Source organism: Lethenteron reissneri, chromosome 2, assembly GCF_015708825.2.
Source record: "Lethenteron reissneri isolate LAM-NWPU_2019-01 chromosome 2, ASM1570882v1, whole genome shotgun sequence".
In the NCBI taxonomy this organism is placed as follows: domain Eukaryota; kingdom Metazoa; phylum Chordata; class Hyperoartia; order Petromyzontiformes; family Petromyzontidae; genus Lethenteron; species Lethenteron reissneri.
Genome location: NC_083780.1, coordinates 2924718 through 3049809, shown reverse-complemented (window position 1 = coordinate 3049809; position 125092 = coordinate 2924718). Strand labels below are relative to the sequence as shown.

The 125092-nt window shown below is 51.9% G+C and overlaps 4 protein-coding genes and 1 pseudogene across 4 annotated transcripts; 2 read left to right on the top strand and 3 right to left on the bottom strand.

Moving 5' to 3' along the window:
• Positions 1 to 26239: 26239 nt before the first annotated feature.
• Positions 26240 to 27261, bottom strand: LOC133342608 (trace amine-associated receptor 13c-like; annotated as a pseudogene).
• Positions 27262 to 39541: 12280 nt separating this feature from the next.
• On the top strand, positions 39542 to 59588 carry LOC133342068 (dermatan-sulfate epimerase-like). Its single transcript, XM_061550986.1, has 10 exons — positions 39542 to 39645; positions 45703 to 46183; positions 46606 to 46859; positions 48126 to 48365; positions 49652 to 49859; positions 50025 to 50805; positions 52192 to 52597; positions 53355 to 53477; positions 54659 to 54733; positions 56940 to 59588. The coding sequence occupies exons 2-10, from the start codon at positions 45732 to 45734 to the stop codon at positions 57035 to 57037; spliced, it is 2637 nt and encodes an 878-aa protein (XP_061406970.1). The 5' UTR covers positions 39542 to 39645; positions 45703 to 45731; the 3' UTR covers positions 57038 to 59588.
• On the bottom strand, positions 58859 to 78765 carry LOC133342059 (dermatan-sulfate epimerase-like). Its single transcript, XM_061550974.1, is given in 10 exon segments — positions 58859 to 60301; positions 60303 to 60349; positions 61776 to 61841; positions 62436 to 62561; positions 63098 to 63503; positions 64993 to 65779; positions 67237 to 67444; positions 68288 to 68530; positions 69193 to 69440; positions 77899 to 78765. Coding segments are annotated over 10 exon segments (2658 nt in total). The 5' UTR covers positions 78339 to 78765; the 3' UTR covers positions 58859 to 60214.
• Positions 78766 to 80078: 1313 nt separating this feature from the next.
• LOC133342503 (cyanophycinase-like) lies at positions 80079 to 103610 on the bottom strand. The gene is made up of 6 exons (XM_061551658.1): positions 103424 to 103610; positions 101111 to 101346; positions 100192 to 100328; positions 96856 to 96985; positions 83268 to 83406; positions 80079 to 81291 (listed from the first exon to the last, which is right to left on the bottom strand). The coding sequence occupies exons 1-6, from the start codon at positions 103565 to 103567 to the stop codon at positions 80863 to 80865; spliced, it is 1215 nt and encodes a 404-aa protein (XP_061407642.1). The 5' UTR covers positions 103568 to 103610; the 3' UTR covers positions 80079 to 80862.
• A 6627-nt stretch (positions 103611 to 110237) lies between these two features.
• On the top strand, positions 110238 to 119170 carry NME5 (NME/NM23 family member 5). Its single transcript, XM_061552109.1, has 5 exons — positions 110238 to 110379; positions 111339 to 111544; positions 112699 to 112799; positions 116144 to 116262; positions 117986 to 119170. The coding sequence occupies exons 1-5, from the start codon at positions 110269 to 110271 to the stop codon at positions 118070 to 118072; spliced, it is 624 nt and encodes a 207-aa protein (XP_061408093.1). The 5' UTR covers positions 110238 to 110268; the 3' UTR covers positions 118073 to 119170.
• The last annotated feature ends 5922 nt before the right edge of the window (positions 119171 to 125092 follow it).

The window sequence follows — 125092 nt, the reverse complement described above, 5'->3', positions numbered from 1 at the left end:
CAACAACATGGACACGCTTTGAGACACCACATTTCTGGGTTGTGCGCGTGTGCCATTTTTGCGTGTTGGTGGCCGTTGTTGTGCTTTGTGCTATTATTATTCTTGTTGTTCTGTTCCGGTTCCTGATCCTTCCCCCTTTGTTACTTGTTGTTGTTGTTATAAGGTCTATTGTGTCTGGGGGACTCCTGGTTGTGATGCCTTCGCCCGCATTATTTTGTTCTGTTTCAGCCGAGGACGGCTGGAATTTTCTCTACGGGGGAGGGTGGTGTAATGCGGGCGTAAACGGCTTGGCGGATGTGACGTCATGTGGGGAGGAGTCAGGGTCACGTGAGAGGGAGATGGTATAGCGGTGAGACAGGAAGAGATCGGGGCCAGTCGGGTAAGGGAGAGTGGAGACCGCGTTGGGTGGTCGCCGTGCCCTCAGCCTGGTGGCTGAGGGGATCGGTGACAGCGCCAGCCAGCGGGATGGAAGAGAGTTGGTTGGAGACTGGACGAGGGTGAGGCCACGGAGGGCGAAAGCTGGGAGCAGCGAGTGCAGCAGAGGGGCTGCGTGTGGGGGAACAGCAGCAAGGCTGCTAGAGGCTACGGGAGCGACACGAGGAGACCAGCAAAGAGGCTATTGGTGGCGACGGGTGCGGCAGCAGCGTCGGCGACGAGCGGAGGGCCTGAGAGTGAGACAGCCGTGTGGGAAGAGAAGACGAACCCGAATAAAGGACACCAGACCAGATACTGTGGTCGAGTCTTTTATTACACTTGTAAAAAGGTTTCAGTTTTGTTGCCAGAAAAAATGGGGGGGGGGAAAGACCTATTATTACATTTTGGTACTGGCAAAGGAGTCCTCATGATGTAAATGAATGATTTTGCCAATCCACGGCTCGACTAAGGTTTGTCCCACGCCGTGCCCGTGGGTCGTGGGAGTGATCACATCCATCTAGACCTGAAGCAGGAAAACTCATGTCCCATTTAAGATACATAGTTCGTATAATAGGCTTTGCCACGTACAAATTGGCACGATACGTATAACGAAACAAATACAGCCCCACATCGGTAAGACCTCTTCGTTCATTAAAAACGCTGAACATCTAAATATAATTAAAGATATCAAGCTATTCTTGTACGTTTTGATGTGACTTCTCTGTCCGTCACGGCTCCAGTCAATGATTCGATTAAATTACTCGATTCTCTGGTGACGAACACAGGTTTAGCCAAATATATCCCACCAGATTAATTGCTATTGTGGCAAATTATATGTTGGGCAAACAGGACGAACGATCAGCACGAGACTAAAAGAACACCAGAGGAATATGAAATACTCCCAAATACAACTTTTGGCAGTGGCAGAACACGTGTGCCAACAAGGACACTCAATTGATTTTGATAATTGTTGAAGTTATGTGCAAAACTAGTTGCCACTGGCCAAGACTAATTAGTGAATCTATCGAAATTGAGAGAAGTAAACATTTATTTTAACCGCTCAGATAGCTACGGACTTCGTGCTGATTGGAAGCGAATCATCAAATAATGCATTGTTTAATTTGATGCCTATACAGGTTACCATACTTCAATGGGGATTACCTTTGAAGAGTACAACAACAGAAACTGCTATTCTAGTGCACACAAACCACAGGCGGTACAAGTGTAGAGGTGTAATTGCGCATGGCTACGAATGTTGAGGTGTGATTATGCATGGCCACGGATGGCCAACAAACACAAGGGGCGGGGTTACGGCCGTACACAAGGGTGGCGCTCGCACCGACGTCCGAATGTGCATCCCCCACGGGCCCCCCCTCGGGGGGAGTCCTATAAAAGGTGATGAGCTCGAGGGCTCGAGGTCGGGACTCAGCTTTAACCAGAGAAGACGGAAGACCTGCTAGTGTAGGCCCCAGAGCTCCCCTGGCTCGCTGTCCTTATAAGGGCCGACCAGGGCAAGCCGGTGGCGTGGCCCCGAGAGCCCAGACGAAGCTGGTCTGGTGACTCAGGGAGCCGGGATCCCAGCTTAACCAAGCTGGGACAGATAGCCTCCCCTAGTCCCGTAGTGGAGGAATTGGTATAGGTTAGAGGGGTTAGCTGTCGAGAAATCCCTGTAGCCAAGTGATCTGTAATAACTGTGTTGGTGTAATAAATAAGTGTGCCTCCGATCCTGTCGTCAAGCCTCCATATACTTACTACATCTGGTGTCAGAAGTAAAACGTCCAACGATGGACACACGAGGGACGACACGTACCAAGGAGTCGGAGATGGAAGACGCCGCGGCCGAATCAACACCAGAGATGGCCGGGGTCGGATCGGAGCAGCCGGGGACCGAGTACGCCCGCACCGCTACGACAAGAGGGGAGGGATGCGTCGGCTGAAGGACTCCGGCTGGCCCACTCCCGCCTGGCGGAACTGCTCTACTGCCGCGGCCGCCGCGTTGGAGGAGATCACGCGGCTGGGGGCTGGAGGGGCAGCGCGGGTCGACGACAGCAGCCGGCGCGCGGCGACGTTTCCCGCCACCCCGACGCGGCTCGCGGTTAAATTTCCCGCCATCACTACAGTGCGAGCGGACGGCGGGGCCGGCCCACGTCACGTGACTGCTGAGCGCCAAGCACAAGCCGTGACATCATCAACACCGGCCAGCGCGTCAACATCAGAGCGACCGGCGATGCCATGCGCACAGCCCGCCCACACTGTATCATCGGCGGGGAGCGACGGAGAGCGATCTGCAGCCACGGACGTCGCCTTACAGCAGCGTCTGCCGCCTCTGAAAGAATTCGTAGGCGCAGACGGAGACTGGGGCGGCTTCAAGAGGCGGTTCATCGCTCATCAAGAGATGGCGAACTGGACGGACGCCGAGGCTCTACGCGCGCTGCCGGCGATGCTGGACAACGACGCTCTGGCTACCCTCACCTCGGCGCCTAGGGAAAAGCGCGCCACTCTACACCTGGCGTTGCAGCTGCTGTCAGCCGTTTATGGGCCGCCTTCGGACTGCAGGCAGCTGTTCCACGATCGGCATCGGGGCGCTAACGAATCGCCCCTGGCCTTCCGGACGGCTCTCCTAGCCCTGGCGAAGGCTGCTTTTCCAAGGATGGACGAGGAAGGAGTGGATGCCATGGTGGCTGAGAAGCTGCTGCTACTCGCTGATGAGCTGGACGTCAACGTCCTGGCTCAAGACGACGCGGAGATGTCGTCCCTGCTGATCGCGCGCCACATACACGGGGGCTTGCGGTCCCTACGTCGAAAGGCGGCAAAGGGAGCGGCCGGCCATGCCATGGCGGCCACCGCCCTCCCGTCGGAGAAGGTCTGCGGGGTGGAGCGGCGAGGGGAATGGAGATCGGCGGCGCCACAGGCTCGGAATGGACCGAGCCGCCAGGAGCAGCCCAGGACATCTGGGGCGCTCACACGCTGCTACAACTGTGGCCTGCAAGGCCACGTTGCGTCAGGATGCCGGGCTCCCCATCAGCGCGGGGCGACACCTCGCCAGGACGCCACGCCGTCTCCTCCCAAGCTCCAGCAGAGAAATACGGCGAGTCAAGGCACCTCACACGTTTGGCCCACGCACACATCCGACACACACTCACGCGCTCAACTAAACAGGGCTCCAAATTCCCCGTCCGTCGCGCGCGATTGTTCTGTAATGCGGCGAGCGCTCCAACCAGGTCAGTGGTCGGAGCTCGCCCATCGTGTCGTTGCTGCGTCGGCGGGATCATCGGTTGTGGTCGGTCACATTGATGGGGTAGAGGTGCGGATTTTAATTGGCACAGGGGCATCGGCGACCATTATATCTGATTTGATTTATAACATCCTTCCCGTTCAAAGTCGTCCCTTGCTCCCTGTTGACGTGCCATGCTATGCTGCTAACGGGGGCTCGCTGGGCATTATTGGGCAAATCCGCGCCACTCTCTGCATCGGAGACATTAAATTATCCGGGCCTGTTTTGGTTTCCTCCTCACTCGCGGTTCCGTGCCTGTTGGGGACGGATTTCTTGGCCAAAATGCCCATCCGTATCCTGATTGACCAGGGGTGCATTGAGCTCCCATCGGGCCGACGCGTTACTTTTTTGTCTTCCCCCACCACGGAGCGTCGGGCGTTTGCCACCGTGCAGGCGCTCGTGACAAAAACTGTGCGCGTACCTCCGGGGGCTCAGATGCTCGTCCCTCTTAGGTTGCGTCGGCCGTTTAATGAAGGGGTTGCGGATAGGGGGGTCTTGTTGGGACCATCTCGGGCCGGGGTCAATGGACCCGATTTGCTCGCGGCTCAGACCATGGTGAGAGGGGATGGGGACCCCTTCATTGCAGTCCTTAATGTGGGATCGCGAACGGCCGTGGTTCCTCAAGGGACCGTGCTTGCACACGCAACGCCGGTACCCTATGAGGAACCACTCGTGGGTCAGGTATCCACCGATCCTCCGTCGCGACCGCATTCGGACTGTGATGACGGATGGCTGGATGCGCTTTGCGCGGGTTCAGTGGACCTGTCCGACTCGCAGCGCGCGCAGCTGCGAGTTCTCCTGAGCGAATTTGCTGACGTTTTTAGTCAACACAAATTTGATATTGGTTGTACCAAATTGCTGCGACACCATATTGACATGGGTGACAGCGCGCCAATCCGCCAAAATCCCTTTCGGTTGAGTCCCGCCGAAAAGGATCATGTCAAATCGGCTGTTGATGACATGCTAGCCGCCGATATCATTTCCCCTTCCAACAGTCCGTGGGGCGCGCCGATCGTTTTGGTGAAAAAACACGACGGCTCACTGCGGTTTTGTGTCGACTTTCGGCGTCTGAACAAAATCTCTGTGGCAGATGCGTACCCGCTTCCTCGAATGGATGAGTCGCTCGATGCCTTGGCGGGGGCGCGATTCTTTTCCACCCTCGATTTGCTATCTGGATTCTGGCAGCTTCCTCTGGATGACGAATCAAAACCTAAGACTGCTTTTCGTACGCCGCAAGGTCTCTTCCAATTTAACCGCTTGCCGATGGGTTTACATTCTGCGCCGGCAACTTTTCAGCGGTTAATGGAATTGGTCTTGGCAGGTTTGCAATGGGATTCGTGTTTGATTTACTTAGACGATGTCATCGTCTTTAGCAAATCCTTCGAGGAACACCTCCAGAGGTTGCGTGCTGTTTTTCTCAAAATGCGGGCTGCCAATTTGAAATTTAAACCGCAGAAGTGCCATTTACTCCGCGAATCGGTGCGATATTTGGGTCACATTGTTGGGCGCTCGGGGATATCCACTGATCCCGCCAAAACGGAATGCGTCAGCTCCTGGCCGACTCCCACCTCGGTGGGAGAGGTCAGGAGTTTCATTGGGTTCGCATCGTATTATCGACGATTTGTGGCTGACTTCGCTACGATTGCGAAACCATTGCATGCCTTGACGTCCAAGGGAGTCAGGTTTCATTGGGGGCCGGAGGAGGAGGCTGCTTTTCGCGCCCTCCGGAATGCTTTGGTGGGGGCTCCGCCGTTGAATTACCCCGATTTTTCACAACCCTTCTTGCTCGATACAGATGCAAGTAACACGGGCATCGGGGGCGTGCTGTCCCAGCTCATTGGGGGCGTAGAGCATGTGGTGGCTTACGGTAGTCGGGTACTGTCTCCAGCCGAACAGCGGTACTGCGTTACCCGTCGGGAATTATTGGCGATTGTTTATTTTATTCAGCAGTACCGCCCGTATCTGTACGGTCGGCGGTTCACCGTCCGTACAGATCATGCGGCACTACAGTACGCCCTGCGGGTTCAACAACCATCGGGCCAGTTGTCTCGATGGTTGGAGATTCTCCAAGACTATGACTTTGTCACCACATATCGTAAGGGTGTCCGCCACACGAACGCTGACGCCTTGTCACGATTGCCACCCACTTCGGAGTGCGCGTGCCTCTTGGGTTCGGGGCGTTGTAGGCCCCCGAACGTCACCACCGATTCGGTCCTCGTGGCCGCTACCGATGCGCCTTCAGCTTCGGGTCCTATCGAGCAAGAAGGGAGGGATTCGTTGCTGGGGTTGTCGGTCGCGGAATGGGGACGCCTCCAAATGGAGGACACCTCCCTCCTCGCTCTGCGCCGTCGCGTCGGGGGGGCTGGTCAGGGGGTGGCGAACATTGACTCGTGGGGGTTGTTCCAGGGTCTTTTAATGCACTGGGATGGAAAAACCCGCCGCCAGCGGCTCGTGGTGCCTGCAGCATTAAGGGGTAAGGTGGTATGGGCTGTTCATGAGCGGCTTCTGCACTTGGGGGTTCACAAGACCTTTGCCACGCTCCAGCTAGATTTCTTCTGGCCGGGCATGGAAAAGGACGTGGGGGATCTCCTGGGGTCGCCTGCTAGGGGGTCCAACCCTCCGCTGCAGTCCATAAAGGTTTCCCGGGTGAACGAGCTCGTCGCTCTGGACATACTCGGCCCATTTCCCGCTACGCCCAGGGGCAATAGGTATTTATTAACGGGGGTCGAGTACTTCACGAGATGGCCTATGGCCTGGCCCCTGGCCAACCAGTCGGCAGCAGCCATCGCGGAGGCCTTTGTCCAGGGCTATGTCCTCGACAAGGGTGCTCCGGAACGGCTGCTTACTGACCAGGGTAGGAATTTTTCTGGTAAACTCCTACGCGAGGTGTGCGACCTCTTGGGTACGGAGAAGGTTCGGACCTCTCCGTATCACCCACAAACTGACGGGATGGTGGAACGGCTGCATCGGACCATCACGTCTATGCTGTCCCAGCAGGTGTCTGTATCCCAGACGGATTGGGACCTTCGTATAGCCGGGGTGTTGCAGGCCTACAGAATGGCTCCCCATGCGGCCACCGGGTTTTCCCCTTTCTTTTTAATGTATGGGCGCGAGGCTAACCCCCCTGTGGCGACCCAGCTCAAGCTCTCGGCGCCCCAGGCGAAGTCTAACTTGTCCGAACACGTTAAATTTAACATCAGCAAATTGTCTGAGGCGCGGGAAGCGGCCGCGCAAAATTCTGATCTCCGCCAGAAGGCGAACGAGAGGCTTCGGTTGGGGCGGGTACAGGTGGTCAAATGGAAACCGGGGGACAAGGCGTGGTTGCACTGTCCCCAGGTGCCGCTGGCAACCTCGTCAAAATTGGTACGGCCGTGGCGGGGGCCAGTGGAGGTCGTACAGGTCTTGCGGCCGCAATGTGTTCGCGTCAAATGGGGGAGGCTCCGGTGGTATGTGCACCCCTCAAGGTTGAAACCATTCATCGCGCCGCCCCGGGGTTCACACGCACACACGCATGGCCAAACGTGTGAGGGTTCCGCCGACTCCCCGACGTCGCTGCACTCGCCTAACTTGACATCAACTGTTCCGTCCCCAGGTGCAACAGGAGTGACGGGTCCACACCCACCAACCCCTCCCGGCGGGGTCGGGGGTCACTCGGCAGCGACGCCTGACTCTCTTGTACCCGGACCGTCAACAACCGTCACTGAGCGTGCCGGGACGGGCCCTTGTGACGGGCCCGCCGCGAGAACGCGCGCCAAAACGCGCAGACTGTTGTGAGGTCGGCCGTTGGGGGGCCTTGCGGACAATGGGAGGGGTGGCGTCCGGAGTGTGTATATATGTTGGTTTTGGGGTGTTTATTCGGGGGGGAGCGCGTCGGGTTATTTTTCTCTCTCTCTCTCTCTCTCTTCCTGTTGTTGTTCTTGTTAAGATTCTCTTGTTCTTGTTAAAAATTACGCGAGGCACACACACGGGGTTTTCGTGAGGGATGCACCTTTATTCACGTTTTTTTTGCAGCCAGGGACGGCTGCGAGCTGTACAAGGGGGGGTGATGTAGAGGTGTAATTGCGCATGGCTACGAATGTTGAGGTGTGATTATGCATGGCCACGGATGGCCAACAAACACAAGGGGCGGGGTTACGGCCGTACACAAGGGTGGCGCTCGCACCGACGTCCGAATGTGCATCCCCCACGGGCCCCCCCTCGGGGGGAGTCCTATAAAAGGTGATGAGCTCGAGGGCTCGAGGTCGGGACTCAGCTTTAACCAGAGAAGACGGAAGACCTGCTAGTGTAGGCCCCAGAGCTCCCCTGGCTCGCTGTCCTTATAAGGGCCGACCAGGGCAAGCCGGTGGCGTGGCCCCGAGAGCCCAGACGAAGCTGGTCTGGTGACTCAGGGAGCCGGGATCCCAGCTTAACCAAGCTGGGACAGATAGCCTCCCCTAGTCCCGTAGTGGAGGAATTGGTATAGGTTAGAGGGGTTAGCTGTCGAGAAATCCCTGTAGCCAAGTGACCTGTAATAACTGTGTTGGTGTAATAAATAAGTGTGCCTCCGATCCTGTCGTCAAGCCTCCATATACTTACTACACAAGTAGAATGGGCTAAGGGGCCGTCCATAAATGACGTCACGCACCTATCGGGGGGGGGGGGGGGTCAGACATTTGTGACGATGTGTGACGAGAGGGGGGGGGGGTGAGAAATGTGACGTCACATAAAAATGCGCAACTTTAAATAAATATAGACAACACGTTCTACTTAATTCAATAGACTTTAAAATACATGTTTTCTTCTACAACATCAGAGTGCAGCGCCACGTTAAATACGCACTACATTAACGATAGTTTAAAGCGATTTTTTTAGGGGGGGGGGCAGAACTTTGCTTTGCGCGTGTGACACGCGCAAAGCAAGCGCCCGCCTCGTTGCGCACGTCACTCGAGACGAATAACCTCGTTCACAAAATCAAGTTCAAAATGGCCGTTCGCATTGGTGCAGAGGGCTTGGCCCGAGAGAGCAGAGAGAGCAGAGAAAGCAAGAGAGACGGAGGGGGGGGGCGACGAGGAACAGCAGACGAGGAGCGGGAAGGCAGCAACAGCAGCAGCAGCGACGTTACCAACAATTTCCATGGCTCCGCGGTGCTCTGTATATGATGGCGTTAATGCGCGGTATTCCACTCGCTCTCGTAGAGAGTAAGATAGAGAAAGGAGGCGGGGGGGGGAGGCGATTTAGAGGCGCCAGGAGGAGGAACCTCAGACCAGGAGTGGGAAAGCAGCAGCAGCAGCAGCAGCAGCACGAGCAGCCACGCGGTGACCATCCGTCGCTACCGACAGTTGCCCGAGCTCTGCCGTCCTCTATATATGAAGATGTGTTCAGCCAATCACTGAGTGTGTTCAGGTGTCGGAGGAAAACGGGAGAACACCGAGAAAACCCGCGCGTGCGAGGGGGCAACGCTCTATCCCAGGGGTCGACAACCCGTGGCTCCAAAGCCGCATGTGGCTCATTAAGGACTAAACTGCAGTGAGATGCTTGAAATAAAATAAAAAATGTCTCTCTTTTTAATTATTTTGATTTCCGACCCCTGACCAATGGAAGTCCGTGTTCGCCATGGAAGTCCAGTTCACTGTGGGCAGAGGCCGGCAAGCTGCAGCTCACGAAGGGCTGTTTCGTGACGTTATTATCAAGGACAGCCACCGTCCCCGCGTTCACCACATTGCGTTGGGACACATGACATTTCGAGTGTTTTTTTTCTCACCGAATTCGAAAAAAAACATGGCTCTCTTTGTTATTGTGGTTGCCCCCCCCCCCCCCCCCCCCCACTGCTCAATCACGCACAGATGGCGAGCCAAGGCCAGGTACGCAGGAGGTCATGAGTTCGATCCCGACCGCTGACGCCTGCTGCTGCTGTATATTTGGAGTCTGCGCGCCTCTCAGCGCTCTCTCTCTCCGTGGTGGTCGCGTGGAATTGTCTCCGGGCCCTCCGGTTTGTTTGTTTTCACCTCCACATTTAGAAACACGCGTTTAGAGTATGTGTCTGCTGTAACATTTCCGCGTGATGATGATGATGAGCATCCCTTCGTTGAGCTATTATACTCTGTGGGCCGGGTCGCTTCTGAAAAAAATCTACACAACTCAGCAGACCCTTACCTGCCAAAATAAAAAATATATATATACAGGGTATTTAAAAAGATTGACCCAATTTCAAAGCAGTATATTTGACGATGGCAACATGTTACAATTACACGAAAAGTTACAAATGTTTTAATGAGTTATTAAGTTTTACTAACCAATTTCATAAATGCTGTATGTACCCTTCACCTGCTGTACGGACAACATCGAGACGATAGTTGAATTCGCCCCAAACGCCTCTCAAAGTGTCTTCTTCCACTGAAGTCACCGCTGCCGTGATTATGTTTTTGAGGTCATCCAGAATAATCGCTAATGGTGGCACAAAAACACGGTCTTTGACGTATCTCCACAATAAAAAAAGTCGCAGGGTGTGATGATGTCTGGGGATCTTGGGGCCAAGAGTGTAGCGCCAAGTCTTGGGGTCCCGTGCGACCTACCCAACGTGGAGGCAGTTTGTCTAGCGAATCACTGAGGCCAGGGGCTATTTGTGCGCTGGGAGAGGCATCTTGCGGTAATCATTTGAAACTCTATGCCCCGCCCTCTCTATGCCCCGCCCTTTCAAGTGGTAAAAGTTTCATTCATGGGCGGTTCGTGGTTGCAGAGATAGAGCGATTTCAAATCGGGTCCATGTTTTTGAAAGACCCTGTAGTTTGAGTTGACGCGATTGGATACGCGGATGATACCTCCTAGACGGCCATCCACACGGCAGCAGGGAGGGGGGGGGTGAGGGAAGTGGCACAGCCGCGCGTGCGCGGTGATCTACCAACCCCTCGGTGCCGTCTCCACGTCAGTGCCGGATCGCAGCCACCAGGCCACGTGCAGCGCGGCCACTACCACCACCACTCAGAAGGGTCGTGGTGAGTGGGGTGGTGGTGGAGGGGGGTGAGCAGGTGGGGGGGGGGGGGGGCTTAGCCGACTCAACCTTCACCTTCTCCACGTGCAGCGCGGCCACCACCACCACCACCGCCACTCAGAAGGGTCGTGGTGAGTGGGGTGGTGGTGGAGGGGGGTGAGCAGGTGGGGGGGGGGGGGCTTAGCCGACTCAACCTTCACCTTCTCCACGTGCAGCGCGGCCACCACCACCACCACTGCCACTCAGAAGGGTCGTGGTGAGTGGGGTGGTGGTGGAGGGGGGTGAGCAGGTGGGGGGGGGGGGGCTTAGCCGACTCAACCTTCACCTTCTCCACGTGCAGCGCGGCCACCACCACCACCACCGCCACTCAGAAGGGTCGTGGTGAGTGGGGTGGTGGTGGAGGGGGGTGAGCAGGTGGGGGGGGGGGGCTTAGCCGACTCAACCTTCACCTTCTCCACGTGCAGCGCGGCCACCACCACCACCACCGCCACTCAGAAGGGTCGTGGTGAGTGGGGTGGTGGTGGAGGGGGGTGAGCAGGTGGGGGGGGGGCTTAGCCGACTCAACCTTCACCTTCTCCACGTGCAGCGTGGCCACCACCACTCAGAGGAAGGTGGGGGGGGGGCTCAGCCTTCAGTAGGGTCGGAGGGGTGGGGGTGATGAAGAAGAGTCATGTTTGCATAGTCTATACAAACATGACTCCTTGTAAAAAATGTGTCAGTTTTGTTGCCAGATAAAAGAGTAAACAACCAATTATCATATTTTTATTGGCAAATGAGGTTCCAAAGTTATTAACCGTTCCGTTACTTGTGGTGGCCACCTTTTTGCGCTCTTGCACAATGTGGGGGGGGGGGGGGGATTACTGAGATAACGTACATTATGCATGTGCATTATGCGAGCCCTTTGAACTTTACTCTTTGGTTTTGTCGGTAATGTCACGTAGGTAAACAAAAGAAAAAAAAAGGAAAAATGAAAATAACCAAAAAAACATATTTTGACCTACGTGGATCCTTGCAGTCACGAAAACTTCAAATGTAGAATTAATACCCTTTCAACTTGTCCTTCCTGTCTATCGTGTGTGAGTGTACACGCAGTGTGTGTGAGTGTACACGCAGTGTGTGTGAGTGTGCACGCAGTGTGTGTGAGTGTACACGCAGTGTGTGTGTGTGTGTACGCAGTGTGTGTGAGTGTGCACGCACTGTGTGTGAGTGTGCACGCAGTGTGTGTGAGTGTACACGCAGTGTGTGTGAATGTGCTGGCCACCCACCGCTTCTTCATGCGCCGTGCACGGCCTTCATGCGGTGCTACTGCTACTCGCTAACAGCCCTTGGCCCCCATCAGTCTGTGGGTGATGGTGGTTGCAGTGGTGGTGATGGTGGTTGTAGTGGTTGTGATGGTGGTTGTAGTGCTGGTGATGGTGGTTGTAGTGGTGGTGATGGTGGTTGTAGTGGTGGTGATGGTGGTTGTAGTGGTGGTGGTTGCGGTGGTGGTGATGGTGGTTGTAGTGGTGGTGATGGTGGTTGTAGTGGTGGTGATGGTGGTTGTAGTGGTGGTGATGGTGGTTGTAGTGGTGGTGATGGTGGTTGTAGTGGTGGTGATGGTGGTTGTAGTGGTGGTGATGGTGGTTGCAGTGGTGGTGATGGTGGTGGCAGTGTGGGTGGTGGTGGGTGTGGTGGTGGTGATGGTGGTGGCAGTGTGGGTGGTGATGGTGGTTGTAGTGGTGGTGATGGTGGTTGTAGTGGTGGTGATGGTGGTTGCAGTAGTGGTGATGGTGGTTGCAGTGTGGGTGATGGTGGTTGCAGTGGTGGTGATGGTGGTTGTAGTGGTGGTGATGGTGGTTGTAGTGGTGGTGATGGTGGTGGCAGTGTGGGTGGTGGTGGGTGTAGTGGTGGTGATGGTGGTGGCAGTGTGGGTGGTGATGGTGGTTGTAGTCCTGGTGATGGTGGTTGTAGTGGTGGTGGTTGTAGTGGTGGTGATGGTGGTTGTAGTGTGGGTGATGGTGGTTGCAGTAGTGGTGATGGTGGTTGCAGTGTGGGTGATGGTGGTTGCAGTGGTGGTGATGGTGGTTGTAGTGGTGGTGATGATGGGTGTAGTGGTGGTGATGGTGGTTGTAGTGTGGGTGATGGTAGTTGTAGTGTTGGTGATGGTGGTTGCGGTGGTGGTGATGATGGTTGTAGTGGTGTTGATGGTGGTTGTAGTGGTGGTGATGATGGGTGTAGTGGTGGTGATGGTGGTTGTAGTGGTGGTGATGGTGGTTGTAGTGGTGGTGATGGTGGTTGTAGTGGTGGTGATGGTGGTTGCAGTGGTGGTGATGGTGGTTGTAGTGGTGGTGATGGTGGTTGTAGTGGTGGTGATGGTGGTTGTAGTGTGGGTGATGGTGGTTGCAGTAGTGGTGATGGTGGTTGCAGTGTGGGTGATGGTGGTTGCAGTGGTGGTGATGGTGGTTGTAGTGGTGGTGATGATGGGTGTAGTGGTGGTGATGGTGGTTGTAGTGGTGGTGATGGTAGTTGTAGTGTTGGTGATGGTGGTTGCGGTGGTGGTGATGGTGGTTGTAGTGGTGTTGATGGTGGTTGTAGTGGTGGTGATGGTGGTTGTAGTGGTGGTGATGGTGGTTGCAGTGGTGATGATGGTGGTGGCAGTGGTGGTGATGGTGGTTGCAGTAGTGGTGATGGTGGTTGCAGTGTGGGTGATGGTGGTTGCAGTGGTGGTGATGGTGGTTGTAGTGGTGGTGATGGTGGTTGTAGTGGTGGTGATGGTGGTGGCAGTGTGGGTGATGGTGGTTGTAGTGGTGGTGATGGTGGTGGCAGTGGTGGTGATGGTGGTTGTAGTCCTGGTGATGGTGGTTGTAGTGGTGGTGGTTGTAGTGGTGGTGATGGTGGTTGTAGTGGTGGTGATGGTGGTTGTAGTGGTGGTGATGGTGGTTGTAGTGGTGGTGATGGTGGTTGTAGTGGTGGTGATGGTGGTTGCAGTGGTGGTGATGGTGGTTGTAGTGGTGGTGATGGTGGTTGTAGTGGTGGTGATGGTGGTTGTAGTGTGGGTGATGGTGGTTTCAGTAGTGGTGATGGTGGTTGCAGTGTGGGTGATGGTGGTTGCAGTGGTGGTGATGGTGGTTGTAGTGGTGGTGATGATGGGTGTAGTGGTGGTGATGGTGGTTGTAGTGGTGGTGATGGTAGTTGTAGTGTTGGTGATGGTGGTTGCGGTGGTGGTGATGATGGTTGTAGTGGTGTTGATGGTGGTTGTAGTGGTGGTGATGGTGGTTGTAGTGGTGGTGATGGTGGTTGTAGTGTTGGTGATGGTGGTTGCGGTGGTGGTGATGATGGTTGTAGTGGTGTTGATGGTGGTTGTAGTGGTGGTGATGGTGGTTGTAGTGGTGGTGATGGTGGTTGCAGTGGTGGTGATGGTGGTTGTAGTGGTGGTGATGGTGGTTGCAGTGGTGGTGATGGTGGTTGTAGTGTGGGTGATGGTGGTTGTAGTGGTGGTGATTGTAGTGATGGTGATGGTGATGGCAGTGGTGGTGATGGTGGTGGCAGTGGTGGTGATGGTGGTTGTAGTGGTGGTGATGGTGGTTGCAGTGGTGGTGATGGCAGTGGTGGTGATTGTGGTGGCAGTGGTGGTGATGGTGGTTGTAGTGGTGGTGATGGTGGTTTCAGTAGTGGTGATGGTGGTTGTAGTGGTGGTGATTGTAGTGATGGTGATGGTGGTTGCAGTGGTGGTGATGGTGGTGGCAGTGGTGGTGATTGTAGTGGTGGTGATGGTGGTTGCAGTGGTGGTGATGGCAGTGGTGCTGATGGTGGTGGCAGTGGTGGTGATGGTGGTTGTAGTGGTGGTGATGGTGGTTGCAGTGGTGGTGATGGTGGTTGCAGTGGTGGTGATGGTGGTTGTAGTGGTGGTGATGGTGGTTGCAGTGGTGGTGATGGTGGTTGCAGTGGTGGTGATGGTGGTGGCAGTGGTGGTGATGGTGGTTGTAGTGTGGGTGATGGTGGTGGCAGTGGTGGTGATGGTGGTTGTAGTGTGGGTGATGGTGGTTGCACTGGTGGTGATGGTGGTTGCAGTGGTGGTGATGGTGGTTGCAGTGGTGGTGATGGTGGTTGCAGTGGTGATGATGGTGGTGGCAGTGGTGGTGATGGTGGTGGCAATAGTGATGATGGTGGTTGTAGTGGTGGTGATGGTGGTTGCAGTGGTGGTGATGGTGGTTGTAGTGGTGGTGATGGTCCGTCGAAGAGTTTAATCGGATTTTGTTTTTTGTAAGTTGTGATCGCAATCTGGATTGCGAGGGATGAGAAAGAGCAGTTTGTGGCTAAACCACAGCGGGTTTGGCACATTCGGGGGGGGGGGGGGGGGTCAGAGGCGGGGCATCTGCCAGTGATCTCGGAAAGGAAACCCATTGCACCTGGGTCCATCCCGTGACCTCTTACACCTAGCCTGGCACAGTAGTCAACCCATAGCACCTGGGTCCATCCCGTGACCTCCTGCACCTAGCCTGGCACATCAGGTAACCCACAGCACCTGGTTCCATCCCGTGACCTCCTGCACATAGCCTGGCACATCAGGTAACCCACAGCACCTGGTTCCATCCCGTGACCACCTGCACCTAGCCTGGCACAGTAGTCAACCCATAGCACCTGGTTCTGTATACGGCACAGGTGGTAAGAATTGAAGTCACGAATCACATCTGCAAATGTGGTTGTATCCAGCACTAATCTTCTGCTTCAAGGTCATTTTCTAAGGAAGATTTACGATGTTAGGGCTGGGATCGAGTCATTTGAGCGCGATGGGAATGAAACTGCTATAATGCCGGGGCGGATCAGAATCTTCACTTCGATTGGGGTAAATCCGATGAGCTGTGAAGCTCTTGGTCACAGATGGGCTGGACACGGGGGGGAGGGCGGAATGCCGCGGGAGACTGCGGTGTGAGCGGGACCCGAACCCCGACTGCGTCGTTCCGGAAAGGAGCCAGAGTGGCCCAGAACGTGGGGACGCTTCGGGTCATCGCGTTTATTGTAACAAATGCTGCGGGTGACTTCCGTGGACTTGGATTCTCTTTTAAAATGAATTCAGGACTTTATGCCACCTTTCATTTAATTTTGTGGGTTTTTTTTCGTCGTGTTTTGTAAATTGTCATCTGCAAAGGAAGAAAGAAATGTGAATAATGATAAATGATACAATATTAACTTACAAAATAAACAATTAAAATGTTCCCCAGGGTAGGGACGCACTGATACGTGACTTTGCCCTCCGACTTGCCTTCCAATAAACATTTTTTTTATAACTTTGCTCAGTCGGCGTTAGCCGCTGAGGTTGTGATGGTGGCTAGGAGATGTTCACTACCTCGCCTGGTGTGCAGGAGGTCGGGGGGATCCATCCTGACGCTGACGCCTGCTGCTGCTGTATATTTGGAGTCTGTGTGTCTCTCTCCCCGTGGTCGCGTGGATTTTTATCCGGGTCCTCCGCTGTTTCCCTCATTAGGATTAGCGTAGTTGAATCCGGGTAGTTTACCTTACTTTATTTTCTTAAATGAAACGTAAACATTAATTTCTAATCGTAAATTATAGTAAATACGAATTGATGTCAGACACAAAAGACGTGATTAACGTTGTGGTTATTCTGTCGTTATTTGCGGATCAGCCTGCCTTGCATCATCACAGCCCCGCCGACGACCTCGAGAACCATCGTGGCCCATGTGGTGGTAGCGGCTCAAGAGCAGCAGCAGCAGCAGCGGTGATTGCACATCGAGTTGTCTCATTGTGAATTTACAGATCGCTCTGTGATCCTCAGGAGTGGTGCAGGGAGGAGTGGTGCAGGGAGTGGTGAGGAGTGGGGAGGAGTGGTGAGGAGTGGTGAGGAGGGGTGAGGAGTGGTGCAGGGAGTGGTGAGGAGTGGGGAGGAGTGGTGAGGAGTGGTGCAGGGAGTGGTGAGGAGTGGGGAGGAGTGGTGAGGAGTGGTGCAGGGAGTGGTGAGGAGTGGTGCAGGGAGGGGTGAGGAGTGGTGAGGAGTGGTGCAGGGAGTGGTGAGGAGTGGTGCAGTGAGTGGTGAGGAGTAGTGCAGGGAGTGGTGAGGAGTGGTGCAGGGAGTGGTGAGGAGTGGTGAGGAGTGGTGCAGGGAGTGGTGAGGAGTGGTGCAATGAGTGGTGAGGAGTGGTGCAGGGAGTGGTGAGGAGTGGTGCAGGGAGTGGTGATGAGTGGTGCAGGGAGTGGTGAGGAGTGGTGAGGAGTGGTGAAGGGAGTGGTGAGGAGTGGTGCAGGGAGTGGTGATGAGTGGTGCAGGGAGTGGTGAGGAGTGGTGAGGAGTGGTGAGGAGTGGTGCAGGGAGTGGTGAGGAGTGGTGCAGCGAGGAGTCGTGAGGAGTGGTGCAGGGAGTGGTGAGGAGTGGTGCAGGGAGTGGTGCAGGGAGTGGTGAGGAGTGGTGAGGAGTGGTGCAGGGAGTGGTGAGGAGTGGTCCAGGGAGGGGTGAGAAGTGGTGCAGGGAGTGGTGAGGAGTGGTCCAGGGAGTGGTGAGGAGTGGTGAGGAGTGGTGCAGGGAGGGGTGAGGAGTGGTGCAGGGAGTGGTGAGGAGTGGTGAGGAGTGGTGAGGAGTGGTCCAGGGAGTGGTGAGGAGTGGTGCAATGAGTGGTGAGGAGTGGTGCAGGGAGGGGTGAGCAGTGGTGCAGGGAGTGGTGAGGAGTGGTGCAATGAGTGGTGAGGAGTGGTGAGGAGTGGTCCAGGAAGGGGTGAGGAGTGGTGCAGAGAGTGGTGAGGAGTGGTGCAGGGGGGAGTGAGAAGTGATGCACACACATCAACAAACGCAACACGTCTTCTTGGTTCTTTCGGTAAAGTCACGTAGAAGGGAAGTAATAAAATAATAAAAATAAAACATAATAAAATAATTCTCACGACGTTTCGGCTACAACGCAAGCAGCCGTCTTCAGGTGAAGAATGAGACACTACCAAGCTAGGAGCTTATATATAAGCTGGGTTGGAGGTGAAAGAGCGCCTTAACAAAAAGAATGTGCATATGAAGAGGAATTTACCATATTCATGGGAAATGCGTGGGAGGTGGGTGGGGGGGTTTCATAGTCATATTATGCCCATGCATTATGCAGGATCAGCAGCACCAAGGGGGGGTGCAGGGCGTAGCATTAACAAAGGAAAGGAATGTTAATAGTATGTAGCTGCAGTTACTAAACAACCACGTAGAAAACTAAAGTATAAACTGCATAGCACCATCAGTATACTTACTATACTCTACAATAAGCTGAGTTACTAACAGCAAGTAATACATTACAATTCTACGTCGTAAAAATTATATAATATGCTTCCATCTAAACTTTATTCTCTTACATCACACGAGCATACACCTTACTATATACTGCCATAGATAAACCCAACCTTAAATGACATACTGTATTGCTATAAACCTACCGTGTTTCAGGTCTGCTTTGTGTTCACGGATGCGGTCCGAGACATGTCGTTTGGTTTCCCCAATGTAACTGCTACCACAGAGGCAACTTAGTTTGTAGACGCCAGGGTACTGTATGTCTGGAACCACATCTTTTACAGACGGTACCAGATCACGGATTTTATGTACTGTGTTGAATCGGACCTGGATCTTGTGTTTAATCAGGATTTTGGAGATCTTTTATGTGACCCCAGCAATGTAGGGTAAGGTGATGGTCTTGAAAGGCTCCTCAACCGGATCCTTCTTGATGGTTGGAGTGATGGCTTTGCGGATTGTGTAGTCGGAGTAACCATTAGCCTTAAGAGCTTGGCGTACGTGTTTGAGTTCACTGGCAATGTGTTCCTGGTCGGAGATGCATTGGGCTCTATGATATAGAGTCTTGATGAGGGAATTTTTCTGGGATGGGTGGTGGTGGGAATCCGGTTTTAGGTAAGCATCCATATGGGTGGCTTTCCTGTAGACAGAGTGGCTCATTGAACCATCAGGTCTCCTTTTGATAAAGACATCCAAAAAGGGTAGCTTGCCATCTTTTTCGACTTCCATGGTGAATCTGATGGCTGGGTGTATGGAATTGATGTGGTCGAGAAATTGGTCTAGAGTAGGCCTGCCACCGCATCCGTGAACACAAAGCAGACCTGAAACACGGTAGGACAAACACCTCAGCCGTGGCAGATCACTGTTACAACTCAGTGGGCTCACATGACATTGACTTCTCCAAGACAGAGGTTCTCCGCAAGCCATCTGGCTATCATGAGAGATTCGTTCATGAGGCGATCCACATATACAAACACTTAGACAATTTTAACCGAGAAGATGGATTCTGGCTTAGCAATCATTGGAAGGACGTAATAAACCATTTCGGATCTTAACTGATTGTGTTCACGTTTACGGTGACTTTCAGACCGCGTTCCACTCACTGGCATGGTGCAGTGTGCAGAGTAATGTATGGTGTCGTAATTGTATAGTAAACATATAGCAGTGTGATACACATTAGGGTGGGTAGAATAATCCATAGTGTTATATTAAAATGTATAAGGTGGTTTATAGCAATACAGTATATAATTTAAGGTTGGGTTTATCTATGGCAGTATATAGTAAGGTGTATGCTCGTGTGATGTAAGAGAATAAAGTTTAGATGGAAGCATATTATATAATTTTTACGACGTAGAATTGTAATGTATCACTTGCTGTTAGTAACTCAGCTTATTGTAGAGTATAGTAAGTTTACTGATGGTGCTATTCAGTTTATACTTTAGTTGTTTATGTTAGTTTATACTTTAGTTTTCTACGTGGTTGTTTAGTAACTGCAGCTACATACTATTAACATTCATTTCCTTTGTTAATGCTACGCCCTGCACCCCCCCCCCTTGGTGCTGTTGATCCTGCATAATGCATGGGCATAATATGACTATGAAACCCCCCCCACCCACCTCCCACGCATTTCCCACGAATATGCTAAATTCCTCTTCATATGCACATTCTTTTTGTTAAGGCGCTCTTCCACCTCCAACCCAGCTTATATATAAGCTCCTAGCTTGGTAGTGTCTCATTCTTCACCTGAAGACGGCTGCTTGCGTTGTAGCCGAAACGTCGTGAGAATTATTTTATTATGTTTTATTTTTATTATTTTATTACTTCCCTTCTACGTGACTTTACCGAAAGAACCAAGAAGATGAATCCCTGCAGTCACGAAAGCTTTAAATCGAAATTTAAACGCAACACGCTCCGTGTCATCAACAACCTTTAATAGAACAAGATTCTAATCGGCGACGTTTCGGGCAATGACCCTTCTGCACACAGCGCATAGAAGGCCAGACGCAACATGGAAGGAAGATGAACTGCATATACAAAGGGCAGAGATCCTCCGTATAGCTTTGACGTACTGTTGGGGCAAGTGCTGTTATTGAGTAGCACCTGTGAAGACCGACACGGCACACAAGGGGGGTGGCCAGCACCACGCCCGGCCGCCTTTGTCTCCCTAGTGGCGATCTTTGCACACGGCACTGGGCACGGTGTTGGCCGTGGGCAGGAATTGAACTTGGGTCACCGTGTTCGTAGCGCTGCGTGCTAACAGCTACACCACCACTCCCCATACACACACACTCGTGTACACTCACACACACACAACAACAACAACACCCATTCGCCACTAAGTGGCGGTGACGTCACCACGACGCTTGTGCCACGCCATGTGCACCTTGAGGCCACGTGAAGTGTCGAACGCCCGCTGGCAGGAGGTCACAGGGCAGACCCAGCAGGTGCCACGGGTCGACTGACTGAGATGACCGAGATGACTGGCTGATGCACCACCTGTGCCCCCTACTGTACCAACTTGCTGTGCTTAAGCCACCCGGCGCTCCGCTCGTTGTTGTGAGCGTCGCTCCTCCGCCCTCCGTTGTTGTTGGAGGGCGACTGCCTCCAACTGCCCAGTAGCATCCTTCACGAGCCTCCTCCACAGAGGCCGATCTTGACACCGCTGGTACCAGTCATCGGCAAGTCCACTCAGCTCCACGTCCTCCTGTACCACGTCACTCCATCTCTTCTCTAGCCCGTGCCGCGCTCGTTTAGCCCCCGCGATCCGGCCGAACAAAAGCTGTTTAGGCATGCGGTGGCTGGGCATGCGGGCTACATGGCCCAGCCAACGCAGCCCTTGCCTGCCGGAGGAGCTCACCGATGGGACTTTGTCAAGATCTTTCAAGGATTTGTGAGCTCCTCACACAATCCAGCCTGGTTAAACCCAGGATGGATCGAAGGCAGACCAGCCTAAATGTTTCTAACCGGCGAAGATGTTCCATTAGGGGGGTCCACGTTTCGCAAGCGTAGAGAAGGGAGGGAATGACTGTGGCCGAGATGACCTGAAGCTTCGTGCGGAGCGACAGTCCAGCTAGCTTCCACACAGCGTTACGCAACCGATGCAACTACCACTCCCCACACACACACACGCGCGCACTCGTGTACACTCACACACACACAAGCGATCTGACACCCACTGACTCACGCGCGGGGGGATATGAATCGATGCTAGAGGGACTTTCGTGAGAAACTATTTCGGGATCACCCCGGAGGAGTGACATCATTCGTATGATATTTTCTCTCTCTCGCGTTAAATTATTGTCCATACAATTAGGAATATTATTCAGACGACATCTCCCTTGAAGGCATTGCGGGTCACACCTTTTGTTCTCGTGTGAGCAGCCCTGCGGTTTACCCGAGGAATTGGTGATAATTGGAATGGTGATCGACCTGGTTGTATTAATAACATGAATGTGTGTCTGTGTGTGTGGGGGGAGCGGTGGTGTCGCGGTTAGCGCTACGCTGCACTACAAACCCGGCGAACCGAGTTCGATTCCCGCTCACGGCCACCAACACCCAGTGACGATTATCTGAACCGGTCCTGGGCCTCCCCTAGGTCGACTCAGCCTCAAATTAGTACCCGGTGTGATGTGTAAGCATCGCCACTAGGGAGACAAAGGCGGACGGGCGTAGTGCTGGCCACCCACCCCTCGTGTGCCGTTCCGGCCTTCATATGTGCTCGCTAACAGCACTTGCCCCTACAGTCTGTTAAGGCTACACGGATATTTGTCGTTGTGTGTAACACATTCCTGCGGAGGGAGCTGGTAGGAACGTTGGGTTGCTCGGTCAATGGCCAGGGTCGACGGCGGCGTGGTGTATTCCGCAAATATGGCCGACTGTGAGGGCGGGCACAAGCCGGCGTGAGTAGGTTAAATGTTTAAGGGCACCACGGGGTGACCAGCCCCTCCCCACCCAGCCACACCCCACAAAGCCCCACCCCTCCCACCCTCCACCCAGCCCCTCCCTCCCCACCCAGCCCCTCCCCACCCTCCCCACCCAGCCCCTCCCCACCCAGCCCCTCCCCACCCGCCCCTCTCCACCCAGCCCCACCAGCCCCACCCAGCCCCTCCCCACCCTCCCCTCCCCTCTCCACCCAGCCCCACCCCTCCCATTTTTGGATGCACGACGGACGCACAGAATAATCCCCTGTGGGCTGGTGTAACCAGGAGGTTTCTACCAGTACAATATTGTTGTTCATACTTCTTGCTTGTATTATCTTGCATAGCTCTTACTGATCGTCATCAACATCGACAACAGATCACGTGATTGTTACATAATTATAATACTCATCATCATCACGGGGTCGACAAAATCAGTACCACAAGGCGAGCAGGGACGCCAACGGTGATCGGCGAGGACATCCTGGCCCTCGGCATAGGAACGTGGAAACACGTGCACATCACCATTGTGCCGCGTCAAAGGTGACGATTGACACACGTTGCCAGGAATCGGAAGCAAGATCTCTAAAGTAGTTTAAACAAAAATTGTTTAATCGCTCAACCGAAGTGGCTTATCACGTGGACACGTTTCGTAACCAAATAATCCCAAAGCATGCGTTCATCCGGGTCCGACAGGAAATAACAAACAAAAGCCGGAAGTCTCGGACAAAAGTCCACGCGGCCACGTGGAGAACGCGCAAACTCCAAATATGCAGCAGGCGTCAGGGACTCGGGAGAGAACATTTGGCTACCCTATCCACGACAGAACCCGGGTTACTCCGTGGCTCTCTGGATGCCAGGTCAGCTCTCTGACTTATCAGCCGCCCTATCTAAGATCAGCTGATTCAAGAAAGGTGCTGCTCACCGCTGTTCGACTTTTTGGCGTCCTCTGGTCTCGACTCCAAAGAAAGCTGTCTCTGGTGTGGACCGATCAGTTTCAAAGACAATGCATCTGTTACCAGAGCACGTTTGTGTTTGCACGTTCACCACCAGCACCGTGCGCGGTCAATGCGGACAGGATTCCTTGCAAAAGGTTTCTGTTTTGTTTTTTGACACATCTTGGCACGTCTGCATCACCAGCGCGATGCAGGCAAGGCGAATAAAGGGCAGCACACGAAGCAAACGGAAAACGGGGAGAAAAACAACCCGCGTCAATATTATTGGAAATCGAATCGAGCACAGATGTTAGACATCAACGTTTAATAATATCGCGGTGCAGCCAAACCCCGATGTACGCCTCTCTCTGGTTTGCGTGGTTTCGCAAACGCGTCGTCGCCGCGACTACCCGATTTGCTTCTCATCAACCCCACGCTTACGTCGATGACGGCGTCGTCATCGTCCGTTCTTTCTCGTTACCCGTCGCCTCTCAGCATTCGCCTCCGCCTACCATGCAAACCGCTGCGATTGACGTCGCTTCGATATACGTCGCCGAATCTTTCAGGGACGCTCCTCCCCGCCACCCGCCCCCCCAAGACGTAAACCGCAAGGACCCTGGCGGGCCACCTGGCGGCCTTTCGTGGCGAGCCCTGGGAGAGCCCCACTCTACTCGACAGGAGTATTCGGCCTACTCTTCCTCCATCACCAGACAGCTTTGGAAGATGCTGCAGTTACCCACACTTTACCCCACCACCGCACGCGACATCGACTGGACACCCGTGAAAAAAGAGCTTTAGAGCTCATCGGATTCCTCCGGTATGAATATTCTTCTGATTCTGACATGCTGATCGACTGGGGTGGACCAGCGCTCTCCCCCCCGCGGGCCACTGGGGGGGTCCCTGGTGGCCTTAAGTGCGGCCCCTGACGACTCGCGGCCCCCACCGACAACACACAAACAGCCAAGACCCCCCCCCCCCCCCCCCATCATCATCATCGTCGTTCTGCTGTCACACAAACCCCCAATGGTTTCAAATGTTGCGACGGCCCTCGCTCACACTGACGATGTCTTATCGGCGAAAGTGGCAACACCCCCCGTCCCCGTCCCCCCTTCCCTCCTGAAAATGAGGGAAGTGCACTGGTTGGATTACTTTTTTGGTTTGTTTTACTCGGATCATAGCACGATTACAAAGTCAAGTGACAGAGACATTTAGCGAGCCGGAGCGAAGTGACTATTGAGCGCGCGTGCTCGTTATCGTTAAACGGGATGACCACTCAGCATCGAGCTGTGATGTAGATGATGGTGGTGGTGGTGGGGGGGGGGGGGGTAACCCAAAGAGTTCTGAAAAACGATGGGAATTAAACTATGAAGAAATTTTTATTTCAATTGACCAGGTAAGGCCCACTGAGCGAGGCAGCACTTTTTCAGAAGCGACCTTGGCCGTCACGAACAATCGCTCATCGGAGAAAAATCCACGCGACCACGGGGAGTGAGTGAGAGAGAGAGAGACACGCAAACTCCAAAATATACACAGCATCAGGCATCGAACCCCACGACCTCCTGCATACCAGGCGAGGCAGTTAACATTTCCAGGCCACCGCGGCGCCGAAATGTACGTGTTGACACGCGAGAGTCGCGTGCACGAGTTCTCGTCCCCTGAACGTCGAGGATTATCGCGGTTTTCTTCTGCTCGTCGTGCGGCTGCTGATGTGGGATGCACGAGACGACGACTTCAATGGCCGAGCCAGAAGACAACCGCGTCAGGAGCAGGAGCGGAGTGCGTCGCTGCGATGATGTCTCCGACGTCGTAGTCGTGGATCGCGACATGAGTTGTTACCGTCTCTGTTATGGATGGCCGCAGTGGCACACTCATGGAGAGTTTTTAATTTTTCATTTGTGCATCGGGTATCCGCATCTGCTGCTGCCACGGCTCGTGCAGGGGACGTGGTTTAGGGTGGACCGTGAACTTCGTGGGAGATCAAACCCAGAGATATTCTGGGTTAGGTCTTTCACAACAAGCTGGTGTCTCGTCCTGAGTTCTTTTGAACTCCTTTCAGCTCTGTAAAGGTGTTGGTCCTACACAAAACACTGTGGATAGGGTTAGGGACAGAGATGAGTGTGTGTGTGTACGGGCAGGCAAGGCTGCGTTGGCTTGGCCATGTAGCCCGCATGCCCAGCCACCGCATGCTTAAACAGCTTTTGTTTGGCCGGATAGAGGGGGCTAGAGAAGAGATGGAGTGATGTGGTACAGGAGGACGTGGAGCTGAGTGGACTTGCCGATGACTGGTACCAGCGGTGTCAAGATTCGGCCTCTGTGCAGGAGGCTCGTGAAGGACGCTACTGGGCAGTTGGAGGCAGTCGTCCTCCAACAACAACGGAGGGCAGAGGAGCGACGCTCACAACAACGAGCGGAGCGCCGGGTGGCTAAAGCACAGACAATTGGCACAGTAGGGGGCACAGGTGGTGCATCAGCCAGTCATCTCGGTCATCTCAGTCAGTCGACCCGTGGCACCTGGGTCTGCCCCGTGACCTCCTGCCAGCGGGCTTTCGACACTTCACGTGGCCTCAAGGTGCACTTAGGCTGGCACAAGCGTCGTGGTGACGTCACCGCCACTTAGTGGCGAATAGCGGTTGTTGTACAGGCAGCATAGCGGTTAGCGCTGCGCTACGAAGCCGCCGTCCCAGGGTCGATTCCCGCTCACGGCCACCAATGCGTACCTGGTGCGGTGTGTAAACATCGCCACTGGGGAGACAAAGGCGGCCGGGCACAGTGCTGGCCACCCACCCCCTCGTGTGCTGGGCCGGTCTTCATAGGTGCTCGCTAATAGCACCTGCCCCAACAGTCTGTTAAGGCTATGAGGTGGACCTTTGTCTTTGTGTGAGTCTATCTCGCTCGCCTGCTGAAGATTTGTAGTCTGCGTGTCTCTCACTCTCCTCGTGGTGGTCGCGTCCTCCAGGTTTTCCCCTCCACATGTAGGATCAACATCACCACGCGTTTCGATTATTTGGCTTCTGCTATAAATTCCCACGTGATAATCCACTTCGTTGAGCCATTCGTGGCCGGGTCGCTTCTTTAAAAAAAATATCTAATAGCTCCGTGGGCTTTACCTCGTAAAAATATACATGTTTACGCAGGCTTGAACTTCTTTCGCACCGTGCTGTAGCCAACTGCTCTGAATCTAAACTAAACACAAAAAAGCCGTTCTAAAGAAATGAGTTTTCAATGGAAAAATAAAATCCAATTTCGTGGCCTGCTGCTGCTGGCCACGACAAAGAGGGATTCAGTACAGAGAGAGAGAAGAGTTCGTGTCGATTTGCACCTCCTCCCCCCTCCTCCCCCCTCCTCCTCCTCCATTGAATGCGCTCAGACAGACACACGGCGGGTTTACTCTGCGGACGCGTAGCTTTTGCTTGGACACGGCCCACAATCGCACTCACCGTGGCTTGTCTTGAATGGTTTTTTTTCAATCTCTTTCCCTCGCCTAAGTCAATCGAGCAAATCGCTCTGCCTGCACTTGCGCGTGAACACCCTGCCGCTGAGCACCAGCTTCAGCGCGCCGCGGAAGGAGCGGTTGAGCGACACGATGAGCACCGGGTTGATGGTGGAGTTCACGTAGGTGAACCAGTTGGCGACGTCCACCAGCAAGATGGCCGTGTCCGTGTCGAGGAACGACTCGGCGGACGAGGACGATGAAGTAGGGCACCCAGCAGAGGACGAAGACTCCTCCCAGGGTGCCCAGGGTGAACGTCGCGTTGTGCTCGCGTCTGATCGCCTTCCACGACGACAGCGACGACGACTCCTCGGCCGCCGGCATCGCGACCGGCTTTGATCTTGCGCGACTGGGCGCGCGCCTGCACGTAGATGCGCGCGTACACCACCACCATGACGGAGAGCGGCAGCGCGTAGGCGCACACCGTGTTCGCCATCGCGTACTCGACGTTCACCTCCACGTTGCAGTTGTCGGGGCAGGGCTCGGGCACCATGACCGTGGACCAGAAGGCGAGGAGGGGCAGCGCGTAGCCGGCCAGGCTGAGCCAGCAGAGCCCCACCATGAGGGCGACCACGGCGGGCGTGACGCGCTCGCGGTAGCGCAGCGGGTCGCCGATGGCCACCGAGCGGTCGGCGGCGACGCAGGCGAGGTGGACGATGGACGAGGTGGTGAGCGAGTAGTCCAGCCACGTGTGGAGGCGGCACGCCGCGTGGCCGTAGAACCAGCAGGTGTAGGCCTCGCGCGTGGCGCTCAGGGGCATCACGACGGCGCCCACGAGCAGGTCGGTGCAGGCGAGCGAGAGCGTGAGCGCGTTGGTGCACGTCTGCAGCTGCCTGAAGTAGAGGATGGAGGCGATGACCGTCGCGTTGCCGATGAGGTTGACCACGACGAAGACGAGGAGGGTGGAGAGGAGAGCGGCGCGGGTCGCGGGCCGGTAGACGACTTCTGTGCAGTTGAAGTCGCGGTATCTGGGCGCGCAGAGGTCGTCTGCGCGGGAGCCGTTGAGGTCGGGCGACATCGCGTTGGGTGTTGAGAGAGAAACGCGACCCGGGGTGGCTGAGCGCAGTTTAGGCGCAGAGGGTCCCTAGGACTCCAGGCGGCCAGCAACGAAGCGCACGACGGCTGAGGTCGTAAATTTGACGAGGAGTCCACGTCTCTTGACCCGAGCGAGCTTCTAAGGGAGCTGGGAAAACGAGTCGGTAAATTCCGCGACGAGATGCGTTTATGAGCTGCAGTGTGCTGAATGGGTGGGTGAGTGGGCGAGTTGGTGAGTGAGCGGGTGGTGAGTGAGTGAGTGGCTGAGTGAGTGGTTGAGCTATCATTTGTGGCCAGGTCGCTTCTGAAAAAGAGTTACACAGCTCAGTTGGGCTTGACTGGTAAAATTAAAACAATTTGTAAAAAAATATATACGTCGGTCGAGCACTTTCATGGCTGCGCCTTTATCTCGTTCAGCTTTTCACGTCTCAAGAACGCGCGCCTTGAGACTCACCTCCTCATAGCTTCGCGATGACGTCTCCGTCCTGAAGACGGGTCATTGCTCGGAACGTCTGCTGCTCATAAATCCATCCTCGTTTCACGGCGCGCATTGTGCGGCGGTGTTCTCAATCTACTGCTGGATGAAGGCCTCTCCACGCACGCCGTGGTATAATGGGAGGGGGTGGGTTATTTGACCATACTTCACCACGTCCGCCGAGCGGCCAGCAACGAACAGCACGATTGAAGGTGGGCTAGACAAGCACGCACGTTGAACGCCTTTCGCACCGTGCGTAGCCAACCTCGCTAATCGGAGGCGCGGGGAAAGGACAAGAAACTAAACACAAAAAGCGGTTCTCGCGAAATGAGTTCGTGTCGATCTAGACGATTTAAAGTGCGTAGCTCCCAGTCGCTTCCTCACATCGGAGGGAAGAGCGTTCCAGACGGCCGCGGAAGCGCATCTGAAAGCGCCGCGCGTCTTTGTCCGACCGGCGATTCAAAAGCTGCCGCTGCTGCTGCTGCTACTGCGAGAATGACGAGCAGAGTGATGATGATGATGGTTTGTATGCTCCTTGACGAGAAGAGCGGTAAGGGTCGTTGATGACAGCGGGCTGGAAACCTCCAGACGCAACTCGCCACCGACATGGAATCGAACTCGGGGTCTCTGGGTTTTTTTATTTTGCAGCGCAAACGCGCTAACCACCGCGCCACCGCTCCCTCCCGATAGCTGTGTGTCGTGTTATGTGCTCACGTGTGTGTGTGTGTCGTGCTATGTGTCCACGTGTTTGTGTGTGCGAGCGCGGTACTAAGGTTTTCTTGGGGATACGGTGGCTTCATCAGTGCATGTTGTTATTGTTGTTGATGTACATTCAGCCGGTTCTGAGTTTCTTTTATATTAAGGGATTGTACACATACACACCCACACACTGTGACACACACGTGGATGGATATTTGCGGATCGCCCTATGGGGAGATGGCGTTCCCCAACGTGTGTTGCACGGCGTGAGTGAGGCTGTGAGTGTGTGACTGCCTGTGTATTTATGTCTTGCCTGTGGGAGTGTGTCTCTCTCTGTATGTGTTGTAGCGGGAAGCGGTCGTGTTCGTGTTAAGCGCGCTGTGCTACGAACCTGGCGACCCAAGTTCGATTCCCGCTCACAGCCATCACCAGTGACGATTATCTGAACCGGGCTTGGGTCTCCTCTATGTCGACTCAGCCTCAAATGAGGACATGGTGCGGTGTGTAAACATCGCCACTGGGGAGACAAAGGCGGTCGGGCGTGGCGCTGGCCACCCATCCCCTCTGTGTGCCGTGCCGGCCTTCATAGGTGCTGCTCGCTAACAGCTGCACTTTCACCACCAGCCTGTTGAGGCTATACGGGGGCTCTTTGTCTGCGTGTGTCTATATCAATCGCTGGCTGCCTGCGCGTCGTCCCTGCGTTGAGAACGCTGACCACGTGGGCTGAGACTTGGGAGGGGCACGTGTGGGGGGGGGGCGCCTGGAGGTCTTGCTAATTACCGTGATTACCCTAATTGACCTAATTGCTCCACTGGGGGATGGGGGTGGGTTGGGGGGGTCCCGGTGGGAGGTGGAACAGGCGCGAGTCAGTCTGCTGTGTGAGAGTTGAATCCCGGCATTGGGCTGCTGTGAGGTATCAATCACTGGTGGGCAGTCCCAGCACCTCACCACTCCTCACCTCACACTGCTCACTAGCCGCCAACTCACCACTCACCCACCGGTTTATAGTACGCCGTCGGTAACCCTTCCTACAGGCGGGGTCAGCTGAGGTGGAAACCCACAGCCGGGTCTGTACCCGGCACACCACATCCAGAACACATTATCATCGTCGCCGTCATCATCATCATCATCTTTCTCGACGGCCACGTGCTTTATACCGACACCAAGCATCACCGCATCCATCATAAATGTCGCTGCGAGCCACGTTGCCCTCTCCAACCTCGATAATTGTCACTTAAACATTTATATGTGAACGTCTTCAGATAGCTTGATTTATTTCACACAAGTGCCTGTCCATCAACATCTTACGATACTAATTTACTGATATAATCATTATTGTTATGATTATGCTAGCTAACCACATTTCAACAGGTGCGCCTTGGTGAAGTCATTTCTGAGGATGTTAATTTTAAAGGTACAGTGATGATTCATTCGTGGGATCATATTTCAGCGTTCTCAGTTTTCTGGCAACAGAGAGATAGCCCAGGAGAAACGTTATGTACCGGTTGTTATATAATCCCTCGTGCAGAGAGAGACAGAGAGAGACCTGGAGCTGAGTGTATCAGGCAGAGTGACACACGAAGTGTATGGACAGGTCACCGTGTATCAGGCAGCGTGTTTGACACGGGGCGTGTATCATAAATATGTGGTTCGGGTGTTTGTGATAGTCAGGCCACTGCCGGGCACCGCGGTGCTGTGGGGGCCTGGCCGTGCCCCCCGCCTCTGCCGTGCGCTGTCAAGGGGATGACGAACCTCCCATGCCTCCACATGTCGGCCACGTGTGACCCGCGGGCATTCGAGTCGAGCCCAGGGCTCTGAGGCCGCACGCTGCTCTGGCACGCGGCCTGGAGGAGCTTCCAGAGTCAAGACTCCATCGCGCGACTTTTGTGGGGAGACGCGGGGTTGGTCGATTGCTTTGTGAATGTTTGCTTGTCGTGTTGTTGAAGTTGTATTGGGGCATGGTGGTCTCTCCATTCGGTTGACTGTGCTGAGGAGAGGCTCTGCGTTAGGAGCTCGGCTCGGCTGGGTGGCTTCACGGGCGGTTTGCAGAGAGGTCCTGTTGGACCCTGACCCAACCCTCACAACCACCACCACTGTGTTCAACCACCACCACCACTGTGTTCAACCACCACCACCACTGTGTTCAACCACCACTGTGTTCAACCACCACCACCACACTGTGTTCAACCACCACCACTGTGTTCAACCACCACCACACTGTGTTCAACCACCACCACCACTGTGTTCAACCACCACCACCACTGTGTTCAACCACCACCACCACTGTGTTCAACCACCACCACCACACTGTGTTCAACCACCACCACTGTGTTCAACCACCACCACTGTGTTCAACCACCACCACACTGTGTTCAACCACCACCACCACTGTGTTCAACCACCACCACCACTGTGTTCAACCACCACCACCACTGTGTTCAACCACCACCACCACACTGTGTTCAACCACCACCACTGTGTTCAACCACCACCACTGTGTTCAACCACCACCACTGTGTTCAACAACCACCACCACCACACTGTTCAACCACCACCACCACACTGTGTTCAACCACCACCACCATCACACTGTGTTCAACCACCAACACCACACTGTGTTCAACCACCACCACCACCACTGTGTTCAACCACCAACACCACACTGTGTTCAACAACCACCACCACCACACTGTGTTCAACCACCACCACCACTGTGTTCAACCACCACCACCACTGTGTTCAACCACCACCACTGTGTTCAACCACCACCACACTGTGTTCAACCACCACCACCACTGTGTGCAACCACCACCACTGTGTTCAACCACCACACTGTGTTCAACCACCACCACTGTGTTCAACCACCACCACCACTGTGTTCAACCACCACCACCACTGTGTTCAACCACCACCACTGTGTTCAACCACCACCACCACTGTGTGCAACCACCACCACTGTGGTCAACCACCACCACCACTGTGTGCAACCACCACCACCACCACCACTGTGTTCAACAACCACCACCACACTGTGTTCAACCACCACCACTGTGTGCAACCACCACCACCACTGTGTTCAACAACCACCACCACACTGTGTTCAACCACCACCACTGTGTTCAACCACCACACTGTGTTCAACCACCACCACCACTGTGTTCAACAACCACCACCACACTGTGTTCAACCACCACCACTGTGTTCAACCACCACCACCACTGTGTTCAACCACCACCACCACTGTGTTCAACCACCACCACCACTGTGTTCAACCACCACCACTGTGGTCAACCACCACCACCACTGTGTTCAACCACCACCACCACTGTGGTCAACCACCACCACCACTGTGGTCAACCACCACCACTGTGGTCAACCACCACCACCACTGTGTTCAACCACCACCACCACTGTGGTCAACCACCACCACCACCACTCTGTTCAACCACCACCACCACTGTGTTCAACCACCACCACTGTGTTCAACCACCACACTGTGTTCAACCACCACCACTGTGTTCAACCACCACCACCACTGTGTTCAACCACCACCACCACTGTGTTCAACCACCACACTGTGTTCAACCACCACCACTGTGTTCAACCACCACCACCACTGTGTTCAACCACCACACTGTGTTCAACCACCACCACTGTGTTCAACCACCACCACTGTGTTCAACCACCACCACCACTGTGTTCAACCACCACCACCACACTGTGTTCAACCACCACCACTGTGTTCAACCACCACCACCACTGTGTTCAACCACCACCACCACACTGTGTTCAACCACCACCACTGTGTTCAACCACCACCACTGTGTTCAACCACCACCACCACTGTGTTCAACCACCACCACCACTGTGTTCAACCACCACCACCACTGTGTTCAACCACCACCACACTGTGTTCAACCACCACCACTGTGTTCAACCACCACCACTGTGTTCAACCACCACCACCACACTGTGTGCAACCACCACTGTGTTCAACCACCACCACCACTGTGTTCAACCACCACCACCACCACTGTGTTCAACCACCACCACTGTGTTCAACCACCACCACACTGTGTTCAACCACCACCACCACCACTGTGTGCAACCACCACCACTGTGTTCAACCACCACCACACTGTGTTCAACTACCACCACCACTGTGTTCAACCACCACCACCACCACTGTGTCCAACCACCACCACTGTGTTCAACCACCACCACCACTGTGTTCAACCACCACCACCACCACTGTGTTCAACAACCACCACCACTACCCCCACACTGTGTTCAACCACCACCACCACTACCCCCACACTGTGTTCAACCACCACCACCACCACACTGTTCAACCACCACCACCACACTGTGTTCAACCACCACCACCATCACACTGTGTTCAACCACCAACACCACACTGTGTTCAACCACCACCACCACCACTGTGTTCAACAACCACCACCACCACACTGTGTTAAACCACCACCACCACCACTGTGTTCAACAACCACCACCACCACACTGTGTTCAACCACCACCACCACACAGTGTTCAACCACCACCACACTGTGTTCAACCACCACCACCACCACTGTGTTCAACCACCACCACACAGTGTTCAACCACCACCACCACTGTGTTCAACAACCACCACCACCACACTGTGTTCAACCACCACCACACTGTGTTCAACCACCACCACCACCACACAGTGTTCAACCACCACCACACTGTGTTCAACCACCACCACCACCACTGTGTTCAACAACCACCACCACCACACTGTGTTCAACAACCACCACCACCACACTGTGTTCAACCACCACCACTGTGTTCAACCACCAACACCACACTGTGTTCAACCACCACCACCACCACTGTGTTCAACAACCACCACCACCACACTGTGTTCAACCACCACCACCACCACCACCACACAGTGTTCAACCACCACCACACTGTGTTCAACCACCACCACCACCACTGTGTTCAACCACCACACAGTGTTCAACCACCACCACTGTGTTCAACAACCACCACCACCACACTGTGTTCAACCACCACCACACAGTGTTCAACCACCACCACACTGTGTTCAACCACCACCACCACCACCACTGTGTTCAACAACCACCACCACCACACTGTGTTCAACAACCACCACCACCACACTGTGTTCAACCACCACCACACTGTGTTCAACTACCACCACCACCATCACACTGTGTTCAACCACCAACACCACACTGTGTTCAACCACCACCACCACCACTGTGTTCAACCACCACCACCACTGTGTTCAACCACCACCACTGTGTTCAACAACCACCACCACACTGTGTTCAACCACCACCACCACACTGTGTTCAACCACCACCACCACACTGTGTTCAACCACCACCACACTGTGTTCAACCACCACCACCACCACTGTGTTCAACCACCACCACCACTGTGTTCAACCACCACCACTGTGTTCAACAACCACCACCACCACACTGTGTTCAACCACCACCACCACACTGTGTTCAACCACCACCACCAGCATCACACTGTGTTCAACCACCACCACCACACTTTGTGTTGCGTGCACACGTGGAGAGCGGTGGCAAAGCGGTGAGCGCGCTGCGAATGGAACCCAGCAAACCGGTCCTGGGCCTCCACTAGTTCGACTCGGCCTCAAATTATTACCTGGTACGGCGTGCAGTTGATCACCGGGGAGACAAAGACGGTCGGCGCGTGGTGTTGGCCACACACCCGCAGGCGTGAACTTGCTAAGTGCACTTGCCCCAACAGTGCGTTAAGGCTACACGGGAGGGGGGACACCTTTGTTTGTCCTCTACCTGGAGGAGGTCATCGTGGCTTTTGAGACGCTCCACAGGGGCAGCTCTGACCCACGTGGGCCCACGGATTCCTGACCGGGGCCCTCTCGTGTCAAGCACCACACACACATACCACACACACACAGGCATCGTCATCACACACCGGAGGAACTGAATGCGCCTCGGGGAAGGAGTTTACAAACGATGTACTGCACACTCTACACTGCGCGTGTGGCCTTGAGAGGTACAATATATAAATAAAATAAGTAATATTTTAAAAAACTTTATAAAAAAACACGCTTTTATGAAATGTACTGGTAATGGCAGATCTCCACGACTCCAGGAAGTGGCCCAGAAGCTTGGACAATTAGACCCAAGGCGAAACATAACATATAAAAAAGAATGTTAAAACATATATTTTTTATGATAAAATATAGTATTGTCATCAGTAGTGCATAAGTATACCAAGTTTGCAGTCGATACCACATTGGGAAGTTGGTTAAAATTGAGTTACAACAACGACAACAGACAGAGTGAGTTAATAGAAAGTGTGTAATGATAACAGGCGACGTTTCGGGCGAGTGCCCCTTTTTGATGGCACGCAGAGAGGCCACAGAGATCAGAGTGGATGAGGGTTCGAGGACTGCACTTTAAACCACGGGGTCGCACCAGAAAATAAGACGCACCGCAATCTGTCAATAAAGTTATACAAATCTGGTCACGCGCGTATCGGAGTATAAGACGCATCCCAAGCTGTCAATAAAGTTATACAAATCTGTTCTCACACACAGTAGTGGATTATAAGACGCGCCCAAATGTCTCAAAGTTATACAAATCTGGCCACACACACAGTGCCGGATTATAAGACGCACCCAAATGTGCCCAATAAAGTTATACAAATCTGGTCTCTCTCTCACACACACACACGCACCGGATTATAAGACGCACTCCAATCTGTCAATAAAGTCATACGACACACGAACCGGATTATAAGACGCACCCACGAGTAGCCGGTGGCGGGCGCCTGTGATGCCCGCGTCACTGGGGTTGACTGTCGCAATCATCGTCATTCGATGTGCATTATAGATCGCTGAGATGATAATCAATCAAAAAAACCGTGCCGAGACGTTCATGTTTACAACTTCCCTGCCATTGCAGGGAGGGAATTCATGCTCCGCGGCTGCGTCATCCACCACCCACCACCGCCGCCGGTGACGATGACGATGTCCTTGTACGTACGTGACGTTGAAACTTATTTCGCACCGCACGTAGCCAGCCCGTGCTAATCGGAGGTGCGATTACCTGCACCCAGCCCCTAGTCTCCCCTGGGCTCGACCCGGCCGTGTAGAACATCGGCACTAAGGGAGACAAAGGCGGCCTGGCAGGGCCGTCCATAGGCGAGTGCGGGACCCGGGACAAATCTCAGTGTGTGTGTGTCAGCTATATGTGTGTGTGAATGTATTTACAGTATTTGTGTAAGTTGTTTGTATGTGTGTGTGTATTTATGTATTCGTGGGAGCGGTGGTGTCGCGGTTAGCACTACGCTGCAGCTCTGAACCTCGCGACCCAGGTTCGATTCCCGCTCACGGCCAACACCAGTGACGATTATCTGAACCGGTCATGGGGCCTCCCCTAGGTCTACTTCGCCTCGAATTACTACCTGGTGCGGTGTGTAAATATCGCCATTTAGGGAGACAAAGACGGCCGGGCGTGGTGCTGACCACCCACCCCCTCGTGTGCCGTGTCGGCTTTCATAGGTGCTCGCTAACAGCACTTGCCCCAACAGTCTGTTAAGGCTACACGGGGGATCTTTGTCTTTTTTTTTTCTGTGTGAGTGACAATGTGAGTGGGTTGATCCGCGTGACGCACTCCGACCTCCACCCCTCTTACCCCGTCACGCATCATCATCATCGCCACGACCCCAACCCACATCGTAACGTTCAACACACAGCCCCAGTCCCAACACCAACCCTCATCGTAAACCCTTGACGTACCTGCCTTGTCTGATTATAATTATTCTTGTGCAATAACTCCCCCCACCCACCCACCCACCCCTCCCGAGTCCATGAATGCTTTCTTTTAAGGTATTTAAATTCTGAGTTCACTGGAAATGTCCTTCGTTTAGCACTTACTAATGTCCGTGCGCTCTTGTCAAACCGCTGCTCTGGTTGGTTTTGCACCTATTGCTGTTTGTCTTTCTCTGCTCTCACCTCTCCTCGCTTCACGGCCGCTGATAATTGTTTTGTTTTAATTTTGTCACGAGACTCTTCACCCGTTTAACTAGCTAAATTACCTAGTTACTTTAACCCCAAACCCTTACACTGATCCACAAGCATAACCCGCACACTCTCACGCCAACCCCCGTAAACACTGACACCAACAATATCCCCAACTTACCCAATCCTGTAGCCCCTAATACTGCCTCGGGCTGTCAAACTACAACCAGCAACACCTGTAATCGATTACCAACATCGACCACCGATTCGATTGGTAAATCACCAGGCGTGACCTTGTGTGTTAGTCACAAGGTAAAGGCGCATCCCTGCAATGTGCTCGCTCGTGGCCACTGCTGGCGGAAGGGGCCTGCACTGCGGTCAAAGCATGCGTCCATGCTGATTGACCATCACTAAAATTAAACTTTCTTTTTTATTTTACCAGGTAAGGCTCACTGAGCCGTATCGTGCGGACATTTACAGCAGCCGCCACATACTCCTGAACGCGTGACGTTGATTCTAAATGTGGAGAGGAAAAACCGGAGGACCCGGAAAAAAATACACGCGAGTCACCGGGAGAGAGAGACACGCAAACTCCAAATATACAGCAGCAGGCGTCAGGGTCGGGATCGGGATCGAACCCACGACCTCCTGTATACCGGGCGAGGTAGTTAACATCTCCTAGCCACCGTGATGATGATGAGAGAGAGAGACGCAGACTCCAAATATACAGCAGCAGACGTCAGGGTCGGGATCGAACCCACGACCTCCTGCAGACCAGGCGAGGTAGTTAACATCTCCTAGCCACCGTGGCGCCCGATCATCATCACCACCGCGAGGTTTTTATTCACAAGGCAGGCGAGTCGTGGGATGGGAGAGGAGGGTGATGGTGGGCAGTGGTGAGTACTTGTCCTGGAGGAATCGGATAAGCCACAAATCACTTTTTTCCCCCCAGATTCTCAACAATACAAAAACACGATAGGCGTACAAAGTATAGAAAAGGTAAGCAAATCACGACAAATATACAAACGCGAATTCAACTAATGTATTCTACCAGGTAAAGCCCACTGAGCTATTAGCTTCATTTTCAGAAGCGACGAGGCAATTGCAATTAATATTAAGTGCGCCATCACACCCGAAATGCCAAGCCCTTTAAATAAATCAATTGCCTTTGTGGATGGATGGAACGCTAACATCGTGCCATGCCCTCAGGGTGATTACGCAACGCGGTGTTGGTATACTCGTTTCAGGCCGAGTCAACCTAGGGGGAGGGGAGGCATAGGCCCGTAGTCGGGAATCGTCATCGGCGGAAGGGTACATCTAGTGCCGTGGGGCTAACTGCTGCGCCACAGCTCCTCCCACTTTGTACTTACATACGCGCTGTTTTGCCCGATGGAGACATGAACTGCCTAATAATAATCACCATTATCATCACCACCTTCATGACTAAGTCCGTCAACCCCCCCGGGGGTCAATCCAATGACAGTCTCTTGTCGCACGTCATGTGGTGGCAGCGGGCAAACGAGTTCAGGAGAAATGAGTTCAGCGATGCGTTTGGATGAATTAATTGCAGCAGCAATGAATTTGATGAGTTAATTGCAACAGCAATGAGTTGGATGGTTTAATTGCAACAGCAATGAATTGTATGAGTTCATTGCAAGAGCAATGAATTGTATGAGTTCATTGCAACAGCAATGAGATCGGGCGGTCGATGGTCAATGTCGAGGTCCTGCTGCTAGCCACGACAAGAGGGCTTCATCGCAGAGAGAGAGAGTTCGTGTCGTGTTGCTGTCCCTCCTCCGTTGAAGCAGCGTAGAACACAGTTGGTTTACTACGCGGTCTCTATGGATCTCTATGTAACTTTATGAGTCTCTGTTGGGTTTCTATGTATCTATATGTACCAGCCGTGGATTGCAAAAATTATTCATGTTTTTTTCTGATTATCGTTCGTGTTTAGGAGACCTCGATGTCAATGTGTCCCGAGACAGTGCACTGCTGCTTCAAACTTGTTGAACTACATCTATATTAAAACGTTAGTGTGTGTAATGTTAGTATATTGAACTTCTTTCGCACCGTACGTAGCCAACCCTGCTAATCGGATGTGCGGGGGAATGACACAAAACTAGACACAAAAACAGTTCTAAAGAAACGAGTTCTCGATGTAGATGACGTGAAAGCGCGTAGCTCCAGTGGCTTCCTAATGTTGGATGGAAGAGCGTTCCAGACGGCCGCAGAAGCGCATCTGAAAGGGACGCGCGATGGAGTGACCGCCTCTGTTCGGTGGGTGCCAAAAGCCGCTGCCTGCGAGGATGACCGGAGTTTGCGTGATGATGGTTTATGCTCCTCGACGAGATCAGCGGAGGTATCGTGAGCAATTTGTGTGTAACGAGTGCGACCCTGTAACGTATTCATATAGACTCTAGGAGTATAGACTCGTTATGTATCTCCATGGGTATACATTGATAGGTCTCTACGAATCTGTAGGTGACTCTATGTACGTACATGCACCTCTACTGGTCTCTATGAATCCCTGTGTATCCCTGTGGGTCTCTATTTACATGGGTCCCTATGTCTCTTTAAGTGTATCTATGTGTCTCTATACATCTCTGTGGGTCTCTATGTAACCCTATGAGTCTCTATGGGTCTCTATACATCTTTATTTATCTCTATGTATGCTTGTGGGTCTCTATCTTTATGTGTCTCCATGTATCTCTATGAGTCTCTATGTAACCCTATGAGTCTCTATGGGTCTCTTTAAATATATATGTAGATCTATGTATCCCTTTGGGTCTCTGTGTATCTTTATGCGTCTCTATGTGTCTCCATGCATCTCTATGGGTCTCTATGTAACCCTATGAGTCTATATGGGTCTCTATACATGTCTATGTATCCTTGTGGGTCTCTATCTTTACGTATCTCTATGCATCTCTATGACTCATTATCTTCCAGGGCCGTTCCTTCTCATCGTAGCTCCGCCCCGCCCACTGCGCCACGCCCCCTGCGCCACGCCCTTCACCGAACGGACAAAAGCGCGAGTCGCTGATCGACTCTGCACCGATTTCACCGAGCGAGGAAGCAGCAGCAGCAGGAGGAGGGGCTCGAGGTGAACTCACCAACTCCTTCACAGGCGACACAACGCTCCGCCGGAGACACACCGGGTGAGTTTTTGAGATCACCAGAGACACACCGAGTGAGTTTTTGAGATCGCCAGAGACACACCGGGTGAGTTTTTGAGATCATCAGAGACACACCGGGTGAGTTTTTGAGATCACCAGAGACACACCGGGTGAGTTTTTGAGATCGCCGGAGACACACCGAGTGAGTTTTTGAGATCGCCAGAGACACACCGAGTGAGTTTTTGAGATCACCGGAGACACACCGGGTGAGTTTTTGAGATCGCCAGAGACACACCGGGTGAGTTTTTGAGATCGCCAGAGACACACCGAGTGAGTTTTTGAGATCACCAGAGACACACCGGGTGAGTTTTTGAGATCGCCGGAGACACACCGAGTGAGTTTTTGAGATCGCCAGAGACACACCGAGTGAGTTTTTGAGATCACCAGAGACACACCGGGTGAGTTTTTGAGATCATCAGAGACACACCGGGTGAGTTTTTGAGATCACCAGAGACACACCGGGTGAGTTTTGAGATCGGTGAGTTGGTGGTGATACGTCATCTGCCTTGCCTGCTATGCAGCAGCAGCAAGCATTTGGAATCAGCATCACGCGCTTAGGGCATTTGGCAGCTGCTGTAAATCCCCACGTGACCATCAGCCACTTGGTCGAGCTATCATTTGTGGCCAGTTCGCTTCTGAAAAAACAAGATATAATCGCTCAGGAGGCCTTACCTGTTCTTCTTGGTTTTTTCGGTAAAGTCACGTAGAAGGGAAGTAATAAAATAAAAATAATAAAAATTAAACATAATAAAATATTTTATTATGTTTTATTTTTATTATTTTATTACTTCCCTTCTACGTGACTTTACCGAAAAACCCAAGAAGATGAATCCCTGCAGTCACGAAAGCTTTAAATCGAAAGGGGCCTTACCTGGTAAAACAAAACGTAGTTTAGTTTAGAATTTGAGAGACACGTGGAGTGAGATTTGAAAATACCGTAATCGAACAATCACTCGCCTCCTTCCCATATTTTGAAACAAAACGAACGTGTTTTTAAAAACACACTCCATCAGCCACACGACCTTTTGGAAGTCCACTATTATTTTTTTGTTAATCAGCGACATTGGTTTCTCAGCAGGGAGAGGAGACAAATCTGTGAAGGAGGGCGCATTGTGATTGTGGAATCTCCTTCCTCGGTCCATTCGGGATTCTGAGTCTGTTTCACTTTTTAAATCACTGTCCTAAAACTCACCGAATCGTACATCAGGCTTTCCCCATAACGTAAGATTAAAATAAAAGCTATTTTATTTGTCTCATTGGATTTATCTGTAAATATTATTCGCTTTAACATAGTTCTTCATTTTATTGGCATGTCGAGTGTGGTTTTTGATATTTTTCCTATCAGTTCAGTTAATTTATTAGGATTTACCCTGTGAGCCATTCGGCTCTTGATTTGGGTTCAACCGCAACAAACAATAAAATTACAAGATACACCTACAATTAATTGTACACAAATCTAGACATCACATACATAAACAATAAAATCCGGTCCATGCTGCGTACAAAAAGTGCAAAAAATCTAATTTCGATGTTTGATCCCAATAACAATCATAATACAATACCGATCAAATTTTTAAGTATAAATCTATATTAAATAAAAAAATATCGGGCCAAACCAAGCCCCTCTAAAGCTTACTAAAACAATGCTATATAAACAACGTAACAGTTTTCCCAACAAATGTGATTAAAAGTTTACAATAGCGACACACACAACACACATCACACACATCACTAAACCTACGTCGCTTCGATGATACACATACTTGGTTTAACACTTAGGCTCTCGCGACCAATATCGATAATGAAGGAGATTTTTTGGGTAGATCGTGTGAATATGAATGCCGTTAAACTCGCCACCACCCGACACAATTAGTAAGGGTTGTCACGTCAAAAAGATGTGCCAATTAGTCACTACTTTAGCCAATTAGTTACGACTGGACATCTGTGAAAAAGAGCTTTATAGCTCATAGGATTCCTCCAGTATAAATACATGTTTGGATTTCGTGTTGGAGAATAAACGTGGAGCCTACGAAATTTCGTCGGCGATTATTACAACCAGCTTGATCAGGCGATTAGCCAGGATTGTGAAGTCGTCTTCCCGTTTCGCTCTTTAAAACCTTTATTATGGGTATGTATACTTGGGCGTGTAGTTTCATGTTTACGTACAGTGCTTTGAGATACTTCAATGTGAAAAGATCGGGTGCGAGATCGGTGAGTGAGATCGGTGAGCGTAAGATCGGGTGTGTGTGCCACTTTGTGGCGTACTCCAGTTGGCTATCGTAGGATCCACACGTTGAGTCATCTGTGCAATGATTCCTTACGCAATTGAACAATTATATCGAACTTTATAATTTTAAATGTCAAACCTAGCAGCGTGATTGACGGGACAATTTGCTGCGCACTAATTATCCCCAACATCAATCGCGGGCTCACTTGCCGTGCTGGTTTGGGCGGCTTGTATCGTTTCTCAAGGACCAGCGGTCCGGGGGCGTGAAGTGAGTCACCCTGACTGGAGTGAATATATTTGTATATTTACGCGTATATTTATGTATTTTAACAGCTCAGGAATGTGGGTGTGGACCATTTACAGCAAATATTTGTCAAGAGCTATTATTGACGTTTGGTAATAATTCTAGATACGGGCGCGGGTCTTTTTGCCTTCGGCCACGTGCGTGTCACGGAACGCGCAATGCGTGTGACGCATCGTGCACGTAACGCATCGTGCACTGCGTGTGAGAGTCAGGAGGAGCGGTGGCGCAGCGGTTAGCGCCGCCTGTCCACCCAACTGTTGAACTTCTTTCACACCGTACGTAGCCAACCGTGATGAACAAATTTTTTTTTACCAGGTAAGGCCCTGGCTATCACAAATTACAGCTGGGCGAAGTGGCCTGCCATCGTGTGTAAATGTATAGCAGTCAAATACTCTCAACGCATGATATTGATTCGAAATATGGTGGGTTAAAATTGGAGGACCCTGAAAACAATCGACGCGACCACGGGGAGAGAGACACACAAACTCTAAATATACAGCTGGGCGTCAGGGTCGGGATCGAATCCACAACCTCCTGCATACCAGGCGAGGTAGTTAACATCTCCCCACCGCGGCGCACGACTTCCGTGCGGCTATGAACAATAACTCCGGGACGATTCGGAGGAAAAAGGCGTTACGATTTCGTTACGCAACGGCTTCCACATGAACGCCACAGCGCTGACACAATTTCGACATCAGTGCCTCCATAGGGCCCTGAGTGTCGTGCCGCTCCCGACATTGCAAACCTTTGATTTACTACACCACTTCTTCCAACCTTATTACGCATCCAATTACTCAGCCACCCCACCCACTTGCGCAATCAAAGACAAAGATTCCCCCCCCCCCGTTTAGCCATTAACAGACTGCCGGGTGGACAAGGGTCGTGAGCGAACAGAAGTTACGAGGGATGGCTGCTTGCACGGCACACGAGTTGGGTTGATGGCCGTCCATAAATGACGTCACGCACCTGGGGCGGGGGGGGAGTCAGACATCTGTGACGATGTGTGACGAGGGGTGGGGATTTAGAAATGCGACGTCACATCAAAATGCGCAACTTTAAATAAATATAGACAACACGTTCTACTTAATTAAATTGACTTTTTAATAAATGTTTTCTCCTACAACATCAGCGTGCAGCGCCACATTAAATACACACTACAATGACAATAGTTTAAAGCGATTTGAAGAATGTTTTATTTAAAAAAAAATGGAAATATGGTTTTGGGGTGGGGGGGTAGAGCTTTGTGACGTCATATTTGAGGGGGGGTCTGACTTTTTGTGACGTCGTGTGACGAAGGGGGGGGAGGTAGTCAAAAATCGTCCAAAATCGCGTGACGCCATTTGTGGACGGCCCCTTGGGTGGTCAGCACCATGCGCTACCCCGTTTGCTGCTGTTTATACACACCGCCGCCACCTTGTGCTCATTTAAGTCTGAGTCGACCTAGGAGAGGCCCAGGATCGGTTCAGGTATTCGCTGCCATCGCCGTTAGTAATTTCGCTGCGGCCGCAATGTCGGCATCTAACTCCTAGACCAGATCTCCAGTCCTGCCGGACACTCGGTAGCATAACCACAACAGCCGCAATATAATCACAACCATAGCCACAGCACATGTAACCGCAATCATGACCACATTCTAACCGCAACCATATCCACATTATAATCACAACCAAAACGAAATTATAACCACAACCATAACCACAGTCTAAAAACCTGGCCACAACCATGAGCACATGATAACAATATTAAACCACATAACCACAACCATAACCACATTCGAACAATGCATCCACAACCATAACCCCATTTTAACCGGAGACACAACCAATTGCACGTGCTATGGAACCTGGCGGCATGACGCGTTTCCTGCACCAAATCTGGACGGTACCAACTGAGGTTGTTTTGGAGGGGGGGGGGGCGTCAGCATTGCCTAGCACATTCCTGCGGAGGGAGCTGGTAGGAACGTTGGGTTGCTCGATCAATGGCCAGGGTCAACGGCGGCGTGGTGTATTCCGCAAATATGGCCGACTGTGAGGGCGGGCACAAGCCGGTGTGTGTGAGTAGGTCAAACGTTGAGTTTTATAAGGGCACCACGGGGTGACCAGCCCCTCCCCACCCAGCCCCACCCTCCTCACCCAGCCCCTCCCCACCCTCCCCTCCCCACCCTACCCCTCCCCACCCTCCCCTCTCCACCCAGCCCCACCTCTCCCATTTTTGGATGCACGATGGACGGACGGACACAATAATCCCCTGTGGGCTGGTGTATAACCAGGAGGTTCCTACCAGTGTTAAACATTGTTTGCCTGTTTTAGCACATGTTCATTTAAAACAGTAAACCAATGTTGCGTATACGTGTTGTGAATATTTGCAGACCTTTGACGCAATGTCCAGGAAATCTCCTCAGTGTGAGGTTTGCTATTTTTTTTTTATATATGAGAATGAGGAAGTCGGATACATTTTCTCTCCTATGCAATTCCCTCAATACTGTATTTGTTACTAGCTTTTTTGCCCTTCCAAGGTATGGGTGTATATTGCTGTAAATCTGAAATATTCAATAGAAAAATTGTTCAGCTCATGATTATTAATGAGGGGCGGAGTTGACCATGTGCAGTGACGTCACCCGCTAATGGTTATTGTAGAGGGGTGCGACATATGGAGTGACGTCACCCGCTCATGATTATTAATGAGGGGAGGGGTGCGGCATGTGGAGTGTACGACCTTGTGTTAGTGTAAATTTCCACGCGGGCATGAATATTAATGAGGGGGGGAGCTCTTTGCAGTGACGTCACGCACGAATGTAGCACTGTGCTGCGTAGATTTATTTTTTACCGTCACTTTCTGTAAAGAAACGACGAATCGTGCACATCCCCATCGACTACCACCCTCACCCCACGCCAACCGACCTGCCCTGACTATGGCCAACTCATGCCCCGCCCCCGGTCAAGGCCAGACGTCCCTTCCTGATGGTGGGGCGTTTGGGGGATTCTCCCTATTACCACTCACCCCCTCTTACTTCACGTTACCCCAGACACCCCACACTTGGTATTGTAAGACCATGAGAGATGGCGATGACCTGGGCAGGCCGTCATCCACTTGCAAATCATTTTATATAAAAGAGAAATGTGTGAATGTGTGTCTGTTCAAAATGTTTAGCGTACTTTCCGACATGCAACAAACTTGAAATTGTCCATGTGGGTACTTTCCAGACTACACCATGCACGTCATTCCTTCCCTTCCCGAGTTGCCTAAACCGACCTTACGTGGGTTAAGGTTGAATTTCCTTGAGTGAAAAACATCTGATTTAGTTAAATTTATTTGTTTCGGCTTTTTTCTTTCTTGCAAGCATCAATTTTTTAGGGTTTTTCAGTGAAATATGAGGGAATATGAAATTAATCCTAGACAAGAATCCAAGTCCCCGTCGAAGCCGGGTAGTAAAGCTTGTTATATTGATACTGCACATTTTTCATCTACCGGGTGCTGATTGAGAAATATGTTCGGGTTTGGTCTGCAGTGGAAAAGGTGGCAACTCTATCGCTCCTGATGATGATGATGATGCCGCTTCCGCTGCCACTGGCGATGCGCATGATGCTGATGATGATGCCGCCACTGCTGCTGCTGCCAAATCTCCCCGTCTTGCTGGCGGCCGAGGACGGCAACCCAGCACAGTTTGGAAAGTTCCAGGATGGAGGCTACGACCGCCACCCCATGTTGTTCTTCAGCGTGCGGGACGTGGCCGGGCTGCGCGCCTCGGCGGCCGCGTCGAGCCACGCGCACATCGTGAGCCGCCTGCACGAGGCGGCGCTCACCATGATGGAGCAGAGCGGCGACCACCTCCCGCCCTGGGATCCGCTCGAGTTCGGCGCCATCTGGAACGAGATCTACGGCAACAACCTGGGAGCCATTGCCTTCTACAGCTTCCTCTACCCGAACGACACTAGAGCCAGAGACTTCACCATCGAGTACATGGACAGGATGGCAGCGCAGCCCAATTGGTGAGTTGGTGGTGTGGGTTGTCCTGGTGGTGATGGTTATTATGAGCCCTGGTTTGTTGTTGTTTGTTATTTGGGAGGTGGCACACGGATGGCTCGGAGGTTCTCAAGATACCCACGGTCTTGGTACGAATCTGGGGACGGGTTTCAGATGCCAGAAAGAAAGATCTGGGTTATATGGCCAGTGGTCATGTTGTCTACTTAATTTTTGTATAGTTAACAGTTAATTAACCCCTAGTTCTTCTAAAACATTTTACCAGTTTGGGTAGAGTGAGCCAATACTCGTTAGAGTGGGACTCGCTCGTGCGGAGGCTCCTGCCAGGAGTGCGGCATGCGCAAATAATTACAGGGATGTACATTTACCTTTGCAAGGTCACATTGTAATTGGAAGACGTTATGTGTTTGCGATCTCCTACTATTTTCAGGCTCGTCACGCTGTACCCCAAAGACGAGGTGCCGATCGGACACTCACTCGCTGGGTTTGCCACGGCATACGACCTGATGTATGAACATTTGGACTCCACGCGGAGAAAACAATACTTGGTGGCTCTCGTCAAATCCACAGAGTACATGTACAGAATGTCCTTCATACGCGGATGGGGTTTCCAATATCTGCAGAACCACCAGCCGACCAACACCGTAGCCTTACTCATGGGGGGCCTTGTCATCATGAATGATGGTGAGTCTCTTCTGCTGCTGCAGCTGCTGGTGGCTTTGATAATTATCATCATCATCACCATCATCAGGATAATGATAGCCCTGTGACAGAGTGTTCGCCGCTTGTTGCAGAGGTTTGCGGTTCGAGGGTGGCGACCACCCTGGTTAATACTGCGAGTGTCAGATAACGTGATGAAATTACTCACCGTCTGCTTTACTCTCATTGTACGGGGAAACAATTCCCGGAAATCATTGGAAACGAGCAGCGGGCCGCTGAATATTTGTCTCAGGGTACAAATTTGTCGTATTCGAAAATTTCCCACAAATTACTTCATTGGGAGTAAGGGACGTAATGTCAAAAACATGTCATTATCATAGTTCTCATCAGCCATGGATGAGAGTTTAGGCGAGCCGTCACCACCTCTTCCAGTCTCATGATGCAACAATCCACCCAGCTCCTGATCGTGAGCCGATTTCATTGCTCTGCCACCGGGGAATTGATCTCCTTTGGCTGCCACTCCATGACGTGCCTTACATCGATAAAGAAAAAGAGGCAGATGTGGATTATAAACAAATGCAGGTTACGGATGTGGGCTGGAGCAGGACAGGATGCTCAGTGGCTTGAAGGCCAGATGGCCGATGGTGAAGATGAACAATGGAGCAGCATCTAAACGAGGGAATGCGCATGAGAGGACGTTGACTGCATTGAAATCGGCTCGTGTGCAGGTGCCAGATGTATCATTGCATTGTAAGACCATGAGAGATGGTGATGACTTGGGCACGCCATCATCCAGCAGCGGATAGATTAAGGCTGCTGCAGCTGCTGACGCTACTACTGATGATAATCATCATACTGGATAGTTTTGAAGATGATCATCATAAAACATCTCTAATCGCCTTAGACTAGTGCTGGGACATTCCATTATTTAAGTCATATATTACCATAATGACTATCACGTCCATGATTGGGCGATAGTCATCAGATAACTCCAAATAGCTTGTGTGGGGGCAAGTATTACATCTTCTCCCGCATGTGCCTCTGGGCTGCAAATTAAGGTGAGGACTTGGTGACGTCATCGGCATCAGCAGCCGCGTCACGTTTGGGGGCGGGGCTTGTAGGGGGTTTCCTGGCTTCAGGGAGCCAGAATGTTGGGACGGCCGCTATTCTTAAGGTGCCCTCAAAAAAGAAGCGGTTGATCACAGTTTATAGTCGATTATTCGACCAATCGTCCCAGCTCTTTCTGAAGACCTCTAAACCCCTCCCCCACCCTTCTGGTATGGATTGCAGGGTACCACAGAGAAGCGGCGGTGTGGGTTAAACAGGCCATGTCCATCATGGAGAAGTCGATGTTCATCACCAACGAGGTGACGGATGGGTCACTAAACGAAGGCATCGCTTACGGCTCGTACCTGTCCCGATCGCTCCTCAAGCACATCTTCTTTGCCAAGCGGCACTTCAACATCAGCCATGAGGACAACATCTGGGTCAAGAAGCACTTTGACTTCTTCTACAGGAGCCTCCAGCCAGGTGTGAGAGATGCATTCAGGATCACAGTAGTGGAAGATTTAACGAGGTGTATGGCTCATACTGCAGCATTAATCCAGCCTGGAGATCCATTTAGGACTATGGTAGAATATACATTGAGATCATTGCACAGTATATTATCAAGGCCAGATATCTGGTGAGAGTATTTATGAATTCTAGAGGTCTATTTGATGCTAGTAGGGCATACACCAACGTTTGAGGGCCACTGGGATTGTACTGGAGAGTCCAGCGACACAAAAGGGCTATTGTCATCAAACCATAGCATGCAGTCTGGTTTGAAGACCCGCTGGCAGCATACTTAATTGGACTTGCCAAGCTAAGAATTCCTATTGGGAGCATGTTGAAGCAGAATCGATATGTTGTCTTCACCATATCACAAGAATGAGATCAAAAGGCCAATTGTCTTTAGCAGATAGACGAGTCTGAAGGTAAATAAGAAGCGGGTTTGTGTTTCAGAAGTGCTCTTTGTGTTACTGTGTTGATAGAAGAGCTGGACCCTAACTCTTGAGCTCGAAGATAAGTTGTTATTTAAGAACAGAGGGGAGGGGGGCGGTATGAGATGGATGCTATGGATTATGTGGCAAGACAGGGTAAAACAGAATGAATATGTTTTATTTTATCAGGTAAAGCCCACTGACCTATAATAGCTCTTTTTCAGAGGCGACCTGGGCGCACAAATGATAGATCAACATCCCAAGCGGCTTATCATCACGTGGAAATTTATAACAGCCAAATATTCGAGACACATGTTTCTAAATGTGGTGGGAAATACCGGAGGACCCGGAGAAAAATCCACGTTACCACGGGGAGAGCATGCAAACTACAATATACAACAGGCGTCAGGGTCAGGATCGAATCCACGACCTCCTTGCATAATAGGCGAGGTAGATAACATCTCGCCATCGCGGTTTCCAGAAGCAATGCCGAATTCTAGAATAGAATATGGATAGTCGACATTATAGGGGAACGATGGTTGCACTGTGTGGGACACGTGTGCATGCATGGGGGATGGCTTATTTGCCAATTTAGACGTTGGAGTGGTCGGTCTCCACAATTCCAGAAACCAAAAGGGAAGACCTTAGAGCAGATGGTGGGAGACTGAGGGCAGATCCTGGAGGTCACATTGTGTTTACTTGTTGCAGTAGCCGCGAGATTTGGCAAAAGGGTAGAACGCGTCGGCGAAGTGAGGCATGGCGGCATTACCGGCTTTGGCCATGGTCATGTCTTGATTTTTAATTTGAAGCTTTGAAACTCTTTTGCTCGCCCAGGGTTCGAAAGGACCGTGGGCATCTCGGACTCGAACTACAACTGGTACTACGGCCCCGAGGCTCACCTGGCCTTCTGGACACTTACGTCCTGCGCGACGGCAGCGGGAAATTGGCTGGCGAGCATGATCAACACATTCCGCCCCAAGAACGGCACGGGCGCTTCCTACCGCGCTCACCGTTGGTGCACATTGCACCTGGAGTACATTTGGTGAGTTAACCCAAAACATTTTGTGAGTGAGTGAGTTGGCACTGAGCGAGACGTGGAAACAAAAGGGGAAGGTATTTTTTATAACAGTGCCATTGGCTCGGATGACCTCTTAACCCTTGTGTCATGTCACTGAGACGCTCTCTCTCTTGCGCGCTTCTTTTGCAGGTACGACGCCACCCTGCCACCCACGCCACCGCTAGACTACGGCACCCCGGCGCTGCACCACTTTGAGAGCTGGGGAGTCGTCACTTATGGGAGTCCTCAGCCAGCCCAGGTCAACGCCACCTTCGTCGGCTTCAAATCCGGCAAGATTGGTGGCGCAGCCGTCAACGACATCGTCCGCGAAAAGCGCTACCCGGAGTGGGTGGACGGCTGGAAAAACTTCAACCCTGGGCATGAGCACCCCGATCAGAACACCTTCATCTTCACGCCCAATGGCATGCCGTTCATCGTGGAGGGCCTCTACGGCCCGAAGTTCACGTGGCACAGCAACGTGCCGATGTTTAAAACGAACCCGCTGCCGGCCAGGGAGCTCTGCAAGCCTCCCTGGGTCGGTCAGATGGTGGAGGTGTGCGACTGGAATTGGGTGACGTGTGACAAGTCGCCCGTGTGCAGCTTTAACGGCCGCGTACTGACCGCCGCGGAGCAGAACGGGACGGTGTTCATTCGTGGAAACTCGGAGGACACTTATGAGGCGGGGCTGGGGTTGAGCAGCCTCGTGCGCGACGTCGTGCTGCTCAACCCGCAGCTGGCTTTGGTCGTCGACCACATCCACCTCGACCAGAACAGCACAGTCACTGGGGTAGCGTCGTTCTTCCACAACCTCGACTGGAGCTTTGAGCAGGAGAAGAATGGGATTCTGCACGGAGCGAAGATCCCGAGGCCCGACGGAGACTACTCGCTCTACTGGACGGATGATAAGAATCTAAGCCCACGGGCCCTGCTGGTGAGTGGTCTCTTCATCATCGTCATCGTATTAATAATCGGTTTTTCTTCCAATTCCGTTCCGATGACATATGTGTACATTATCAGAATGAACTCGAAAGTTAAAGGCCATACGGCAGGGTGTGTAGCAAAGTTTTACGCCAGCCATCATGAAGTGCAGTCGTGTCGCTACAGTTCTATGTGGTGAATACAATGTCTTTAAAAACAGCAGCACTATGCCTCTCTAAATAAAATTAATGCTCACCGCTTGCGCGTTCCAAGTAATTCAGTGGTGAATGGGACACCAACCCTGCAACTTACAGACGCCTTGGAATGGGAAAGGGTTAAATCACTCACCAGGTCAGGCAAGTGCCTTGAGAGAACTGGGAAGACCAGTGATGAGGCGATCCCCACTGCCGACAAAATTATAAGGCTGGGCATTTGACCACCGAGCCTCCTGGGAAAATTTGAACGTGCTTTGGTGCAGCCTGTTTGCCGCGTGGCCAACCTGTCCTTGCCTGCTCTGCCCAACGCAGTTGGGGCTGGTTGCACACAGATGACCATCAAACATTACGCCTCTTGTAAGACTAGAGTGTGTAGCTCAACCAAGTTAAAAGCAAGATACAGTCGTAGCTCCTGCATACGAGCCGATTTCCCATGTCCTCTTGGTACATAGACTCGCATAGAAGCTCATAGACTTACACAGAGATCTATAGACTCAGATATTGGCCCATAGACTCACATAGAGCCACATAGACTCACATAGATGGGCAGAGGCTTGCATAGAGGCCCAGAGACTCGCATGGAGGCCTGTATAATTACATAGAGGTCCAAAGGCTCACAGAGAGGTCCATGTACTGTACTTACCTAGAAGCAGAGGTGTGGACTCGAGTCATGTGACTTGGACTCGAGTCAGACTCGAGTCATGAATTTGATGACTTCAGACTCGACTTGGACTTGCATAACAATGACTTTGTCCCACCTCTGAGGTGTGGACTCGAGTCATGTGACTTGGACTCGAGTCAGACTCGAGTCATGAATTTGATGACTTCAGACTCGACTTGGACTTGCATAACAATGACTTTGTCCCACCTCTGCCTAGAAGCCCGGAGACTCACATAGAGAACAATAGACTTCGATAGCTAAAAGAGCGGCCACCAATGGTGGAGTAGTGGATGCTGTGTGAGTAAGGAGCATGCCAGGGTCCGTGAAGCGGAGGGAGTGGCTGCAACATTGTGGTGGAGTAGGGAAGACGAGAGGCAAGACCTTAACTGGATGGTGTGGTTTTGGGTTTGCGTTTGGGTTCGGATTGACCCAAACCAAAACTGGAAAAGCAATCTGATTGACTGCTTAGTTGGGAAGCACCGCTGAACCACACAACCTCCTCCCACTGCCATCTGGCCCGCAGGTGGACGAACCGTACCCGCCGGGGTTCCAGATCAAGGGCACCCACTTCGTCCAGATCGAGTTCGACGTCCGCAAGCCGCTCACCCGCCTAGCCTACGTCTTCCTGGGGCCGGCCATGGCCCTCGACGGCCTGGTGATGGTGGCTAAGGAGGAGAGCGTGGACGTGGTGGTGCAGGTGAACGGTCAGACCTACTCGGTGCTGCTCAATTCGCAGCGGCTGGTCGAGAGCGCCAACGCCTCCTACTGCGAGGTGGCCCACAGCTCGGGGGATGTGAAGAAGACGTTCCGAGCGACAGGCAGTGGCACTGTGGGGAATGCTTCCTCCCCTGGCTACAAAGGCGACCACGTGCAGAGACTCGCAGAAAGCCTTAAACTCCTGGACGTGGTCTTCGACAAGATCGCTGAAGGTGAGGGTCCCTTGGCGAAGTGAGGGTTGCTCAAAAGGTGTGATGATGATGATGATGTTGTTGTTGCTCAAGGGGGAGATCCTCCGAACGGAGCTTGATGAAGGTGTGCGGTGGAACACCGTGGATGAGATTGCTCCGCGATGTTGGTAAAAGTAACGTTGGTGAGATGTTCTTTGGTTCTTTCGGTTAAGTCACGTCTTTAGACGTGACTTAACCGAAAGAACCAAAGAATAATTCCTGCAGTCACGAAAGCTCCATAATTAAGATTGGTGAGATGTGTCCTTACCCAACGTTTGATTGTTCAATTACATGCTGGAAAGGCAGTATCAATGTAGTGATCCGGTGCCAAATTTCACTGTGAGCTCTGTAATCCTTTACATTTTAAGATGTTTTCAACCATTTAATTAGCGTTTACATGTTGGAGGGAGCTAGAGAAACCTCATGCATGCGAGGGGGCAACACTCTATCCCATACAAATGGAACAGATAGAAATTAGTCCAGACTGGCTGTACTACCTTCTTCTGGCAAGCCAGGGTATATAGCATCGCGACGCCCATCAAAAGGGTGTATGATCCACCAACTGTGATTTTGTGATTTTCTCGTAATAGTGATGCTGACGGTGGTGACGGTGGTGGTGGTGGTGATGATGGTGACGTTGGTGATTGATGGTGGTGATGATGATGTTGATGACGATGAGGATGATGATAGTGACGATGACAATGATGTGATGGTGATCTAGGTGTTGGTTTTCTTTCAGATGTGGACGAGTGTGCGAATAGCACGCAGGGCTGTGAGCAGCTTTGCGTGAACACCATTGGGAGCTTCCACTGCGCCTGCAGACCGGGATTTCACCTCGACGCCAACAGCACCGCTTGCCTAGGTGCGAGCGCCTCGCCATCGTTATCGTCGTCATCATCAGCATAATCAGCAAACAGCGGCTAGGATATATCAACTGCTGGATTAAAGTTTCTTCCACCTCCCCCCCCCGAACCGGCGCGACTTCTCGTGGTCTCGCAGTGCATCAATTGATCTGGCTCCTGCAACCCTTCTGAAGGGGAAACTTCTTCTTTCGATTGGCTGATGTAGATGCAGAGTGTAGACGGTCCGCCCTGTCCCTCTCCTCCCTTGCGAAGGGGACAGGTCGGCAAAAATAGACAACATTAACAACAAGAACAATAAAAAGAATGAGGTTCAGAGATGATGAGTCGGTACTCTGCGTACCTACTCAGCACGAAATCCGCCAAAATTTAAATGATCATACCTTAGAACATTTAACATATATAGTATTTAACAAACATTTTTAATATCAAACATATACCCAAAACATACGTAGTGCCTCCTTAATACCATACAGTCCCTGATGATGCTGCATAAACGAACCAATACCTACTTATATAATTACTAGTAAAGCAATATTTAACATCAAATCATATTAATATGTAAATTAGGGAAATCATATTTTACTGACAATACACATATAAAGCAATTATTATTTCTCATACAATGTAACCTTATCTCCGAAAACACGTGTCCTAAGTCGGCCATTTTGTGCCTTACCAATTAACACAATAATACCAAATGTTATCTCTTGCAAAAACAACTTCTATTTTCAACACCAAAACGCCCAAATCATCTTCCAACTCCATTATATCCATTGACTCGATCAAAATGAACAAGTTATTAACGCTCATAATCAGAATTAAATAACTCACCACGATGCCGATTTCCCAGGCAAAACAATACAACAACAAAAATCGGTGAACACCTCGCACCTGCAATAGCGATCAGAAACACCCTCCACGTCCCACCACCCCAACTCAATCTTCTCTGCAAGTGGGATTGAGCGACGGTGTTTAGATTCTAGACCCAATTATAAGTATTTCAAATCAAATTTAATATTAAAGTCTTAATTGTGCATATGCTTATTTCCACCGATAACGCAATCAGCAGTCAATGAACAGTATAGAGTTTCTGCCAGTCGATTGACATTCATGTAATATCAATTTAACAGTTATATATTATTGGAGCTAATGTAATATTGTTTGTGTATGTGTGTTGCAGTATCACCGACAACACGAGCCACAACGACGGGTGTGACATCGACAGCCGCCACGGCCATACAAACCACAGCCAAAGGTAAGCGCGACACTGAGTGGTGGTGACGTCACCACGATTGCCCGTGCCAGGCTAGGTGCACTGTGAGGTCATCACGTGAAGTGTGTGAAAGGATCGCTGTTGGCAGCGAGCAGGTCACGGCACAGACCTCGGTGCTCTGGGTTGACTGATGTGCCAGGCTAGGTGCAGGAGGTCGCGGGGCAGACTCAGATCCTGTGGGTTGACTGATGTGCCAGGCTAGGTGCAGGAGGTCACGGGACAGACCCATGTGCTGTGGGTTGACTTCTGTGCCAGGCTAGGTGCAGGAGGTCACGGGACAGACCCAGGTGCTGTGGGTTGACTGCTGTGCCAGGTTAGGTTCAGGAGGTCACGGGGCAGACCCAGGTATTGAGGATTGACTGATGTGCCAGGCTAGGTGCAGGTCACGGAACAGACCCGGGTATTGAGGATTGACTGCTGTGCCAGGCTAGGTGCAGGAAGTCATGGGACAGACCCAGGTATTGAGGATTGACTGCTGTGCCAAGGCTAGGTGCAGGAGGTCACGGGACAGACCCGGGTATTGAGGATTGACTGCTGTGCCAGGCTAGGTGCAGGAGGTCACGGGACAGACCCAGGTATTGAGAATTGACTGCTGTGCCAGGCTAGGTGCAGGAGGTCACGGGACAGACCCAGGTATTGAGAATTGACTGCTGTGCCAGGCTAGGTGCAGGAGGCCACGGGACAGACCCAGGTATTGAAGATTGACTGCTGTGCCAGGCTAGGTACAGGAGGTCGCTGGGCAGCCCAGCTCTTACGGGTTGACCAACTGAGATGACTGCGCAGACTCACCGCCTGCGCTAAATCCCCACTGTGCCCTGAAGGAGGGCCATTGCACGAAACGTCGCCCATTATAAACACGTCCTGTTCTACACCAACGCGTTCCACTCGCACGGGAAAGGTTGCAGGGTCAGCGATTGAGATGCTTTAACGCGGCTAAGCCGCGAGGTGGCAGCATGCGTTTGGCACAAAATCAGAACATTGTTTTGAATCTTGCCAGGAAGAAATGAAATGATAGAACCATCGCGCTAATCAGTCACATGGGGAATATGCCATCAGATCGATTAAAAGCACAGACTGATCATTATTTGGCCGATGAATAGACAGAGTTTAGGAAAGATAGAAACACCGGACAGCAAATCGTAATGTTAAGGCTCATAGCAGAGAAAGCAAAGGAAGAATTGGCTGGCATAGATTTCCAGAGAGCATTCTATTCGGCTTAGAAAGATGTAACGTGGGCTACATTAAGATCATACGGAGTAGGGAAACGACTGACACAGATTCTGCAGGATGTAGGTGAACGGTCAAAAACAGCAGTGAAGTGTGGAACAGGAAATAGGAGATTGGTTCCCAGCAGCAATAGCTATGAATTTAGACTTAAAACTTTCGTGACTGCAGGAATTCATATTCTTGGTTGTTTCGGTAAAGTCACGTAGATAGAAAACAAAAAAAAATCTAAAAAATAAAAATAAATAAAAATTGTATAATAAAAACAGTTAAATGCAATTAAATTTAACTGTTTTTATTATAAATGAAAATAAATTTAAAAATATAAAATCAAAAATAGGTATGAGACAATGAGATCCACTATCACCAAACAATTTCGACACATACTCTGGAAAGAGTGATGGATGCCGTTCAGGAGAACGGCACGTGAATATCTGTGCAAGGAGCAAGAATAAATAAGCCCAGATTCGCGGACGACGTGAACGTGATGGAAGAAAGCTGCGTTGTCGTCCTGCAGAGGAAAGTGTTCATGCGCTGCATAGTTCAGGACAGGGATGCAGGACTGAGAGATTTACGTGAAAAAGACGAAGACGATGGTGTTCGGAAGGGAGGACATTGATGAAGCAGTAATGATATAAAGTAGCAAGATTGTGAATTTAAATGCATTTGTATAGTTGGGAAGTCTACTTGCAGGGAACAACGACTGCACGAAAGACGTAAGAGCGAGAATCGCAAAGGCAAAATGAGTAGTGGCAGGATTCAATACCATCTGGAGAAGCAAGCAGACCAAACTGAACACCTTAAGAACACGCGCGTTCAGTAACAGCGTTGTAGCATTGCGCGCCTGCGAGACTGACAAGGGTTCAGATGTTGCCATTCGATTCGCACCGCTACGGAAGGATGCCGCTGCTGCCGATGCATCTCAACGGGTCATGGCCCCGCGCCCTCTGCCTCTCCCCCGCAGGGTCTGGCGCCCGCACGAGGCGACTCCCGGACCCCACGCTCCTCGCTCTGATGGCGGCCGTGGCGGCAGCGGCGACGACGGCTGCGTGGTCGCTGTAGCCCAGGAAAGAGGCGACGGTGGTGATGGCGTTGGCGGTGATGAGAGCGGTGGTGGTTTACGAATTGATGTTGATTCGTGACTGGGGATGATGACGACGATGATGTGGATCCAGTGAGGATAATAATGATGGAGTGATGGTGATTACGATATGGATCCAGTAATGATGATAGTGATCATGATAAAGTGATGATATAGATCCAGTAATGATGATAGCGATGAGGATGATAAATTGATTATATAGATCGAGTGATAATGATGGTGATGATGATGAAGTCATAATATAGATTCAGTGAGAATGTTGGTGATAATGTTGAAGTGATGATATAGATCTAGTGATTATAATGACGATGAAATTATTCTATAGATCCAGTGATGGTGATGATGATTTATTGATGATGGTGGTGATGATGTATGCACGTTGAACTTCTTTCGCACCGTACGTAGCCAACCGTACTAATCGGAGGTGCAAAATGTTAGCCACACCACATAATCATCTCTACGATGAAAGAGATGATGATGATGTTTTGATAGTGATGTATGTATGCTGACAATGATTTAAGCGGTGATGATTACACATTGAAGTATTTCTTAGGTTGGTTATTCCTCCCCCGCACCTCCGATTAGCACGGTTGGCTACGTACGGTTCGTACATACATCCAAGCAATGATCATGATGAACCTGATCATTAATTAATGGCGTTCGCATAGAACGCTTGATAATAACTAAGTGACGATGATGGCCATAATTCATTGTTGATGGTGATGATGGTAACCGTGATATAGTTAGATGAGCAAATATTAAGTTATGATATAATCTCACTATAATAGTTTATCAATTACGACAATCGCTCGTCTCTTCATATGAAAGCAATAATACGTATTTATACGGGAGGAATCCGATGAGCTATAAAGCTCTTTATCACAGATGCCCGGTAGGGGCAGGTGAGAACTTGACAACGTTACGACAACAGTATTTAAACGCTGCTGCGTTGCCACACTTTATTGTCGAGAAGCGCTCCCTCTACCACCACGGGGTCCTGTTGCCGAGTGTGATTAACGCCGGTGGTGACTCTGCTGATAAGACCCAGAGAGGTAAAACAAAAGTCCAGCCGAGGGTTTGCCCGCTTACCACCGACGCTGCGGTGACGATTACGGTATTGGCACGGGAAGCCAGTTGGCCGGTGAACTAATCGGTTGTAGATTGATTTGTTCCAGTGGATGGAGGGAGTGGAGGTCTCATTTACGTTACCCAGAGTCCACAGCGGCAGCACTTAACGAGTTCACATAGTCTAATTGCTTAATGACGACGGTAATGCAATTATGATGGCGATAATTTACTGATGATGATTATCATCACCGCGACGTGGATGCATTGATGGGGATGTGATGTGATTATCACTGTGATACATTGATTATGGTGATGTAACAGATCAGCGTAAATCACACCCAACCATACTCGCCTATACATGCAGCCACAATTACAATGATCCCCCGTATATCCTAATATATATCGACTGTTGGGGCAACTGCTGTTAGCACACGAATGGGTGGTGTGATCAACACCACGCCCGGCAGCCTTTGTCTCCCCCATTATGTTTGTTGACCGTGCCAGGTACTGTACTTATTTATGGCTGAGTCGACCTATGGGATGTCCCAAGACCGATTCAAATATTCGCCACTGTTATCATTGGCCGCAAATGTTTTTCAGTTCGCTAACCACTGCACCACCGCTCCTGCACGTGTACACACACACGTGTGCACACACACGTGTACACATACACACGTGTACACACACATTCGCAAACACAATTAGCACGGAAAATTGCACACCATTTTATTTAAATCCAATCAGAATCTCAACAAAAACCTAGAAACATAACCTTATTCTTTAACAACACACACACGTATGGCTGAAACGACACGTTAAACAAAGTAGCTCAATAAATAATTAAAAACTAAGGTATAGAATTAAAGAATCGTGGACTGCGAGTGAGAAATGTATCTCAGAGGGCAAGAGTGCAATTGCGCGTTGCACAGGTGGGCATGCATCTCGTGTTACAAAGCGTAATCCGATGTTTCCTTATTACGTTTTACACAGCCTAATGACATGACGTGGCTTAAAAGCCGGCAAAACTTGACGTCGCCAGAAGCCACGTGGCACCGCGAGATGCCGCGTGACGCCTTACGAGGTGCCGCGTGACATCCCGAGACACCACGTGACGCCACGTGCGTGCCACGTGATCCGATAATCAGCAAATTGCGACCGCATGATAGCACACACGCACGCACACACGAGCACAATCGTTGTATGCCGCGTGTCGCGGTTGCACGGCGGGCTCTCCGGCCAGTGCCTCGACGCGTTGCCCCGCGTGACGTCCCAGCACGCTGAGCGAAATGTCGGACATCGCGCGGAACGGCGCGCGGTAACGATCCAGGGGTGGAGCGCTGGTGGTTTGCTATCAGCGTCGACGCGTTCCGGGGCAGTCGGTTTCTCGCCTGCGGACGAGGCGTCTGTCAGGTGACGCCGCTTCAAATAAATGTTTACAAATGAGCGCTTTTGTAACACGTGATTTCAAACCACAGGCCGGACAACACGTCTGCCGCCCGTCCCTCTTGATGAAGGGCCACTCCCTAAAACGTTGGTTTTATACACACGTGACAAGCGGGTGCACGTCACCCGCCAAATGAAGATGGGCACACACGCGTCGCTCACACACATCTTCCCCGTATTGCCTGTAACAACAGACTGTTGGGGCATTCTCCGTGAGTGAGTACTGTACCTACACAGGCCGGAGGGGCACACGAGGGGGCCCGACCGCGTTTTTCACACAGACACACACACACAGACAGGCACACACACACAGACACACAGACAGGCACACACACACAGACACACACACACAGACAGGCACACACACACACACACAGACAGGCACAGACACACACACACAGACACACACAGACACGCACAGAAACACAGACACGCACACACAGACAGACACACAGACACAGGCACAGACACACACACCCGTCAACCTCTCCCCACCACCCCCCCACTCGGACCTTCCAATAGATAAGGGGGGGGGGGGGGCGGGCGGACAATATTCTCCGGAGCTCAGCCATGGGCAGCTCCCCCCGGGGGGGGCTGAGAGCTCCCCCCATGGCGCCGAGTCTCTCTCAGGGCGGCGTCGGGCTGGAGAAGAGGAGCGCCGGGAGGAGGAGGACGACGACGACGACGAGGAGGAGGCGGAGCGATGCGGCGGGAGAAGCCGCGCGCCTCCACGCCGCCCGAGGCAGGAGGATGAGGAGGAGCTGCACACAGCGCGGGAGAGACGTGGCGCAGTGAGCGGGGGGGGGGGGGGGGCGTTTCGCTCAGCACTACGGGGCCGTCCATAAATGACGTCACGCGATTTTGAACGATTTTGACCGCCCCCCACCCTCGTCACACGGCGTCACAAAAAGTCAGACCCCCCCCCCTCTCATGTGATGTCACAAAGCTCTGCCCCCCCCCCCAAATCATATTTCCATTTTGAAAATAAAACATGCTTCAAATCGCTTTAAAGCTATTGTCATTGTAGTGCGTATTTAATGTGGCGCTGCACTCTGATGTTGTAGGAGGGAACATGTATTAAAGAGTATATTTAATTAAGTAGAACGTGTTGTCTATATTTATTTAAAGTTGCGCATTTTGATGTACACGTCACATTTCTCAACCCCCCCCCCCCCTTGTCACACATCGTCACAAATGTCTGACCCCCCCCCCCTATGTGCGTGACGTCATTTATGGACGGCTCATACGGACCCAGGCGAATAAGAGTTCGATTCCCGCTCACGGTCAACAGCAACCGATTGTCTGAACCGTCGTTTGGGCCTTCCGCAGGTCGAATCAGAATGAACTGCGTGCCTGGCCACCCCCCCCCCCCTCGTGCGCTGTGCCGGCCTTCGTAGGTGCTGCTACTCGCTAACAGCAGTCTCTTAAGGCTATATGGGGGAGCTTTGTCTTTGTGTCTGCGTGGAGGGGGCGATAGCTCCGATACGACCACCAGAGACACGAGTTCAATTCCGACTCACGGCCAACGTCTGAACCGCTCCTGGGCCTCCCCTAGGGTCGACTCAAACTCAAATGAGTACCTGGTGCGGTAAATATCATCCGATCTCAGCTCATCCTGGAGCTCACCAAGGGCCGACTCAGAATCGCAGATGAATGCCCGGTGCGATAACGTGTGAACAGCGCGACAGGGGAGACAAAGGCGGCCGGGGGCGTGGTGCTGGCCACCCTCGTGCGCCTGTGCCGGCCTTCATAGGTCCCGCCATCGCTAACAGCACTTGCCCCAGCAGGATGTGAAGGCCACACGGACACACGTCTCGGGACTCCCTCTAAAATGCCTCGTTCGGGTCAAATTGTATCATCGATAAGATGCTCATCGCCATACCGATGGTGACGACGTCGATCATCACGATATTGATCATCACACCATCGATCGTCACGACATCGATCAGTCACGATACCACGTTGAGCCCCAGTAACCGTTTCTAAATTTGAAGCTTTTGATCCCTCATTTGACAATTGTTATTGTGCCGATTGCTATTCCCCCTCTTCACCGCTGCACGTTGACATCGTGGGCTCGTGCTGTTTGTTTGTCGGTCTGCTCGTCTCGTGCGGAGGAGCAGACCCAGGACCCTAGCGACCCCCTCGTCCGAACGGAGCGAGCCGTGACAACGCCCGGACCAGACTCACCGACAGTCGTGGAGTTCGCTGGGCTCGCTGCGGTCGCGTACAGGGGCACGAAGACGACGGCTCGGACTGCGGCACAGAGAGAGAGAGAAAGAGGGGAGGAGAGAGAGAGGGAGAGAGAGCAGAGGACCCGGTGATGGTGATGAACAGCGCTGCTGCTGCTACCGTTGATAGCGCCGGTGATGGGGGTGGTGACAACGTTGATGATGTTGGCGATGATGGTGAGCACGGTTGGCTACGTACGGTGCGAAAGACGATCAACATACATACATGGTCATTGTAATGAAGATGCTGATGATTGCGATGATGACTATGATGATGTCGATGATGGTGGCGATGGTGGTGGCAACTGAAGATGTCGATGGTGATATTGATGATAGTGATGATGACGATGTCGATGGTGGTGGCGACGATGTCGATGGTGATATCGATGATATCGACGATGGTGATATCGACGATGGTGATATCGATGGTGATATCGATGATAGTGATGATGTCGATGATGATGTCGATGATAGTGGCGACGATGTCGACGACGATATCGATGATGATGATTGCGACGATATTAATGGCGGTGTCGATGACGGTGGCGACGATGCCGACGACGATGTGGATGGTGATATCGATGATGATGATGATGGTGATGATGAGGGTTCCTCGCACCTGCACACTCCTGGTGGTCGGTGCTCAGACAGAGCCCCTTGAACTGGCATGTGCACGAGAAGCCTCCTCCTCCTCCTCCCCCGGGGGTCGCGTTCTCGCACCACAGCGGATCGCCCACGACACTCGCTGGCACGCCGCACGCCACAGACAGAGAGATCGAGAGTTAAGAGGGCGAGGAGGGGAACAGCGACGAGGAGGAGGTGGTTGTGGTAATGGAGAAGGTTCATGAGGAAATTGGAGGAAGTGGAAAAGGTGGATGAGGAATTGGAGAAGGTTGAGATTGAATTGCAAAATGAGGAAGACGAATTGGAGGCGGTGCAGGAGGAGCAATGGCAGACTTAGCAGGATGAGGAGGATGATTGTGGATGATGGCGAAGAGCAGGGGATGAAGAAGGTTTTAAAGCGAGGAGCATTGGGATGGAGATTTAGAAGAAGAGAGAGAATTTGAATGACGATGGCAAAACCCAACCTCACCGTGAAGACGACCACATCGCACCGATCACACCGAGCCCCACATCCGCATTGAGCGATCGAATCAACGCCGATGCACCACCACACCTTCGCCAACCTCCGTTCGGAGGATCTCCCCCCCCCTCGAGCATCAACAACATCATCATCATCACACCTTTTGAGCAACCCTCACTTCGCCAAAGGACCCTCACCGTTAGCGACCTTGTCGAAGACCACCTCCAGGAGTTTAAGGCTTTCTGCGAGTCTCTGCACGTGGTCGCCTTTGTAGTCAGGGGAGGAAGCATTCCCCACAGTGCCACTGCCTGTCGCTCGGAACGTCTTCTTCACATCCCCCAAGCCGTGGGTCACCTCGCAGTAGGAGGCGTTGGCGCTCTCGACCAGCCGCTGGGAATTGAGCAGCACCGAGTAGGTCTGACCGTTCACCTGCACCACCACATCCACGCTCTCCTCCCTAGCCACCATCACCAGGCTGTCGAGGGTCATGGCCGGCCCCAGGAAGACGTAGGCTAGGCGGGTGAGCGGCTTGCGGACGTCGAACTCGATCTGGGCGTAGTGGGTGGCCCTGACCTGCGGCCCGGGCTGGTACGGCTCGTCCACCTGGTACGGGCGAGATGATCGGCAGGGGAAGTCAGGTGGGCCAGAGTATGAAGTCGCTTCCGCACCCGAGCGATCCGTTGAGCAAGATGGGTTGCGTGCAACTCGGTCGAGTGCAACTCGGTTGAGTGCGACTTGGTTTAGTGCAACTGAACCTCTTGTGCGTGTGGGCATCTCGTTACGATGGTTCGTTACGACGAATCGTTATGGTCACTAGTTATGACGACTCGTCACAAACATCCGCAGGTGAAATCACCCCGGCTGGAGAAGCATCTTCTTGGCGAGAATCCCTTCCATTTGTTTGGGCCTTCGGTAAAAAAAAAATCCCAACTGCCAATGGTGAATTTTGATTAAAGTTATCGTCTACTGGTAGAGATTTAAATTTCGTGTTTCTTGGGAAACGGTGTGTTTTACCACTGGCACTTTTTACGACTAATCTTGCACTCCATATTTAGCTCAAAACTTTTAAAAGATACATTTTATACTTTAAATGATATCATTTCTTATTAGCTTTTTTTCATTGATTTGTATTATTTATTTATGTTTCTCTGTTACGTCTGTCATGGAAACGGTGTGTAGTTTTTACACGCTTTTATTTAACTCACTCTGTTGTTGCTATTGTCGTATCCTCAAATCTTGTAACTCAATTTTAATCCACTTCCCAATGTGGTATCGACTGAAAACTTAGTATACTTATGTCATACTGATGACAATACTATATTCTATCATAAAAAAAATAAAAAAATATTTTTAAACAATCTTTTTACACGCTTTCTATTAACTTACTCTGTCTGTTGTTGTTGTCGTATCCTCAAATCTTCTAACTCAATTTTCACCCACTTCCCAATGTGTTATCGACTGCAAACTTGGTATTTCATACTGATGACAATACTATATTCTAACATTGAAAATAAATAAAAGTATTTTTAAACCATCTTTTTATATGTTATGTTTCGGCTTGGGTCTAATTGTCCACGCTCAACTGACAGCTGTAAATCACTACGGTCTCTTACGTTATAGCAAGCTTCGGGGCCACTTCCTGTAGTCGTGGAGTTTTGCCATTACGAGTACGATACATTTCATTAAAGCGTGTTTTAAAAAAAGTATTTTTTAATATTGCTTATTATTGATGAAACTCGACTTCAGAGCTGCTTAGCTCACAGGGTACTTAAAATTTTTACTGAAACTGACACCCAATGATCGCGAAAGCCCACTGGAGCCAAGATCTTGCCTGCAACTTGTTGCGTACAACTGGCTTGAAGCAAGCTCTAGCCTTAGAAGGGGCACAATGTTTGGTGGTCATCTGTGTGCAACTAGGCCCATGTGATCATTATCGTCATCGGCATCAGTAGCGCAAGCCTTCTATCGATCCGCTGCCTGGATGAAGGCCTCCCCAAGCCATAACCATAGATTACTTTCTTGCGATACAACGATCCTTCCGGCACCTGCACTCTATGATGATAACGATGCTATTAATGAAGAGACCACTCACCAGCAGGGCCCGTGGGCTTAGATTCTGATCATCCGTCCAGTAGAGCGCGTAGTCTCCGTCGGGCCTCGGGATCTTCGCTCCGTGCAGAATCCCCTTCTTATCCTGCTCAAAGCTCCAGTCGAGGTTGTGGAAGAACGACGCGATCCCATTCACCGTGCTGCTCTCGTTGAGGTGGACGTGGTCGACGACCAGCGCCAGCTGGGGGTAGAGCAGCACGACGTCGCGCACGAGGCTGCTCAACCCCAGCAAGGCTTCGTAAGCGTCCGCCGAGTCGCCGCGGATGAACACCGTCCCACTCTGCTCCGCGGCGGCCAGCACGCGGCCGTCTGAGTACGGGTCGGACACATTGTACAACGAGTTGTACAATGTTTCACAGGACTCCAGTTTCTGGCCGACCCAGGGCGGCTTGCAGAGCTGCAAGGCCGGCGTCGACGGGTCCGTGCTGAACATCGGCACGTTGCTGTGCCACGTGAACTTGCCATTGCCGCAGCCCTCCACGATGAAGGGCACGCCGTTGGGCGTGAACACGAAGGTGTTCTGATCGGGGTGCTCGTGCCCGTTGTTGAACTTATTCCAGTCGCCGTTCGTCCATTCCCGGTAGCGCTCTCTGCGGATAATGTCGCTGACCGCCGCCCCACCTCGCTTGCCCGACTTGAAGCCGACGAAGGTGGCGTTGGACCCGGCTGGCTGAGGGCTCCCGTAGGTGACGACGCCCCAGTTGTCGAAGCGGTGCAGCGCCGGGGTGCCGTAGTCCGGCGGCGGCGTGGGGGTCAGGTTGGCGTCATACCTGGGAAGGAAGCGCGCAAGGGAAAGAGATGGGGGTAGCGGGGGGAGGGGCATGAACATCTCGGTGGTGCCGATGGTCGAAAAAAAGTGTTAAGAGGTCGAAAAAAAGTGTTAAGAGGTCGAGAAAAAGTGTTAAGAGGTTATTTTATATCGTGCGATGCAACGATCATTTCGTTGCTGTGAACAGTGACACTGACAGCGCTAGTAGAGCTCACACGTTGCACGACAGTCGGGGCGGTGGTGGGGGAATGCGTTCCTGAAACGTGTGACGACGAATATCGCACAACGACGTTTAGGTGGAGGACAAAGGCTGAGAGGCGACGGGTCACGAGAGACGAAGGACGATGATGATGCTGTCTAGCGACGTTAGTGTGGGGCCGAGGCGACACACATCTGGTCGTAGTGGAGTTTTCCATCGAGTGACGGCGTAATGTGCGAAGTGACGTGAAAGGGGGAGACGTAAATTGGGTTGTCGTTGTGCCCTTCTTCCTCATGCCAGCCCCCTTGCAATAGCTGTTAAGTTTTCAAGGGTGACACTCAGTCTCATCACCACCACTGCCAAACAAAGACAAAACTCCACCATATAACCTGCAGCAGAGTGTTGGGGCAAGTGCTGTTAGCGAGCACATGAGGGGTGGGTGGCCAGCACCACGCCCGACCGCCTTTGTCTCCCCAGTGGCGATGTTTACACACCACACCAGGCACCCATTTGAGGCTGAGTCGACCTAGAGGAAGCGCAGGAATGGTTCAGATGATCGCCACCGGTGTTGGCCGTGAAATGGAATCGAAGCTGGGTCACTGGGTTTGTAGAGCAGCGCACCACCCCCACCACCACCACCCCACCACCCCCACCCCACCACCCCACCACCACCACCCCACCACCACCACCCCACCACCTCCACCCCACCCCACCACCACCACCCCACCCACCACCACCACCACCCCACCACCACCACCCCACCACCTCCACCCCACCCCACCACCACCACCCCACCACCACCACCACCCCACCACCCCACCACCCCACCACCACCACCCCACCCCACCACCACCACCACCCCACCACCACCACCCCACCACCTCCACCCCACCCCACCACCACCACCCCACCACCCCACCACCACCACCCCACCACCCCACCACCCCACCACCACCACCACCCCATCACCCCACCACCACCACCCCACCACCCCACCCCACCACCACCACCCCACCACCCCACCCCACCACCACCACCCCACCACCCCACCCCACCACCACCACCCCACCACCCCACTACCTCCACCCCACCACCCCACCACCACCCCACCACCCCACCCCACCACCCACCACCCCACCACCCCACCACCACCACCCACCACCCCACCACCCCACTACCTCCACCCCACCACCCCACCACCCCACCACCCCACCCCACCACCCCACCCCACCACCTCTCAGGTATTCCCTCCTACTCACCAGATGTACTCCAGGTGCAGGGTGCTCCATCGCTTGGTGGGCGTGGGAGCGCCCGTGCCATTCTTGGGGCGGTACGTGTTGATCTGGCTCGCCAGCCAGTTGCCACTGCCGTTGCGCAGGATGTAGGTGTCCAGGAAGGCCAGGTGAGCCTCGGGGCCGTAGTTCCAGTTGAGGTCCGAATCCCCGAGCCCGATCGTCCTTTGGAAACCTTGGAGGATGGAGGCGGATTTACGCGGATGAACGCAAGGACGTTAGGATCTGTTGATGCACGTGTATAGTGGCGCCTGCATAGCCCTTTACCAATTCCGATGACGTATGCGTACGTCGTCAGATTTTATTTCCGATTCCATTCTGATGACGTACAAGGCCATGTGGAAGGGCGTGTGGCACGTTTTGGCGCGAGTGTGGTCCTGTCTCTGCAGTTCTCTGCGGTGAGTAACAATGTCTTTGAGCCACTTGTGCATTCCGAGTTATTGAGCAGTGAACGGGACCCCCCCCCCCCCCACCCTGCAACTTGCAGACATCTCGGAACGGCAAAGCATTAAATGCCTCGGCAAACTCAATGCGCCTTCACGCAACATCTCATGCCTCAATCATTACTATGTCCTGCCGCAGTCCAGGCAATGGACCTATCTATCACCGTGGTGGATTCTCGGGTACAGCCCAGTGGGCCCCTGACCACGGTGAATGCCCCACTACGATCCAATGGACCACCGGAATTTGTAAATACTCCCGTGCAATCTCAACGAATATCTGACATTGCTGCATCATTAAAAGTAAAGAGTTCAATGGACTTCTCAACATGGTGGATCTTCGGGTTTGGTCCGATTGTCCTTCATCCCCTCACCTCCTATCAGCACGGTCGGCCACGCACGGTGCGAAAGAAGTCCCATGGGCACACGTGCACGCAAATTGGACAATCCGAAGCCGGACGAATTCCTCCGGCGCGCTCCCAACGGACGGCGCAAGACCTTCGCCGAATCTCCGAACACGACGGCGGCGGCCCCCCACCCCCCACCCCCCACCCCGAGGACGAGGCCCTCCCTCTCACCCGGCTGGAGGCTCCTGTAGAAGAAGTCAAAGTGCCCACGGAGCCACGCGTTGTCCCCGTGGCTGACGTTGAAGTGCCGCTTGGCGAGGAAGACGTACTGGAGGAGGGCGCGGCCCTCGGCGGTGCCCGGAGCGACGCCATCGCTCATCGATCCGTCGGCCACCTCGTCCAGGATGATCATGGACTTCTCCAAGATCTTCACGGCCGTCTTTATCCATTGCGGGGCATCCTGGCCGTCAACTCCTGAGAGAGAGGAGAGGGAGACGGAGAGTTTGCGCTCCTTTAACGGGGGGGGGGGGGGGGGGGGAGGAACGGGGAAAGCTTCACCCCGCACCTCCGATTAGCACGGTTGGTTGGCTACGTACGGTGAGAATGAAGTTCACTATACAAAGACAAAGATCCCCCGTATAGCCTCAACAGACTGCTGGGGCACGTGCTGTTAGCGAGCACCTATGAAGGCTGTCACGGCGCACGAAGAAGTGGGTGGCCAACACCACGCCCGGCCGCCTTTGTCTCCCCAGTGGCGATGTTTTACACACTGCACCAGGTACTCATTTGAGGCTGAGTCGATCTAAGGGATGCCCTGAACTGGTCCCGATAATAGCTGCCACTGGTGCTGGTTGCCGTGAGCAGAAATCACACTCGGGTCGGAGCCGTGTTCGTAAGCGCAATGCGCTAACCACTGCGCCACCACTCCCCACGCCACACACACACACGCACGCAAACGCTGGAGTACAAAAAAACGAACACCTCGCATCCATCACCACCGCCCGTCCCCCTCCACATTGTGGCGTGCTGTGTGTGGCTTGCCGATTGGCGTGTCGGACCCATTGAGATGTGTTGCTCGGCCAAAACCGCGTGGCGAAATTTTTAAAACGGAACAAAATCTAAATCAAGTGACCCACCATCGTGGAGGAGAACCAGCCCCGCAATCATCATGGCCACGGCCTTGGTCGAAGAGTCACTGTGGCCCAGGCAGCACGCGTCGGCGCTCACGGCTGAGGACAGATTCCTCGCGCCCGCCGCTATGACGCTGGCGTATTTGCACCGCCTCCCCGAGTCCAGCTTCTCGTACGCGAGGTCGTACGCGGTGGCGAAGCCGGCCAGCGAGTAGGCGATGAGGACGTTGTTGTTCGGCAGAGCAATCGCGGTCCTGTGGGCGAGACGCAGCAAAGAAAGTGGCTACCGCTGAAGTGGATATCACAGAACTGAGACGGGGTGTTTTCGTTGTTGTTGTTGTCTGTTGTTGCTGCTCGTTGGCCACACGAGGGGGTTGAGTTTGTGTGACCCGCAGGTGAGAGAGAGAGAGAGACAAGGGTGGGTCTCGTTTGCAAGGGTGAGTGAAAGAAGAGTAAGCGTGTGATGTATGTATGCTGGATTTAGTTCACACAGTACGTAGCGAAACGTGCGAATCGTAGAAGGACAACAAACTAATCACAATGTAGATTTAAAAGTGCAGAACTCCCAGTGGCTTCATGGGTGTGTGTGTGTGTATGGGCGGCAGTAGCGTGAGGGTTAGTGCTATGCTGCGTCATGAACCCGGCGACACCGAGTTCGATTCCAAACTCAGTGACGAGTATCTGAATCGGTTTCTGTGCCTCCCCCAGGTCAACTGAGCCTCAAATGCAGTGGTGTGCCGTGTATTTTACACCGAGGCCTTCAGTGCTATCCTCCCGCAATTGAACCGCCTTCGAATAACCTCACCATGACACTAGGGCTATAGGCTGTTGTCATTCGACGTAACCACCCCATATTCACAGTAACAGTAACCTTTATCGAGTGGAATAACGTGATTTAACACGAGGCTCAACGCCTATGAGAGTTACAATACACTAATTGCAGAGACATGAATACATGGTGACTGAATATATCAAGGATGTACCACTATTACGCAGTATGACAGCATGCTGCATCACAAATACAGTAGACATCGCATAGCCCGAATCAATGTCATTACCAAAGGACAAGAACAAACTCACAGCAACCAGTCAAATTTACTCATACGACCACAAAGCAAGCAAAAATGCCGTAAAACACAAATAACACAATCAGGATTCAACAGGCTTCCCCACAGAAAAAAAAACAAAAAATCTAAAGCACGACATCTAAAAATCTAAACGTCACGAAAAAAAGTTTAAATACATCTTAGATGATGCTACGTTACGTGCTAGCTAGTTTTACTTCAGGTAGCTCACTGGCCCTCCGATCACGCCACAGGAAAAATGCTGACGTAGGCGGCTAGGCCAGCTAGAAGGCTCCGGCGTGTCAAAGAACACATGGCAAACTCGACATCTGATTGGTTAACGAATATGACGATCGACAACATCGTCCCCATTTGCTTCAACAGCGGAGGGGATTCACTCGACATTCTGAAGGCCTCAGGGTCGATTTTTCACCCGGAGAGGCGGAGACAGCAGCACAGGTGGGAAATCTGATTGGATAAAAACTGGAAGCAGCGCAACTGAGGGAGACATTAGCAAAGAAATGACGTTAATAGACTGATGGGAACAATATTTGTAAAATACATATAGCATTAATGAAGACATATATTAAATAATAAAAATATAATATTATGATTCTAACAATCTCTAGGCCTTGCTGGCCCTGATGGCCCGCCTCTGCTCAAACGAGTACCTGGTGCGTCGTGTAAACATCGCCACTGGGGTGATAAAAGCGGCTGGGCGTGGTGCTGGCCAACCATCCCCTTGAGAGGATGGCGAGGGAGTGATGTCCAATGCACAACCACATCTCTGAGTTGTATGTATCATTCTCAGAGGTGAAATGTAACCAAATTCAGCGCTGAATCAAGTGGAACGTGGTCACGGTTTTATTTTGGGCAGTCATTGGTGACTGGGTTGAGAACCATAGACTCACACAGCAAACCATCGACTCACACAGAGACCCATCGACTCACACAGAGACCCATAGACTCACATGAGACCAATCGACTCACACAGAGACCCATAGACTCACACAGAGACCCATCGACTCACATAGAGAGCCATTGACTCACACAGAGATCCATCGACTCACATAAGAATCATCAACTCACACAGAGACCCATAGACTCACACAGAGACCCATAGACTCACACAGAGAACCATAGACTCACAAAGAGAACCATCGACTCACACAGAGAACCATCGACTCACATAGAGAACCATCGACTCACACAGAGAACCATCGACTCACACAGAGAACCATCGACTCACATAGAGAACCATCGACTCACACAGAGAACCATCGACTCACACAGAGACCCATAGACCCACAAAGAGACCCATCGACTCACACAGAGACCCATAGACTCACACAGACAACCATCGACTCACACAGGGACCCATAGACCCACAAAGAGACCCATCGACTCACACAGAGACCCATAGACTCACACAGACAACCATCGACTCACACAGAGAACCATCGACTCACACAGAGACCCATAGACCCACAAAGAGACCCATCGACTCACACAGAGACCCATAGACTCACACAGAGACCCACAGACTCACACAAAGACCCATAAACTCACACAGAGACCCATAGATTCACACAGAGACCCATAAGCTCGCACAGAGACCCATACACTCACATAGAGACCAATCGACTCACACAGAGACCCATATACTCACACAGAAACCCATAGACTCACACAGAGACCCATAGACTCACACAGAGACCCATAGACTCACAGAGAGACCCATAGACTCACACAGAGACCCATATACTCACACAGATACCCACAGACTCACACAGAGACCCATAGACTCACACAGAGACCCACAGACTCACACATAGACCCATAGACTCACACAGAAACCCATAGACTCACACAGAGACCCATAGACTCACACAGAGACCCATAGACTCACAGAGAGACCCATAGACTCACACAGAGACCCATATACTCACACAGATACCCACAGACTCACACAGAGACCCATAGACTCACACAGAGACCCACAGACTCACACATAGACCCATAGACTCACACAGAGACCCATCGACTCACACAGAGACCCATAGACTCACATAGAGAACCACAGATTCACACAGAGACCCACAGACTCACACAGAGACCCATCGACTCACACAGAGACCCATAGACTCACACAGAGAACCACAGATTTACACAGAGACCCATCGACTCAGACAGAGACCCATAGACTCACACAGAGACCCATCGACTCACACAGAGACCCATAGACTCACACAGAGACCCATCGACTCAGACAGAGACCCACAGACTCACACAGAGACCCATCGACTCACACAGAGACCCATAGACTCACACAGAGAACCACAGATTCACACAGAGACCCATCGACTCAGACAGAGACCCATAGACTCACACAGAGGCCCAAAGACTCACACAGAGACCCACAGACCCACAAAGAGACCCATCGACTCACACAGAGACCCATAGACTCACACAGAGACCCATAGACTCACACAGAGAACCATAGACTCACAAAGAGAACCATCGACTCACACAGAGAACCATCGACTCACATAGAGAACCATCGACTCACACAGAGAACCATCGACTCACACAGAGAACCATCGACTCACATAGAGAACCATCGACTCACACAGAGAACCATCGACTCACACAGAGACCCATAGACCCACAAAGAGACCCATCGACTCACACAGAGACCCATAGACTCACACAGACAACCATCGACTCACACAGGGACCCATAGACCCACAAAGAGACCCATCGACTCACACAGAGACCCATAGACTCACACAGACAACCATCGACTCACACAGAGAACCATCGACTCACACAGAGACCCATAGACCCACAAAGAGACCCATCGACTCACACAGAGACCCATAGACTCACACAGAGACCCACAGACTCACACAAAGACCCATAAACTCACACAGAGACCCATAGATTCACACAGAGACCCATAAGCTCGCACAGAGACCCATACACTCACATAGAGACCAATCGACTCACACAGAGACCCATATACTCACACAGAAACCCATAGACTCACACAGAGACCCATAGACTCACACAGAGACCCATAGACTCACAGAGAGACCCATAGACTCACACAGAGACCCATATACTCACACAGATACCCACAGACTCACACAGAGACCCATAGACTCACACAGAGACCCACAGACTCACACATAGACCCATAGACTCACACAGAAACCCATAGACTCACACAGAGACCCATAGACTCACACAGAGACCCATAGACTCACAGAGAGACCCATAGACTCACACAGAGACCCATATACTCACACAGATACCCACAGACTCACACAGAGACCCATAGACTCACACAGAGACCCACAGACTCACACATAGACCCATAGACTCACACAGAGACCCATCGACTCACACAGAGACCCATAGACTCACATAGAGAACCACAGATTCACACAGAGACCCACAGACTCACACAGAGACCCATCGACTCACACAGAGACCCATAGACTCACACAGAGAACCACAGATTTACACAGAGACCCATCGACTCAGACAGAGACCCATAGACTCACACAGAGACCCATCGACTCACACAGAGACCCATAGACTCACACAGAGACCCATCGACTCAGACAGAGACCCACAGACTCACACAGAGACCCATCGACTCACACAGAGACCCATAGACTCACACAGAGAACCACAGATTCACACAGAGACCCATCGACTCAGACAGAGACCCATAGACTCACACAGAGGCCCAAAGACTCACACAGAGACCCACAGACCCACAAAGAGACCCATCGACTCACACAGAGACCCATAGACTCACACAGAGACCCACAGACTCACACAGAGACCCATAAACTCACACAGAGACCCATAGATTCACACAGAGACCCATAAGCTCGCACAGAGACCCATACACTCACATAGAGACCAATCGACTCACACAGAGACCCATAGACTCACACAGAGACCCATAGACTCACACAGAGACCCATAGACTCACACAGAGACCCATAGACTCACACAGAGACCCATATACTCACACAGATACCCACAGACTCACACAGAGACCCATAGATTCACACAGAGACCCACAGACTCACACAGAGACCCATAGACTCACACAGAGACCCATCGACTCATACAGAGACCCATAGACTCACACAGACAACCATCGACTCACACAGAGAACGATCGACTCACACAGAGACCCATAGACCCACAAAGAGACCCATCGACTCACACAGAGACCCATAGACTCACACAGAGACCCACAGACTCACACAGAGACCCATAAACTCACACAGAGACCCATAGATTCACACAGAGACCCATAAGCTCGCACAGAGACCCATACACTCACATAGAGACCAATCGACTCACACAGAGACCCATAGACTCACACAGAGACCCACAGACTCACACATAGACCCATAGACTCACACAGAGACCCATAGACTCACACAGAGACCCATAGACTCACAAAGAGACCCATAGACTCACACAGAGACCCATCGACTCACACAGAGACCCATAGACTCACACAGAGAACCACAGATTCACACAGAGACCCATAGACTCACAGAGAGACCCATAGACTCACAGAGAGACCCATAGACTACACAGAGACCCATAGACTCACACAGAGGCCCATCGACTCAGACAGAGACCCATAGACTCACACAGAGACCCATAGATTCACACAGAGACTCATAGACTCACACAGAGACTCATAGACTCACACAGAGACCCATAGACTCACACAGAGACTCATAGACTCACATAGAGACCCATCGACTCACACAGAGACCCATAGATTCACACAGAGACTCATAGACTCACACAGAGACCCATAGATTCACACAGAGACTCATAGACTCACACAGAGACTCATAGACTCACATAGAGACCCATCGCCTCACTGCACTCGAGTTACCAGATCCCCCCTCAAATATGACGTCACAAAGCTCTGTCCCCCCCCCCCCCCCCCCCCCGAAAATAAACATGCTTCAAATCGATTTAAACTATTGTCATTGTAGTGCGTATTTAATGTGGCGCTGCACTCTGATGTTGTAGGATATATATATTTTTAAGTCTATTTAGTTAAGTTGAACGTGTTGTCTATATTTATTTAAAGCTGCGCATTTTGACGTGACGGCGCATTTCTCAACCCCCCCCCTAACCCCCGTCGTCACACATCGTCACAAATGTCTGACACCCCCCCCCCCCCCAGGTGCGTGACGTCATTTATGGACGGCCGGGCTGAGCCCAGCAACCATCCGCACGTAGAACAACCAAGTTCAATCCCAGCTCGGGCCGTCCAGAGCCGTCCCCTTCCGCATTCGAACCCAGACCCTGAGCCGTGACGGCCAAATCTCGTTGTCGTTCCCCTGCACCTGCAGCCAGCACGGTCGGCTACGCGCGGTGCGAAAGCACGCGGCCCCCCCCCCCCCCCCCTGTTCCGCCCACTCCACTCATTCCTCAGCCCTTGTGCAGCCCCCCCCCCCCCCTGCCATCTAAATCACTTTGAATTGTGTTCAGCGTTTCGAGCTAAGGTACTCTATATGAATAATAAATAGGTAAAACTAAATTTTTTTAAACAGTACCTATTTTATTCTCCGTGTAAAGTCCACTGAGTTGTTAGCTCTCATTTTATTTTTAGAAGCGACCTGGCCGCACATTGATAGCTCAACAAGGTGGTTTATCGCGTGGGAATGTATAGCAGCCAAATCATCGGAACGCGCGATGTTGATCGCCAATGTGGACGACACAAAAAAGCGGAGGACCCGGAAAAAAGGTCCAACTCTCAAAGGCCAAAATCTTAAAAACCAACCTGAAAATGCCAACCACTTAAACGCCGGCCTTTAAACGCCAAACCTTAAACGTCAACTCTTAAACGCGAACCTTTAAACGCCAAACCTTCTAAATGGCAAACTTTAAACGCGACCACGGGGAGAGAGAGAGACACAACGCAGACTCCAAATATACAGCAGGCGTTGCCTGGGGTCGGGGTCGAACCTACGGCATTGTCATTTTGCCACGTACGGTACAAAAAGAAGTTCAACATACACGCGATTTCCTGTTTGGCAGGAGAGGGAGATAACATATCATCACCGCGTCTCCGAGCACCGTGCAGTGTGACACTTCCCCAAAAGCGAACCGTCATCTCTCTCTCTCTGCCTGAAAACACAGTTCCTATGATCACTGTTACATTGTTTTTGTGGCTTTAGTTTGGTGATTTTGAGGACGGTTTAGTCTGGCCATGTTTGTTTGTTGTGGTACAGAGTTGGCCTGACAACTTTAATCCACATTGTCTTATGGTTGTTATTGTTTGACTTGCATCCCACTGAGATTTTTTTGCACACAGCGTTGAAATGCGGTGTGTTTTTCCTGGAAAATATTTGCTGTTTTCCCAGGACTTTTTTGTCTGCGCGTAGTCACTTGAAGGTGTTTCTTGTTCATGTTTTTGGTTTGTTGCGGTTGCACCCGAGTCAAGAGCCGCATGGCTCACAGGGAAACACCTAATAAATGAAACTGACATGAAAACTGTCTCGACACGTGAGCATTCGGTTCGGTCACGGCTACGGGCGTCTGAAAGCCGACCCACAATCGTTCCCAGACGATCGGTGTCTCGACAACCTCCGAGCCATCCGTGTGACACCTCCGCAATAGCAAGCAACAATCACAACAAACCAGAGCCCACGACGGCCATCAAAGCCTTCACAATCAGGTACCCACTCACCCACCATCTCGCTCTCCCACTCATTCACACATTCACAGCCCCACTTAGACGCACGACGAAAACGAAGATCCCCCGAAAAGCCTTGAACAGACTGTTGGGGCAAATGCTGTGAGCGAGGCCGACATTGCCTTTCTATCCCTAGCGCCAATGTTTACACACTGCGCCAAGTACGAATTTGAGGCTGAGTCGACCCAGGGAAGGAGGGAAAGAACCGGTTCAAATAATCGTCACTGGTGTTGGCCGTGAGCTGGAATCAAACTCGGGTCGCCGGGTTCGAGGCGCAGCGTATAGCGCTAACCGCTACACTAACGCTCCTTACTGACTAATGGCCACAATCACCACCACCACAGCTTGTTGAAAAAAAAAAACACAGGCAGAATAACCCTGGGTTTGATCTCCCACGAAGTTCACGGTCCACCCTAAACCACGTCCCCTGCACAAGCCGTGGCAGCAGCAGATGCGGATACCCGATGCACAAATGGAATATTAAAAACTCTCCAGGAGTGTGCCACTGCGGCCATCCAGAACAGAGACGGTAACAACGCACGTCGCGATCCACGAATACGACGTCGGAGGACATCATCGCAGCGACGCACTCCGCTCCTGCTCCTGATGCGATTGTCTTCTGGCTCGGCCAACCTCAATGTGACATTGAAGTCGCCGTCTCGTGCATTCCACATCAGCAGCCGTGCGACGACGACGACAACAGAAGCAAGAACACCACCACCAACTCACCATCCACCACCACCACCAACTCACCACCACCACCAACTCACTACCACCAACTCACCACCACCAACTCACCACCCACCACCACCACCAACTCACCACCACCACCAACTCACCACCCACCACCACCAACTCACCACCACCACCAACTCACCACCACCCCCAACTCACCAGGACTGCGCTGCCATCCTGTCCATGTACTCGATGGTGAAGTCTCTGGCTCCGGTGTCGTTCGGGTAGAGGAAGCTGTAGAAGGCCATGGCTCCCAGGTTGTTGCCGTAGATCTCGTTCCAGACGGCGCCGAACTCGAGCGGATCCCAGGGCGGGAGGTGGTCGCCGCTCTGCTCCATCATGGTGAGCGCCGCCTCGTGCAGGCGGCTCACGATGTGCGCGTGGCTCGACGCGGCCGCCGAGGCGCGCAGACCGGCCACGTCCCGCGCGCTGAAGAACAACATGGGGTGGCGGTCGTAGCCTCCATCCTGGAACTGGCCGAATTGTGCCGGGTTGCCGTCCTGGGCCACCAGCGAGGCGGGGATACTCAACAGCAGCAGCAGCTGCAGCTGCATCATCGTCATCATCATCGTCGTCGGCATCACCATGATCATCATCATCAGCAGCAGCGGATTAGATGTCACGGATGATGAGTTCTCGCGACGTGCGGTAATGTACGGTGGCCTGTTGCGTGTTCGTGCGTGTCTGTCTGTCGGCGTATGCGTGCGTATGTACGCTGAGCTTCTTTCGCACCGTACTTGCTAATCGCCGTGTCTAGTTGAGCGTCATGCGCGCGTGTCTGTGTCGACCGCGTCTCTCTCGCCGTGCGTGCGTGTCGCTCCGTGCGTTTCCGTGTGGGTCTGCGTGTCTTACGTCTCGTGGCGTCTCACCCTGTGTGTGCGTCTCTGTGTATGTCCGTCTCTTGCGTATCACTCGTTATCCGCACATCTCTCAGTGCGTGTAATCTCTCCGAGCATCTTTTATTTATCCGTGTGTGTACCTCCCTCCCTCCCCGTCTCTCAATTTCACAAAGCTCGACTCAACATTCCGACCTCGGGTGTTCCCGCGCGTCAGCACGCGTGCGCTCCACCTCCTCCTCCCCGCGATGTTATCTCAAGCGCCGTTCCCCGATTATACCTCGGTGGCAAGAAGGCGCGCGTCAATCGCACTCGCGTCACTCCGGCAGAGGCTCGCAGGGCGAGGGAAAGCCACGCGGTTTGGGCGAGGACGAGTCACGAAAGCTGAGTCGGATAACGCCGAATGCCGACGGGGGGCAGTGCGGATTAAGCTAGTGCTGGGCCTGTAGCATATGTTATGAAGGGGCCCTAAAAAAACACGTAAACATGAAAACACAAATGTTTAACTTGCATAGTAACGTAATTGTATTTTATTTTATTTGCGACGCAGCCAGATAATACGACGAATCGCTAACCCGAAACACCCGGTCGTTCATAAAAGTTGAAGGCGGTATAGTACTATAGTAATAGAGCAAGTGCAGATTACTGAACTGGAATTGATAGCATGAAATCATTCAGCGCGGGGCCCTTCAAAGTGCGGGGACCGTAGCATTTATAGCTACTTGTGCTACTAGGATAATCCGGCACAAGCGGGGGGGGGGGGGGGGGAGTGCGTGCATAATGACCGCTGAGCCATGTAGCACCTGGGTTCGAATCCGGGATCGTGGATGTCCAACCGTGATTATAGCAGGGGTTCACACGTAGACTTTCGCGAACAATATGAACAATACAGATTTGTGTTGGGGTTAGATCGCGAAAATGTTGTGTCGTTAAACCCGCCACCACCCGACACAGCCAATTAGTAAGGTTTGTCACGTAAACAAAACGTGGCAATTAGTTGGGATGTCTAAGTGGAGTGGGCCAATGATAATGGTGATTATAGCAGGGTTGTCTAAGTGGAGTGAGTCAATGGTCATAATGGAGATGGTAATCATGATTTTGTGATGGGATGATAGTGATTGTGGTAATAGTTGTGGTGATGATTGTGGTGGTGGTGATACACCATAGACTCGCATAGAGACCCATAGACTCACACAGAGACCCATATACTCACACAGAGACCCATAGACTCACACAGAGACCCATAGACGCACATAGTCGTTGTTGTTTGTGCTTGTGCACCACTGCCAACGCAGCAGCAATCATCAGATAACTTTGAACTCACTCAATTGGTATCAAAGGCAAAGACCTCCCGCATAGCCTTATACGGACTGTTGGGGCAAGTGCTGTTTGCGCTATTTTCTGCTTGCACGATTGGTGTCCCATCCGAGCGCTCCCCAGGCTCAAATACCTGCTTAGCTTGCGAGATGGGCTCCATTCGAATCCAGGCGAGGAACACACACACACGGTATGGATCACTTTTATTGGTAATCATCAGCCGTCCCCGTAGCTCGTGACCCGCGCCAGTGTTTGCGGTTGTGCTGATGTGCGGCTTCGCTGGCATATGTTCAATGTCCGACGTTTCACATCATGTGCTACTGGGAACCTCTTTGGTCCAGTTCCTCAAGGTCTCGCCGGACTTAACCAATCCGGCCAGCACTATTTGGTGGAGAGGAAGTTTACCAGGCAGCACGAGGAGCGAAACGTCAGACATCACGCCCGATGACAACGTGTGGCACGAGCTGGAGACGCATCATCATCGTCATCATCGTCATCAGCATCATCGTCATCATCATTTTATCTTAAAATAATTCATATGGCGCCTTAACCGAGGCGCTTTACACAGAATTAACAACGGTACATATGGATTTAATGAAAGAGATGAGGTGAATGGAATAGATGAGAGTAGATGATGATGAATGGATTTAATGAATGGGATAAATGAGTGATGGCCATATCATGAGAATATGAAGAGGGAAAAGTAGCGGTGGTGGTTATGAGGGGGGATTACGGAGGGGCGGGGCGTGGGGTGAGCTAGGAAACAATAAGTGAGTTTTGAGTGCGGAGCGGAAACTCAGTGAGCGATAGTGACTGTTGAATGTGGAGGTACAAGTTTGTTCTATCGTCATCATCGTCATCAGCATCATCAGCAGCAGCAGCATCAGCATAATCATCACCGTCGTCATCATTGCGCATCAATCACCCAACCACCTCCACGTAGCTTGACCACCACCACCACCGCCACGGCTCAGTTCACAGCCTCGTACATCTCGAGCAGGAGGTCGCGGTAGGACACCATGAAGTAGCCGTCGACAGGAGACCTCCCTTTGGCGCCCGCGCCCAGCTCCTTGCTCATGCGCACCTCGTACTGCGGCTTCTTCTCCTTGGTGCTCCCCGTGGCCTCCTTGGAGTACCTCGAGTTGAAGAGGTTCGTGGCCACTCGGGCAAACTGCCTGGCGCCGAACACGTCGGCGGACGTCACCGCGTAGTCGTAGTCCTCGCGCCCGCCCGTCGCCGACTTCCAGGGGGCGAAGGTGACCCTCCAGCTGAGCATGTCGAGGGAGTCGTCCTCCGTGAGGTAGTGGACGCGCACGTTGCGCAGGTGCCAGCTGGCCGAGGCGGTGTCGTCCCACGCGCCGGACAGGTCCATGAAGAGGACGCCGAACTTTCCGACCACCTTTTGGCGTGCGAGGGGGGGCAGGGAGGGAAGGTGACCACGAGGATGGACAAGATGGACCGTGGCATGGACATCTTAACTGACATCGTCGTCGTCATAATCGTCATCGTCGTTAACATCATCATCCGGGTTATCATCATCAGTATCATTGTCGTTATTATTGTTTTTATCGGCGTCGTCGAGGTTATCATCATCGTTATCACTGTCGTTATCATCATCGCTATCATCGTCATTATCGTCATCGTCGTCGTCACTATCATCATCGTTATCACTGTCGTTATCATCATTATCATCGTCGTTATCGTCGTCGTCGCTATCATCGTTGTCGTAATTCTCACCGTCTCTATCGTCGTCGTACAGAGACATTCATAGAAGTGTACACACGGATACGAGACACATGGATGGACACGCGTCTTCATCATCGTCATCATCGACATAATCTGCTTCTGGTACTACTGATGGCGCTGTTACTGCTGGTGCTACTACTACTATTGCTACCACTACTACTGCTACTACTGTAGTGACATTGGGGATGTCACTGTATGGTGCCGGCCCGGGAGGGCCGTGGCGTGCGATGTACTCACGTCGCGGACAGCACCGTGTGGGTTGCACGGCGTGCGATGCACCGTCATCGCGTACACCCCGTAGGTGGGTGTAGTACCAACCCTAGCCGGGCTTGGTGAGCGCTGGGATAGCGTGTGCACCACGCATGGTGTGCAGTGCGGGCTCCCACAAGGGGGAGCGGGAGAGTGTCAGCCCACGGACAGGGTTTCCCCGGGCCATGGCACTCTGGTTGACCTGGTAGACACGTGATCCGGAGTGTCCAGAGAGAGGCCCCATGTGGGGGAGGGGGCGAGGGGGTGATCACGTGTCCGTGGAGAGCTCTCGAGGGGGATCGAGAGGGAGCTAAAACGCTCGCGAAGGTGGGCGGGGCCGAGGGCGGAACCGGCCCCGACCCGGGAGGATAAAAGGTGGGTCCCTGAGAGGGACCGGGGTCGCTTCGTTCTACAAGCTGGAAGCTTCACGTTCTACGTCTGAAGAGGCACCAACACGTGGCCGGGGACCCGAGTGAGGGTCCGACCCATCGTAGCCGTAACTCCTACATATAGTGTAGTTAGCTGGGTGGTCACCACCCCAGGCTGTATCTGGTAAAGGGCAGTTACCCCTTGGTATATGCGTGTTGCGAATACATGTGTTGCCTCTGAAGAATAACGTCTGAGACTCAGTTGGACTCACTACACTACTGTTGCTGCTACTACTATTGCTACCACTACTGCTGCTACTACTATTGCTACCACTACTACTGCTACCACTACTACCACTATTTCTACCATTATTGCTACTACTATTATTGCTACCACGACAACTGCTGGTGGTGCTACGAATACTGCTGCGGCTTCCACTAATTCTAGCTACCACTATTGTTACCACTACCACTGCTGCTACTTCTCCTGCTTCCTATTGCTACTACCTACTACTGCTGCTGCTGGTAGCGGCAGTGGTGGCGGCGGCGATGGTGGTGGCTTTGGTGGTGGTGGCAGTGGTGGTGGTAGCGGTGGTGGTGGCGGTGGTGGTGGTAGCGGTGGTGGTGGCGATGGTGGTGGTAGCAGTGGTGGCGGCGATGGTGGTGGCTTTGGTGGTGGTGGCAGTGGTGGTGGTAGCGGTGGTGGTGGCGGTGGTGGTGGTAGCGGTGGTGGTGGCAATGGTGGTAGTAGCGGTGGTGGTGGTAGCGGTGGTGGTGGTAGCGGTGGTGGTGGCGATGGTGGTGATAGTGGTGGTGGTGGCGATGGTGGTGGTAGCGGTGGTGGTGGCGATGGTGGTGGTAGCGGTGGTGGTGGCGATGGTGGTGGTAGCGGTGGTGGTGGCGATGGTGGTGGTGGTGGCGGTGGTGGCGGTGGTGGTGGCGGTGGTGGTGGTGGCGGTGGTGGCGGTGGTGGCAGTGGTGGTGGCGATGGCGGTGGTGGTGCTGCGCTCACCTTGGCACGTGGCTCCGTGTCCATGGCGGTGATGACGAGCGCCGTGTCCTCGTCCACGCCGATGCCGCGTGCCGCTCCGTGCGGCTTGTCCCTCGTGTCCCACAGCAGACGCGCCAGGCGGCCCTCCCGGCCCCTCTCACTGGACAGCAGCGCCAACAGCAGCGGCAGCAGTAGTAGTAGTAGCAGGAGTCGCATCAATAGCATAATCAGCATCATCATGTAGGTATATATCAACCCATACTTCACCAATGCTGTTGAGTGCAGCTCAGCCAACTGGTTATGTTCACCGTGGCCGGGAATCGAACTCAGGTAGGCGGGGTTAGAGCAGCGGCACCGCGGTTGATAATACCTCTCGCCCTCTCCCTTCTGCGCTATTTAAACAAAAGTAATCTATTTTTTGGGTCGTTCGGTAAAGTCACGTAAATAGGTACAAATTAATAAAAATAATAAATATAAAATAAACAAACTACGACGTTTCAATCACAACACAAGCGATCGTCATCGGGAGGACAGAGGGGGAAAGCCACTGAATGCAGTCTGTTTTATAGGACGTTGTGATCGAAACGTCGTAGTTTTTGGTTTATTTAACACTAGCTTAACTACCCAGCTTCGACCGAGACTAGGATTCTTGTCTTGGATTAATACTCGGCCTACGCGGAGGGTGGGGGGGGATGCGTGACGTCAGCAGGCACACTGCGTGACGCTGCCGCATGCGGGTGACATCACAGATGTGACGTCACCGCTCACTTTGCCGTGCAAAATATATCCATTATTGCGCCATTGTGTACAGTCTGGAAGCTACCCACATGCCAAATTTCAAGTTTGTTGCATGTCGGGAAGTATGCTAAACATTTCGAACAGACACACATAATCACACATTTGCCTTTTATATATATATATAAATTCATTATTATTCATTTGTACCTATCTACGTGACTTTACCGAAAGAACCAAAAAAATATGAATTCCTGTAGTCACGAAAGCTTTAAGTCAAGATTAATACTAATACATTTTACCAGGTAAGGCCCAACTGAGCGATGTAGTTATTTTTGAGAAGCGACCTGGCCACAAATGATAGCTCAACGAAAGTGGCTTATCGCGTGGAAATGTATCGCAGTCAAATACTCTGAACGTACGTTAATTTTTTAAATGTGGAGGGAAAAACCAGAGGACCCGGAGAAAAATCCACGCTACCATGGGGAGAGTGAACACGCAGATCCTCCAAATACACAGCAGGCGTCAGGGTCGGGATCGAATCCACGCCCTCCTGTATACCAGGCGAGCTGGTTAACATCTCCTAGCCATGGGGGGGGGGTGCTTTGATTCATGCCGTTTCAATATTCGTTGTCGCACCTTTCACGAACGCATCCCCGACGTAAACTGGGGTAATAAAGGCGCTGACTCCACTCATTTGTTCGTTGTCCTTCCCCCGTCCCTCCGATCAGCACGGTCGGCTATGTACGGTGCGAAAGAAGTCCAAAATACAGACGGTCCCCAGGTTGCAGAAGACGCGACTTACGGAAATCCGACGCAATGGAAATGCTCCTATAAGTCATGCAAACAATCAATACGCGTAAAATTATCGCGTTAGTTACGTGAGCGCAATTAGTGCAGCGCCGTGATGAATACCCCCATATCCCCTTACGCCTCGCTCCACCGCCTTCACTGAGCAAGAACTTCACCAGGATTAAGGGAAACGGAATTTGTTGTCGCTTTACGTATTAATTTTCCTTTCGTAGCATTACGTAATTTATTGTTTTCTACGCTTAGAACTATCCTCCCCCCTCCCCCGTGTTTTCATGAGTTAGTTACTGTGCGTACTTTATTTAACACGATGGAACTTCGATTGCTTATGCCTTATGGTCTCGGCCGAGGCCTCGCCTAACGCGCGGTAAACGAACATGCGAAAGTGACTGCTTCCTGTTAACAATTAATTTTACAAAAAATGTTTCGTGGTATTCATAAGCAATTGGATACAGTATATGTCCCATCAGTTTGATTATGGGTAGTGTTAGGGTTAGATATTCGATTAAATGAAAGAATCATAGGAAGTGCAGAGCGTATGCACAGCGATACGATGCAGGACTGCATCAATAGGAATGAGAGAAAACGAACCTTCTAATTGGGTACAGGGGTAGGGGGGCGCAACTTTTTACTGTTATGGGATCTTATCGTTGATTTTTGGGGGGGGGGGGGGGGGTGGTTACGGATCCTTCTCGGGAACCTAACCCTTCCGTAACCCGGGGACTGCCTGTACGGACATTGTATCATTGTTGCCCTGCCCCGCGTTACCTCCGATTAGCTACGTACGGTGCGAAAGAAGTTCAATGTACACACATTGTGCCACGGCTATTGGCCCTGAGCGGTGCTGGGGCAAGGGCGCGTCACGGCTGGCACGGGTCGGTGGCCCCGTGGCACGGGCAGTGGTGGACAGATGGCCGGCAACGTTCACGGAGTGGCAGCCAGGGAACGGAACGCACCCGATATACGGCCGTACAGCCGGGGCGGGAGACGGAGCGACGAAAGGAAGCTCGATTGTTTGGTGGGGCCGGGGGATATGGGAGGCATTCATTCAGCAGTTGATCGATCATGACTGCTGATGATGATGGTGGTGGTGACGCACGCGCACTCGCGCACTGCGTCATCACTGCCGTGACAGAACCATTCACTTCGCTCTGACGTCAGTGCCCTGGGTAAAGGCGCAGCCTGCTCCACCTGCAGTACCTCACTCGCGCCACTGCCGAGGGACCTCTAGACAGCCCTTCCCCCACCCACCCCCCGCCACTATAACTGTATGTGGCCTACTCTTCCACGCTCGCCTCGACGTCTGGGGAAGACACCCACATGCTTTACCCGAACCGACCTGCCCGATGGACGCGCTGTCCGCCCACGGGGCTGGGCAGCTCGCGAGTGACCCTCGGACCGGGGCTCGGAACGGCGACGGCCACAACTCGAAAAACCAGCTCAGGGCAAGCGCCGAGGATACCTCGGCCGGGTGCGGCACGGCAAGGCATGCGGGTGTCCAGACGCGCGCGTGTGTGCAGCTGGGCGGCCCTGTAATGGGGGGGACCAAATCTCCCAGGGGGTCTGGGGGTCCCCCTCCCCAGAAAAAAATAATCTTAATTTGAAAACTCATTTTCTGCCATTTCTTGCCTAAAATATTAAAAAAATTCACTAACACATGGGATGGACTTTTTATTTTTACAATAAAGTCTAATAGTGTATTGTATTACATTGCTCTGTTTTTACCTTTTCTTGTTTCATAGTATGTAATGTCAGAGATTAGGGATTAATAAAGTACAACCATAACCACAATCATATGAACAGAAATCTATTTTGATAATTGGTTTTTTACCCTTCTATCTGGCAACAAAACTGACACCTTTTTACAAGGAGTCATGTTTGCATAGACCGCAATACCTGCAGTCATAATACGGTCTATGCAAACATGACTCCTTGTAAAAAGGTGTCAGTTTTGTTGCCAGATAGAAGGGTAAAAAAAACAATTATCATATTTTTACTGGCAAATGAGGTTCCCATAGTGGAGAAATCTATTTTATAGCAATATATTTGGGGGAGACATTTGGAGTATATTTTAATATTGGCGGGGGGGGGGGGATGTGTACACTCCCAATTTATTTTGTAATTACGGCCATTAATTGGCTAAGCGCTCGCTCAAAAAAAAAACTGTTTCCTTTAATATACCAGGTAAAAGCCCACTGAGCTATATAGGTCTTTTTCAGAAGCGACCCGGCCACAAATGATAGCTTAACGAAGTGGCTTATCAGCATCATCGTCTTCGTCATCATCGTCGTGCAGAAATGTACGGCAGCTGCCAAAACCTGTAAACGCTTGACGTTTCTAAATATGGAGGGGAAAGCCGGAGGACCCGGAGGAAAAAAACCCTTGGCAGATCCTCGGCGCGAGTGCTGCCTTTGTCTGGCCATCGAACAATGACACTCACCGCATTGCGCAACGTTTTCAAACGCTGCGTCTGCGGCCGTCTGGAACGCTCTGCCGTCCGATATCAGGAAGCCACTGCAGCTATGGACCTTTAAATCTAGATAAAAATAATATTTTCTTTGGAACAAATTTTGTTGCGTTTAGTTTGTTGTTCTCCCCCCTTAACCTCCGATTAACGCGGTTGGTTACGTACGGTACGAAAGAAGTTCACCAAACTAAAAGACAAAGATCGCCCCGTGTAGCCGGAACAGGCTGTTGGGGCAAGTGCTGTTAGCTGTTGGGGCAAGTGCTGTTAGCGAACACCTATGAACGCCGGCGCGGCACACAAGGTGGTTGTCCAGCACCGCGCCCTACCGCCTTTGTCTCCCCAGTGGCGATGTCTACACACCACGGCAGCTACTAATTTTGAGGCTGAGTCGACCTAGGGGCGGCCCAGGACCGCTACAAACATTCGCCAATGTTGCAAAGTTATTGATCGTGAGCGGGAATGAAACTCGGGTGGGCGGGTTCGTGGCGCAGTGCGCTAACCACTGCGCCACCGCTCTGCACTCACACAGGAGGATGAAGAATGGGGTTGAGGCACAATGGGCCCGTGACGTTGGTGGGAACACAGAAATCGTCGCTGCACCCATCACCCCGCACGCATCGTCTCACTCCCCAGGAACGTCACGGAAACACAGTTCACTCAATTTCTATTCGCACTGTTGGCCACGTACGTTGCGAAAGAAGTCCAACACGGAAGGACACCCAGACCCATAGAGACACCCATAGACCCATGGAGACTCACAGACACACCCGTAAAGGCACCCATAGAGGCCTACAGAGACCGACAGATTAGCACGGTGGGCTCCGTACCGTGCCGAACAAGTTCAACATACCTACACACAACAACAACAACCGCCATTCGCCACTAAGTGGCGGTGACGTCACCACGATGCTTGTGCCAGGCCAAGTGCACCTTGAGGCCACGTGAAGTGTCGAACGCCCGCTGGCAGGAGGTCACGGGGCAGACCCAGGTGCCACGGGTCGACTGACCGAGATGACCGAGATGACTGGGTGATGCACCACCTGTGCCCCCTACTGTACCAACTTGCTGTGCTTTAGCCACCCGGCGCTCCGCTCGTTGTTGTGAGCGTCGCTCCTCCGCCCTCCGTTGTTGTTGGAGGGCGACTGCCTCCAACTGCCCAGTAGCGTCCTTCACGAGCCTCCTCCACTGAGGCCGATCTTGACACCGCTGGTACCAGTCATCGGCAAGTCCACTCAGCTCCACGTCCTCCTGTACCACATCACTCCATCTCTTCTCCAGCCCGTGCCGCGCCCGTCTAGCCCCCTCGATCCGGCCGAACAAAAGCTGTTTAGGCATGCGGTGGCTGGGCATGCGGGCTACATGACCCAGCCAACGCAGCCTTGCCTGCCGGAGGAGCTCACTGATGGGACTTTGCCCAGATCTTTCAAGGATTTGTGAGCTCCTCACACAATCCAGCCTGGTTAAACCCACGATGGATCGTAGGCAGGCCAGCCTAAATGTTTCCAACCGGCGAAGATGCTCCACCAGGGGGGTCCACGTTTCGCAAGCGTAGAGAAGGGAGGGAATGACCGTGGCCGAGAAGACCTGAAGCTTCGTGCGGAGCGACAGACCAGGTAGCTTCCACACAGCGTTACGCAACCGATGAAAAGATATTGCCGCTCGACTGATTCGGAGTGAGACCTCTGCTGATAAACTGGAGCCGGTCATAAGCACACTGCCCAGGTATGGGAAACTCTCCACTCTCTCCACAACTGCCCCATCACCAATTGGGAGTTGTGGGGGTGGAGTGTCCGATGGTACAAAATACCCAGGCAGGTGCTTAGTTTTGGTGGGGCTGATGGTAAGGCCCCACCTCTTAGTGGCACGCTCCAGTCTCAGCAGCAGCGTCTCCAACTCCTCTTCTGAATGAGCAGCTATTACCAAATCATCGGCATACATAACGTGGTTGACCAATAGGGAGCCATCCCTTGATCGCACGCGGGCATCGATCAGCCTCCCATTATATCTGTACCAAATGGAAATTCCCCCGGTACAGCTATTGAAGGCTTCACGAACTACGCGGTAAAAATAGATGTTAAATAATGTGGGAGCCAGAGGACATCCCTGTCGCACCCCAAGGTGTACACACACACAGAGACCCACAGACACTCAGACCCATAGAGACCTACAGAGACACCGATAGAGACACCCATAGAGAGCTACAGTAACCATACGTGGACACCGTTCCAGGTACTAATTTAAGTCTGAGTCTACCTAGTGGCGAAAGGCCCGGCACTCTTGTCCATTCAGCAGCACAACGGGCTGGGGCAAAGTGTGGGTAACTCTCATCTCTTCCAAAATCAAGTCGAGGCCAGAGCAACAAAATATCCCAAATATCCCTCTGCCAACTACAACTAAACTATTTTGCACGCTGTCTTTTAACTCACTCTGTCTGTTGTTGTTGTTGTGGTCGTTGTTGTTGTATCCTCAAATCTTTTTTACATCAATTTTAACCCACTTCCCAATGGGGTATCAACTGCAAACTTGGTATACTTATGTCATACTGATGACAATACTATATTCTATCATAAAAAAAATATATATTTTTTAAACATTCTTTTTTATATGTTACTAGCGGAAGTACCCGGCTTTGCCCGGGTGAAAAATATCTTTCTTAAAAACCTTACATATATATACACAGATACTAAGGTATTGTCAAAGCCCGGTGGGCTGTTTGTACATTTTTCCATCAACAAATATATAAGAGGCTTTCACAAGTCCAAAAAGTTGTAGAAAGTGTGGGGTAAATAGTTGATGTCAAAATGTTTCCGAAAATTGTGGTCTCCCCCCCCTCAAAAATATCTTTACCCCTCGTAGGTATATATACTAACAACACCTTACATACAACAGAGGAAGTGGTATCTATTGACTCTGTAGTAGTATCTACTGACTGTACCGTAGTATCTACTGAGCCATGTGTAGCTACTGACTGTGTAGTAGTATTTAGTGACTGTAATAACTACTGACCATAGTAGTATTTACTGGGCCTACAGTAGTACCTACCGACTATATACTCGTAACGACTAACTGTATAGTATCTGCTGACTCTATAGTGTATCCACTGACTATAGTAGTAACTACAAAATCTATAGCAGTATCTACTCACTCTATAATAGTATCTACTGACTCTAGTAGCTACTCACCGTAGCAGTATGTACTGACTGTATAGTAGTATATACTGACTGTAGCAGTATTGACTGACTGTAGTGGTATATACTGACTGTTTTAGTATTTACTATAGCGGTATCTACCAACTCGATAGCAGTATCTACTATCACTACAGCAGTGTATACCGACTGAGGTCGTACCTGCTATCACTACAGCAGTGCATACTGCTGTGTTGGTACCTGTTATGATGACAACAGTGCATATTGTGGTGGAACCTGCTATGATTACAGCAGTGCATACTGCTGTGGTGGTATCTGCTATGATGAGAGGAGTACATATTGTGGTGGTGGTACCTGGTATGATAACAGCAGTGCATATTGACTGTACTCATCATTCACCTTCACCATTCACCACTCACAACTCACCCTTACCACTCATCCTCACCACTCACCACTCCCACTCACTATTCACCATTCACCCTCACAACTCACCACTCACCAACCTCCCTCACCAATCTCCATCACCACCCTCCATCACCACTCACCCTCACCACTAACCCTCACCACTAACCCTCACCACTCTCCCTCACCACTCTCCCTCACCACTCACCACTCACTCTCACCATTCAGCCTCACCATTCAGCCTCACCACTCACCCTCACCACTCACCGTCACAACCACCACTCACCCTCACCACACAACCTCACCCTCACTACTCACCATTCATCCTCACCAATCACCACTGACCAATCACCACTCACCACTCTCCACTAACCCTCACCACTCAACCTCACCACTCACCCTCAAAACTAACCACTCTCTCACCACTCACCCTCACCACTCAGCACTCACCCTCACCCTCACCACTCACGCTCACCACTCACCCCTCACCACTCACCCATCACCACTCACAACCGCCACTCACCCTCACCATTCACCCTCACCACTCACCCTCACAACAACCACTCACCCTCACCGCTCACCACTCACCCTGACCACTCACCACTCATCCTCACCAATCACACCCTCACCAATCACCACTCACCCGCACTGCTCACCCTCACCACTCACCACTCACGCTCACCCTCACCACTCACCCCTCACTAATCACCACTCATAACCGCCACTCACCCTCACCACTCAACACTCACCCTCACCACTCACCCTCACTACTCACCACTCATCCTCACCACTCACCCTCACCACTCACCCTCACCACTCACCCTCACTACTCACCACTCATCCTCACCACTCACCCTCAACAATCACCACTCACCCTCACCACTCACGCTCACCACTCACCCTCACCACTCACTCTCACCACTCACCCTCACAACAACCACTCACCCTCACTACTCACCTCACCACTCACCACTCATCCTCACCAATCACACTCTCACCAATTACCACTCACCCTCACTGCTCACCCTCACCGCTCACCACTCACCCTCACCACTCAACCTCACCCTCACCCCTCACTAATCACCACTCACAACCGCCACTCACCCTCCCCACTCACCCTCACTACTCACCGCTCATCCTCACCAATCACACCCTCACCAATCACCACTCACCCTCACCACTTGCCACTCACCCTCACCACTCACCACTCACCTTCACCATTCACCCTCACCACTCTCCCTCACCACTCACCAGTCATGCTCACCACTCACCATCACTACTCACCACTCACCCTCAACACTCACCCTCACCGCTCACCACTCACCCTCACTACTCACCCTCACCACTCATCCTCACCAATCACACCCTCACCAATTACCACTCACCCTCACTGCTCACCCTCACCGCTCACCACTCACCCTCACCACTCAACCTCCCCTCACCACTCAACCTCATCCTCACCCCTCACTAATCACCACTCACAACCGCCACTCACCCTCCCCACTCACCCTCACTACTCACCACTCATCCTCACCAATCACACCCTCAACAATCACCACTCACCCTCACTGCTCACCACTCACCCTCACTACTCACCCTCACCACTCATCCTCACCAATCACACCCTCACCAATCACCACTCACCCTCACCACTTGCCACTCACCCTCACCACTCACCACTCATCCTCACCATTCACCCTCACCACTCACCACTCACGCTCACCCTCACCACTCACCCCTCACTAATCACCACTCATAACCGCCACTCACCCTCACCACTCAACACTCACCCTCACCACTCACCCTCACTACTCACCACTCATCCTCACCACTCACCCTCACCACTCACCCTCACCACTCACCCTCACTACTCACCACTCATCCTCACCACTCACCCTCAACAATCACCACTCACCCTCACCACTCACGCTCACCACTCACCCTCACCACTCACTCTCACCACTCACCCTCACAACAACCACTCACCCTCACTACTCACCTCACCACTCACCACTCATCCTCACCAATCACACTCTCACCAATTACCACTCACCCTCACTGCTCACCCTCACCGCTCACCACTCACCCTCACCACTCAACCTCACCCTCACCCCTCACTAATCACCACTCACAACCGCCACTCACCCTCCCCACTCACCCTCACTACTCACCGCTCATCCTCACCAATCACACCCTCACCAATCACCACTCACCCTCACCACTTGCCACTCACCCTCACCACTCACCACTCACCTTCACCATTCACCCTCACCACTCTCCCTCACCACTCACCAGTCATGCTCACCACTCACCATCACTACTCACCACTCACCCTCAACACTCACCCTCACCGCTCACCACTCACCCTCACTACTCACCCTCACCACTCATCCTCACCAATCACACCCTCACCAATTACCACTCACCCTCACTGCTCACCCTCACCGCTCACCACTCACCCTCACCACTCAACCTCCCCTCACCACTCAACCTCATCCTCACCCCTCACTAATCACCACTCACAACCGCCACTCACCCTCCCCACTCACCCTCACTACTCACCACTCATCCTCACCAATCACACCCTCAACAATCACCACTCACCCTCACTGCTCACCACTCACCCTCACTACTCACCCTCACCACTCATCCTCACCAATCACACCCTCACCAATCACCACTCACCCTCACCACTTGCCACTCACCCTCACCACTCACCACTCATCCTCACCATTCACCCTCACCACTCTCCCTCACCACTCTCCCTCACCACTCACCAGTCATGCTCACCACTCACCATCACTACTCACCACTCACCCTCAACACTCACCCTCACCGCTCACCACTCACCCTCACTACTCACCCTCACCACTCATCCTCACCAATCACACCCTCACCAATTACCACTCACCCTCACTGCTCACCCTCACCGCTCACCACTCACCCTCACCACTCAACCTCCCCTCACCACTCAACCTCATCCTCACCCCTCACTAATCACCACTCACAACCGCCACTCACCCTCCCCACTCACCCTCACTACTCACCACTCATCCTCACCAATCACACCCTCAACAATCACCACTCACCCTCACTGCTCACCACTCACCCTCACTACTCACCCTTACCACTCATCCTCACCAATCACACCCTCACCAATCACCACTCACCCTCACCACTTGCCACTCACCCTCACCACTCACCCTCACCATTCACCCTCACCACTCTCCCTCACCACTCTCCCTCACCACTCACCAGTCATGCTCACCACTCACCATCACTACTCACCACTCACCCTCAACACTCACCCTCACCGCTCACCACTCACCCTCACCAGTCACCCTGACCACTCACCACTCATCCTCACCAATCACACCCTCACCAATCACCACTCACCCTCACTGCTCACCCTCACTGCTCACCCTCACCACTCACCCTCACAACAACCACTCACCCTCACTACCAAAAACTACACATGTGTTAGTCCCTGGGTAGTGTTATTTTCTATACGCTGACATCTCAAAAGTTACAAATTGGAGAAAATTCCCCTCAAACTTAATTTTTTTTGACACGGACAGTGATATTTACAAATGGACCTATTTTGCTAGGAGAAAACGTGTGCATTTGTGTAATTCTTTCCTTTATATAAAGTTCTGGTCACAAAAGCAACATGTATGGGGAATAATAGCCATCTTATATACTTAGGAGGCTTAGGCAATATAAAAATAACACTTTTTACCCAGGGAAAAATCGTGGTGCATAGTGTATATTTACTATCATCAAACATAACTTAATCCCTATATAAGAGTGATACAAAATAGTAAACATAAATATTTAAATGTTTTAACTGAGCTGTGAAGTTGCGTGACTAACCTCGTAGCTTTTCGACGGGAATAAGAATCTCCGCGATTGTTTGAAGATATCGGGGAGGGTGGGGGGAAGGTAAACACGCCCACTCGTGACATCCCCCCCCCCACCGAACACGGAGCAACGCCGCGAGTGTGTGCGAGTCTGAAAGTCTGAGAGCGAGTGTATGTGTGAGTCTGAGTGTTAGAGTGAGTCTGTGTGTGTGAGTCTGAGTGTTAGAGTGAGTCTGTGTGTGTGAGTCTGAGTGTGAGAGTGAGTTTGTGTGTGAGTGTGAGTGTATGTGTGTGTGTGAGAGTGAGTGTATGTGTGTGAGTCTGAGAGTGTGAGAGTGGAGTGTATGTACAATAATACTGTCTAATCGCTATAATTTTATTATCTACCGACCCTATAATAGTAATTGCACACATTGGGGTGGAAGGGGAGTGAAGAGGACGTGAAACTTTGATGAATTTACCTCAGAGTCGCGTGTTAATGCGTGCGCATATTTGTAACGGGAATTAAAAATGGCGTCCACCCCGCAGCGAAGTTGTTGCTACCCGTTGCCAGGGGCAACCGCCGTGGTCCGCGCCGGCCGGCAATATTAAATAAATAAATAACTAAAGAGCAATCGCACTAAATCGATAATCGGTCCGATTTAAAGTTTAGAGACGAAAAATCGGAAATGCCTAAGTTTACCGCGGGCCGGGGGCGTGCCCACCTGCAAAATTTAATCTCGGCGAACCCCACGGTCCGAGAGCTAAATCCCCCGGAAGGGAGCGTACGCAGACGGACAAACAGACAGACAGACAGACAGATAGACAGACAGACAGACAAAAAATGAATTATATAGGTTATATGTTTCGGCTTGGGTCTAATTGTCCATGGTCAACTGACGTTGGCTGTAATTGGCCACGGTCCCTTACGTTATGGCAAGCTTCGGGGCCACTTTCTGGAGTCGTGGAGTTCTGCCATTACTATTACATTTCATAAAAGCGTGTTTTTTTAATTACTTATTTTATTTTACTAGGTTAGGACCCATTGAGCGATGTAACTATTTTTCAGAAGCGACCTGGCTATCAGGAATGACAGCTCAACGAAGCGGTTTATCATAATGTGGACATTTTAATCAGCCGAACACTCTAAGCGCGTGACGTTAATTCTAAAATGTGGAGGGGAAAACCGATCTGACCCGGAGACAAATCCACGCGACCACGGGGAGAGTGAACACGCAAGCTTCAAATGTAGAGGAGGCATCGTCAGGGTCGCGATCGCACCCACGTGGTGCCTCCTAGAGGGGCTCCTCCATAGCTCCTTGTCAGCAGCGGCGCGAGTGAGCACTTGCAGGACTGCGCCATTACCTCCTAGGAACCATCCACCAGCCCCTCCCACCCCAGGTGACAAAACGAATTCACTTCTCTCTATAAATACCAGTAGTAAAACCAAATACATTCGTATTAGCGGAAAATTATATTTTTTACACGCGGCCATACGTTTAGATCTTAGGGTAGTTTACCTAACATCATTTTTTAATTAAATATAAGTAATTGCTTAATTAGCGTCCGAAACAACCGTCATCATTCGTGGATCAGCCTGCGTTTGCATCACGGGCCCCGTGGACCGCCTGGAGGGCCGTCGCGGACCGTCGGTGGATACCGGGGATCGTGCTCCAAAAACCACCGGCAGAGGACAGCGAGGTCAGAGAGGTGGAATTGACTCCACCACGGCCTTAATGACCAATAATGATACGGGGTCTGTGCGTGATCATCATCACGATCATCACCATTATCAGAATCACCGTCATCACCACCATCATCACCATCACCGCCGTCATCACCATCACCACCATCATCACCATCATCACCATTATAACCATCATCACGATCAGGCCTCTCCAAGCTGGACGGTTTCATACCCCCCGCCATAGGAATGTGGAATTTCCACCACTGTCTCCCTGTAGGGCTGTTATCAGAAAATGAGATGAGCTCTGATGGCTCAATAGCTCACGTGAGCAGGAAATCCGGTCGACTCATTCAAACATTTCCCATGATTAATCAGGGCGGCCGCTGTGGTTCGAACCACGAACCCGTACAACGAGCGCCATCGGCGGCCTATTTGATGGGTGGGTGACTGGCTGGCTGGATGGGTGGTTGGGTGGCTGGCCGGGTGGGTGGCTGCCTGGGTGACTGGGTGTGCGTGCGTTCACCTGAAGTGCGAGTCGACGACCACCCCGTGGATGGTGCCCAGGCCGCCCTCAGAGTCGTAGACGAGCTTGTCGGCGTTGCTCTGCGCCGACGAGTAGGCGCCGTACACGACGGCCTCGTAGCTGCGTCCGCCTGCGCGCTCCACACGGACACGGGTGGGAGCGACGCACACAGCGGGACAGGCAGACGAGTAAGACGGGAGACAGATCAGTAGGGTGCTGACAGAGAGAGAGAGGCATGGAGATCGAGAGACAATACAGATGGACAAACGAGCGAGGTGGTAAACAGGCAGGTAGGGAGGTAGATAGACAGTCACACAGACAGATGGACGAATGAGTAAGATGGGAGACAGACGGGTAGGGAGGTAGATAGAGAAACGAGTAAGACGCGAGACAAATGGTTGGCAGACAGATGAGAAAAAAAGCTTGGAGACAGCCGGAAGACAGCCTGGTAGGGTGGTAGGCAGACATATGGTTATAGGGAGATGGTTCGGGAGATAGGGAGGTAAGTGGGGAGGTGAGGAGACAGGTAAGGGGATACACAAGTTGGGAGGCAAACAGGTAGGGAGAGAGACAGAGAAGTAGGGCAGTCAGGTAAGTAGGTGGATAAGTAGACATATGGACAGGTAGGTCGGGAGAGAGACAGTTAGGTAGGCTGGTAGGTCGGGAGATGATTATACAGGAAGGTATAACATACTTATTAACAGACAGACACACGCAGACATAAATCATACATATGTATTGACAGGGTGACTCCTGCCGGCCTGTAAGGGTAATTACAGCTATGGTGCCATATACTGCCTTGTCATAAAGGGACGTATATGGGGTAAGGGTCAAGGGCGATGTCAGTCGATAAGCTCCGGGAACCATCCCGAAGGGTCTGGTAGGTTCTAGAAAGGGTGCGTGGTCAGAGGTGGAGCTGGGCCACGCCGAGCGAGATATTCGGTGCCCCGACCCACAAGGGTCCGTGGCTGTTAGCGTGGGGTCTGGGTCCTGAGTGCGTCGCTGCCGCCATCATCTTCGTCTTCGGCCACGTTGCTGTTCTTCTGCCAAGACTCGCTCCATCTTCACGGCTACGCTCGTCAAGCAGCCGGCGTAGCTCAGGGCGGAAACAGGCCAGCGTGTTTAGAGCAGCTTTGGGTGTAGCCGCGTTACGAAGTGTATCGCCTTGTGTGCTCTTAACAAACAAGAAGCCTTCTACAAATACGTGTGTCGGAGTCGCTCACTACACAAACACAAAAACAGATTGATGGGGTAAGTGCTGTTAGCGGGCACATATGAAGGCTGGTATGGCACACGAGAGCAATGTGTGGCCAGCACCACGCCCAACCATCTTTGTCTCCCCAATGCTGATGTTTGGACACCGCACCAGTTACTCTTTTAGGGCCGAGTCGACAGAGTGAAGGCCAAAGACCTGTACTGATGTCACTCGCTACTGATGTTGGCCTTCACCACGGCGCCTGTGCCAGGCTAGGTGCACTTTAAGGCCACATGAAGTATCGAAGGTTCGCTGGCAGGAGGTCACGGGACAGAGCCAGCAGGTGCCATGTGTTGGCTGACTGAAATAACTGGCAAATGCACCAGCTGTACCCCCTATTGTGCCAACTTGCTGCGTTTTAGCCGCCCTGCGCTCCGCTCGTTGTTGTGAGCGTCGCTCCACTGCCCTCCAACTGCCCAGTAGCGTCTTTCACGAGCATCCTCCACGGAGGCCGATGTTGACACTGCTGGTACCGGTCTCCGGCAAGTCCACTCAGCTCCACATCCTCCCCCGTACCGTATCAGCTCTATCTCTTCTCCAGCCCGTGTCGTGCCCATGTCGTGCCCGTGTAGCACCCTCTACCCGGCCAAACAGAAGCCGCTTGGTCTATGGGTAACAGTGTGAGTGAGTCTATGGGTAACAGTCTTCTTCATCTTTCGTACGGCTGCTGACTTAGATACAGAGACAACAACTACAATGTGACATTCAGGTGGTCAAAGCCAAACAACTGCATCAGGAGCAACGGAGTGTATCGCTGCGTTGATATCTCATTCGGATTTTTTCGGATCGGGGCATTGCGTCGTTATACATTGGGTAGTCTGTTCTGGATGACACAGTCGCGCCACTACTACTGGAGACGTTTTTAATTTTCCATTTGTATATCGGGTATCATCCGCATCTGCCATCGTTTGTGCCGTGGATGCGGTTTAGGGTGGACCATGAGCTTCGTGGAAGATCAAACCCAGAGATTTTCTGCATTGGGTCTTTAAAAAAAAACTGGTGTTTGTGACTTCTTTTGAACTCCATTCAGCTCTTTCCAAGCTTCATCGGAGGGTGGGGGAGGGGGGGTTGTCGTCTCATATTCGTGGATCGGGGCCAACGGGTGCATTTGTCCCTACAATGCGGTAGTCATCTTCTTGGTTCTTTCGGTAAAGTCACATAGAAGGGAAATAATACAATAATACAAATAAAACATAATAAAATACAATTATTATTTTATTTTATTATTTCCCTTCTACCTGACTTTACAGAAAGAACCAAGAAGATGAATCCCTGCAGTCACGAAAGCTTTAAATCGAAATGCGGTAGTCGTTGTGGTCCTGAAGGACACCGCATTATGGGAAAATAAATCGCGTTATAATAAATAAAACAGAATGTAGGGGTAAAGCATAGTCCGCGATAATGGGTGAGATGCGTAACGCAGGCCGAACAAAGACTGAGGGCGCGTGGCTAGCATCTAGAAGCATCCAGCAGCATCCCGCCTCATGCGATGATGAGGCAGCCGCAGTACGACCGCCTATCCCGTGCACTCGACCGCGTCGTACCCGGTTCGCATCCGCGTCGTGAAAGAAAATAAGAGATTCGCTGCCGAAATACGTCCGTCGTGTCGTTTCCAGTTCACGTTATGAAAGCAGCAGCACGCGTTGTCGGGGGACAGACCGCACGTGAACCTCATGTCGACGATGGTCCTCTAGACCAGTGGTTCTTAACCTTTACTGCAGCCTTTGCACCCCTTTGGTTCTGAATCGTAAAAAAAGTAGAATGTTAATAACTGCATAGGTTTGATGAAACAAAGTAAGTTGTGCTTACGTGCCCGTAATTAATTTGTGTTTTGATTATTTACCTTCTAGAACTGTTGATCTCAACGATGACGATGTCCGTCTAAGACGTACCGTTGATCGTGACGTTGACGATGTCCCTCTAGGAGGTACCATTGATTGCGACGATGTCCCTCTAGGACGTACAGTTGATCTCAACGTTGACGATGTCCCTCTAGGACGTACCGTTGATCGCGACGTTGACGATGTCCGTCTAAGACGTACCGTTTATCTCAACGTTGACGATGTCCCTCTAGGACGTACCGTTGATCATGACGGCAGAGCCCTGGCAGGCGGTGCCCGCGCTGGAGCCGGCCACCACGGCCCCGGCATCGTGGGCCTCCTTGATGGCTCGCAGGGCCGAAGACTCAACCCGCACGCCTCCCTGGTTGTGGAAGAAACTGCAGGGGGGGAGGTGATGGATTGAGAGGGGTGGGGAGAAGATGCAGGGAGGGAGGGAGGGGGGCCCCAATGCGTGGTGGCTTGTGATGCCCCACTCCCTCTTATCTTCGTTTCGTCCAAACCCCCGCAAGGAATGCCGACGTGCGATGCCATGCAGCGTTCTCTGTCCGTGCGTGGTAGTCTCATTATTGTTACCACGAGCAAGACTCACGCCCTTCAGACGTCGCCGTCCAGGCCAGGCAGGCCGCCAGCCAGCCAAGCACGCAAAACTTTCCCCCCGCCCTATTTTCTAATATAGTACGATTAATCCACAAAACTTGCTGAGTACAGGTCCAAAGGGCAGCCTCCCTCCACCCCCCCCTCCCCCCAAATATTTTTTCAACCAAACGGCCAGCAACAAACAGCATGTCTTATCAAATAGGTGTGATGGCGCCATGGTCGAGAGATGTTAACTACTTTGCTGGTATACAGAAGGTTCTGGATTCGATCCCGACCCTGACGCCTGCTGTATATTTGGAGTTTGCGCGTCTATTTCCCCGTGGTCGCATGGATTTTTCCCCGATTTTTCCGTCCGCATTTAGAATCAACATCACGTGTTTTGAGTCTTCGGCTGCTCCTATAAATGTCCACGTAATTATGAGCCACTTCGTTGAGCTATGATTTCTGATTACCACAGGTCGCTTCTGCAAAAGAGCTACATAGCTCAGTGGGGCCTTATCTGGTGAAAAAAAAATATTCGTTTGGTCTTAGTGAAGGAAGAACGATCGAGTGAACCGCTCACGCTTCGATGACGCGCGCCTGGTCTCCGCCGCCGAAGAAGAATCCGCCGAGGCCCTGGATGAGGGCGACGACGGCGGGGTCCTCGTTGTTGTGGACCTGGCCCAGGTCGATGGGGATCACGACGGCCTCCCGGGCCCCGTAGACGCGCACGAACAGGTCCGTGTAGAACGACGCGCTGTCCGCAGGGTCGCCCGACGCCGCCACGACGATGCCGATACGAGCGACGCCAACTCCGCCCTGTGCGGGTGGGTTGAGAGGGTGAGTTTGTGGGTGAGTGGGTGGGTGGGTTAGTGGGTGGGTGAGAGAGTGAGTGCATAGGTGGGTGGGTGGGTGAGATGGTCATTGGGTGGGTTAGGGGGTGAGTGAGTGAGTGAGTGGGTGAGAGGGTGAGTGCGTGAGTGAGTGGGTGAGAGGGTGAGTGGATGGGTAGGTGAGTAATTTAGTGAACGGATGAATGGGTGGGCACGTGCGTGAGTGAGTGGGTGGGTTAGAGGGTGAGTGGGCGGGTGAGTAATTGAGTGAGTGGGTGAGATGCCGATGCGTGCGATGCCAACTCCGCCCTGTGCGGGTGGGTTGAGAGGGTGAGTGGGTGGGTTGGTTAGAGGGTGAGTTAGAGGGTGAGTGGGTGAGTGGGTGAGGTGAGAGGGTGAGTGGGAGAGTCGGTGGGTTAGAGGGTGAGTGGGTGAGTGGGTGAGTGGGGTTAGAGGGTGAGTGGGTGGGTTAGAGGGTGAGTAGGTGAGTTGGTGGATTAGAGGGTGAGTAGGTGAGTGGGTGGGTTAGAGGGTGAGTGGGTGAGGTGAGAGGGTGAGTGGGAGAGTTGGTGGGTTAGAGGGTGAGTGGGTGGGTTAGAGGGTGAGTAGGTGAGTTGGTGGATTAGAGGGTGAGTAGGTGAGTTGGTGGGTTAGAGGGTGGGTAGGTCAGTGGGTGGGTTAGAGGGTGAGTGAGTGGGTGAGAGGGTGAGTGAGATAGAGGATGAGTGGGTGGGTAGGTGAGTAATTGAGTGAATGAGTGGGTGACTGGGTGAGTGCGTGGGTTGGAGGCTGGGTGGGTTAGAGGGTGAGCGAGTGGGTGGGTGAGTAATTGAGTGGGTGGGTGAGATGCGAGCGACGCCAACACCGCACTGCGTGGGTGGGTTGAGAGTGAGTTGGTGCGTTGGTGGGTGAGGGGATTGAGTGGGTGGGACAGAGGATGAGTGGTGGGTTATTGTTAAGGCTATACAGGGGATTTTTGTCTTTGTAGTGAGAGTGATAATGGGTGGTTGGGGAGCAAGTGAAAAAAATGAGTGGATGAGTTAACACAGTAGGGGGCACAGGTGGTGCATCGGCCACTCATCTCAGTCAACCCATGGCACCTGCTGAGTCCATCCCGTGACCTGCCAGCGGGCGTTCGACACTGCACGTGGCTTAAAGTTCACGTAGCCTGGCACAAGCGCCGTGGTGACATCACCGCCACTTAGTGGCGAATAGCGGTTGTTGTTGGATGTGTAGGATTGGTGAGGGGCGAGTGGGTAGGTGGTTGGGCGAGTGCCTGAGTGGGCAAGTGGGTGGATGAGCGATGGATCCCATATTCACTCTGATATTACTGTTAAAGATTATGTTAATGAGTATTACAATGAGGATGTGTTGATAATTATTACGACCATTGATGTTCATATTTTGTAATTGTTGATGTTGATATTCTTGTACGTTAATTGTATTTTCTAAAATAATCAATGTTAGTTATAATTATAAAATATCATCATTATGGGCAACACAACCTATAAAACACCAACCACCTTCACCACCTACCACCACCACCACACACTCACCACAGACCACCACTTAACACTCACCACAACCGGCAGCACACACCACCACCATCCACACCCCACCACACACTCACCAGCATGCACTTACCACCACCACCAGCAGCACACACCACCACCACCACCACATAATTAACACTATGACCACCCACTCAGTCAGGCACGCACCTATTGCCCGCACTCCATCCAGTTTCTGAGGGGTTGCGCAATCAGAGGGGAGGCTGAGCTTGCCGCTGCCTCACCTCTCGCCTCTCCCTGTATTTGCAGCAAAGCTCCGCAAATTTAGCGATTTTGGTTAGAAAAAATTATTGGAATGATATAGAAATGACATTTATAACACAGATCGGTGGAAAAATCTTAATATTTATTTCCTAATTTACCTTTCGTAACAGCTATTTTCATTGGAGTATGATAGGTGAGGCTCTGCCTCCCCTGCCTCCCCTGACCGCACGTCCCTGCCACTCACCACCAACACGACCATCACCACCACCACCACCGCCACGCACTCACCGCCAGCTCCACGATGGCGCCGTACACCGCCGCGTTGTCATCGCTGATCCCGCCGCCGGCCAGCACGAGGCTCTTAGCCCTGGCCTCGAGCGCAGCTCCCAACAGCAGCAGCAGCAGCAGGGAGATGCACGTCTTCATCTTCATCACGTTGGGAATCACCAGCAGCGCTCAGCACCACCACCAACCAACCACCCGGTCGGGTCCTGCACAGAGGCCCGCTGCTTATAAGGGCTCGTTACGGGCGAGGGGTGAGGGTTAGGTCAGGTCGAGATGGGGGTGGGGGTGGTGAACACTCGTGAATGGTGCGATATGATTGTCCACGATGCGCTGTCGAGTTTCACGAAGCGGCGATTATCACCATATCGGTTTCCCATGAATGTGTAATTGCATGTGGCATTATTATTTTATCGGGTTTTTTTGTGGCGTTGGGGTCGGAGGCGGGCTTTCCTTTACTTTCAGTATGAATCATTAAAACAAATATCTACTTAAGAGTTCGGCTTCGACTACACTTCACTCCCCACAAGCCCTCAGCCTCCAGAAGCCGTCTGATGTATCCCTGATGGTCGTGCTGGTGGCTACGCTGCACGTGGCTGCACTGTGCTATGCCGGGAGGTCGTGGGTCGATCCCGACGCCTGCTGTATATTTGGAGTTTGCGTGTCTCGCTCTCTCCCCGTGGTCGCGTGGATCTTTGTCCGGGCCCTCCGGTTTTTCACCGTCCACATTTTTAATCAACATCGAGCGTTCAGAGTATTTAGCTGCAATAAAAAAAAATCCACTTTCGTTGAGCTGTCGTTTGTGATAGCCAGGTCGTTCGTGAAAAAAGAGATATATAGGCTCAGGAAGACCTTACCTGGTTAAAAACATAGAATGTTTATAGTTATTACCCAACCAGTAATGTATACCCATGGTAATCATTAATCCCCCCTCCCCCTTCGGACGTGATGGTCTTACAAGTGACGTCATCACATCAACCCCTCTATTTAAGGAACGAAACAGGAGGATTTCTCCACAAATCTGGCTGTCGCCTGATGAAGATAGTTGTAATTACTGGCGAAACGTCGTACTCAGATTGTAAATGTTGTGGATTTGCTCTCGAACGACACAGCAGTGTGCTGTATTAGTAACGAATTTGCATGTTCCTGTTTACGTGACAAACCTTACTAATTGGCTGTGTCGGGTGATGGACGGGTTTAACGACACATTTACATTTCGGCAATCTAACCCAAAACGCCTATATTATGGATGATATTGGTCGCGAAAGCCTACGTGTTAAACGTTATAGTTTAAACCAGGGGTGGGGAACGTCCGGCCCGCGGGCCGTGTAAGGCCCGCGAAATCATTTGGTCTGGCCCTGCCAAGGCAACCGCAGGCGGGACTCGAAATTCAATAAATCTAGGAGCAAACCTGGAAAAGCAGTTGCGAGTAGCAACATCATCAATACCAGCTAACATCACACGCCTCGCCAAAGAGAAGCAGTTCCAGCCATCACATTAGGGTTAATTAAGTTAATTAAAGGTTTGACCAAATATAACAGGCTAATTTTTTAGTTTATTATTTTGTATGGCCCGCGAATGATGTTATAAATATCCAAATGGCCCAGGGCAGAAAAAGGGTTCCCCGCCCCTGGTTTAAACGAAGACAACGAGGGTTGTGGTGACGTTTTGACGTCAATGTGGTGAAGCTTTGTGTTAATGCGCGCATCTTCATCCGAGACGTACCCACAACTTGGTCGCGTGGGTTTTTCTCCGGGTCCTCTGGTATCCCCCCCCCCTCCACATTTAGAATCAACGTCACGCGTTTAGCGTATTTGGCTGCAATTTTACAAAAAAAAATACACGCGATAAGCCACTTTCGTTGAGCTATAATTTTTGATGGCCAGATCGCTGTGAAAAAAAATCTACATTGCCTTACCTGGTGAAGATTTTTTTTTTTGTAAATAGTTTATAGACTGACCTGTCCAAGCACATGGACACTCCGTGTTCTCCTTCCCACGTGAGGCCTTGACGAGTCCATCGCTTCAGACGCAAGGGGCCTTGGAAGCTGTTGACAATGTGGCTATTAACAAGGGGGGCGAGGGGGCTTTAGTGTCGTGAGTGTAAAGAGGTTCAAACTCACAAACACGCGCACAGGTGTCCAGTTCTCACGTCTCCTTCCACGGCCACGTGGACCCTGTGAGTGCTCCAGCGGAGGCCACGTGGGGGGGGGGGGGGGGGCAGGCGGGGGGGGGGATGCCTTGCCCCCTCCTCGCCCCCCACTGGTGGCCAAAGCTACGAGTTGGGGCCCCGTTGACAGCCACCATGAGATGTGTTTTCAACAACAGTGTAAAAGAACAACACCGCTTATGTAATTACGTGATGAGGCAAGAGGAGCAGCGATATACAATATCCTAGGTGCGACCGTGCGAGACCTACAACGCTTGCCGCACCCCCTGAGCTGATAAGATCGTTACCACGCCACTGAGGCTCACTCCAAGTCAGACACTGGGAGCCTCTCCCATACGGGACGTGCATTTGTGAAGGAGTTCCAACACCCGGGGTGAGTCTTGAACTCTGTCTCGATTGAGTGTTCAGCACAGCACGTACTCGCCAGGGAATTCCTCACCACGACAAAGCCCCCCACCACCACCCACCCGCGGACCCAACGGCCCCCCACTATACCCCCTCACCAAACCCCAGAGCGCCAAACAGCGCGGCATTCTGATTGGCTGCAGCCCGAGTTGGTGAGTGAGCGAGGTGGTGAGGGGGCGGTTGAGAGAGGGAGGGGGGTGCTAGAGAAGGGTGAGCGAGGTGGAGGGGGGCACGGGTGGAAGGGGGGAGGTAGAGAGGGGTGAGCGAGGTGGGGGGAGGGGGCCACGGGTGGGAGGGGGGAGGTAGAGAGGGGTGAGCGAGGTGGGGGGAGGGGGCCACGGGTGGGAGGGGGGGCTAGAGAGGGGTGAGCGAGGTGGGGGGAGGGTGGAACACGGGTGGAAGGGGGGGCTAGAGAGGGGTGAGCGAGGTGGGGGAGGGGGGTACGGGTGGAAGGGGGGGCTAGAGACGGGTGAGCGAGGTGGGGGGAGGGGGCCACGGGTGGGAGGGGGGGGCTAGAGAGGGGTGAGCGAGCTGGCGGGAGGGGGGTACGGGTGGAAGGGGGGGCTAGAGAGGGGTGAGCGAGGTGGGGGGAGGGGGCCAAGGGTGGGAGGGGGGGCTAGAGAGGGGTGAGCGAGCTGGCGGGAGGGGGGCACGGGTGGAAGGGGGGAGGTAGAGAGGGGTGAGCGAGGTGGGGGGAGGGTGGGGCACGGGTGGGAAAGGGGGCTAGAGAGGGGTGAGCGAGGTGGGGGGAGGGGGCCACGGGTGGGAGGGGGGGCTAGAGAGGGGTGAGCGAGGTGGAGGGGGGCACGGGTGAAAGGGGGGAGGTAGAGAGGGGTGAGCGAGGTGGCGGGAGGGGGGCACGGGTGGAAGGGGGGGGTAGAGAGGAGTGAGCGAGGTGGGGGGAGGGGGGCACGGGTGGAAGGGGGGGCTAGAGAGGGGTGAGCGAGGTGGCGGGAGGGGGGCACGGGTGGAAGGGGGGGGTAGAGAGGAGTGAGCGAGGTGGCGGGAGGGGGGGCACGGGTGGAAGGGGGGGGGGTAGAGAGGAGTGAGCGAGGTGGGGGGAGGGGGCCACGGGTGGGAGGGGGGGGGCTAGAGAGGGGTGAGCGAGGTGGGGGGAGGGTGGTGCACGGTGGGAGGGGGGGCTAGAGAGGGGTGAGCGAGGTGGAGGGAGGGGGGCACGGTGGGAGGGGGGGCTAGAGACGAACTTTAATCTTGAGTGGCACCTTCGTTTAACATTATCATGAGAAGTCTAACACAACCGATGAGGAGCTTTATCGACCGCAATTTTGATCGAAACATTGACAACGTTTAAATAATATCACCTGTGTGTAAACGTGACGATCTCATCGGGTGGTGGAGGGTACACAGAATCAGTATTTATACTGGATTCATCCGATGAGCTCTAAAGCTCTTTCAAACAGACGCGTTCAGCAGTTGGGCGGGTCAGAAAGTGACAACAACCATCGCACTATACAAACACGCGACAAGGCACAGAACCGGTTAACAAACCACAAAGAACATCGGCATGAACACTTCAACCCCATGACAAAAAAACTAAATGCGGACAACATTGTGTTGGCTACGAAAACTTACAATGAAAGACGCTAACAGCTCAAGTGGGGCCTTAGGGGCCGTCCATAAATGACGTCACGCGATTTTGGACGATTTTTGACCCCCCCCCCCTCGTCACAAAAAGTCAGACCCCCCCCCATCAAATATGACGTCACAAAGCTCTGCCCCCCCCCCAAATAAATAAAACATGCTTAAAATCGCTTTAAGCTATTGTCATTGTAGTGCGTATTTAATGTGGCGCTGCACTCTGATGTTGTAGGAGAACACATTTATAAAAAAGTATATTTAATTAAGTAGAACGCGTTGTCTATTATTTATTTAAAGTTGCGCATTTTGATGTGACGTCACATTTCTCACCCCCCCGTCACACATCGTCACAAATATCTGACCCCCCCCCCCCTCCAGGTGCGTGACGTCATTTATGTCGGCCCCTTTAATCCCTGCAGTCACGACAGCTTCAAATCAAGTTTAAAAAGTGTGGGGGGACCGAATAGGGAGGGAGGGGCTCGGGGTGAGGGGGAAGGGGGGGAGGGGCTAGGGGTGAGGGGAAGGGGGGGAGGGGCTAGGGGTGAGGGGGGAGGGGGGGAGGGGCTCGGGGTGAGGGGGAAGGGGGGGAGGGGCTCGGGGTGAGGGGGAAGGGGGAGGGGCTCGGGGTGAGGGGGAAGGGGGGGAGGGGCTCGGGGTGAGGGGGAAGGAGGGGAGGGGCTAGGGGTGAGGGGGAAGGGAGGGAGGGCCTCGGGGTGAGGGGGAAGGGGGGGAGGGGCTAGGGGTGAGGGGGCAGGGGGGGAGGGGCTAGGGGTGAGGGAGGGGGGAAGGGGCTAGGGGTGAGGGGGAAAGGGGGAGGGGCTAGGGGTGAGGGGGCAGGGGGGAGGGGCTAGGGGTGAGGGGGCAGGGGGGGAGGGGCTAGGGGTGAGGGGGCAGGGGGGGAGGGGCTCGGGGTGAGGGGGCAGGGGGGGAGGGGCTATGGGTGAGGGGGAAGGGGGGGAGGGGCTAGGGGTGAGGGGGAAGGGGGGGGAGGGGCTAGGGGTGAGGGGGAAGGGGGGGAGGGGCTCGGGGTGAGGGGGCAGGGGGGGAGGGGCTAGGGGTGAGGGGGAAGGGGGGGAGGGGCTAGGGGTGAGGGGGAAGGGGGGGAGGGGCTGGGGGGGAGGGGGAAGGGGGGGGAGGGGCTAGGGGTGAGGGGGCAGGGGGGGAGGGGCTAGGGGTGAGGGGGAAGGGGGGGAGGGGCTGGGGGGGAGGGGGAAGGGGGGGGAGGGGCTGGGGGGGAGGGGCTGGGAGGGAGGGGGAAGGGGCTAAAGGGGAGGGGCTGGGAGGGACCTGCTAGGGATGGAGGGGTGAGGGGAAGGGGGGGAGGGGCTGGGGCGGGACCTGCTAGGGAGGGAGGGGCTAGGGGTGAGGGGGCAGGGGGGGAGGGGCTAGGGGTGAGGGGGCGGGGGGGAGGGGCTCGGGGGGAGGGAGTTCGTTACCGTGGCGACGGCGTTGCCACTCTGAGGCCTCGCGGCGAAGGCTTCACGCGGCAGCGACGAGCTCCGTCAGGCGCGGTAACTCTCACGATACCCCCCCCCCTCCCCACAAGAGCTTGAACGACGTTTTACTTTAGTCGTTGTGTAAACGTGAATAACAACGCGCAAGCGTCGACACTTACACCAAGGCACAGGGAGGGGGGGGGAGGCGATTTAAACGTGTGCCAACTTCGGCACGCAGAGAATACAGCATTCCTAGCGGTGGTTACTGAGGTACCTCACGCATTGCGATCGATTTGTCGTACGTGTAACTAGTGTCGTACGTGTAACAGCAAGTGTGCGTTTCACCGCGGTGTTTATCACGTGTATTTGTGTGTGTCCTGACGCGCGTCTGTGCGCAAGTCCGCGTTCATAATCTCATTCGGTAAAATTTTTACACCGCGGGGCATTGAAACGCGGAGATGGAGCGACAGAATCGGCAGCTGCGTGGATGATCATCCAGCAGTGGATTGACCATGGCCTGATGACCATTGCCTCCCCTCCCTTTGTCAAGCCACTGCTGGATGGAGGCCTCATCCACGCCGTGTTACGTGGACACATTCGCACGACGAAGATAAAGATCCCACGGATAGTCTCAGTACAGACTGTTGGGGCAAATACTGTTTCAGTTTCATTTCAGTTTCGTTTATGAGGTGGAGCCCTGTGAGCCATTCGGCTCTTGAATCGGGTGCAACCGCAAAAAACTAAAACGTGAACAAGAAACACCTTAAAGTGACTACACGCAACAGAAAAATCCAGGGAAAAAACAGCAAAGTCTTCATGAAAAAGCACCGTACATCAACGCTGTGTGCAAACATCCCAGTGGGATGCAAGTCAAACAATAACAACCATAAGACAATTTAGATTAAAGTTATCAGTCTAACTGTACTACAACAAACAAACATGGCTAAACCAAAACGTTTTCGACATCACCAAAATAAAGCTATAAAAACAACGTAACAACGATCACAGGAACTGTGATTCAAATTTAACAATAAACGATACGCATAAACGTGTACGACCAAACTTTGCAGCCAATAGCTGGCAGCATGAGTCACGGCACACGAGAGGGTGGGTTTCCAGCACCACGCCTGGCCGCCACACACACACACGGGTGCAGAGGCCTCGATCCAGATCATGACCGTGGATGTGTTGTTGTTTCTCTGTGCACTGCAGTTTGTGAGGAGTCCGTGACCGGAATTAACGATGTCTCAAATTCTGCTGCCACGCACCCTGGCCATCGTGAAGCCAGAAGCTCTGGAAGCGGCGACTCAAATCCGAGAGTGCATCGCACAAGCGGGATTCACTGTGCTACAGGTGTGCCAAGTCCAGGGGTTCACACTTCCTTTTCCACTGGCACATCTGAGCCGAGGCAGCGCGGGTCCCTCGCGATACGAATGGTTTACCACTGCTGGCTGTTGGCTGATCCGAAACAGAACCAAACCGCGATCTGTCAGCCGTCTGGCATTTCGCTGCTGGACATATTGTCATCATGCAAACTCCGGTCATCCTCGCAGCGGCTTTTGGCTCGCCATCGAATAAAGATGGTCACCGCACCACGAGCCTTCAGATATGCTTCTGCGGCCGTCTGGAACGCTCTTCCGATATTAAGCCACTGGAGCTATGCACTTTTAAATCATCTAGATTGAAAAGTTATTTCTTTAAACTGCTTTTTCTGTTTAGTTTGTTGTCCTTCCTCCGCATCTCTGATTAACACGATTGGCGACGTACGGTGTCAAAGAAGTTCAAGATACATACAGAAGACAGGGGTGGCTCTAATACCTCATTCAGTGCACCGAGTACACCGAGGACAGCTTCACCGCTGCGTTATTTAAACGCGTTTTAAATCCTTCATTGCAAATCCCCATGGGCACGTTTTGAGGATGCAGCATCACCACATCAACTTTCACGTTTATTAAATCGTTCATCGCGTTTGATATCGCCACGGCTCTTGACGGTAATCGCCAGGCCGAGCTTATCATCATGTGGAAATTTCTAGCAGCCAAATACTCTAAACGCATGTCGATTATAAAATGTGGAAGGAAAAACATGAGGACCCGGAGAAAAATCCACGTGACCACGGGGAGAGAGACGCGCAAACTCCAAATTACCAGGCTTCAGGATTGGGATCGAACCCATGACTTCCTGCATACCAGGCGAGGTAGTTAACATCTCCTAGCCACCATTGGCACGACCCGATACCCTATGGCGGAGCCTCAGCTGTTTGTTCAAGTAACACGCGTGCGGATCCTTGTCTTTTTGTCTCTGTTGCGCAGTGCCGACGTGTGCACCTCAGCCCTGAGCAGTGCAGCGAGCTGTACAGCGAGCACTTTGGCAAGATGATTTTCCCCAGCCTGGTGGCGTACATGAGCTCCGGTCCCATCCTGGCCATGGTTCTGGCTCGGCACCGAGCCACGGAACTCTGGCAGCAACTCATGGGACCCAGAAACAGCGAGAAGGCTCGGCAGAGCCACCCTGACAGGTACAGAAAGCGTGGGGTGGTGGGGCTTTACACTTTGCAATTCACGTATTCTCTGGTTTATACGATGTGCTTATTTTGTCTCTATCAAAGGATGGTCACAATTTATAATTGACTAGCTTTACTACCCGGCTTCGCCCAGGACTTGGATTCACCATGCCCGGCCGCCTTTGTCTCCCCAGCGGCGATGTTCACACACCACACCAGTTACTCGTTTGAGGCTGAGTCGACCTAGGGGAGGCCCATGGAGCGGATTAAAATAATCGTCACCGGTGGTAGCCGTGAGCAGGAATCAAACTCATTAAAATGCAAATCAATGTATAACATTTTTGACATGCGTTTGTCTGGATTTTGTTGTTGTTATTCTGTCTCTCACTGTTCATATAAACCTACAATTAAAATTATAGTCTGATCATTTATTTGTCAGTGGGCAAACGTACAAAATCAGCAGGGGATCAAATACTTTTTTCCCCTCACTGTAAGAGATAGGTGTCAGACAGATGTGCACTACCTGAGCATATTGGCACGAGACAGAAAAGTGGAAGAAAATGACGAAACGTGCAGTGGATACCTACGGGCTATCTGCCCATGGATCGTGATGATGATTATTTCAAAGCAAACGTTGGCGGTGTCTCTTTTATAAACCGGGATATGGCTTTATTGCTGACATGGCTCCTTCCTTCAGGCATGTGTGTGACCAGATTTTATTGACTTTATTGACTTTATTGACGTATTTATGTGTTCTGGTGAAGGGCTATTGCCCAAAACGTCATCTATTATATACCTTTCCTTTCTAGTCCACACACGGTGTTGTTGACGAATGTGACGAGTCTTTTATTATTGAAACCGGGTAGAGTCGTCGATAATTTTATCGCCACCATACAGCCACTTTCACCGCTACCGTATTCTCTGCAGTTATAAGACACGTGATTTTTCCACCACCCTCACCCGCGAAGTCGAATTTTCATTTTTTTCCTTTTCTTTCTCAATGACATCGATGTCCTGGACCGAGCCTTACTAGGTGAGCCTTACTCTCCGGAGCATCTCATAACCTTGACAACGTGGTACAGTTGACAGCACCAATGCGTCAGCATCAGTGGGAGAACAGTAACTCCCGTTGAGACGATGGTTGTGTCTGTTTGCGTGCGTGTGCGCAGCCTGCGTGCGCTGTATGGCACGGACGAACTGCGCAACGCCGTCCACGGGAGTGACAACCCTGGAGCTGCCGAGCGAGAAATACGGTTCTTCTTCCCCGACGGTAATGCTCATCCACTCGCTTGCTCACCCACTCGTTCACCCGCTCGCCAGCCCACTCGATCACTCACTCGCTCATCCACCTAATTGTTCACCAACTCGCTCACTCGTTTATGCACTTGCTCATTCACTCAACTCACCTACTCGCTCACTGTAATACTCAATAACTGGTTCGACCATTGCTCACCTACCTACTCACTCACTTGCTCACCCACTTGATCGATCACTCACTCGCCAATTCACCCACTTACTCACTAACTCACTCACCCATCTACTTGTTCACCAACTCACCGATTAGCTCACTCATTCATTCACCTACTCGTTCACTCAACTCACCTACTCGCTCACTGTATTACTCAATACCTGGCTCACCCATTTGCTCACATACCTACTCACTTGCTCACCTACTCAGTCAGTCGCTCACTCACTTGCCAACTCACTCTCCTACTCACCAACTCACTCACTCACCCACCTACTTGTTCACCAACCCCCCGATTCGTTCACTCATTCGTTCACATTACTCGTACACGTACTCACATACTCGCTCACTCTCAGACTCAATTACTGGCTCACCCACCCACTTACTCACCTGCCCATTTGCTCACCTACCTACTCACTCATTCTTGAAAACAATCTATTGGAATTTACGTGGCATATAAATGCAACCACATCTCAAGATGCTTTCCAAAAGAATAAAAGAGGATAAAAGGGAGGTGGGTAGGAGGAGTTCGTGTTGAGGTGGGGGTAGGGACGGAGAGAAGAGCAACGCCAGGGGCACATAGAACCAATCACAACGAGCCCCAGGGGCAGCCGGGGCAGCACCAGTGAAGCCCAGGCATCCTGGGGGGGGGGGCACTTGAGGCTGCAAACGTAGCTGCTACCTGTGATCCAGCACTGTGGAGGAAGCAGAAAGGAATGGTGGATCACCGCACACAGAGATGTTGTCATGAAACTCCTTTCCGGTGGGAGTCGAGGAGGAGCCGTCGTACCCTGGCTCGCCGGGGGAAGGCAGTTGCAGCAAGCGTGGATTAATCTCCATCTGTTCCCATCTGTACGGAGATTGAGCTGTGCTGGCCCTCGCACACGCATGTTTTCTCGCGAGTGCTTCGGTTTGTATGTATGTTGAACTTCTTTGGGATCGCACGTAGCCTACCGTGCTAATCGGAGGTGCGGGGGAAGGATAACGAACTAATGTTAAGCTTGAACCTGTGGCGTGTAATGTTACATAACTCTGCGACAATAACCTAAACACAAAAAGCAGTCCTAAAGAAATTAGTTTTCAATTTGTGTAAACTCATGAATTGGCAAAAAAACATCTTAATACATAGAGGACTGCAGAACTTTGGAAATCGTTGGTGACGGCTCACCGCCTGGCTGCTGCTTTCCAGCTTGTCTCTGGTTTCCTGCACCTCTGAATAAAAATGGCAAAAAAACTGCACACGTAACAAATTTGTGCAGGCACTTACAATATATTTTACCACCAAAGACACAAACAGCTCTTATCTAGTAGCTATATACAGAGGCTCTGTGTCCTGAGCCATCTGTGCGTTTGAATATTTAATTAATACTGGTAGGAACCACCTGGTTCCACCAGCCCACAGGGGATTATTGTGTCCGTTCCATTGGTGCATCCAAAAATGGGAGGGTTTGGGCTGGGTGGAGAGGGGAGGGTGGGGAGGGGAGGGTGGTGAGGGGCTGGGTGGGGAGGGTGGGGCTGGGTGCGGGGTGGGAGGGGTGGGTCTGGGTGGGGAGGGGCTGGTCACCCCGTGCTGCCCTTATAAAACTCAACGTTTAACCTACTCACGCCGGCTTGTGCCCGCCTTCACAATCGGGCATATTTGCGGAATACACCACGCCGCTGTTGACCCTGGCCATTGACTGAGCAACCCAACGTTCCTACCAGCTCCCTCCGCAGGAATGTGTTAAGGGGGAAAAAAAACTTAAATTACGGTAAGGAGTGCTATATTGCCCTCTAGTGTCTGCACTGTGCTGTGAGGTCAATTCCCAACTCTTTCTGTGCGGAGTTTGTTATCCCCCTGTTATGCAGAGTGTGAGTGAAGCTCGCCTCGTATGCAGGAGGTCGTGGGTTGAATTCTGACCCTGACGCCTGCTGTATATTTTCTTTTTTTCACGTCTCTCTCCCTGTGGCCACGTGGATCTTTCTTCGGGTCCTCCGCTTTTTCCCTCCACATTTAGAATCAACACGCGTTTAGAGTATTTGGCAGCAATAAATTTCCACGTGATGAGCCACTTCATTGAGCTATCGATTTTGGCAAGGTCGCTTCTGAAAAAGAGAAAAAAAGCTCAAGTGAGCCTTACCTGGGAAAATTATTTTAATTTTATTTTAGTTTGTAAGTTCTCACCCTGCACGGGTTTCCTCCGGGTTTTCTCCCATCGCTAAAACAAACACACAACGTAACTGGTATTAGGCAAACGTGCTGGGGGAGGAAGAGGCTATCACATGGCTCTGTGGCGACGTGGGCTGACATCCACTCACAATATATCATCAGCATACATACGTGTTCATTTAATTAGTAATTTTCCTTGCGTATATCTGGTGCTCTAATTGTGTAAAAGTCTCGTCTGAAAGCATTCACTAAATAAAAAATGTGTCCAAACACCGCGAAACTGCAATATACCTGGACAGATTATTCAACAGGGTTTACACTTAGCAACGTTGCTTCCTCTAACGTGAAAACTCGGGAGGACTCTCCTGTAAAAAAAAAGAAGAGTCCCTGGGACTCTGTAAGGCATTCCTGGGTCAACAAGCATCATAATAATCATGACAATTAATCATAAATATTCATAATAAAGTTTTTTGGGTTGGATCGCGTTATTTATAAATGTGTCGTAACCCTCCACCACCCGACACGGCCAATCAGCAAAAAAAGTGTCACGTTGACAAAAGACAAATAGTTCACTACTTTAGCCCACCGGTGTGTTGAAGCGTGAAACCACAACATTTACAATTTTTGGGTACGACGTTTCGCTGGTAATTGCATCCAGCATCATCGGGCAATTCGCCAGAATGGTGAGGCTCTGCTCTTGCTCCCGGTCTTAAATAGAATAGCAGCAGGGTGACGTCATCATTTAACTCTTCAGGTGCAACGATTTGAGGCGGAGGGGGGGTTATTGTAATTATATACTAGATTGGTAATCGGGCAATTTGTCTTTTGTCAACGTGACACTTTTTTGCTGATTGGCCGTGTCGGGTGGTGGAGGGTTACGACACAATTATAAATAACGCGATCTCACCCAAAAAACGTTTTTTATGAATAATATTGGTCGCGAAAGCCTACGTGTTAAACTAATCATAAATAATTGTGTCGTCTGGTGTGCAACTCGCAGCCATCCTGGAGCCTATCCCGGAGAGTCCGGCCGCTCGCGAGTACCTGGAGAGGTCAGTGAATCCCACTCTGCTCGCCGGACTCACGCAGCTCTGCAAGCACAAGCCAGCCGACCCCGTGGTGAGAGACAGCTCGTATGTACGCATGGATGTTGAGAGCGGTAGCGCAGCAGTTGGCGGTCTCGGCCAACATCGGTGACGAATATACAGGTAGGAACAATATGTTCCACACTGCCCACCAGGGATTATTTGTCTGACTGTGTCGTGCATAAATATATATATAAACAGCTCTTTGATTGGTGGAGACCTACTGCCAGGTACGGAGAGGGGAGGTGCCTAAGGGAGGAAGGTCAGGGGAGGGGCCTAAGGAAGGGGGAGTCAGGAGAGGGGCCTGAGGGGGGGGGTCAGGGGAGGGGCCTAAGGATATGGGGGGGGGGGCGTGGTCAGGGGAGGGACCTAAAAGAGGGGGGTCAGCAGAGGGGCCTGAGGGAGGGGGGGTCAGCAGAGGGGCCTGAGGGAGGGGGGGTCAGGGGAGGGGCCTGAGGGAGGGGGGGTAAGGGGAGGGGCCTAAGCAAGGGGGAGGGGCCGATAGTTAAGGGGGCTGGCTACCTGGCCGGCTGCCTGGCTACCTCAAGTCAAGTTATCTTGTATACAGGTAGAAACAACAGGTTCCACACTGCCCACCAGGGATTATTTGTCTGTCTGTCGTTCATATTTGTCTGTCGTGCACGAATGCGCTGTCCAACCAAGTTCCTACCTGCCCACTCTGAAGGAACGTGTTCTGAAGCACTACCATCGCATTCCCAAGGCTTAGGGGCCGTCCATAAATGACGTCACGCGATTTGGAACGATTTTTGACCCCCCCCCCCCCCCCGCTTCATCACACGACGTCACAAAAGTCAGACCCCCCCTCAAATATGACGTCAGAAAGCCTCTGCCCCACCCCACCAAAAGCATATTTCCATTTTGAAAATAAAACATGCTTCAAATCGCATTAAACTATTGTCATTGTAGTGCGTATTTAATGTGGCGCTGCACTCTGATGTTGTAGGAGAAAACATTTATTAAAAAGTCTATTTAATTAAGTAGAACGTGTTGTCTATTTTATTTAAAGTTGCGCATTTTGATGCGACGTCACATTTCTCAATACCACCCCCCCCCCCTCGTCACACATCGTCACAAATGTCTGACCCCCCCCCCCCCAGGTGTGTGACGTCATTTATGGACGGCCCTTTAGCCTTATGAGTAGCTGGTGCGGTGTGTAAGCATCAGCGCTGGGGAGATTAAGGCGGACGGGCGAGGTGCTAGCCACACCACTTCCTCGTGTATATATGTTTAACTTCTTTCGCACTGTACGTCACCAACCGTGCCAATCAGAGGTGTGGGAGAAGGACAAACAAACACAGAAAGTAGTTCTAATGAAACGAGTTTTCAATCTAAGATTTAAAAGTGCATAGCTCCAGTGGCTTCCTAATGTCGGAATGAAGAGCGTTCCAGACGGCCGCAGATGCGCATCTGAAAGCGTGCGGGGCAATGAACATTTTGTGAGAACTGCTTTTTGCGTTTCGATTGTTTTCCTTCCCTCGGACCTCCAATTAGCATGGTTGGCTACATACCGTGCGTAAGAAGTTCAACATACACACGTACACAACACGCCGTACAACCCAAATGTACATCGGAGAAGCGTTGCAACGCAACAGTGAAAAACATGCGCTGTGCATCACCGTCTCTCCTAACCCAAGCTGTTGGTGACCTTTCTTCCCCTCCCTATCCACCCCTCTCTCGCTCGCTCGCTCGCCCGCCCACTCCCGCTGCCACGCATTGCACGTCTCGTCTGTGTTTAGGTGTGGCTTGCCGACTGGCTGGTTCGGAATAACCCAAACAAGCCCGTCGTGACGGACGAACAACAGGAAGACGATGAAGGTCGATAAGAGGAGGAACACCAAGGAGTGGATAGTTATTTTTAAACCGCAATTGCCGGCCGTTTCCATGTTTGACAGTTATTTAAAGCTTGGCGGATACAATTGTCTCACTGTTAGAAAATGGCCACATTACGATTCACACATTCAATTTCACTCTACGTTTTAAAAAAAAACATTTAGAAAATTTTATCCCGATTGTCACGAGAATCCAGTAGAAAATCTCGCAGAGCAGTGCATCCCTTCCTGTAAAGAGAACGGCCTCTAAATTGGATATCACAGAGCATTCTCTGAGATCCCTTCAAGTGATCTGCGGTCCACACAGTAGGTGGCAGTATTTTCCAACTCGCCCTGCGTGCAAGATTCACGTTTGTCGCGTGGCAGTGAAACTCATCATTTCACATTCAGAGCTGGCATTTTTGCAAGTTAAGCGCAGAACCAAATTTAATGTGATCACGGTTTTTGTTGTGTGCAGTCATTGGCGATCGGTACCCAGACCACCGACTCACTGCATGAAAACTCGGTTTTGCCATGGGCAGTGGCGAAACCTGGATCCGAATCCCGGATCTGCGCAATGCCGGGCTCTGTGGCAGTGATGAAACCTAAATCCGAATCACGGATCTGAGCACCCGGACTCAGCGCTCCGACCTCTTAGCCAATCGGACCCCTCTCTTGATGGCATGTCATTCCCAGATTCACAAAAAACATGCATTGAACGTGCGTCTGAGAATAGATTACCAAATAATATTAACATGAGATTCGAGAATGTCATTGAATTAAAAGTAATATATTCGTGAATGGCATTGATGCTTTTCGATTTAAATATTTCGTGACTGCAGGGATTCATATTCTTGGTTCTTTCGGTAAACTCACGTAGAAGGGAAATAATAAAATAAAATATGTATTATTTTTATTATTTCCCTTCTACGTGAAGGGAAATAATAAAACATGTATTTATTTATTAGTTTCATTATTTTATTATTTCTCTTCTACGTGACTTTACCGAAAGAACCAAGAATATAGCATTGATACTATTAACCTTGTTACGGTTTTATGATTGTAAATGCCATGTTTAGAATCATTAAAACAGCCTACACGAGGTGAACTTTGGTTCTTGAGCAATGAACTTCATCGATTGGTTATGTATTTAATGAAGCGGCTGTGAGCACTGTCGCAAGCGTTTGGTATAAGCTTGAAGTTTCCCCACTTTAACGGAATAAAGCATAATCCTAACGGATGATTGACGTCCAGAATAAGCGTCTCGTTCGAGACCCAACCATGCCACCTCCTCCCATTGACGTTTCTCCTACCCCTCCTCCGCGAAGACGCTCAACCGCGTGGCAACCTCACCAGGCCGGTGTGTACATCTCCTTCATGAATTGAAAATGAAATACAAAGTCTCAGCCGTTGTGATTATTGCCACGCAACTCAAACCGCGGACCATATGGTAACGCACTGTCCGTCTGCGCTCCTTACAATGGAGGAGGAGGAACAGCAAAACTACACGAAGTCCCTGTCCTGAGGCCCGTGCGTCGTCACCAGCAGAATGTACGACATTGGTATTTAGCTCCCGAGCTAATTTTTTGCCGTACACGGGAATGTAAAATGAATAGCGGCTACTGCATCCGTCTGTACCCTCCAGGCTAATGAACACAACTTTTCCTTTGTACAGTTCGGCGAAATCGCACACCTCTCGCTTATAAGGTCGTACTTATTACACACGAAGTGCTTGCCACAAGTGAACCACAACACCTCGCTGATCTCATTAAGGAGCATAAACCATCATGCGAACTCTGTTCATCCTTCGCAGTGGCTTTTGGCTTTAGTGGCGGTCTGGAACACTTCCTGCCGACATTAGGAAGCCACTGGAGCTATGCACTTTTAAATAATGTAGAGCCATATTTCAAGAGCTGTAATGCAATGTGAATACATAGATAACGTCACGAAGTCGTTCGTAAAGAGACGCATGCGGTTCTGGATCTGCAGATTGCCAGCCTCTGATTTAGATTGAAAACTATTTTTTTTTTACCACTGCGTTTTGTGTTTAGTTTGTTGTCCTTTCCCCGCATCTCCGATTAGCACGGTTGGCTGCGTATGGCACGAAAGAAGTTCAACATACAAACATGATGGTGTGTGTGGTGGTGCTGTTGAGGTACCTGCATGATGAGGGAGTGGGGCATGTCACCCAGTGGTGCCCTTATAAAACTCAACGTTTAACCTATTCACGCCGGCTTGTGCCCGCCCTCACAGTCGGCCATATTTGTGGAATACACCACGCCGCCGTTGACCCTGGCCAGACCGAGCAACCCAACGTTCCTACCAGCTCCCCCCGCAGGAATGTGTTAAACCATCTAGCTTGAAAACATTTTTTTTTTACAACTGCGTTTTGTGGTTAGTGTGTTGTCCTCCCCCCGCACCTCCCGATTAACGCGATTGGCTACGTATGGCGCGAAAGAAATTCGAACATACACACTTCCTTGCCTACCCTCCGGGGCTCCAGTTCCTCGTGTCGTGGTCTCTCCTCCTGCCCTCGCTCCCCGAGCCTCTCCTGCTCTGCCGTGCCGTTTCCTATCGTCCTTAATTAGCTCTCCCCTGGCTCGTTCCTGTTTCCATCATCCCTACCCCCATACCACCATCTCGCATCGATCGACCCCCACTTGTTACGTAATCACTCCTCGGGTACAGGGTGATCCAGATGCCTTGTGACTCCCATTTAATCATCTAACTCAGTGCACCTCACTAATTTTCAGAGTGGGTGGTTCTGAGTGAGGGACGTCACACATTAGAAACCATTGGGGGTTGTGTGACAGCAGCACGATGATGATGGGGAGGGGGTTGTCTGTGCATTCATTGTCAGGGGCCCGCACTGAAGGCCACCTTCTAATGAAGAACACCGCTCGGAAGCTTAACATTTTATTTTAAGTGATGTTCATAACGAAAAAATGTCTAACGCAAAGCAGCAAAAATGTTAGGGGTCAATTCATTGGGTGGTCACAAGACATCTCGACCACTGTATACCCTCCCTCGTTACCAAATACGGTAAGTGAAAATATCGACTGATTGTACTGATCATTGATACGTGCCCCCACCCCCGCCCGCCCCCCTCCCCTCACGTGTGTGCGTCACCCTTTATTTTTATTTTTACAGCCACTAAAAGGTTGGAATAAAAAGTGGATATTTATATTCGAGCTAAATTGATTAAGAAGGTGTGTGCGTGCGTGCGCGTCTTATTTTCAACGTATTGAATTACGTTGCAGTTCAAGAGAGCAACTTTCAAACTTGCCGAGGAACCACAAAGCTGGAATGTAATGGCCGGGGTGGTGGTGAGCGGGCGCGACTAGCAATTATCCAAGCTCTGCGGTCCTCTGTATATTGAGACGTTTTCAGCCAACTGAATGAGTCGTCTTTTAAATCACGTGCGTTGAAACCGGTTGCACGTGGAGAAAACACGCGCACGTGCAGTGTGGGACAACACTGTTCCATAACGAGGCGCTCCGGTTTCCTCCCACATGTCGTGGCGAGATGTTAACTACCTCGCCTGGTACACAGGAGGTCGTGGGTTCGATCCCGACCCTGACAACTGCTGTATATTTGGGAGTTTGTGCGTTCTCCCCTTGGTCGCGTGGATTTTTCTCCGGGTCCACCGGTTTTTACCTTTCACATTTAGAATCAACATCACGCGTGTCGAGTCTTTGTGCTGCTATACATTTCCATGTGTTAAGCCACTTCGTTAAGCTATCACTTGTGGCCAGGTCACTTCTGGAAAGGATCTGATATAGATAGCTCAGTGGGCCTTACCTGTTAAAATGCGAGCTAGCAAACGAGCTTAAGTACATCATTAAATTTCTGCCAATCTCAAGGATGCTATAAATAGTGCACATCGCGTGGCCGTGCGCACAGCCGCGGCGTTAGAAATTTCCACCAGATGCCACGAGCTCGATTAATTAAAACCTCCCCATTGGCTCATCCCATCGGACCCCCGAGTGTCGAACGTCCGTGGTGGAACACAATCGCCGTCAATTAGCTGCGACGCCCGAGTGGCAGCGATGACAGCTCAGCCAGGTGTGAACCCGGAACATCGACACAACGGAGAGTCCCACGGGGTTAAGCAGATGCGCAGCCCGTTCCAGCGAGCTTGGCTCAGAGTCAACGCGATATATTTACACTGGAGGAATCCGATGAGATAAAAAGCTCTTTTTTTCACGGATGTCCAGTGAGGACAGCTCAGAACGTTCCATCAAACAATGCAAACGCACAATCGGAGTGCAAAGTCTCTAGGAAAGGTAATCAAATCACTTTAAAATATAGGAATAAAACGAAACAAATTTTTTTCCTACCGGATAACCCCAACTGAGCAATTAGACTCTTTTTTCTGAAGCGACCTGGCCACAAAAGATTGCTTAACGAATCGGCTTATGCTCGCGCTACTGCTGACCCACTGGGCCTCCTGCAAGAGAGGGAGTCTCTCAGGAGAGCCCCACTCTACTCCAGAGGGGTATTCGGCCTACTCTTCCACATCTGTGAATATAGAGCTTCACAGCTAATCGGATTCCTCCAGGACGAATGGAGGTTCGTAGAACCGGTGGGCGTTATCCACACATTTGAGCCTACCACCCGCCAACAGTTGCTCCACACGAGCTGGTGGATCCATTTATATTGTGATTGTGTGAAGAAAAAGTGCGGTCTTATAATCCGGTAGCTGTGTGTGACCAGATGGGCGTAACTTTATCGGGTGCGTCTTATAATATCACACCGTGTCAACCCATACGGTTTATCCCGCATTCTTGTACAGGGAAATTGACTTTTCAGGTGGATACGGTGTACAGTCGTTTCAATACGGGCAAAAAAAGTGTCTGCTTGTTTGTGTTTCTCCCTTGTGATGGGACTTTGTAGGATGAACGATGACATTTCTAAGGGGCACGGGGTGAACAATGAGGTCTAAATTGGTCTGTAACGAGGTAGGGGACACTGATAAGGGTTTGACAGGTGAGTGAATTGGTCTGTAACAAGGTAGGGGACACTGATAAGGGGTTGACAGGTGAGTGAATTGGTCTGTAACAAGGTAGGGGACACTGATAAGGGGTTGACAGGTAAGTGAATTGGTCTGTAACAAGGTAGGGGACACTGATAAGGGGTTGACAGGTAAGTGAATTGGTCTGTAATGAGGTAGGGGACACTGATAAGGGGTTGACAGGTGAGTGAATTGGTCTGTAACGAGGTAGGGGACACTGATAAGGGGTTGACAGGTGAGTGAATTGGTCTGTAACGAGGTAGGGGACACTGATAAGGGGTTGACAGGTAAGTGAATTGGTATGTAACAAGGTAGGGGACACTGATAAGGGGTTGACAGGTAAGTGAATTGGTCTGTAACAAGGTAGGGGGCACTGATAAGGGGTTGACAGGTAAGTGAATTGGTCTGTAACAAGGTAGGGGGCACTGATAAGGGGTTGACAGGTGAGTGAATTGGTCTGTAACGAGGTAGGGGACACTCATAAGGGGTTTGACAGGTGAGTGAAATGGTCTGTAACAAGGTAGGGGACACTGATAAGGGGTTGACAGGTGAGTGAATTGGTCTGTAACGAGGCAGGGACACTGATAAGGGGTTGACAGGTGAGTGAATTAGTCTGTAACGAGGCAGGGACACTGATAAGGGGTTGACAGGTGAGTGAATTGGTCTGTAACAAGGTAGGGGACACTGATAAGGGGTTGACAGGTGAGTGAATTGGTCTGTAACAAGGTAGGGGACACTGATAAGGGGTTGACAGGTGAGTGAATTGGTCTGTAACGAGACAGGGACACTGATAAGGGGTTGACAGGTGAGTGAATTGGTCTGTAACGAGGTAGGGGACACTGATAAGGGGTTGACAGGTGAGTGAATTGGTCTGTAACGAGGTAGGGGGCACTGATAAGGGGTTGACAGGTGAGTGAATTGGTCTGTAACAAGGTAGGGGACACTGATAAGGGGTTGACAGGTGAGTGAATTGGTCTGTAACAAGGTAGGGACACTGATAAGGGGTTGACAGGTGAGTGAATTGGTCTGTAACGAGGTAGGGGGCACTGATAAGGGGTTGACAGGTGAGTGAATTGGTCTGTGACAAGGTAGGGGACACTAATAAGGGGTTGACAGGTGAGTGAATTGGTCTGTAACAAGGTAGGGGACACTGATAAGGGGTTGACAGGTGAGTGAATTGGTCTGTAACAAGGTAGGGGACACTGGTAAGGGGTTGACAGGTGAGTGAATTGGTCTGTAACGAGGTAGGGGACACTGATAAGGGGTTGACAGGTGAGTGAATTGGTCTGTAACGAGGTAGGGGGCACTGATAAGGGGTTGACAGGTGAGTGAATTGGTCTGTAACAAGGTAGGGGACACTGATAAGGGGTTGACAGGTAAGTGAATTGGTCTGTAACAAGGTAAGGACACTGATAAGGGGTTGACAGGTAAGTGAATTGGTCTGTAACAAGGGACACTGATAATGGGTTGACAGGTAAGTGAATTGGTCTGTAACAAGGTAGGGGACACTGATAAGGGGTTGACAGGTGAGTGAATTGGTCTGTAACGAGGTAGGGGACACTGATAAGGGGTTGACAGGTGAGTGAATTGGTCTGTAACGAGGCAGGGACACTGATAAGGGGTTGACGGGTTTGTAATCCGATCCCTCTGTGTGACCAGATTTGTACAACTTTATTAACAACGGACACAACGTTTCGGGCTGGTGCGTCTTACTTTCCAGAAAGAGCGTCTTATAAATTGGACTAAGGGGCCGTCCATAAATGACGTCACGCAATTTTTGACCCCCCCCCCCCCCTCATCACACGTCGTCACAAAAAGTCAGACCCCCCCTCAAATATGACGTCACAAAGCTCTGCTGCCCCCCCCCCCAAACCATATATCCATTTTGAAAATAAAACATGCTTCAAATCGCTTTAAATATTGTCATTGTCGTGCGTATTTACTGTGGCGCTGCACTCTGATGTTGTAGGAGTGTTGTTATAACAATTAGTGTTATAACAATTCTATATTTATTTAAAGTT

Excerpts from the sequence above, each read along its gene's own strand:
- LOC133342068 (XM_061550986.1), top strand. The coding sequence starts at position 45,732 with ATGATGATGATGATGCCGCTTCCGCTGCCACTGGCGATGCGCATGATG. Across the intron at positions 46,184-46,605 it reads ATGGCAGCGCAGCCCAATTG|GCTCGTCACGCTGTACCCCA; the intron begins GTGAGTTGGTGG and ends TACTATTTTCAG. Across the intron at positions 52,598-53,354 it reads CTTCGACAAGATCGCTGAAG|ATGTGGACGAGTGTGCGAAT; the intron begins GTGAGGGTCCCT and ends GTTTTCTTTCAG.
- LOC133342503 (XM_061551658.1), bottom strand. The coding sequence starts at position 103,567 with ATGAAGATGAAGACGTGCATCTCCCTGCTGCTGCTGCTGCTGTTGGGA. Across the intron at positions 100,329-101,110 it reads CAGGCGCGCGTCATCGAAGC|TTTCTTCCACAACCAGGGAG; the intron begins GTGAGCGGTTCA and ends CCCCCCCTGCAG. Across the intron at positions 96,986-100,191 it reads CTCTGCCGTCATGATCAACG|GCGGACGCAGCTACGAGGCC; the intron begins GTACGTCCTAGA and ends TGGAGCGCGCAG.
- NME5 (XM_061552109.1), top strand. The coding sequence starts at position 110,269 with ATGTCTCAAATTCTGCTGCCACGCACCCTGGCCATCGTGAAGCCAGAA. Across the intron at positions 110,380-111,338 it reads CGGGATTCACTGTGCTACAG|TGCCGACGTGTGCACCTCAG; the intron begins GTGTGCCAAGTC and ends TCTGTTGCGCAG. Across the intron at positions 111,545-112,698 it reads CGGCAGAGCCACCCTGACAG|CCTGCGTGCGCTGTATGGCA; the intron begins GTACAGAAAGCG and ends GCGTGTGCGCAG.